Source organism: Apteryx mantelli, chromosome 1 (assembly GCF_036417845.1).
Source record: "Apteryx mantelli isolate bAptMan1 chromosome 1, bAptMan1.hap1, whole genome shotgun sequence".
Taxonomy (NCBI): domain Eukaryota; kingdom Metazoa; phylum Chordata; class Aves; order Apterygiformes; family Apterygidae; genus Apteryx; species Apteryx mantelli.
The window spans coordinates 212,488,941-212,633,119 of record NC_089978.1 but is presented as its reverse complement, the minus strand read 5'-3'; the positions used below and the strand labels follow the sequence as shown (position 1 = coordinate 212,633,119).

The 144,179-nt window shown below is 37.0% G+C and overlaps 1 protein-coding gene across 1 annotated transcript; it reads left to right on the top strand.

Moving 5' to 3' along the window:
- Positions 1-62,587: 62,587 nt before the first annotated feature.
- SEMA3E (semaphorin 3E) lies at positions 62,588-134,253 on the top strand. Its single transcript, XM_013943991.2, has 16 exons — positions 62,588-62,718; positions 70,128-70,187; positions 75,286-75,405; positions 93,940-94,033; positions 102,511-102,630; positions 104,652-104,794; positions 107,307-107,421; positions 107,764-107,833; positions 109,137-109,281; positions 113,682-113,904; positions 116,330-116,421; positions 117,606-117,647; positions 120,760-120,926; positions 127,370-127,437; positions 128,971-129,110; positions 131,085-134,253. Exons 1-16 carry the CDS (start codon positions 62,623-62,625, stop codon positions 131,535-131,537), a joined length of 2,148 nt encoding a protein of 715 aa, XP_013799445.1. The 5' UTR covers positions 62,588-62,622; the 3' UTR covers positions 131,538-134,253.
- The last annotated feature ends 9,926 nt before the right edge of the window (positions 134,254-144,179 follow it).

Sequence of the window (144,179 nt, the reverse complement as noted above, 5' to 3'; positions counted from 1 at the left end):
CTCCATAAGAATGCTTATTTTTGCTAGCAGTTAAGTATTTAATACTAAAATTCCACATGAACTTTTTCAATGCTGCTGAGACTTCCATTATGCATTAATAAATTATTGAGCTATAGTATTTTTCTTTGAAGTCCTAGGTCCTGAAATCTAAAGATTTTCAAGAATACAAGCACCAGTTTTTAAACAGTGCAGCCTTCAGTGTCACAAAGAGATCTTGAAAATAGAAACCTCCAAGACTGAAATAAATGGAGGATAAATAGAAAGAACCTTACATTTTTTTCTGGAATAATAACATGTTTGGGGGGGGAGGGGGAAGTTTGATCCCCCCCCCCATTTAGCAGTGCCTCAGTTTTTGACTGACCTAAGCTTAGATTACTTTTTGATGAGTGTCAATAAGTACTAATACCTCCTTACTTACATTATCAGTGAGTTTAAGTGCTACTTTGTCTCTAGGACAGGCATATCTTTATTTTCTGAAATGAGTGTGGCTTGAATAGGTATTTGCTTAAATTATTGTGGCGAAGAACAAATGCAAGGAAATGATGCTCAATTGCTCATTTATTACAAGGAAGACCAAGTGATACCCACCTTCTTCCGCAGACTCCTGTAACTGTGTATCTGCTTTCGAGTGTGACTACTCATTTTTCAGATTTCATCACAGCTTTGCAAACCACAAACACGAGACTGAGGAACACAATCAGTTTACAATGGCTTAGCAAGTCATGTGGCAACTGGAGACCTGGGTGCACATTCATGGCCTGCACCAAATGTAAATCAATGCAACTTAATGGAATCATTTTAATTTGGGGCTAAGGTTACATTATTTTGATTCTGAGGCAGAGTGGAGACATGCACCCAGTTATCACAGCTCAGCTGATGCATATTAATTTGTTATCTCATCATAATTTGTTCTTCATCAAATCCCTATCAATTTATGTGTCAAAGTTGGTTGTCTTCTGTTGGCCTCAGTGGGCTGTTTCTTTTTTTTAATTAGTTTCTGCTTGGGTCAAAAAATATCTAAGACATTTGCTACTTTGCTTTGTGGTTTGTTTTTATTCATTTTCCTGCTTCTTCAAAGTCCATGGATATGTATGATCAGTATCATATGCTTATGTAGCTATTAGATAGTAATAGAGAATTTAAATTAACTTTTTAAATTATTTTTATTTTATTTAATAAGCAATTCCAAGAGGGAATCATTTAACATGCAAAATATAACTTCCTTAAACATTTTCTCTATTATGGCATGTAATCAGTTTACAGAAGAGATTGCCAAGTAATTTTCTAATGTAATTTTACTCTTTTGTGTTGCCTCATTGATCTCAGCCAAGACTGTGTCATTAACATTCTCTCAAGTGGAAGTAGTACCGTATCTATTTTGCTACTAACATCAGCTTAAGAAAAAATAAATTTCTCGTATTCTAAAATGTACTTAATTTATTTCCAGTGTTGCATTTTTTTATGTGAAGGATTTTCTTCATACACAATAGCAGTGTTTCTACCTATTCTGTTGTTACATATGTCTCTTGCTCGTTTTTTTTTTGTTTTTTTTTTTTGGTGGTCTGGATGAAGATAACTTATAACTTAATACAAACAAAGCAGTTTCTCTCCTACCTGATTTTTTTGAGTGGACCTTTCTTTCAGTATATTTGAATCTGAATTTGAGAATACAGAAACCAACTGTTCAATTTTCTGGCTAGAAATTCACTTTGACTTACTAAACCAGTTTTGTGCTAAAGTGTTTATTTCACTGAGTTATCACACTTTAATTTCATATCCTCAGAACTTCTGGAAACTATCGCTTTTGTTTAGGGTCATTTTTATTTAGAGTCTAGATAAGGAACAGGTATACAAAATTGAGTTGTGTTTTGTTTATGGAAGACACTGGATTTTGACAATGTGATGACTGAAATTCTTTTTTCATGTACAAACACAGACACAGCAGAGTAGCAGCATCCCTGGTAGTCTGATCAACAAAAGATCTTCAGTATTAGAAGAGTTTATCATTCTCTACACCATTAAATCTTTTGTTACCCTGTAGAGATTTTTAAGCAAGATTACTAAAGATTATTAAAATGTCTTTAAATAGAGCTTGACTAGTTTATTAAGTTGACTTTAAATAGAGCTTGATTGATTTAGAATTATATGTAACTAAATAATAGAAATGGTGGAAAAAGTTAATTATATTTTTGATTATCGGTCTTTGCATATCTAATGTTTTGATATATTTCATGGGGTTTGAAAGGACATAAGGCCACCCTTTGTTTCAGCCTTGTCTATACTGCATTGATCCCATGTTTCAGGCCTTTGAAGACTTTCTGAGAGCTAGAAAAGATTTCCTCTCTTAATTCATAACTTGGTTGCAATTTTTTGTTTTGTTTTGGAGGGGAGTGATATTTCTTTCTTTCTTCCATGAAACCTTGGAGAATGGCAATAACTAGAGACAGACTTTGCGCTCCTTCTGGCATGAAATTCTCAGGTACCTGCTTTGCGTGGCCTTCTCACATACTCAGGATTAAACTGATGACCAGATTTGAGATCAAAATAAATATTCCCCTCTTTCCCCAATGTTTTCCTCCTCCTTTATGATGCTGGACGCTTCTTCAGTTCAGCCATAACTTTTATTTAACAAAGATCTGCTAACAGAATTAGGTGATACTTTTGTACTTTCTTCCTTTTCACTTGTTTTTTGCATCTTTCTTTGCAGTTTTTGTGTTGCTATTGGATGTTGGAAACTGTCTTGTGTCCTGTAGTCCATTCTGATGCATGGAAGGTCAATAACTCCTGTAGGTCCTTCTAAACTAGGCACTTGTAGGGTTTCTTTTGGTTGGATGTAACCAAACTTAATACCCCATATTGTTCTTTACAAGTTTTCACAACCTTAATTGTTAGGATTTGTCTATGGGAATGGAAACAGAAGCATCAAATTGCCAGCCAGCTGCAGAAGCTATCAATAAGTGTAACTGGTGCATATTACAGGCTAGCAGTAGTCATCAAGCTATTAACCTAGCTAGATAAAGGGGCAAAAAACACAGTTTTGCTGACCTATTATCAGTTATTTAAAATATTTAATCTGAGAAAAGAACATGTTTGGTAATGGTTGAACTGTCTGTCTTTTGGCTTTCAAAGCTGTTGACCTTTATCAGAAATCAGCTTTATTTTATGTTTACTCCCTTAAACTTCCCCTAAAACCTGAAAAAAGTCCAAAGATTTCCAGTAGCAGTAAGTTTTGTGGTAACTCTGTGCCAAAGACAAATGCCTACTGAATTTTAGGTTAAAATGATTAAAGTTGTGATCTAAGACAATTCTAAACTCTCAATCTGCAATAAATTCCTAGGTAAAATTTATGTAGCTAAATTAGTGACACTTTATAGATTTCTGGTTTATTGTTCAGGTTATCCTGAATTTTATAGTAAATGAATTTTTTTCTTCTGTCCTTGGGAAATCTAGAATGACATAATCAAATAAAACAATAGATTATTCATGACCGCTAAATGAAAAGTGGCATGTGAACTGTTTTTGTTTTAGCAAGCAGCGCATTTCTTTAACTTAATAGCTTCTTGTACTTGCCTCTATGTTAAAAACATACAATCTTTTGGATAAGGAATTTATATTAATCATTGATGATATATGAATATGTGAGATTTGTTCTGAGTTGTCAAAATCAATGTACAAAGAATTCAGTAAATATCTGCTGAATAATGCATTGTATTGTATGTAACAAGAAGTTAACCTTCAAATATCCACTCCCAGGGCTGGAAGCAGCTTTCTCATTATTTGTAGGTCCAGGTTATCACAGCAGAAAGTTGGAGAGCAGATACTTAAGGTCTTTGGAAAATAGTAGATTTGGCAGTGGTCTGTGAGGAGATGGGAAGGATGAGGGGAATTCAGTTCCTACATTTTTCTCTTTTATGACTTAGGGAAAAGGGGGGAAGGAGCTTGGAGAGGGGACCTACCACTGCTCAGTCAAACAGTGCAGAGATAAGTTAAAAAAGCTGAAAATGTTGTCCTAGTGCAACCTGACATCCCAGGAAACCTTCTACTGTAGATGATTCATTGTATTATTATAAGTATTTCACTAACAGGACAGTCAATACCTAAAGAAGAGCCCTTCCTCAACCTTCTCTACTTCTCATGACATTTTGGTAATTTTTCCTCATTTTTTCATCTGTACTCTCCCATACAAATTTCTCTCTGCCTCCTCATTCTTCTCCTCCTAACCATATTTAATTTAAAATTATTAATGGAAAGCCATTTCTCTTCCTCAGGGCTGGAGCTCCATATCTCTTTCCTATTCTCCATTACCTTTCTCAGCTTCACTGAGAATTTTGTTTGTTTTGCTTACAGGCAAAGGTTTAATTTTTCTTCTCTTCCTCTCTGTCAAACAGAAGTCCTATACAAAATTAAAATTTTAGTTTCAGTGCTACAGGTCTTTTGACTACATTCTTGCTGAGATGTCATTAGAGCTTTCAGTAAAGAGACTGAAGTTTATGGAAGCATTTGTTTCCAGACATGAACCACTAAGAGTTTTCAGAATATCCGTGCAGTTGAATTAAGACCGATAGATCAATATCAGTCACACAATTATGAGTTTTGGTCTATGTCAGCTGTATTTCTAAATGGTGTTTCATGTTGCAGCACTAGAGACGCCAGTGAAATCAAAGGTCATTCTAATCTTTCAGGCCTTTAATAAGTGGAGCAGCTAGCATATCCTCTTTAGAAGTATACTCTTAATCTGAGTAGAATGCTAATGGTCATTCCACATACTCACAATCCTATATTTGAGGTGGAGTGTAAAATCTGGGAAACCTACAAAAAAAGATCTGGTGTCTGAAAGCTTGTCTGATTTTTCCAGCTGCTTCAGCTGTTAAAAACTATAGCTTTTTTGTTTGCCTTACCTACATACTAAGGACATAGTAACTACAACTAAACTTAGTTATCTACATACCTCTTTTATTCCCTTTATGCCTTGTTTTTACTCTGGGAGTTATAACTAGGATCAGAAATGGAAGTGTGACAATAGTCTAGAGGAAAATACAGACTTACAGAAAATCCCTCAGGTATGATTTCCTTTGTATAGTCGTCTAGTCTTAAATGAAGGCAATAACTCTGACTCTCATCCATTTGTAGTTCTGCATTTGGGGATACTACTTGAGGTAAGCACTTCCAGGACAAATTGGCTATTTGGAACTGCTGGAATGGAAGCCAGTGTCATCTTTTCCTATCTACAGTTGGGTCATCTGAAGTTGGCGTGCATATACACATTGAAAACAGATTTGAACTAAAGATCTGTGTTACATTATATTGTATTATGCTTTGATAGGATGTATGACACGACCTTAAATGCCAAGTTCTTTCTTGGTGTGATGAATATGATTATTCAAAATAGCTTTTTTTTTTAATGCTTCACATTTAAAAAGAAACTGTGAGTTTCTCTTTACTTGAAATATTGCAATATTATCACTTTATTTATTATTATCATTTCAAGTAGTAGTATCTGCAGAAAATGTTGACTCTAGTCCCAGAAGGATGCAACGTAGATGAAACAGATTGTGTGTATGTGCTTGTGTCAGTACTTCTGTTTTTGTTTTTTTTTTTAAACCAGTGAACAGCTTGGCCTATGGACAATAAGTACAATTAACAGTAGGGTAGAACTCACTCTTTTTCTATCAATAATCTTTCAAAAGCACTTGTTCAAATAAAACCATCCATTTTGCTATAAGCTGATACTGCTTCTTTTTGGAAGAAGTAACAATAATATATATAAACATAATATATCTTTTCATTAAAACTATTCTTACTTTTCAAATTACGTGAATAAACTTTAGAGCCAAAGTCTTACTTGAATAGCTTATCATTTATTATTCAGTTCCTGTAGTGTTTTTGATTTCATAATTAATTAAATATAATATGGAAAATGGAAAGCAAACATTATATTTTATAAGTGTGTTATTTTGTTAATTATAAAGGATGATAGCAGTTTTCCTCTTCTTCCCAGTAAATAGCTTTGTATACTGCTTATTGGAACTGCTTAAGAAGGCTTGCTAGTTATTTTAATACCACTTGAATTCCTAAAGCCAGCTCCTCTAACCCTACAGGACTGTCCGGAAAATAGATGAACTGTTATAATATTAAAGTTAACAAATCTTTATCTGAATAAACTTTGTAGTTCACCCTGGCAGGAAGAGCCATTAACCACTTTGTGCTTCTCCCATCAGTAAATCCAGACTGTCAAAAGATACTGCAGACTTCTCTGCCACTTAAGCAGCAGATCTCATGTTTTCAATTTTCTCATCAAGACTTCAGTTCTGAGTAGCCTGCGGGACACTGAAATCTTGCACATAGTGTAACAATTGCTCTTCACTATATGTAACTGAGAACCAGAGATCCCTGGTGTTTCAGCTTACCAGGGAGTAGATCCATGGAGTACAGCCAGTTTCCTGGACTATTAATTAAGTCAAGGAGAGAGTTTCCCACTTCACTATGGATCAGTTAGACAGTTTATCACTTTTACAGATCCAGAAAACACATCTGTCCACATCTCTTGGAGCAATATTTTTTCACCCTCTATATTGAAATAACACGTGTCTTTCACCAGCAGGAAGTCCTCTTGTTCACCTACAGTGATAAGTAGCTGCACTTATTCCAAGAGAACATGACATAGACAGTTAAAAAAGGCTGTCCAGTTCACTTCTCGCCTACTCAGCGTGTTTGGTTAACTAACTGAATTCTGTTTTAACAAAAGGTATTGTAATGCCTGCATTCTCCAAAGCAGTCATCCAAAACTGGGGCCTCCGCAGCAGGAAGTCGATATCGGTACTGGAAGAGTTTGCTTTCACATTTCACAACCTGGTTTGCAGCAGCAATTGTTTCAGTAAAATATGCCTCGTCTCAACCTGTACATCTTGAAGTGATTGATAGTAAGAAGATGTTTGGGCAAGCGTGCAGTAATTAGTCCTGAGCAAATTTCGTCCATACCTGGTTGTTTCTATATCCTTCCTACAAGAGAAATCTGAAGTGTCTGAGTCAAACTGTGTGATCTGGCTTAGCTATTTGTTTTTATTGCTGGTACAAACACAGTTTCAAAACTTCTGTGAGATAATTCAGTGATAAGTTCATAGCAGTATAGAGGGAATCAGGGCTGCTGCTGCTGATGATTTTATTCTTTAGTTCATGCTATTATGTAAAATGAGCCTAGGCTACACCTGGCATTTTAATCACTGTACTTCAAACATCTTTATTCCTGGACTGTCTACACACCTGTTTATAAAACAAATATTTCAATAGCATCACACTTTTATTCTCTCTAAAAGAACAAAGTTTTCCAATTTGAGATGCTGAGTAACCAGGGCGTAAACTTTTTCTTGTTATGCTACTTGTGTCTAAGTTTCTACCTATGCTTTCTCTGCTTATGCTAGATATAGGGGTTTCCCAGAATTCAATATTAATATAATGAGACTATCTTCCAGGGATCAATTTCAATTAAATGTAAATTGAGGTAGCTTCCCTGACTTCAGTGAATCTGCATTGATTTCACTGATTTACATTGATGCAGGTTCAGTATGCCTATTGTATCCTTAGATTTGCAGAAAAGTGCTAGGCCAGCCCAGTAGTAATGGATGACAGATAAGCTGAAGACCTTCCTCCAAATATAAGCAAGACCATTACACTGTTTTGTTTGAAAAAGAAGAGATTCAAATCACCATTAACTGAATTTGAGTGCAGTAGATATTTTTCTGTACTAAAGCAAATCTAGTTCTTATGAAAAATGCCAATCATCCTGGCAAAGAGAAATTTTTTACAAGACCAGTTGATATAGTTGGGGAGAAAAACCTCAGACATGCTCTCAGCCACATAAATTCTTCTTCAGCTTCAGTTCCTTGAGAAACTTTTAGTTATTCTTACTACAAAACAGATGTAAAAAGGCAGGTCTGCAAGAAAGCACATCACCTTACCTTGTTGAGTCAGTATGGATTAACAAATTTCTTCTTGACCCCAGCAAAGCGTGCATCCAGCCAGAAAGTATCAAGGGAATTGGGTGGTGGGTATACAACACCTGCAACCCTGGTTATGTCAAATAGGCTGGAGCAAGGTTTCGCAAAAAACAACAGAGGCCTTTCCTCAGGGACCTTATGGTATCACAAGGAATGACCTCTTTCAAAGGCTGGCATCGGCCTGATGTTTTCAGACTCTCTTGTACTGAGACAATCATCGCACCTGGCTACCAAGTGCAGCATTGTGCTATTATCTCCGCTCAATCTTTGGCCTATCCCATGAGCCCAACAACGAATTAGAATGATATATTCACCAAGTTTGGTAATAACTCAAGTAAGTCAATTAAGGATAAGTTCTCCTTTGTGGTAGGTATTGCACAGACATGCATTAAAGGAAACAGGGAAAAGAGAGAAGAAAGAGGGTTCTAAACTCACGTGTCTCCCAGTTTGGATAGAAGTGCCTAGCCATCAGTTAGGAAAGCACCAGCCTACATTACCTACCTGGAGGACTGCTTTCACAGTTACTAGAGCCAAATTAGAGGCACCAAATTTAAAAACTTCATAACCTAGGATTTCCAGTTGTCCCAATGAATATTGGCTTATGATTTTACACAGTTTTCTATGTCTAGTTAGATGCTGAAAACTGATCTCATTAATTGATATATGTGGAAATATACATGTATCTCCTGGACTTCAGGAGAGCAAACTTTGTCCTCTTCAGGGACCTACTTGGAGGAATCCCATGGGTGAGGGCCCTGGAAGGAAGGAGTGTTCAAGAGAGTTGGTTAATATTCAAACATCACTTCCTCCAGGCTCAAGAGCGGTGCATCCCTATGAGTAAGAAGTCAAGCAAAGGAGGCAGGAGACCTGCATGGATGAGCAAGGAGCTCCTGGCAAAACTCAACCAGAAGAAGGAAGTCTACAGAAAGTGGAAAGGGGGACAGGCCACTTGGGATGAATACAGGAATGTTGTCAGAGTATGCAGGGATGCGACGAGGAAGGCTAAGGCCCGTTTGGAATTAAATCTGGCTAGAGATGTCAAGGACAACAAGAAGGGCTTCTTCAAATACATCAGCAGCAAGAGGAAGACTAGGGAAAACGTGGGCCCTTTGCTGAATGGGGTGGGTGCCCTGGTGACGAAGGATGCAGAGAAGGCAGAGTTACTGAATGCCTTCTTTGCTTCAGTCTTTACTGCTCAGGCCAGCCCTCAGGAGCCCCAGACCCTGGAGGCAAGAGAGAAAGTCTGGAGAGAGGAAGACTTTCCCTTGGTGGAGGAGGAGTGGGTTAGAGATCATTTAAGCAAACTTGACACCCACAAATCCATGGGCCCTGATGGGATGCACCCACGAGTGCTGAGGGAGCTGGCGGATGTTATTGCTAAGCCACTCTCCATCATCTTTGAAAGGTCATGGAGAACAGGAGAGGTGCCTGAGGACTGGAAGAAAGCCAATGTCACCCCAGTCTTCAAAAAGGGCAAGAAGGAGGACCCAGGGAACTACAGGCCAGTCAGCCTCACCTCCATCCCTGGAAAGGTGATGGAGCAGCTCATCCTGGAAGCCATCTCCACGCATGTGGAGGAAAAGAAGGTGATCAGGAGTAGTCAGCATGGCTTCACCAAGGGGAAATCATGCCTAACCAATCTGATAGCCTTCTATGATGGAATGACTGGCTGGGTAGATGAGGGGAGAGCAGTGGATGTTGTCTACCTAGACTTCAGCAAGGCTTTTGACACTGTCTCCCATAGCATCCTCATAGACAAGCTCAGGAAGTGTGGGTTAGATGAGTGGACAGTGAGGTGGATTGAGACCTGGCTGAATGGCAGAGCTCAGAGAGTTGTGATCAGTGGTACAGAGTCTAGTTGGAGGCCTGTAGCTAGCGGTGTCCCCCAGGGGTCAGTACTGGGTCCAGTCTTGTTCAACTTCTTCATCAATGACCTGGATGAAGGCACAGAGTGCACCCTCAGCAAGTTTGCTGATGATACAAAACTGGGAGGAGTGGCCGATACGCCAGAGGGCTGTGCTGCCATTCAAAGAGACTTGGACAGGCTGGAGAGGTGGGCAGAGAGGAACCTCATGAAATTCAACAAAGGGAAGTGCAGGGTCCTGCACCTGGGGAGGAATAACCCCATGCAGCAGTACAGGTTGGGGGTTGACCTGCTGGAAAGCAGCTCTGCTGAGAAGGACCTGGGAGTGCTGGTGGACACCAAGTTAAGTATGAGGCAGCAATGTGCCCTTGTGGCCAAGAAGGCCAATGGTATCCTGGGCTGCATCAGAAAGAGTGTTGCCAGCAGGTCGAGGGAGGTGATTCTCCCCCTCTACTCAGCCCTGGTGAGGCCACATCTGGAGTACTGCGTCCAGTTCTGGGCTCCCCAGTACAAGAGGGATGTGGCACTACTGGAGCAAGTCCAGCGAAGGGCCACAAAGATGATTAGGGGACTGGAGCATCTCTCTTATGAGGAAAGGCTGAGAGAGCTTGGCCTGTTTAGCTTGGAGAAGAGAAGGCTGAGAGGAGATCTTATCAACGTGTATAAGTATCTGAAGGGAGGGTGTCGAGAGGATGGGGCCAGACTCTTTTCAGTGGTGCCGAGCGACAGGACGCGAGGCAATGGGCACAAACTGAAACACAGACACTTCCATCTTAACATGAGGAAAAACTTTTTCCCTGTGAGGGTGACAGAGCACTGGAACAGGTTGCCCCGAGAGGTGGTGGAGTCTCCTTCTCTGGAGATATTCAAAATGCGCCTGGATGCAATCCTGTGCAATGTGCTCTAGGTGACCCTGGTGGAGCAGGGGGGTTGGACTAGATGATCTCCAGAGGTCCCTTCCAACCTCAGTGATTCTGTGATTCTGTGATTTAGTTGCTATGAGGATATCGTTCTGCCTTTGGGTTCTCATTAGTATTGCTCATCACGTATTGATTAATTAATATTAAAGTTTTCCAAATAAACATGTGTGCCTAAATACATATATGTGTCTAGAGTACCTATAATATGGTATTTCCTATAACTGTTATAAGAAAGAGTCTTTTCACATCTCTGACTACTGAAATAGTACAGCCTGTACTACTGTGCACAGGGTCACAGAAGATTGTTATAATGTTCTCTTATATCCTTAAAATTTCTGACATTTTTTATTTGGCATAATTTAGTGCAGCTCCATTGAATACATATGCATGTATAGGCTTAGTACAATTTCACTGTCAATAGATTTCTAATTTATAAAGGCAGTTCTGAAACCCTTTCGTCATTAATGTTCAGTTTTCATCTAATGCACAGATTTTTTTTATTGGACTTTGAGAAAACATATGAAATATATCATTTTAGCTGCTACTGCATGTCTGAATTTAAAAAGAAAGAGAAAATCGTAGGAAGTTTTATCCTGTTTAACCACAGCATATTTTTTCCATCCTCAGGGAAAAAATAATTCTGGTTGAAAAGGATACTCTGTTATGTATAGCATAATGTTTTCTCTGACATTAATGGATTTCACTGTTTTAGAAAGCACTGGAAATGGAAAACTTTAGACACTAACAACTAAAATCACAGCATATTGCTTTTATTAAAAGCAAAAAAAACTTTGAAAAGAGAGAGAACAGAGAAATCTGGCTTCAGCAGTGTTTCTTTTAAAAGAAAGAGACTTAAAAAGATATATTTTCTTTAGAAACATACAATTATGTTTGAATAACTTACCTAAAGGACGTAGATTTTTAATAATGAGCAATTAGTTTTAAATTGAAAGAGGAGCTATCAGTTTAATAGTTTGGTAATACAGTTTATTTATGTTATTATTTTGTATTTACAATACAAAACAGTTTTCATACATTAAATATTCAAAAAAGCATTAGTGCAATTTGTTATTTAGTATAACAACTAAAGAACTTTCTGGGATCCATCCAACTATGCTACAACATTTTTAGCACCCTTCCCAATTATGTTCTAAATTAGTCTTGCATATATAGATACATAACTGCAATATAAGGTTTAAGATACAGACTAATACTAGTTTGAAGTGCAAGAAAATGCTTTTCTAAGATTGGTTGAATGACAACAGTCTGGCACATCTAGATGTCTTCAGTTATTAACCTTATTTATATTACTATTATGTGTATATTAGGGATGTAAGTGAGCTAAGGGTGCCATTTGTACAAATACATAGCAAAGTTCCCCTGCTCCCAAGGAGCGCTATTTGGCACTTGTCAGAAAATACCTGGAGTATTACGCTCAGCTTTTGCTACCCAGCGGAGGACCAACTAGAAGTTCAGAGGGTTGGGGCACATAACATAAGAGGAGAGGCTGAGAGCGCTGAGTTCATCTTTTTGCTGGCTTCAGCTATGTGATGGGAAGGTATAGAGAAAATAGAACCAGACTCCTCTCAGGGGTTCATAGTGACAACACAAGAGGCAATGGACACAAATTGCTACGAGGAAATTCTGAAAAAAAATTCACTCTAGGGAAAAAATAAGTCATTGTAAAAGTGCTCAAACACTAGCACAGATTGCCCAGAGAGCATGTGAAATCTCCAGACTTGGAGATATTCAAAATCCAACTGGACAAAGCTTTGAGCAACCTGATCTAGGTGGCACCAGTTGGCTCTAACCCGGAAGCTAGATGTTCTTTCTGATCTAAATTATTCTGTGATTCTATGATACAAACATATTTTGGGCCAGCTTTTGGCTCTAGCAAGGTTTTAATCATAATCTTCCAAGTAAAATAGCTGATACTTTCATACAGATCATGATAGGAAGATATAGTACTCCAAACAGCGTTTTATGAATTTTAATTCTTTTTGCATCTTCTCAAGTAGACTTGCCTTGCAAACTCCACAAGTATGAAGTTTGAAAATGGATCACTGAGGTTGTTTATATACAGTCCTGATTTTCTTGCTGGAAGAATAATTATTGAACAATTTACTTCTATTCTGGCAATAAACATAGGACATCAATAAGAACATGGCTCCCATTCTTGTAATTTAGTAATACAGTGCAACCTAATTGCAAAATTGCTTTTCTTCCAAGCATTTTAATTCAATCTTTTTTATGTGCAGGCCAAATTTTTTCCTTATTTATATTGGTGTGATAGTACTGAAATTAATTGAACTACCTGCACTGTACTCTACTACAGAGACTCGAATGACACTGTGTGTGATTTCCACAGGCACAACAGTGATCAAAATCTAGCCTATTGATGTGTAATTGCACAGCACAGAAGATTAGATACGATCACATGCATGGTTCCCCATAGGAAGCATGGAGACCCAAATTCAACTAGCAACAAATTTGCTTTTAATAATTTTTTTTTTTTTAAGAAACAAAACATAATTTTAGAAGCAGTTCATGATCTGAACCCCTAATCATGGCCTTATTGCTGGGTCATCAAAGCCATAAAGATTTTGTTAGTATTTAACTGAACTGAGTTTAATTTATATGGAAGCTAGGATGGTATGGAAGCAAAATTAGTTAAGTTATTCATTCAGTTTCAAAATAGCTGATTGTTGGAATGATTCCAAAAGAAATGGCCATTTTCTCACTTGGTGTTCACATATTTGTGTAAATAAGAATCTCACATTTTAATTTATTTCACTATTTGTAACAGAATCATAAATGGGCAGGGGCAGCAGAAACACTAGAAAGAAAAAAGACCTTACATTTTTAGTAACAGCCTGTATATTTACATCATAAGTCTGTATTCCTACATTTTGCTCCTCAGCACCCTTCATATTTGTGTGATGCCTTCGGAAGAAAAGAATACCTGCAAATTCCAAAAAAGAAAGAAAAATATTTTGCAGAGGTGAAAAAAGGGTCTACCTACTTTTGTCTTTTATTTTTTTCTTGATCTTTTAACATAATCAGAAGATCATGATTTATGAAAATGGGAATATGTATATCATTTTGCTAGAGAATTCAGTCTTCATCTTACCTCAGGCCTAAACTTCACCTGAGGGTTTGGTTTTACATTGGCAGTCTCACTCTTTGCAACCCCATAATGAATGAGGTGGGTTGTTCATGCTAGTGAAAGAATTCTTGTGAACATTTGTTATTATTTTATATATTAACTTTATGCCTGAGGTAGTCACTTTTTCCAGTAATATCCTTGAATTTAAGCTTAGCCCTGGAGCCAAATGGTTCCATGCAAGGTCTTGGACTTAGAAGTTCTCCTTGTTATCAACACTTTTTAATACCTGTTTGGAGAACTGCTCATCTAATTGAGTGCATTTTTTTTTTGTCTACAAACCTTGGAAAGCTCACTGAAACCCCAAATTCTCTGCTATTGATTATACTTGTCTAAGTCTTCTCTTTACTTGTTGTATTCTTTCAGCTACCATCCGCGTTTGTTTTGGGGGAGTTTTTTGGGTGCCTTACTTAGATTGAGAAAGTTCCAATTGGAGATCAGCCACAATAAAAGTTTTCAACTTTTCACTTATTGATAAAGGTGCCTGCTCTTAAAAAATATTATCTTAAATGAATAACTGGGAATGCAATTCTTCTTACATATTCATTACTATTTGGTGTTTTGCTAGGGAAAATATACTTCGCTGAAGTTTTTTAACTTTCTCATACATAGACAGCTCACTTTCAGTATTTTTCCTAACTTATTTTAATACTGCCTGAGCTCTGACTTGGGTGTTTTCCGGCTGTTAAGTCTTTCTTTAGCTTTGCTTTCAGCCTTAAGGTTCTCTAGCTGGTCGTTAACCATGCAGAAGTACTTCACCAGGAGACCATCATTGCTAAAGTCTCATGCTGCTTTAGTGGGAAAAGTGTGAAAAAGAATCATTGAGATGAATATAAGAAGCCACATTAAAGTTAGACAATAATGCGAGAAAGTGAAAAGACGAAAAAGACAGGAAATGAGAAGACTCCAGAAATTTAGCCATTATAAAGTTACTGGAACACCCACTATGTAAACCACTGCACACCCATTATGTGGGTTACTGTCCTCAGTGAAATAGGTATGCTAATTAACCTGATTCAGGTAAATCTTGAACACTGAATCATTTCAACTGAAAAAAAAAAAAACCACAACCTTTTTTAAATTCTACAACAGGCTCTGAGTTTTGCTTTTTTTGTTTTGTTTTGTTTTAGTGTTGGTTTCACAATACATAGTAACACTATTTAGATAGGAACATAAAAATATAGACAGGAATAAGGCTTGTCTTCTACTTGGAAAACATCTCAAGTTGTATCGCCTATCTGAAAGAAATACAGCCTATTAAAAAGCCACATGAGAGTAAAAGATTTCAAAACTGAAGGGATTTTGTGAGTTTATTACCTGCTGTGGTTAGAAGCTAGTTGGAATGGAAATGCAGTGAGTATGAAAAGTGAAGATATAAAAGGAAAGTGTAAGATTATACATAAGAAGCCTTATTCAAGCAAGAGAAAAATTTGAAAAGTATTTTAATGTTGTCAGAATGACAGCGATGCTTATGGTTGGAACTAAAGCCTAACATTTCACAGCCATGCTGTGAACCATATGTGGTAACGGAGATCAAATTATTTAAATTAGACTTCCTGATTTTAGCTATTAATTTCTATATCACAACTATCTGTATTTTTGCTTTACTTTTCACTTGGAGATCTCAGAGCACATTATAAAATGTACAACGCTCATTAAATATATGGTGCTCATCTAATCAGCAATATGCCTGTTTTATTCATTTGGAAAACCCGGCTATGTCTTCTGCATTTCTACACTCTCATTTTTTGGTGCTCTATTCAAAACAGAGGCAATACCTAAACAACAGGCTTGTGCACAGCAACTGTGAAAATTCAGTCTTAGTTCTTTCAGGTTAAGCTACCCATGTTAGTATCATGGCTGAAAACTGAATATTACCCACTTGTCTAATTTAAATAGAGACAGGTGACAAGAACTTAAGGATCTTGTATCCTGATCCTCTTCCCTTCCTAACTAAAGCACTTTTGCAGGCCAGCAAATTCTGCCCTCATTCTACCCCCATCCCATGAAGTTCTCTAAGCTCCAGTAACTCTAAAGCATACTTAGTTAATCTGGTATGTTTCTTATTATAGTACTATTTTCTGGAGGAGGATATAAATTCATTGAACCAGAGCCATTTCCAGTTTGCAAAGCATACAGGCTTTAACAATTGTATTAAAAATATCAGAGAGAGACATTCTGCAGTGTCTCTGCTGAATTCCAAGAGCTAAAATTTTAAAGCTATTCAGTTTATGGTCTTCAGATTTAATTTGATTTTTAAGGCTCAAAGTGTTATTCAAAAACAAAACAAATAATGTTTTCTGTAGAAGTTTATTTCATCAGCAATTTTACATAAAAAACAGATGTGGAAAATGTTTGGAGTTGTTTTATATTCCAGTTGTTGAATTTTTTGTTTATTTGTTTAGCTTCCTACCTCATCAATCTTGTACAATAATCATAAACAATTTACAGTAGGGGAGAGATGATGTGTAGAAAATTAGAAAATTTTATCTTAATGGAACTAATTTTGGAAAGCAACTGGCCAGAATGTAATAAAATAGAATGGAACTATTTTACGGTAAGCAACACTATCACTAAATATGTATCAGATTAATTTTACTTTTTATTCTATCCTCCCTTTCTTGAACAAATCCTTTATTAGGGCTAGTGACTACGAGAAGCTGGATTTTAGATGCAGTTTAGACAAATATGAGTCAGTATGAGAACAGGAGAGAAAGAAGTTGAATCCTGCTTCTCTGTTATAATCTAAATAGAAAAAAACTGGAATAACTGGTAGCTAGCCAGCGCAAGATGTGAGAAAGTGAACCAAACAAAGGAGACCTCTCAAAATACTGGCTGACTCAATAGGAATTTAGGTGTTTCGCTGCTTAATTTTTAGTCTCTTGCCCTCTGCAGTGAGGTCTCAGGCCCTATATTAGTGCACAATCTCCCTTTACGTGGGGTAAGCTACGTATCTCAGCAGAGCCAAAACAAGCAGCGTGCTATAACCAGCTCGTGAATATGCTGTTTAAAGTCAGAAACAAACAAAGGAGTTGTCTGAATATTGACTGTGAGCATTTCAAACTAAATGTCTAACTTTGTTTTAACTGCTATTGTCATTGCTGCTAGTAAAACTGCATTGACCATTTGTGTCGTAGCACTTAAATTAACCTTCTCTGAGACTTCTGTATTCCTGCCTTGCTTTTCACATCAAATCCTATTTTAAATTCTGAGCAGGAGCCCTTTCACAGAAAAGTGAACAAGAAATGTGTGATATAAACAAGGACATTAATGTATTATTAAGTTGTTCTGCTAAGTTAGTCACATAGGCCTTAAAAATCAGCATTTGCAAAGAAAATGAGAGTCTAGGAGAGGCAGATGCTACACATTTGCTAACTGATTCAGTTTGGGGACTTGGGGCTTTAATAAGTTCAATTTTAATTGCTTCGAAAACTTTTCAGCTTTTACAAGCCTTTTCTGGAAAAGAAAATTTGCTTTTGCTGGCAAATGAGAAAAAACAACAATGGCCTGGGTCTCCATTAGCTAATGTCAGTCCCTGGGAGACTTGCTGCCAGTAGCTAGTTCTATTTGTTTATTTATATATCAGTAATATTTTTACTTCTTGAATTGCTGAAACACATGTGCAGTTTAGAGTTTCTTCTGAGCTCTCTGCTAGGGCCTTATTGCGAATGGAAGAACAGAGCTAAACGCCCCGCAGAAGAGTCAAGAATCAAAGCAGGAGTCCCCACCACATCTTTATCTTCCTTCACGAGCTTCCCAGAGCTGCAGGGCTGCCCACGGGGCCGAGCGGGACGCGTTGCCTGCCCGGCCCAGCTAACGAGGCACGGACGCAGAATTAGCACTGCCTTGGCTCGGGTCCTCTGCTTGCTGGCCAGTGTAGCTGAGCTGGTGCAGAGGTGGGATAGTAATGTATTTCTGGTAAAGACCGTAAGTAAATGAAAGCCCTGTGGGAGCAAGGAGGAAGCAAGGGAGGAATCATGACTCACAGCAATGTCTCTGAGTCACGGTGTTTCCCTGGGCTACCCAAGAGATACACACAGCCTCCTACTTGGAGCAAACCTAACGGCATTATCTACTCCAATGCAAAGTGAGCACTGAAAACTTTAATTTGGAAGTACGGGTTTGCAAACGGTGGCTTCATAGCGATACTCGTGGTTTAGATTTTTTGTGTGTGAGAGCACACAATTTAAGTTACCCAGAGTAACTCTGATGAAGTCACTCACCAATCTGAGATCATTATTCTCCTTCATTTCTTCCACTGTATTTATTACAAATCTCACGTTAAGAAATACACCATATACATCACAGAAGAAATACAAATACATGGTTGCCTAGGCTAGAATGTTTGCAGCCTAATTGGTGGACATCTATCAAATTAAAATGGAATTTAAACATTCATTTCGTGAAAGTGCAGGTTGGTGTTTCAGCAATACCTTTCTCTACAGCTTCACCCTAGTCTGGTGGAGGCTTTCAAGTGTCCCCATATTTCAAGGTATGCTGAAATACATTCATGTCCAAATGTCCTAACACAGCTAAAATATTGGGTTAACATTTCCTTCTCTGAATGTGTTTCCATAGGAAGTACCATTTGCTCACAGTTATCCCTGATAAATCAGTTCAGGTCAATATTAAATCCATTCCTCTTTAAGAGGGTAATTACAACTAACTAGTGTCCTGAACAAGGATACTCATATGAATTAGAGCATACACCTACAAAAGACCAGGGCAACCCTTATTTTTGCTTACGGAACAGCTGCGTAGCCAAAAGAAACAAACCAAGGAACAGTTTGTGCCTCCCAGCTCCATGCCTTTTTGTCATAATGCAAAAAAACGAACAAACAAAAAACCATAACAGTTTACTCTTTTTGTGCACCTGGTTTGCTGCTCTTACGCTGAGGTAGGGGAAAGGCAGTTTAGCAACCTCTGCTCTCTCTCACTGTAGTCAGAATCTGAGTAGAGGAACTAAGGGCAGTGACTAGCAGACTTTCAAGCATTAAAGCTTGAGTGAACAACTGGAAGAATCTGTATAAAAGCCTCAAAAACTTCAGTTCAAGTCTTTCTAGTAAAGCAGGAGGGAAGCGTATCCTTGAGCTGATACGATCCAGTGTTCGGTAATAACCCGGCGCTCTTGAAGTTCAACGAGAGCGCTGCCAGCACCAAGGGAGGCATTGGGCTCCAGGTGCACTTTTTTTTTTTTTAACTTGGCATTAGATAAAGGAGAAATATTTGGCATCTTAACTTCCCTGTGGTCTTATATTCTTATAATACCTTAAGATGAAATTAACAGTGTGCTCATGTGTGTTTAGGTGTTCATATGTATATAGATGTAGTGTGTATGTGTGTATGTGTGTGTATATATATGCTCACTTTTTTGTGTATGTCTTTATATATATACACATATATACACACACACACATGTATCTCCACACTCTTGGTTTTTAAAGTTTCATTCTTGTTTAAATATACAACTTTCATAAGAACCCTTACAGTAGTTGCTCCTGTGCTGTGGGTTAGCGGTGTACTGTATTTGCACACAGTCATAATTCTATGCATAAGTCTTAAGGATTTTTTCATTCACTAATTAGTGCGTAATAGGTAATAGCTTTCAGTTACCTTTCCTATTTAGTTTTGCATAAATGTATTTTTTTTATCATCCACATGTTCGTACTCAACTGAAAAGAAGCAATTAATGCAGCAAAGTTCTCACTTAGAAAAGAAACAAAATCAAGAAATATACAATTTTGCAAATTATTCTTTTATGTGCTTTATTTAAAGTATATATGTTTCCCATAACTTTTACTATCACAGCTCCATAGCAAGAGATGTGCGTTCCCTCTGGGAAGTTTCCCATTAAAACATATCATTGTTCCCCACCACTTTCTGCCGCTCCAGGGAACCAGCATTTCCCCACTGCTTCAACCAGTTTCTCTATTTCAGAGGCCCTATGCTTTTAGGGGAGAAAATTCCTTTCTTAGAGAAACAGTAAAGATCAGATGCACTTTCCTAGCCTAAGCTCTGTGCATTAAGTTTAGCACTGAACCTCCTGAAGAAAGTAGAAAGACATTTTTGCTTGTGATATACGTGCACATGAAAATGTTTGCAAATGAAAAGGACTTTCCATCCTAACCTGAACTAACAACAGAGGTGTTCCCTTATGCTTAGGAGCACTTCCTGAAGTTGTATCATATGATTTACTAAGGCAAAACTACCAAGCTTACGTTTTTGATTTACGTCACTGCAAAGATCAATTTATATCAACCTTCAAGGTGTAAAAGGAAAACAAATTGTAGTCACACATTTTTTTTCTTCTTTTGATATAACAAAGAAGCTGTTCCACCCTGGCTTTAACAGCAGAAAAGGCATCAGGAGCTATCCCTTAGCAAACCTTGGCATAATTTTTTTCATCTCATCCTCACATTTTGCTGTAGGAAAGTCTTCAGGATTCAAATATCACAGTGCCCTAGCAGCATGGGCTAGGCTGCAAACTATTAGAGTTTTTAAAACCCTTGTTTCAAGGAATTTTAATTGCGGCACCCAAGGTCACCCATGCCGAGAGTTTATATCATGGGCCAAACTTCAGATCTTAGTGAATGAGGCAAGAGGTTAGTGTGTGTAACTTTATCCCCATCGCAGAGTTCATATGCTGCTGATTATAAACTTGTAAACAAATCCTTCATATCTTTCTCTCCAAAACAGCTTTATAAGGGGTTTATTTTTTACAAAAGTAAGTACGGGTGTCAAGGACAAATTATTCTGAAGTATGTGCAAGCATGATATCTTAAACTCCAATTTATGACTAAAACCAGATTATTTTTTAGAACTATAAGCTCTCTTTAGACTACACTGAGTGTCCTTAGGTCACTTAACAGTTTTGCTGTCTAAGAACACTATTGCTTGGCCTGAGTGAGACATCAGGTGAATCCCCTTTCCATTTTTCTTATCATCTGGGCCTTCTCTTTTCTCCTCCTTCTCCACACAGACATATTTTTTATAGGCTAAACTTGAGTTAAAAACATTGGATCAAACTCTGTGCTCATTAATTTATAAACCCCTCAGCATATTTGGCAATTTGAATAAGCAACGTTTGTCACTCTTTATGTAGGAAAAGATGACTGTAGTCTCTGATGGGACTTAGGCATTTGGCTCATTGCCTGAAATGTTGATTTTGAAGGCATATAAATTGCTCTGTTTGGATATTTTTACTTTGCATGCAGTATTAGTGCTATTTCTGCTATTTGTTTTATCCTTTATATTTTAAAGGCATCCACCAATTAGGCTGTAAAGTATAAAATCTCTTTGGTCAGTGAGGCAAAGTTGCATTTATGTTGTGTGGTTCTTCTTTCTTGAAAAGAAGCATCCTGGCTCATCTGCCTCTCCCACTTAATTTGACATACACCACTTGTCTTACGACTTAAGAATTAATTTGGCTCACTTGCGTAATTTGCTCTTTTAGCCTGCTTTTATCATCTTTGCTTCAGAGAGCATTTATGTCTTCCACTGAGACTAAATTGTGTTAATTAGGAAAATATCTAATGGCATCTTGCCTGTCACCATGCGTGAGTGGTCATGTAAAGTTAAATAAAAAGCAGTGTTTCACTTGTATTCGTATAATGTCCTTCCAAAAATGCCAGCATTCAGTAATTTATCTTTTTAGACACCAGCAATATAGCAGACAAAGGAATAGTAACACAAATTTGGATGGGAAATGATGTAGACTTTTTTCTTTTTTAATAATGAGATTAATTAATTATTGGAAGAATTTTCCAGCCAAAATAAAGCAGCAGCTATAGCTGAATGTCTTTATAAATCATATACTTGAGTTCATCAAGACATTATTAGGTTTGATGCAGAGACTACTTAATTAAATTTTATGCCCTGTATAATGAAAGAGGTCAAACTACATAATCCTAATAATCGGTTTTGGCCTTCATTTACAGGTGAAACTGTGGCCAAGTGAAACCAGGGCCTAACTCCTATTGATTTCAATAGGGAAATGGTTTCATCCAATCAACTTATGAACAAAACTTTCACTTGGTCTAGGTGAAAACACAAAAAGAAAGTGGTTTATGGCATTACTTTTAACCTATTAGTGTTACAAAGTCATACAAGTGTTAGAAAGGAGTGTTACAAAGTGTTATGAGGATATGGATACAATGGTATATATTTTATATATTTATTATGGCAATATGAAGTTATATTCTTAGCTCCAATTTGTCCCAAAAGTTTCTAAAGTGTTTCACAAACTGATAAACCAAGCTGATAATTTCACTCAGTAATGAAATGAAGCTGTCTCTTGGGTAAAACTATATTGTTTCTGTTAGCTTTGTGCATTGCTGTTTATGTTATACTGAGGGTCATGTAATACTAATAATTGGAAAATAAATTGCCTAACTGGTTTAAAAAAGGGGAAAAATGGTTATAAGAGACTCATAGACTTGACTTTTTTTTTTTAATAATCATATCAATTTGATATCATATGAACTACCCTCATTATAAAATGTAGCGCTCAACGACAGTGGTTGTGAAAAGCTCAGAAAAACAGAAAACTTTTGTGTACATATTCTGCTGCTCTGTTACCTTCAGCAACATTTCTGGATTGGGGGCAATTCTAGGCCTACACAGAAGGAACTCTAAGATAAAACAAGGAGGTCTCCCAGGGGGACTGTAATAGTTTTAATTTTGAGGCAACAACTTGGCCAGTTTTTATTCAATTGTAACTAGATGTCTCCAGAAGCTTCATATAACTTGCATTCTCCGGCCATCAGCAGCTGTCTATTGCAGAATATTTCAGTTTACCTCTAATTTTCCCACCTGAAGTAACTATTTTTCTTGGTATCAATATTCCATTTTCAAACAGAAATGGTTAAAGATTGGGGATGGTTTTGTTTTGACCCAGAGCATCTGTGAACAACCAATAGGATGTCTGTTTCTCTGGCTGTATGTTAAGAGTTTCATGGAGTAAAAAAAATCACTAGTCTTAAAAAAAAAAAAAAAAAAGCCTGTTTGGACTAGATGTTACTTTTTTTGTAACCAAATATTTTGCAATTTGTTTGGCAATTAGTTTCATTCTTGTTGGATGTACTACAGGAGTCCTTAGGTATAGTGTTAAAGTTGTAACTTTGACACTATCCACTGAGTGTGGATAGAGCCACTGAATTTGTGCACAATCATCCTCTGAGGAGGTGCAAAAGGTTTCATTATCAGTGTCTTGTGTGCCTTCATGAGAGAGTCAAAAGAGATATAAGTATCTCCTTTATAACATTGACAAAACAGCTGAATGTCCCTATAGGAAGTTTAGCTTCTTCACATCAGTCTTTCCTTATTCCACTGATATGTGACACAACTTCTAATGAACCTGTGAAGATTAGTTTTTATTTTATTATTGAACATTATGATAGCATCTCTATATATACATATCAGACTATATATTATATGCTGAGGAGCAAGGTTTAATCCTCTTCTTGCCAATGGCAAAACTTTTTGACTTCCCTGAGACATAGGCTTAGGTCCCTGCTGCTTTTTCTCGTTGCAAGTTAATGCCTATATTTTTAGCTCCTTCAGATACTGTGGTGCAGAATCTCATGTAATTGGGAAACGGAAGGGGTCAGTCTGCTGTTGTGACCCCTAATTGCTTCTGTCTTAAAACATTTCAGTATTTCTAAGATGTGTAATTCTTTTTCTTTTCAGTGCACATGAAAAGGGGTAATGTTAGCGTTTTGCAGTTAATTCAATTACTTTCCACTTGTGAAAATGCTGACAGGATTTCCGACCACTGGAAGAAGTGCCCTGGCTGTTAGATATGATTGGCAGCCCAGACATAACTTATAAATTGCAGCTGAAATTAAAGCATTTTATCTTCACTCATATATATCCTTCATGACAAACCATTCAACAATACTTTTAAGCCATTTTTCCAGTGAATTGATTTTCAACAGCAATTAATGACCAATTTGTTAGATAATGTTCTCAGTCATATCACAGACGCGTCAAGATCTGCTTCAGTAATGGACAGCAAGACTTTAAAGCATTTGTCATCCAAGTCATAGCTGTTGTTTTTAAATGCTATAGCCCAAACTTTTTTTCAGATTTACACCGTCTGCAGTACCACTATTGTCAGAAGACTTGGGCCTATGCATTTCATATAGTTTTAAAATATGCAAAAAAAAAACAAAAAACCCCACCTTATTTGAAAAGAAAAGTGCCTTTGGATGTTGGAGAAAATAATTTCCCACATTAAAAATATTATTTTATTTTATTTTTTTAATAATAGCAATAAGAATTTGCCAATAGCGTAAAAGGAAAGTAGTTTGAAAAGTAGAGTATGTCAAAAGCAATTATGAAACACACAGAGGGAAAAACAACTCCATTAAAATAGGGCTAACCAAGATTCATATTCACAGCACCTAACTCTAATCATTTAAAGAGCCTAGTTAGCTTACATTTTCTGTATAGTCCATGGAAAGAAAGAAAGGCCTTTCCAAGGGCGGTTCAGGTTTGGGTGGTATAAATTTCCATCTCCAAGCCAATACCTTTCTTGGTTAACCATACAGAGGCATAGGATCACTCTGTACCTGGCTTAGATTGAACACCTCATTTTTAGACAGCTAACATTAAGGAACATGAGTTTCCATTAAGCCCCCAACTGATGGCGTTAGCAAGACATTAAAACCAATAAATGTACAAAAGCGGAGAAGAAACCAGGAAGGCTGAAAATGGCCATACGGCCAGTCACTGGTTTAACCCCAGTACAGATTTTGTAGACATGTGCATAAACCCCACCTCAAAACCAAGAAGCGGTAGCAGCCACATGCTAGAGAGTATCTAAAATTCTTAAAAAGCCATAAAAAGGAGGAAAATAAAAGGAGAGGGGAATCATTTTAAAAATATGAAGACAAATTATGTCTTAAGGAGCAAAAGGAACATTTGTGGTATTAATGGGCCAGGATATTTTAATTCCTTTATTTCATTTTTTTGATTTGATATGTCTACCCTTAGCAGCTAGTCTAGCACTGTTTAGTCTTCCAATACTTCCAATCAACCAACAGCATGGGCTTTCTCAGTTAAAGCTATGTTTGTACTGCTCGCTGGTTTTCGAGAACAGCACTTCTGGCTGGGGCCATACTGAGTCATCAGGACCAGCAGCATTTCATGTTTTGCAGAAGTGGATTTATCCATCTATTCACTCTTGGTGGGAGAGAAATTAGAAGTCTCTTAAGGAAATGGAGGTCTCTTGCTGACTTCTTGTCACTTCTGAAGGAATACTGGGAGACTGAGGAATCTCCTAAAATTAGGAAAGAAAGGATGAGGTTGGGAGTTGCTGTCCCCCTGTCTTCACATAGGAAAGGAATATTGGAGGGAAGAACTTAGACACTCAGAAGTTGGGTATATGTTTCCAGCAGTGAACATGCAAAATATTGTTACAGATGAATTTGAACTCAAAAACAGTAGCCTAAGGATGTGAAAGAAATGATTAAATCACATTATATCTGCATACAGTTAAACTTAGTCAATGCAGATACTGTTCAAATTCAATCCTTTTTTTTTTGGGGGGGGAGGTAATAGAACCTCAATTATATTCAAATATGAGCTCATAATAAATATGAGAATTAAAAGTTATTATGGAAAATTAAAGGAAAGAACTATGCTCATATGCAATTTAAGCCTCCCTTAGTACAATGAAAAGTGATGACATTTTTGTACTATTTTAATGAAATTCACTTTTACACTCTGCATCGTTTTAATTATTGCTCTTTCTTTTAATTCCTTGATTTCTAGAATAATTAAACATACACAGTGTTTCCTCACTTATGAAAGGAGGCAGAATGTTTCATTCCTCTGAGGAAAATATCAGTTACTTAGAATCCATTTGCAGTCTGATAGGTAGTTTGTTCTTACGACATAAAGTCTAGCCTTTGTCAAATACCGTACAGTTCTTTCTTTTTTCTTTTCTTTTCTCTTTTCTTTTCTTTTCTTTTCTTTTCTTTTCTTTTCTTTTCTTTTCTTTTAATTCAGTTTTAAATAGCAAACAGTTGCAAGGTATGTAGTGTAATTGCTTTTGTCATTTTATTGCCTACAAGCCAAAAAAGTAAATATTTTTATAAACGTTTCTTTGTTATGTCTGTATTTAATTAAATTTAGGGATATGATTTTCCTCCTTTCATCATGTGCTTTTGATTACAGTGGTACCTGCATTAGCCTGTATTTTGGAGGATTTAAGTGTTGAATATTCACCATCTGTTAATAAAAGAGATTATCTCACTGCATTTCAGAGCAGGTATAGACTAATTAGAACCAATTGGTTCTTTTCTCTCTCTGTCTCTCTCCCTCTCTCTCAGAAAGGAACTCCTCAACTTAGGAGTTATAAAGCCACAGATATCTCTTCTGGCTGAACACCTTTCTATTGGATCGTTACTTAATCCATCAAATATGTTGATTGTATCTTTTAATAGCCGGAATAGTCAAGACAAAAAAAAAAAAAAAAGGATTGATTTAATGACATGGTAGTTCTAGCACAAAGCAGGTATTTTAATTTTAAGACATTGCCTAAAAGGGGAGAAATTGCCTGGAGGGTAAGGAGAAAGCATTACGGTACTTTAGTGACATATTTCCTTACCACTGCCTCAGCACAGCTTACAGCTGATTGCTTCTGTTTGTGCTTGCAGAGTCTTCTAAGCATTGTGATACTATTTATGTTGACTAAAATAAAATCAGGTGAGGCTTGAGATTTATGTACAAACTTTGTATGGCTAAAATTATATAAATCTATCTCTATGAATATCTCTATACTGGTAATTTGTGGACTCAGCTGCCTCAGTGATACTAGCTTTGAGACGTATATAGTGATATAAATTGCTGCATGAAGCAGCCCTAAAACAACCCTTCCATCTGTAGCAAATGCATTCTGGCAGGAAGAACAATAATGTATCAATTTAAATTGTGAGGAGGAATATATGGAGACCATTTATAATTACTAATGTCCTGGTTAGGCCTATAAAATTGATAAAGAGAAACCTTCACTCAAAAATTCCTTTCACAAATAGATAGGTGGCCAGATATAATTTCTGAAGTTATTAGAAACATATCTTCAGTAAATTTAAATTGATGAAGTGTTTGGTGCAAAATGGCTGGTACATTAGAAATCTAATCATAGAAATTAGGCTAAAATGTCATTGGCCATTAACCCACTAAAGTTGTCATGATACCAAAAATGCAGACTTAATTTGCTTTAAAAAGAAATAAAATCAGTTTATTTCAGAGAGAACCAGTTCAATAAAAGCAATGGTCAGAACCGATTTTTCATCTTTTCCCATGTAATAATTATAAGTATTCTACATCAAGAAGCCATACATTTTAGATGAGAATGAACGTATTATTGGGTTTTGCTTGTTTGTTTCTTAAGATTCTACATACATGAATTGTTTTTTTCCCAATCAAATTTCATTATTTTGCACAGAAACATATGCTGCATCAGTACAGAATATGCAATTTCATCTGGATCTTTCTTATTCCCCACTTTAGAAGGTCCAGTCATACTAAGTGCAAGAAAAGTTTTCTGAAATCCTTTAGTTTGTTCGAAAGGGATAGTTCTTATTCTGAATTCTCAGCTAACGTTTTTTTTTTGCATACTGCTTGATCTCTGAAGCCTTCTAAATATATTGTCTAATCCAAGACCATAAGGGTTGCATGAATCTATGCGCTCCTATCCTTACTGTTATTTGTTAGGTTTTCCACAGGTGTCGGCAGTGACTGGTGTTTTAACCTGAATATTTTCCATGATTAGATAAACTTCTAACAATTTTAATAACATCTCCTTTGCTGTCTGTGGGACCCGACCAGAACGCAAGACATTAGCTGTTTGATTTCAATAGGCACTGTGGCTATAAAATGATTTTCACTGTTCAGTTGAACAGGCTTAACTTTGGCCTCAGTGATCTAAGTCATCAGAAAGCACACAAAATGTTTTCTGCCCTTTTTTTTTTTTTTTTTTGGCAGCACCTGAGTAATACGATTTCCTCTTAAATCTCCTGGTATTGATGGAAAGCTACTTAACTTCAGCCTAGTATTCTATCAGTATTCTGATGAGTGTTTCTACCCAGGTTGCCTTTTGGATAACAAAAATCCCATCTGAAAATTATTCATTTGCTATTGAAATAGGGGCTAAAATATTTGAAGTAGTAAGAGATAAAGAAGTTAATAATTTAAAGATACCTGGATAAGGAAGAAAGGTGTTCAAATAGAAAAAAAAAAAAAAGACAATTAAAGAAACATGTTTGCAGTGCTACCATCTATTGAAAGGAAGAGAGTCCTTCAAGTTCTGTTTGCTAATGTTAAATTTCCAAATCATTCGCTTCTAATTTAATGTACTATGTGCAGACCTCGTGGCCAGTGAGTAACAGTCAATTCGAGAAAATCACAGCAATCATAATTCAGAAACTATTTCCAAAATACAAATTTAGAAAACTATGGCAAAAATTTTGGTATAGGAAAGACAATTGCAGGAGCCAAAGATCTGTCTTCCTACGTAGCTGATTCAGGAAATAAGGCAGCATAAAACCTATTTTATTCCCTTCTGGAAGGCTTATTTAGACTTCAGAGTGGAGCGTCCACCATGGAGACACAGGTGGAGCATTCAGCATCTCCCTTTTGGCCTGTGTCCCAGGCTTCCTTCCAGGCAGGAAGGATGTGCTTCCTGGTCTTGTCCTCCCATGAGGCTGGAGCATGACTATGGCATGCACCCAAGACCAGGAGTGAAGAAGTACTCCCGCATCCTGCATTTTAGATACAGTCATTGTAACTGGCTGCGGGCAACTGAGCTGAGGAAGGACAGAAAAGGGTAGAAAGCAGGAACAGTATTTTGCTGAATGATTTGGGTTGCATTTATTATATTAAACATTATTTTGTCGTTGGAGATACAAATTAAATCACAATCTCCTACGAAGAAGAAGGAAAAGGAGGATGGAGCATCACTTTAAGCTCCCCCCCCCCCCCTTCTGGACTATTCCTGAGCAAAACAGTTACAAGGTGTCCTTTATGCTATATATATGTAAATATATAGGCTATATTTAGCTGATGTGTTAGTTATGTTCACTAATATATTCTTAATCCAGATATGATAGCATGGGAATTTGGAAATATGTTCTAAAGAAGACCATCTGTAATAGCCTTTCAAATACGCCCTTGAAAGACTATCCTACAGTTGGACTGAGAGCTAAGAATTACTGAGCAAAAAGCTTTCAGACAAGCTTTAACCAGGAGGCTGTCTGTATATAATCTGCTTGGAACAAAAAAAAAAGAAATCAAACAAAACTGAAGATTAAAAGTGTGAATGTTAAATTTTGCCTCCTAAAGCTATTGTTCTAGTTCTAACACACTGATATTTATTATTTTATTTCAATCTCCATGTTTTCAGACCTTTTGATCTACTGATAACCTGTCAAACCTAAGCTAACTTTCAGGAAAACATGAAAGTAAAACATTATTCTTAGACACAGAGATTGTGCCAAATAATTTAACAAAGTAACGGAAAGGGATCCGGAAGCTTTGCTCTAAATGTTCCTCAGGAAGTAGTACTGCAGCTCAGCTATGCATGAGGAGTGGGTAATGGAGATTTAGGTAAGACTTGAAGTTTATCTATACCTAACAGCATAATTCTGTTAATCTGAAATGCTTCAGATGCTTTACAGCTTTTTTATATATGGTTTGATAATGTAAGTAATCTGAGAAGACTAAAGAAAAAAAACTACGTGTTATGTTAACAGACAGACCCCTAGAAAAAAAACATAGTCTGCGTACCAAGATAACAATGGTTCTATAAATGGGTTGTGAGCAGATTCTGAAATCGAAAGATATTAAAGACAGATGGATCAACACTCTTAGACAAAGAGCTTTTAAAAGACAATTTTTAAGAAGTATGGAACTGTAAATGAATAGGATGGCTGGGAGTAGCGAAATTATCACATCAGTAATATATTTGTAAATAGGATTGCCAGATTCTCATGCTGGCTGTGATGCCAACATCTACAGCTTGTCATATGGGCTTCCTTTATAACCAGTGAAGAGAAATAAGCATTTCTAGAGTGCAATTCATTTAGCAATGTTGGACATATGTATTAGGATGAGGTGAACAGCTGGCTCCCTAGAACAACTAAGTTCTCTGTGCTAGAGGCTTTATAGAACTAGATCATATGTAGACATCTACATATCAGACTTCTGAAGTTGGATGAAATGAGCCTCACCTTTATTGTCAGATTTTGTAAGGTTTTAGGCATATGTCTGCATCTTTAGGCACCAAAAAATCTTTCTAAGATTAATTTTTTCCAGTTTGTGATGTGAGGACAATGTCATTAACCTATCCTTTAACTGGGGCCTTGAGATCTTATTAGAGAAGTGCTATGGACAAAGGTATTCTATTAATGCAAAAGCGTAGTAAGGTCGAGCATCCTGACTTCTTTGGCTATGCTAGTATTTCTGAACGCCTGCCACCTTGGAAGTTTTAACAGCAAGTGTAGCAGTTTTTAACACACTTGACTGAAAACAACTGAAATTGGAAGTAAACAAAAACTTGAGTTAACAGTGCAATTTCTGACTGTAATTTCCATGGCACTTAGTGAGGTTTTGAAAAGTACTTTAGTGACAATTAATAGAAATAACGGGGTATGTGTAATTTTCTTTGACCCAGAAACAAATTAGTTTTGACTGCTTTGATTGTTATAGCTATTAGAAAGATAAGTACAACAGTGTATTTTTTTTAAATGAAGAAAATAGGGTTGAGTGGCTTTATTAGTACAACACATGAAGCATGCAATTATTTGGCTAGCAGGTAAATAGTAATTGGCAAACTGCTTAGATAATCTGGAGCTCAGATATTTGGAGCTCCCTGGTAGACCCAGAGTCTGCAGTGAAGACTGAATGGCAGAGGGACTGAATTATTCTTGCAGCTGTGTGGGTGGTTCTCTTCAGTTCAGAGCTAAGACAAATAACTAGCAAAGGCAGGAAAATATTTACTGCCACTACCCACTAAACATACTGCCACTAAACATAATGTACTAGTATTGTGACTGAAAATAACTTTCCTGCATCAAAGACTGTCAAAGTAGCACATTCTTCACCAATAATGCAAGACGTTTGTAGATCACAAAACATAAAAGCAACATCTCATGTGACATCATAACCACATCTGGACCACTGCATTTGGTAGCAGGCATCAGACCCCATGTTCATCTCACCTATATTCAGGCACCTGCCATGTCTGTCATTAAGATCTTGGGTCTTACTAAGCTACCCATGCAGTCAGTGGAGAAGGACGGGCCACTCCAGAGAGCAGGTCTGATCTTAAGTAGACTGAATCACACTTTGGAGGTGTCTCTTTCTCTCCATTAACTGTTTGGGTAATTTAGTCAATGGGTATGTGATGGGTGCCGCAGATAAGTTCTTGGGTGGAATGAGTCTGAGTCTACAGGATTCAGAAAGTTATTGAGAAGGGCGAAAAGGAAATGTTAAAAACAGCTAGAATCTGGATGGTTTTATAGGTCTTCCCTGTTCAAGTTTTCAAAGAGAAATGGTCAGAAAAAAATGTGGTTCCCTCCCCGCCACTTGAGGAGGAAATTCTGAAATTCAATCCAATATTAGTGCTGAGGATGATGACCTTCAGGCAGTAAATTACTTAATTCCATGTTTAACTTTAAGCATTTGAGTTATCCTATTAACTTTCTCAGTTGTTAAGTTTTATCATTAAAAAGCTAGTCTTCTGTTTTAGGAGATTATGTGTAAAATATATTTAGCTTCTAACCCATAAGAACCAGACAGTTCAATCAAATATTCTCTCTGTCTTCATTGTCTTCTCTCCTGATCACAAAAGAAATCAAAATGAACATAGCAAGTCAGACAGTGACGGTAGGTGACTATTTAGCCATTCATGTTGTTTCTTCTTATTTTTAGAATGAGATCCAGTCTGTCTAAATCATACCTAATTTGGGGTTTAGGAGCCTAAAATTCATCTAAGTTGCAAATAATAAACCAGTGATTGATTTACGCAATCATCAGGGAAAGTCTCTGGATCCTAGATGTCGAAACCTGAGAAGTGTGTGCATTCTTTGGATTTAAAAAAGCAAAACCTGTCCAAGGAAGCAGGAGCCAGAACCTTAGGGAGTTCCCTCAAAGACAGTGAACAAACCACTAGGCTAGGATCAGCTGCTTCTTGCTTCTTTATATGACTGGCTACACAAGTCCTCTTTCTCTTCACTGACACCGAAAGCTTTCTAAACCCCTTGAATTTCATCCTGCCTCCTAAACGAAGCTCACATTAATGCCACTGAAGTCTCCTAAACAAAGATTAATGTCAGATAAGTACATCTGAATCAAGATAAGTAAAACTGGGAGACGATTTTTAGGATTTGCTTTAAGGTATGTGACCTGATTTTATATAGATATATATGCATTCTTTGAATTAAAGAACATTTCTGATGAAGACCACTGCTAAAGCTCCCAAATCTTATGTGCTGGAATGTCAGACTAGCTGTTACTTTTGCTGACATTTAAGGACTTTGTGGTCTTCATTTTAAAGCATGAGTATATATTTATATATTTACACCCTTGAGCTACACCATCAAAGTCATCTTTGTAAGCTACAATTTTTAGTAAAAATAAATTAAAATTGTTCTGAATGCTACTGAAATAACAAACTGGGGCAATCCATCTGGAATTCATTTTACTTCATATTACGGGCTTTGTGTCACTGCTGTCCAATTTGACATCGAAAAGCACAAAAAATAACATTGACATAAGGATATAGTTATGTTTGTACTTACAGAAGCGGATTTTTTTCTGTTCTTTTCAAAGCAGTATCCTTAGAATTGGCACCCTCAACTGCCTTTCAGGAAAAAAAAAAAATCTGTAGCAGGCATGCTAAAATGCAGCAGCAAAAGCCTATGAAATGAAAAAGCTGTCAGTTCAGCTAGTGTTCTTAGTCAAGTGCTTCCGTTGAACCCGATAGGAGGCTGGAAGACTGGAACTGGGAGATTAAGGCTTTATGTTATTTGCCCAGATTTACTTAGATGAAATGAAAGGTTGCAAATATAAAATATGTCTGTTGGCTGCATCAGTGCTTTTTCTCTTAGGGTCCATTAAGCCATGCCCATTAAAGTCAGTAGGGCCTTTTTTATTTTTATTTTTAGTTTCCCCCCAAATGCCTACTATGTCTCCTTCAAAGAAAAAAATATATATTTTTTTAAATTTCCTGAAGCCACATTTGACACACTTATATAATACGTTTTTTGTTTTGTTTTGTTTTTTAATATCTAAGAAGCTTAACCTTCACAGTGGCTCCAGCATCAAGATCTCTAGGTGACTGAAAGAACAAGCAAAAAGGAGAAAGCATTTAGATCACTGTTTGGTGAGGATTTGGCCAAAATTAGAGATAGTCTAAGTATAACCCAAATCCAAATGAATATTTGCTTTCAGTAACAATAGTAATGCAGAATATGTGTATGACAGATGATTAATAACACTGGATATATAGAGGGGGAAATTCACCATCTGAGTTAGAAAAAAAGCTTAGAGTCTGATGTTCTCAAGTCAAGAGGACAAAATATTTTTCAACCCAAATGCTGAGACAGTTGTAAAATTAATTTTCAAGTTCAATGGTAAGATTTAAAAAAAGTCAAATAGAGACAGCAATGTATGGATAGAATTTAGCAAATATAATTTGCCAATGTTAAGTAAAGATTTTGATATCTTCAGAAATGTAACGTGAGGTTCTTTTCACCTAACTCTAGGCTTGTCCAGCATGGCTCCCATTTTATTCAAGAGAGAAATATAGATATCTCATCTGAGTCTAAATATGCCTGTGTACATATACAGGTATGTATAGCTGTGTATATAGAAGTGAATTGCTCTTCACATGCACTGTCTTCCTGTTGATGACGGGGAACCCAAAAGGCTACCTTAGACCAGATGTCTACACTGTCTTCTGCTAAATTTAGACCAAGTGGTCTTCAGAACTTAAAGGAAAAAATAATCCTTAAAACGTGGAATTAAATTGACACTGAGATGACACTGAAGACAACTTCATCAAAGATAAATGCACTCACTGGTACTAACTTATTGTTCTTTGATATAGGATTCATTTCTTTAGAAAGATGAAATGTAGTAGAGCAAATGTGTCTAGACTTCAGTAAAATATTTAATATGGTGTTATGAGATGCTATTACTCTCTTAAAGGGTTAGGGTTAGAGAGATATTAGCACACACCTTATAAAATAAATAAAGGAAGGAGAGTTACTGGGCTGGAAGAAAGGCTTTTTTTCTGGAATTTCAGAATGGTTATTCATGGAATGCATGTTACTTAATAGGCTCATTTATGGACTTGGCATGAAAACAAAAAGTGTGCTAATGAAATCTGCAGATAATACAAAAAATATATGACCTGAGGAAAAAAGTGTTAGACTGAGATAAGTTGAAAGAAATTTTAATAGTACAGAATGCTGGGTTGTGAACAGAAAGATCAGTAACAACAAATTCTGTTAAAAGCTGCAGCCAAGATTTTTGGGACCCACAGGGAAGGAGAAAACAGAGGTTTAAAGCTTGATCCCAGAGTGATTATTAACTATCCAGTGGGACTGGCCATGAAAAGACAAATGCGATCCTAAGTCTATTGAGCAAAATGTTTCCGATGGAACTGAGGAATACTTACACGAGCACGGGTAAGGCTGCCAAACAGGGCAGCCCCATGTCAGTGAGGGGGCTGAACCCTCCTCCCCACATCGGACACCATCCCACTTCAGATGAGCCTCGTTATCACCTAGTGGGGCTGAGCCCGTGGCCTAAGTCTTCAAGGGAGATGATAAAAATTGCGTGTAGCCCTGCAAGACCTCTCCAGCTTCCTATGCCTGGTGCCAGAACCCACGGCAGAGGTCTGCGAATGCACAACCTCCCTGCCATGACTCAGGAGCCAGAGTTACCAAGGGAAATCTCCGCTTCCTTTTTATCAGGAAAAAAGCTAAAGCAGCATGATCTGAAAGAAGGATCAGGCTGCTGGTGCCAATGGCTCGGGGAATGCTGCGCAAGTGCGTGGCAGTGTATCCTCTCCCTTTCCATCCTCACAAATGATCTCCTGCTCATCAAAGTTCATGCCGCAGAAAAATCCCGTTTGAGTTGTGTCATAGTAAAGGGAGTAGAGAAGAGCTGCAAAACTGCAAATAGAGAAATATGACATCAGCTAAAAGCCATAAGCCATAAAAGAAAATGAATTTCAAGGAATAAAAGAGGTTTTTTTGTACAAAAATTATCCAAGAATAAGTCAAGGAGAAAAGTGAAACAGGAAATACGTTCTATTACAACAGTGATTTTTCCTAAATAGACTACTGTCTCTCAGAGTTTTCCACATGACATTTATTCTGATATGATATATATTCATGGAAACAATGGTCCATTTATATGTTTATCTAGGCTGTGAGTGTCTTTTACTGTGCGCTAATGAGCAGCAGATGAGATAATTTTTTTTTGGTTCTCTCTAGCTTTGTGTTTAGAGTCCTTGGTCTCTAGAGAGAATTTCCCTCTACACTTTAGCTGGACTTAAGTGTAAGAAATGTCATAACATACACTTTCCTAAACATCTACAATTTTCTCTTCTAATTTATAGAATTATATGAATGTAGAGAAATATGTATATCACTCTTAGATCAGCACTTCTTTTTTTCTTTCTTTCATTCACACTTGGAGCAAGGTTACAAAGTGTAATACAGTGAAAGGTACATGAAGATGACAAAAAGTAATAGACCTCTATAGAATCATGTATTATTAGCGTTCTTAATATTGTATTTTTGTAATGAATTCAACTTAAAATTTTTCCCTCAAAAATGGTTTTCAAAAATATTAAAATGAGAAAAATATCAATTTAAGGTCTCTAGAATATTTGCACATTTCCCTGAGGAGTAAAGTCATCTTTCAACATTCTAAAAAACTTCAGTTACAAGAAGATGGGATTCTTGAAACATATGCAGACATTTTCATTTGTAAAACTATGCTCATTATTTTTATAAAGTTCTAATCCAAGAAGGAGTCCAAGTGCAATGTGGAAAAGTAGGAATTTTTAAATTCTGCATTTATAAATAAAGTAAATGTTACATTAACATTTCTGATCCATAAGAAAATCTGTATTTATCTCCTGCAGAGAAAAGATTGAAAAAGATTTTTAGAAAAGAAACTTGGATATATGCTAATGCCCTTAGAACTGAGCTTCTTGTTAACACAAAAAAACAGGCCCAGAGGTCAGTGCAGGATAGTTTCTACATCACAAGTAGTCATATTTCTCAAAGGAATTTAGATGCCTTAGAATGGATTAAAGTGATTTTTCAAAAGCATCTAGCCAGACTGGAAGTGATGAGACTTAGTTTCCTAATGGGTATGGGTACTTTTGAAAACTCCAGCAGACTCTGAATTTCTGAACAACTGTGAAAAATCTCACCTTGCTCTGGGTTTTTCACCCAAAACTCTTACCCAGTATTGAGTATAAACATAATGCTCTAGTAATTTAAATGGCTTCATAGGCTCACTGTTTAAGGTTTTATATTGTTAGCATTCAAATGATTTTGTTTTATATTTTGATACTGCTGATGAACATTTTGAGGTAGTGGCACATAATTATCCTTGGGCAAATATATGAAATTTTTCCATAGCACTAGTAGAATGAGAGAAAGGCAAAGATCTTTTCTATGAAGAGGAGTATTCAAACTGTAACTGCTGAAAGCATGCAGTGGGAATATTTGTGCCTTGTTAATAGTTACAAATAATGAAGACATTAATATGTCAGAGCTCACATTTAGCCTAGATTAATAATGTTGTCTTTTTCTTCCTTAACATTAATTACTGGGGCTTTTTATTTGCCTTAGTATTATTTGAATGTATTTAAATGTGATCTGGTTATCAAGGACCTAATGAAAGATAACACTTAGCAGGGAGCTGGGAAAGATTTTATGTTCTCAAATACTCTGGGTAAGTGAATATGAAGACATGCACATAATATTGCTTAAAATAATTATATCTACATCATACAGCAAAAGCACATAAAGGATTATGTACTTTCTACAACCCACAGACAGAACTGATATTTTACTTCTACAACTAAATTTACTAATAAAATTGTCTATGAGTTATTAATGTTATTGACATTAGTGCTTATTCATGAAGGTAAGAGCCATCCATTTTCATGTTTCTAGACGTGTATTATTCACAAGGAGACTCTGGAGGCAACAAATGTGCTATGTCACCCAGTCAAGATCAGAATTATTCACATTTCCTGAAGCATCAGATATATGCCAGGGTCAGAAGAAAGATGCCAGTCAAGATAAGCAGATGACTTAACTTAAAACTAATCTTACATTCTCTTTTTGGTATGAATAACGTATTTCAGAACAATTAGCTAAATGGACTTAAGGCAGTGGAAAACATACCTCTAATTCTCTTGTGAGGCTAATTAATTCCTTTGTGTTTCTTTGATGTGGTTTTGTGCTTTAGATTGTTTAATTTGGATTATGGTATTCAATGTATCTATATTATAGAGCGGAAAATGTAGCAGTATGCCTACAGCAAAAAGTGAGTGAGGATATATTGGCATGTCAAGCTTGATCCTGTAGCACACTCAGGCTTATTAGTCATTTTTGAATGAAAAATGTTGGCTTTTGCAAGCAAGGTGGTGATTTATCACATCGTTGAAGTGAGACGGCAAAGGTTAGCAAAGGTATATGAAAATTAATTTTTTTCATTCTTTAGTTGAATAAGAGGTTGGCAGAGTTATAATTATTATGGTTTATAATATAGACATGTATGTCAATACATGAAAAAAAGAAAAATTCTAAATAACATATTAATAATCATAGCAATCATTTGTAGGTTACTCTCAAATCAGACATAGGAAACAGCCAAAAATAAGAAAAAAATCATCCTTTCAGTGTGCTAACTAATGTCTGTGAAACTCTACCCTAAGTAGGAATCTCTGTATTCAGGAGTACATAATCCTAAGATTCCTGAATGTGATGATAAGGGGAAAAAAAAAAAAAAGCACAAAAAAATTCTAAGACCTCTGGATTCTGCTCTTGGCTCTAGAACAAGTCATAGTTGCCAGATTATTTATAACATTAACATGTTCTTTATGCAACTCCACTACTGTCTTTAAGGATCATGGTCTGTGGGTATGCACAAAATCATATACTTAATTAATATGTAGCTACTGTCGATCATGGTTTTTGATGAGAACGTGTCGGCTAAAAGAGACCATTGTTACTTCACTATCCTCAGAGCAAATACAGATTATAATTTCCATAATTTAAAACAATAATTTCATCTATATTTACTGTGAATTTGTCTGTATAAGTCCTAGAACCTTTTCCATGGACAAATTCCTAACTGATATAAATTTCCCGAGAATCAGACATGCCATTAGAATGAGATTTGGATTAATTAAAATAGAAATAAATTCTTAATTTTCTATTTTGTATTCAGTGCAAGTGCTTCTTGGATTAAACAATAGTAATATGTAGCTGTGTGGTCAGTCCAAGCATGTCAAAGCAGCTTCTAACTAAATTTTAATTAACAGATTACAGGTATGCTTTTTTCAAAACTGTTGTGCTGGTTGATGAAGTTACCACTGCTTATTAACTTTTCTGTGATAGCATTATTTGTGTTCATTATTGCTCCTTGGCTATCCAGCAAGTGAATACTTCCCTACTATTTCTTCAAACTCAAAGGCAAAGAAGTCATCTTCAGAAATGAGCCCTTAATTGCCCAGATATGAGATGTTTAGGACAACCGAGACTCATCTCACTCGTCTCTCTTGCTGCTGCTGTAATTTATCAGCTAAGTAATAATTATTCAGTTCTAGAACTGAATCTTAAGTCATCTTTACCTGTAGACTTACAATAAAATAGTATAATATCTGAATTAAAATAAAGCCATCAGGGACAGATATAATAAAGAAGAAAGATTACATCTATTGTGTTAAAAAAGCTGAGCCAGAGCACAGGCACCCACTGAAGCACTGACCTGTGATTACCCATAACATTTACATTTTTAATGTTCTTCCTGGCAAGTGTGTAATGGTGCAGGAGATAGTATGGCAGTGACCATTGGTGGGTTGGGTTAAGTTATGCTCTTTGGGGATGAGGGGAGGCACTGAGAGAGTTTAACTTTATATTGATAGGATATATGCCACGTGGTCTCTGAGCAACAAAATGCTTTGATTTAGTAACACTAGATCAACTAATAGTCTATGGTCTCTCACACTAGCAGTGCCTATTGCAGCATTAATACTTCCCAAACAGAGGTATTAGTAGTTTCACAACTGTATAGACTGTAAATGCATCAGCTACAGCTCTTTGTTATTGATATATAATCTTGTTTGGGAATAAAAGTGGCCAAGCATGATTTAGATAATGTTGATAATTACCAAATCTAATTAATTAGTTTCCTTCTTTAAGACTGTAAACACAAGGATGCTCACTATGTTAACTTTTTAGTATAAATTAATTTTAATTCAGGCTCTGAAAACTGTTTCTTTGTTCATTGACGTTTCACAATAGAATAGAATGCAAAATACAGAAGCATGGTTCAGAGTGACTTTCCTCCAGCAAATTTTGTTAAATGTCACAAAATCTTTGCCGAGATGATCAATGTGATCCTTGAGTCCAGACATTATAATTTATTATAGTCTTGTTTCCTACATTCATCAGCATGCAACAGAAATAACAGCATTTGAGCTTTTTGATCACGTGAATACATTTGTCAAGCTGACATTTTGGCTACTTCACAAAAATGTATGAAGTCCATCAATAATGCGTAAAAATGGTATAAATTAAAGCTATTTTTATGCCATTCTGAGATTTATGATTAATGGGATATAGCCTATTTAGATTAATCTATGCATTCTTAATATCTCATACTTGACATTTGTAGCTAGTTGCTTCTTTTAAGAAAATTCTTCTTATTTCATTTATATACAAAAGGGAATTAACCATCCTTCCAATTAGTCATCATTTTTGTCATTTAACCAACAAAAAGCCTTGGCTTTCCAACCATTAAACACTCTTGCTGCTGTGATATTTGGTTACCCCGCCACACAGTCCCACAGTTTTTCTCTTTCCTTGTAAAATTAGTTTTCATTCTATGTGATGAAAATATATGATGTGATTTGTACTGTTAACACAGTATTTGAATATAAAAAGCCCTTTCTAATCCATTTTCCATTTCACACATAATAAAAACAATTTGCATCTGAGTTGACACATATGCACAAATGGTGTTCCTGCAAGGGGGAAAAAAATAAAAACAAGCTTGAGCAATGCTGAAATCCCATACTTCCATTTGAGAAACATTTTCAGTGCTCAGTAACAGAATATATGTCCAGATTATATGCCTGGAACCAGTAAAGAATGAAAAGATGTCAGTTAAACTACTGTAAGTGAGAGTATTTATTTATGGGGAAGCTGCAATGGTCATCTTTAAACTGTTATTTTACTCCTTCATTTTACCTGTGGATAATCTTGTAGAAATCTCACTCATCTCACTTCTACACAGAGAAGCGCAGAAGAGTCAGAAGGACCCGTAAAGGACTGCAGTCACCTTTGAAGCTGTCACTGATAGGTTTCTTCAACCGTCAAATTGCATTTGAGGGAGATGGTTTAGGTCCACACTCTGCTCCGTCTCCTCATCTGGGGTATCAGCACTTACATTGTAAGTGATGGTCTTTACACCCTCACAGCTCTCTCCTTGCCATTAACACAATGGGAAGGACGAAGGGAAATTGCTGCTTGGTGAACAGAGGACCTCATCCCTGTAATAAATGAATGGACAAGGGCTAAGGTATTTCAAATCTATTGTAAAACTGAACTGTGAAAATTAATATGTGGCTCACTAACTAGTTCGGAGGGAAAGAAGAGATCTTTCACAAAAACTGTAAGCAAATTAACTGAGGCGAGTTTTAAGTTTCAAGAGGGAGAACATGAAACACTTCTGTGCAGTGAGGGAGCAACAGGGTATTTGCAACTGAAATCAGCTCATTAAAAATCTGCCACTGAAGCTGTCTCTTAAAACATGTGCCATTGTATCTATGAGTGTGAACGCTTGTTAGTAACAATAATTATTGCTCACAGTAATAACGATTAATGATTTTCCAGTAGTCAGTAGATGTTCTTTTCAAGATATGAAAATTTTCGGTCTAAGCCATCTTCTGCTTGCTTTATTTCCCTTGCGTTTTCAGAGGCAACATCCTCTCTCCCTGCCTTGAAGCTCAGAAGTTCATATCTTTTGAACTTTTTCTAGGTGAATAAAACACCCTGCAAGCAAACTGTCAACAACAGGTCAGCTTCCAATTTCAAGGCAGACTTTTAAATAAGCTGAAATGCCTTTTAGACAGAGGTTATGAGCTCACCAAGTCTAAATGGTAGATTCCTATGTGGAAGTGCAGAATTCTGCCTAGCTCTGTGTAATTATCCAGCACAGCAACCCTGTTGTTGCCGTATAATTCACTGATTTTCTGTGCAGTGCTGCTTGTGCCCATTTAGCATATTTCCGCTACTTACTCTTTCTAAAATAAACATTTCCAAACATCTTCTTTTTTTTTTCCATGCTTTTTCTTCAAGTAAGTCAGCAGAAGATTGTAGATTATCAGCAGCTCTGAAAGTAAAACCTGCTAATAAAAGCCACAGTATAGAATGAGGGGCCTAGATGTGAATATCAGTTTATAAATGCTACTTTTTCCTACCTTGAAATGTAGCTCACCTGCCACTGTCCACACCATTAGCAACTGCATCCATCTCTGTGCACACATAATTGAGTAAACTATGACAAACTCCTATTGACAAGAACATATAAGAGACCTTGCTGAAGCTATGACAATGCATTTTTATGACATTATTCCATTTTTAATCGAAATTGGTCTCCCTTTAACATGCCACACTTAACCTCATTGGTACAATACAGCGTACAGGAATTTTGAGCTAGTCACACATTAAAGGTGTGTAGTTAGGCATAGCGCCAAAGCTAAGTGCTCCCGGCTCCTGTGGAGAAGAATATCCTCCAAGGAATGCAAATATTTATATTCAGAAGGTATCCTTAACAAATGATTCAGCCCTCAACAATCTCCAGTTCTTCAGAAGAAGGAAGTAGATTATTTTATAATGTTAATGAATGATTATTATTCTATTTCAACTGTTTTATATGCATGAGTAAATAAATAACCATTCTAGTACCACCATTTTTCCTTGTTTATGATGTATTAAACAACATTAAATAGATACTTACAAATCTTTGGGTTTGGCATTAATTTCATATAAGCTAGTTCATTCTATAAAGTATGCAGTGGGTACAGACCAGCTGTTCACTACTCACAATATTAAAAATGTGGCAAATAAAATGAAAAAAAAAATCTCAGTTCTCAAAACTGTTACCAGTGGTGGAAAAAAACAAATTATATACTTTTTTGGACTGTTCAAAAATTTTGTTAGATTGGACTTTGCTAGTCATTAGCAAGCTTCCAAATTTCTCTGGGCTCTTCTGTGTGTCTTCTGCTTGTGTCTGAAACAAAAGTTACATATAACTAGTTATGGTTTTTTAGGAGATTGGTTGCTTACATTGAAATTAATTTAAGAGAGGAAGAAAAAACTAATATCCTGGGTAAGTAAGCACTACCCAGGCCAAAATTCAGATGTAGGTGTTGAATCATGGAGTCAGCCTAAAAATTGCAAGCAACTATTAAAAAATATTTTGAAAATGAAAAGAAATAAAATTGAGATGAGATGAGATGAGATGAGATGAGGTGCAATAAAATTAAATAATGAAATAAAACAGAAGTGGAATTATTTTCAGTCTCTCCTCTGGGTTCAAGGTCTTCATGGTTCTGTCACATGTTCAGTTTTTCTCCACAATCACAAGCAAAATTTGCAGTTCTAAAGTAGTATTCTCATGTAATCTCAGCATTCCAGTTGTAAGGAATTTCAGAAAAGTCAGTGCTGCAACATTCACATTAAAATGATAGAAGCTGACAATTTTGTAAAACAGGGTATAAATGAAGTATAAGCAATATATTGCACCTCTGTTGGCAATTTTATTCTATGTGACCAAAACAATGTATAAGAAGACTCCAGCATAGAGTTTATAAAATTAGGAAGGTCTAGATTTATGGGAAAAATAAAAGAGCCTTCAGGTCCCTTAACAGATGGTCACTAGGCTCTAGCTACAGAGAAATGGGAGATATGACATGTTAAACATATTTTTGGTTTAACTGAGAAATTATTTCATTATAAATATTCTGGTAGCCCCTTCAAAAAATTAAATATAGCTATCATATATCTACATGGTTTTCTGGGGAATACTTTATTATGCAAAAGAACAGAAAACATTCTGATTTGAAAAGAAACAAGTATTGGCATTTCAAAATATAATACTATTCTGTTTTATACATCTATTGAAAAAATATTGAGTAAAACACTAAAATTTTATCATACCATGACCCATATGTGTAGTGCTATGTATTAATATAAATGTTTAAGTTAATTTTCTGACTAGAAATACATCAGAGTGAAAAGTAATTTTAAATATGAATGCACTCCTTTGTATCTTTCTTGTACTGAATGCTAAGTGCCTTGTTCCTCAAGAAATTAGAGATATTTAACGTGAGCAAGGATGAGGCAATGTAGAAAGCATTTCTAAAACTGCAAAAAAATAATAATAATAATAATTTCACAGTACTGTTCAGTATTCTGTTCAACCATTATTTAAATTTTCAAGATATTGTTCACAATTAATAATGTCGAGAAAAATTCTATACATCTACAACAAGAAAGCCTTCCAATCTGCAGTTAACAAGAAAAGACATAAAGCAGGCATTGCCCTTCTCCTAGTTCTGTATGTCTTTTCTAATAAAGACTGAATAATAGAACTTCATGCTAAAAATTAATCTTTTCTTTACAATAAGAAGACTCTGTAGTTCAGGAAAAATTATTAACTTTTTGGTCTGGCCGTTTCTCAATCAAAGGGCATATCAGTTACTGTATATTATTGCAACATTCCAAGCATTAAATTAAATTACAGACAATGGAAGCAAGTACAGTTTACATCTGTGGAAGATTAAAAAATGAGGCACGTTTAGCCGTGTATTTATTCCCAGCAGAAATATCCCTGCTGAAATAATGCTCTTAAAACATTCCTTCCTACAAGACCTTGCTGTTTCAAAGGCACTCCTAAGGCAATGGGCATATTTAGTTTTTAAATGTGACATGCAGAAATCAACCTTGATTTTCATGGAGGGCTCAAGTTTCGCTAACTGTGCTATGGTTTAGGTAATCTTACCACTCCTGAGTTATTACTCTGCTACTGGATCTATGCAAACAGCCTGAAGCATGCTTTAGTCAACAGGGCTACAAATAAGCACCAAAGGTCCACCTGTGTTAATATGGTTTGTAGGCTTCTGCCACTTATTACAGGTGATTAATGTTATACCCAGGAGAGGTCAAACACCGTGGAGACTGAACCTGCAATCTTTGTTCTAAACACATGAATCTGCACTATCTGAGCAGAAAATTGCACTGTTAGTTCAATAGCTTTTAAGCTCACTGCAGTCATAAAAGAAAGGGGTACAAGCTTTGCTGGTGGCTTTAAATACACACTTTTTAATTTGTCTTAAAATGGTTCAATAAGTCTGAAGCATTTTGGATTTTCGTATTAGAGACCACATCTTCTTGTTCCTAATGTGGGAAAATTCTTTCTGTATTTTAGTTCAGAAGACTATATAAATAAATTGGAAACCTAAAATTAGTGTATCAAGGGCCAGATTCTATCCAGGTATAAATAAGTATAACTTCATTTATGTCAGTGGAAATAGACCAGCTCAAATGCACTTGACCCCTACATGACTGGCCCTCAGTTTTTGTTTCAGCAGTGCAGTGTTACCTGCAATTTATACTGTCATCCTTTATACCATGCTTATGCCATCTTCTTTGAATGTTACAGTGTTTTGACTCGAGATACTAAGACTAAATAGAATATTCAAAATTGAATCTCTAACTATGCTGAATACATCCATTTCTGGATTTGTTACTGACTTTACACTCTAATCATATAAATTTTTGTTATTCTTTTCCCCAAAAGACTCATTAGAGCTCAAGGGAAAAAAAAAGAAAAAAATGCCAGTACCTGCACAGACTTTGTAGCTTGATGTGAAATTTAGTGTTTCTAACTCTGTGTTGAGTTCTGGGATTGAAAGCCAAAATTGGATAGTACTGGAAGACAGATGAAGGTGATTAAACATAAATGAATCAAAATTCCCTAGAACTCTTGTGCAATGAAACTTCTGAAAGTTTACAATAATATTCTGGAGACTTGCTCCTCTTGTTTTTTTCATTTAAAACTCTCTGACATAAGAATGTAAAAAGGACATAGGGTAAATATTTAACATGAAGAGATTCCTTAGATGTCTTTACTACAACTTACTCAAAGCGGAGGATGGTATTTCAAGACTCATAATCAGTGCTAAAGGGTTGAGGCTTATATGTATATTGGTATGAACGTGTAAATGTTGCTATAAATTGTATGTTGGTCACTAGAATGCATCTAGGAGAGTTAGTGGGCTGAGCAAGTGTAGGGGCAGCTCAGCTCAGTGGAAGTCACACCTGCTGTGACAATTTCAAGCATATATGCAAAAAATATGCATTCCAGATTCCAGTACGGACGTCCCCTGTCCCCTGCTGCCTTACTGTGAAGCCACATGTAAACCTTCACCATAGTAAACCACAAACAGATAAACAGTGAAAATAAATCCTTCTAAAGGGGTTGCCTTCTGTTCTACTCTGATCTTTAGAACCCTCCTAAAAGCAAGAGACAGTAGGTTAATTTTGTAATGAATTCAGTAGATCAAGGGATTCTGAGAATTTCAGAATAAAAGCAATAGGAATTCCAAACTGTTAGGCTCTCTGGAATAATTTAATTATTGATGCAGAGATACTGAAAAAGTGAGTTATGAATTTCCTGATGCTAAATTCTATTATGGAAGAAAAACTTATTGATCTCAGTAGCTTTTTAGCACTTTCTAAAGCTACTGAGATAATGATGATGGCCATTGGCAAAAGAACTGATAGAGAAAACACAGAGAAAACACAGTTGTTGCCAAATGGTGTTAGTGTTAGCACCAGGGCTAGACACACATAGAAAATGTATAAATATAAGTTAGCACTTTGACAAGTTTTAGAGAGGATCTTTCTGTAGTTTAAAAAAAAAAAAAAAAAAAAGCACATAAGGAAATAAGCAGTAAAAGGAAAAAAAAACAGATGGACTGCTACTTCCATATATCAAATTTACATTTGTCCCATAATCTTTTGAAAATACAGATCCTCATTATAATGATTATATTTGTATTTTTATTATTAATTTGTTGATACAGCTTTCATTAGCTTAGTTCGAGATGGCAAACAACCCTGCTCGTAACAAGAGGCATTTGTGCGAAATAACTTTATATGTACATATACACGTACTTATTTACATGTACACAAACAAACATTCTGTGGGCCACGGAATATTTTTCTCAGATATCTCTACTCCCATAGAGATAGATGTGGATATTCTTTTTCGTCTTACCATTGTGCAGAATTATTTTACTTGGAAAGGTGGAACGTCCAGCAAATGACCTTGCATCAATATACTGTGCACGTAGAGAAAACTCTATCCTGTAGAGTAAATTGTATAATGGAAAATGAAGATGGGGAAAAATCTTGAAATACAGCTAATTCTTTTCCAACTAATGCATGGCTATTAACAAGAGTAGATTGTCAAATGCTTCCTCCCATCCTTGCTTAATTGGCTCATCTAATAGGAGTTCTGGTGCTTGCCTTTGCAGATTACTCTGTAGCTAATAGATCTGACTTTCAGATTATTTGTATCCTCGTTGTCAGATGACCTTACACAATTACTTGGTTTGTCCTTGCAGTATTTGCCTTTTTTTTCTTGCTTTTTTTTTTTATTTCAAAAACATGCATATTGTGCTCAGTTTTAATGACTTTATTTTCCAGTGCTTCTAACAGTGGAAAATGGGGACAGAATGATTTATACCTATCTTGCAGTCAACTTGCACAAGCGCTAGTGATTACAGAAGATGCAATGAAGATTATTTTCCTGTAGTTTTCATATGGCTTATGCATAACACATATCATGGCCCATGTTCTCTCTTAATGCCAGCCATCCACTGGTACATAAGAGTTATTTATGGAACTCTTAGGTTGAAAAATATGTACCTCTGCAAGACAGCCTGTTGAAAACACAAACTGTTTAGATAGACGGTACTTCTGTGAGTAAAGCTGGCATAAATAAATTATGTTGCATAGCCATCTAAACAAATGACTATTTTCTGACTTTTTCCTCCTTTTTTTTTTCTATAGAGAAAGCTGTCTCACTCCCTTCAGACCAGACACTATTTTGTAATATCCTAAAAGGATCACAACAGAATAAAATGTTCCCGATTCTTTATTTCTCAAAGAGGGAAAATTCCCATGAACTTCAAGCTTGTATAGTAACTGGCAGAACTACTTAACTGTAACATTTTCCACTAAAGTATTAATTAAATATAATATAAACAATTAAATAGCTTTCACTTAAATAATATATGTGTAGGACCTATTCATTCCTAAGTGTGCTTACTTGTGACAGTTTTGATAAATACATTATTCCATGACAAGCTACTGCATACAGTTCATGATGCTCTTTTTACATCTTTCCCATAGTATCAGGAATGGAGAATTGCATCCCGAAGTATAAATACTGAAGCAATGTGCATCATGTATTATAAAATTAACTTATCCTCAGATACTCCATGCTCATTAATAATGTTAAGAATATAAATTTCTGCTTATATTGCCTTTTAAACCAACACAAAAAAAGCCTGCTGTCAGGCTGTCATGTGATGTGGTACTTGGCAAATATAGTTTGAAAAGCTACAATTTTTTTCATTTTCACATTCAAGCCAATATAGAAAGTAATCATAATACCTCAAAAGAGGTCTTGTATACCCTATAAAAGGTTTCTAAATGTTGTCTTCTAGGTGTCTTTTCCTCTCTACATCTTTCCACCTCTACATAGTACTATGAAAAAATTCTTATTAGTTGAACTAATGAAACACTTTATTTTCAAAAGTATTTTGGCTTTACAAGTAGCTAAGGTTGTAAAGAGAGTTTAATTTTTACAAGACGAATAGCCCTAGGTACTTTAAAATATATGGATGTTCTTTACTTTTCTGACTGTATTGATCTTGTTATTATTATTTTTTTTATATGAAACATCATTATGAAATCATGCGAATTGAATCTTATCACCACAAAGATTATGTTTTCTTTAACTAATATTTTGGCAGAAAAAGGGATATTTACACATTTTAAATTAAAAGTACTATTTTGATCAAATAACATCTCATTTTGAAATTGTAGTTGACATAATAAAAAGATGAAACAGCTTTTATCAAAATAAAATACATCAAAATTATTAAAATAATTACATTAACTCAATCTGAAAAAAACAGGCTTTCTCAATACTTCAAAATGTTCAATATTTGAACATTTTATTTCAGTTTAGGTTGAATACATTTTTCAAAGTTTCGAAAATTATTTCAACACCAGAAAAGAGGTCCCTCCCAGTTCTAGTACCTTGTGTGTACTCTGATACCTTTTGCTAAAGGCAAATTCTCATCTAGACATATTAGTTATGTGAACCATCCATGGTACTTGCATTCAAAACATGATGTTTCCCAAAGGTTTTCTGAATGATTTATGCTAATCATGTAGCGCTAAATCCAAACCTTGCGGAATGTGGTGGAAACAAGTTAGCCTTCTCATTTTCCCAGAATGGAAATTCTCATATCCATAATGGAAATTCTTCTTTCTTTTTATTTTTGTGTCTGTGTCTTTCAGTTAGATTGAAAATTCTTAGAGAAAAGGATTATCCTGCCCTGTGTATTTCTGGAGCGCTGAGCGTTACAGACTCTAATCCGTAGATCACTATGATTTTCTGCACACTGTTCTAATACACAAAAATGAAGTTGCTGTGTCAACCCCTCATTTCTATAGTATCTCTAAATTCTAAACCAGAATGACTCTTGTTAGAAATTAGTATTTTAAAGACTATTAATGTAGATATCTCATGTTCTAGCTACCATAAAATATCGAAAGATAGGTTGACCCAAAAAAATCTGAAGTTAAGATTAAGTATCAATGCTTAATCAAGCACCATGATGAACATGAATTTCTAAAGGTACAATAAAGAAGGAAATAACAAAGGAATACCACACATGTATGGTGCTTATACATACTGTGTGAAATGAATCAGGACAGGGTAATACTGAAACAATGTTCAGTCTTTTTTTTTTTTTTTTATGGTTACCATCAGGTTGAATGCGGGTATACAATTTTGCTTGTAATTCAAGGAGACTTTCTCTCCACACTACATGTAGATTTCTTTATAGTCTGACATGGCTTTTATTACCTTTAGCTATTATTTGAAAAGCATCAGAAGGGTTTTGGAACACAAATTACACCTAAAATCCTGTAGGATCTGTTCTCTAACACTATTAGATGCTCTGGCAAGATCCTACCAAATTTACTATGATAATTTACTGAAGCTCACTGAGGAAAAATAATTTTTATATCAAATGTATGATAAACTTTTAAACAAGCACTGAACAATAGCGTGGTTATTTAACAAGCTAAAAAATAGATTTAATTGGATTTAACTCTTAGGCAACTAAATCGCAGCTTGGTAGGCTTTGAGCATATTGTAGGATTTTCCCCATGCCTGGAAAAGTCTGCCAGAAAGAGAAATGAAAAATGTGGGGATAAAAAGGGGAGAGGTACACGTATCTGTGAAGGTTTAAGGGTAATATGCAATGGTTCTAATATAACTCATAATAGTTATGTGACCATTAATAGCTGCCTAATGTTGACATTTCTTCTCCAGTTACACTACTTTACATCTACTCTGTTGAGCTCTGACGGCTCAAAGTCAAACGGCAGAAGCCTGTCTCAGTTTTCTGATTGCTAATATTTGCAAAGCGTTATTGATTCCGAAAGGTTTCAAATGTGTGTCCCAAGTTACTCAAATAAAAGCATTCCTCTACCTCTTTCTTCCAAAGCATTTAACCTACTCTGCATTTCATAGATAATTTTGTATACTGGGGGAGAAGGAATGGAGACAACAAAGATTCTTAAGAACAGTTGTTTCTACATATTACTCTTCACTGCATTGCTTACAATTACCAATCATTAAGACAGTACATCTTTAGCTTGTGTATAGAATACATTTTGGGGTGGAATTCACCTACGTTTAACTGTCTAAAACTTAGTAGACATCCTTAAAATTCAGTGTATAGAGATGATGACTTTTAGATTATATATTTTGGATGTTTATGTGAAAGAATCATAAACTGCTGTTTGGGAATGCCAGTTTCTCCTGTTCTGACAGCTGGATAAGTATCTTAAACTAGACACCTAACTTCTAAACAAAGCAAAAGCTGAATGAGACAAATCCCACCTACAGCATAAAAGAACTTGCATTCCTTCCTAAAAACTTGTCTCGTAATAAAAAAGGCACATAGCTAAAATGAGGTCAACAAACAGACCTTTGATACAGGCAGTTTTCACTAATAGTCGAAGGTAATTGGGACACATCAGGAAAAGCAGGATCAGATCACTGATACTGTACTTTAGGGGTAGATGCTCAAATTGTGTAGGTCTTCCGAAGACACTGATGTTTAGCAGCTGACTACCTGGCTCCTGTCTGTGAATTAAATCTTTCTGGAGAAGCTATGCTGTTTGGTTAAAAAGAACAAACCTCAGGGTGACAAAATACTCATTTCTACATAGATCCATTTGCTTACATAAGTGAATGTTTACAGCTGCTTTGCTCTGTAAAACAGGAGTTTATTTTGGTGTGTGAGGTGTAGCAAATCTTTTTAAACTCACCTATGGACTATCTCAATATTCTCAACATCTCAAACTCTCCTGCAAGTAATTGATTTGGCAGAAAAATTAACTTGAAAGTTTTCTTTCATCTTTTCAGTTCTTTCCCTCTCAGCTTTCACTCTGCTTTTGCCTGCCTTACAATGCCTCCTTTCTCCTTCACTCTGGTTTTTATCAGGTTGACGGTTCCAGATAGCTTTACGCATACTGTCAATCATATGCCATCCTGCCCAAGAGCATATGCCCCTGAAAATCACATGGGATAGTTCGTTTTTATCCATCTTTTCAAAGGAAATTCAATTTAACAGTCATTTTGAATAGAATAAAACCCTGACTTTTGGCATCTTCATTTTAAATGAAAGCACCAGATTCTCTTTCTGTCAAAACACCGGGACTCTCCGTAGGAAGAATTCTACCCTTTCTAGATTGGTGTGGTAATAAGCATGTAGTAAGTGGTACACCTTAATAAATCAAGTCCTCAAGAGACCGGGCTGTCTGTGTTTCATCAGAACAGGGCTGTGATTATTTGAACCATATGCATCTTCTAAAACTCAAGAGTTTTATAAATTGATTCTTTCACTTGTTAACACTATTAAGATATTAAACATAATGTAAAACATTTTCTGTGAGTATAACTTAAAGAAGACTTTTTGGTATGTTTGTTTCCTTTCTTTTTTAAGAAATGCCTTGGGTGAGGTAGATAATGTGCTCAAAGACTGTTTAATGGATGCTCGGGTTACCTTTAGACTGGGATAATTTCATATTTTATATTTCCTATTTGTGTTGCTGCTGAAAGGGAATTCCTTTCTAGTATGATTTCTACTATGCATTATTTATTAAGAAGAAAGTCCTAATGATAATAAATAATAATAATAGTCTACAACATTATTATTTACTACCACGAGTTTTCAAAATGCTCTGTTAAAGAGATAATTAGGGTTTAAAAAGATCATTAGTGTCTGAAGTTAATAGAGAATTTCAGTTAGTTACACTAGTTTAATATTACTCATATGAGTTAAACATCTGCTGTACTTTGGACTGAAATCTGGAGGCTTGTAACATCAATGGGTTTATGTTATTTCCTGTGAGCAAGGAATAGTTTAATATTTTCTATCACAACCACCTTTCTCAAGTGCACTAGTAGAGAGCACTCTGGGGATATGTGTGTACATTTTCTGAGAAAAATCACACTGTAAAACCAAACATTTTTTTTTCCCTGAGAAGAGTGTCCCAGGTAATAAGGGTATGGCATCATGAGTGTAGCAATTTTGTTTGAATGCTTGCCAGAATTTCATTGAAGTGAATCCAAAACCAGAATGATCCATCACTCTGCAAGGAATATCCAGCTAACCGGAAATAAGTATGGTATCAGTATAGAAAACTTAATTTCAAATCTCTGAAAACAAATGTGGAGCCTGAATGCCAGTTCATTAGAAGCATGTTATGAATGTGTGGAAGGAATTATTCTTTAAATACAATTTTAATTTTGGAATTATGAAATTTTCCTCTCTATGTAGTTTCTCAGGTTCAGATAAAATACCAGAAAAACTGGTGTGGGGGGAAGGGGGGGAAGCTATTATTTATATGCTGCTTCACATCTATTTCATCTCTATTGGTATGGTTACCTAGCTCAAAGTTAATGAATTTAATTGGGAGTATGACATCTGAGCTCTGAATCATTATATCAGATGCTACAATGGCTTTGTACTGATGTAATGAAAACCAAAAATACGATCCAGAATCTGCTAGGATCACATATCTTATTGTCGGGGGAAGAAAAAAGCCCCTCAACCTACACAGAAATCACAGAATCACAGAATGGTTGAGGTTGGAAGGGACCTCTGGAGATCATCTAGTCCAATCCCCCCTGCTCAAGCAGGGTCACCTAGAACATGTTGCACAGGATCATGTCCAGATGGGGTTTGAATATCTCCAGAGAAGGAGACTCCACAACCTCTCTGGGCAACCTGTTCCAGGGCTCTGTCACCCTCACAGTGAAGAAGTTTTTCCTCATGTTCAGATGGAAGTGTCTGTGTTTCAGTTTGTGCCCGTTGCCTCGCGTCCTGTCACTCGGCACCACTGAAAAGAGTCTGGTCCCATCCTCTCGACACCCTCCCTTCAGATACTTGTACACGTTGATAAGATCTCCTCTCAGCCTTCTCTTCTCCAGGCTAAACAGGCCCAGCTCTCTCAGCCTTTCCTCATAAGAGAGATGCTCCAGTCCCCTCATCATCTTTGTGGCCCTTCGCTGGACTTGCTCCAGTAGTGCCACATCCCTCTTGTCCTGGGGAGCCCAGAACTGGACGCAGTACTCCAGATGTGGCCTCACCAGGGCTGAGTAGAGGGGGAGAATCACCTCCCTCGACCTGCTGGCAACACTCTTCCTGATGCACCCCAGGATACCATTGGCCTTCTTGGCCACAAGGGCACGTTGCTGCCTCATGCTTAACTTGGTGTCCACCAGCACTCCCAGGTCCTTCTCCGCAGAGCTGCTTTCCAGCAGGTCAACCCCCAACCTGTACTGGTGCATGGGGTTATTCCTCCCCAGGTGCAGGACCCTGCACTTGCCTTTGTTGAAGTTCATGAGGTTCCTCTCTGCCCACCTCTCCAGCCTGTCCAAGTCTCTCTGAATGGCAGCACAGCCCTCTGGTGTATCGGCCACTCCTCCCAGTTTTGTATCGTCAGCAAACTTGGTGAGGGTGCACTCTGTCCCTTCATCCAGGTCACTGACGAAGAAGTTGAACAAGACTGGACCCAGTACTGACCCCTGGGGGACACCGCTAGCTACAGGCCTCCAACTAGACTCTGTACCACTGATCACAACTCTCTGAGCTCTGCCATTCAGCCACTTCTCAATCCACCTCACTGTCCACTCATCTAGCCCACACTTCCTGAGCTTGTCTATGAGGATGTTATGGGAGACAGTGTCAAAAGCCTTGCTGAAGTCAAGGTAGACAACATCCACTGCTCTCCCCTCATCTACCCAGGCAGTCATTTCATCATAGAAGGCTGTCAGATTGGTTAAGCATGATTTCCCCTTGGTGAAGCCATGCTGACTACTGCTGATCACCTTCTTGTCCTCCACATGCTTGGAGATGGCCTCCAGGATGAGCTGCTCCATCACCTTTCCAGGGATGGAGGTGAGGCTGACTGGCCTGTAGTTCCCTGGGTCCTCCTTCTTGCCCTTTTTGAAGACTGGGGTGACACTGGCTTTCTTCCAGTCCTCAGGCACCTCTCCTGTTCTCCATGACCTTTCAAAGATGATGGAGAGTGGCTTAGCAATAACGTCCGCCAGCTCCCTCAGCACTCGTGGGTGCATCCCATCAGGGCCCATGGATTTGTGGGTGTCAAGTTTGCTTAAATGATCTCTAACCCGATCCTCCTCGACCAGGGGAAAGTCTTCCTTCCTCCAGAATTTCTCTCTTGCCTCCGAGGTCTGGGGTTCCTGAGGGCTGGCCTGAGCAGTAAAGACTGAAGCAAAGAAGGCATTCAGTAACTCTGCCTTCTCTGCATCCTTTGTCACCAGAGCACCCACCCCATTCAGCAAAGGGCCCACATTTTCCCTAGTCTTCCTCTTGCTACTGATATATTTGAAGAAGCCCTTCTTGTTGTCCTTGACATCTCTTGCCAGATTTAATTCCAAACAGGCCTTAGCCTTCCTCGTCGCATCTCTGCAGACTCTGACAATGTTCCTATATTCCTCCCAAGTGGCCTGTCCCCCTTTCCACTCTCTGTATACTTCCTTCTTCTGGTTGAGTTTTGCCAGGAGCTCCTTGCTCATCCATGCAGGTCTCCTGCCCACTTTTCTTGACTTCCTACTCATAGGGATGTACTGCTCCTGAGCCTGGAGGAAGTGATGTTTGAATATTAAACAGCTCTCTTGGACCTCCCTTCCTTCTAGGGCCCTAACCCATGGGATTGCTCCAAGGAGGTCCCTGAAGAGGCCAAAGTTTGCTCTCCTAAACTCCAGGGTTGCGATCCTACTTGGTGCCCTGCCTCCTCCTCGCAGAATCCCGCACTCCACCATCTCATGGTCACTGCAGCCAAGGCTGCCCCCGACCTTCACATCTTCCACCAGTCCTTCTTTGTTTGTTAGTACGAGGTCCAGCAGCACACCTCTCCTTGTTGGCTCCTCCACCACCTGTGTCAAGAAGTTGTCACCAATGCTCTGCAGGAACCTCCAGGACTGTTTGTGCCTAGCTGTGTTGTCTACACTACCATTAACCAGGCACTGTAAATGTTTTCAGATGGTTTACAATGAAACTTTCTTTTAAGACATTCTGCAAATTGGCCATCATTACTAGATAGCTTTGATTGAATAACAACAATACCAAGACTCTTACACTGCATTGAATTTCTTTTTTTAAGAATTAGTAAAATTAGATCAAATAGTAAATATTTTTTATTGCACTAGAATGTGCTTCTGGAAGTATATCTTAAAAATGCAATAAACCCATGTTGTACAAAGATCAAATGTGATTATTTTTAGTTTGGTGTACAGTTTCATTTTGGAAGTTTCCAACAGGAACCAGAATCGTCATGAAATACTGTATAAACATACATTTTGTTTTCCAGCAGTATGTGGCATATCAATACTATGTGCCTCGGTAGATTTGTAATGGTTATATTTCTGTTGTTTAAGAACTAAAAACAGATCAATTATAGTGGCACTTACTGAATATGATATTTTGCCACAAGGGAAAAGAAACTAAATAATTCCAGGATGTGACAGAGAAAAATAGAGCATCAGACATGAGCTAACAAGATTAGATGTGCTAAAGGCTTTCAAATTCTACTGAAGTTTTTCTGTCATAACCTAAGTAGAAGTAGTAGAAACAAAAATATATCCAGTGATTTATTATATGTTCAAGTTATAAGATTTTCCAATTTCCAGAAAAAAGACAAGAAAGTTCTGTATTGTGCATGGTATGAAAATATTCTCATCACCCCAAACCAGACCTTTCAGTTTCAGAAACTTTTGACTCTGTAACTTAAACAAATGACAGGGAAAGATCTTTGTTTGAAGGAGGGAGTTTACTTGTCACTGTAATTTGAACTTCATCGCTGGACCCACAAATTCTAAGAAAGTGTCTACAAGAACATCAAATGGGCAAAATTATTCACGGACTTTGCTCCACCAGCTTGCTTCATGAAGCCAATTACATTCTCCAAACATAGCAAGACAGCCCAACTCACCTGCTGTCAAGAGCAGAGGTTGAATCGTGTGAGAGTGGTTGTGGAGTAATGGGGTTTTGCTTGTCTTCACTAGACTTTGCTTTCTGCCTCCTATCCCGCCAAGCTCCTGAGGCGTCTGCCTGGCCGCCATGCCATAGAGCCGCACAGATGAACCTCAAGCAGTGAAAATTCATGCTTCAACCTCACTCACAGCCTCTGCTGATTCATGTTCCGTAGATAAGATAACGAAGTATCTTAAGATCTGTGTATTAAAAAGCATAGTGGCAACTGTCACCATTACTACCACCCCAATTTTTGAGTTAGTTTGCTGTTCGTGATTAAACCTTTTTTTTAAAGTTCTTGGCTCCAATTCTGCTAGCAAACTTCCTGCTGTAGCATTGACTTCAGCCAGCACAGGCCAATTTCCATGCACCTCTTTTCTGTTGCTCAGCTGCTTCAGGCACCTGAGTTAGTGTATATCTTCACTGCATGGCAACCCCTGTCATTCTTCTGTAATTATTGTGGCAGCGATATAGAAGAGTGTGAGCATCGGAAAGGACATTGCTGATGCATTAGTTCATATTAAGCAAGATAGTTTTTTTGGGGGGGAGGGGGGGTTGTTTGTTTCTTTTCTTTTTTTCCCAGGGAAGAAAACTTCTGCCTGCTGTTACCAATTTTATATGGAATATTGCCAGTTAGGGGTCCTAACCTTGTCAGAATGATCCAGCCACTTGTAAGATTATATTTTTGTCCTGGTGATGGTGATACTTGTTAGAGTACCCTTGAATAGTAATCTGCCTTAAAGTACTGGTGGTTAAAAACTGAAGGATACTTGAATTTGCTGATATTACTGTTAACCTGTAATTCATAAGCTGCATTACTGATCTTTCAGACTCTCTTCCTATGCCTCTTTTTTCCTTTTCCTCTTTCTGTTTCTGTCCCTTTCTTGTCACACATAAGCAGGTCTTGGTTATCACTTAGCTATATAGAAAAAAAAAAAGAATTAACAAAAATTACATAAGGTTTGCCAAATTCTCACAAAATCTGATCCACTATAATATTTATATTCCAAGACTATGCTGACAGTTGATAACATTAAATGTCATTGAGGTGTTCACATTGCCTAAACTTTATATCCTGTAATCTGTGGTCTTTCACATTATTGATGGGGCCAGAAGGGATAAAGGAGCTCTGACATGTCCACCTTACATACTCAGCATGTTCAAAGTGCCAGACTCATTTGTCAGTGACCTGCATCTGGAAAACATCTTTGCCGGAAGAATGTTCTGCAGAATTAAGTAGTGTGGGAGGTGAGACTATATTTCTATAGGATTTAAAAGGGGAACCAAAGATTTTTATGAGAGGGCAAAAAAAGGCAAAAACAATAGACCTGTGCAGTTGTGATGATGTAATGCTTTTAAAAAACAGAGCAGAGCAACATCAGCTTTCACTCCCTAGGGGAGAAAATATATATATATATATATATATATATACACATATTTGTAGTGATATTTGTTTATATTCAAGGTTTAAAGCTTATCTTCCTCACTAAGCATTTGATTTCTGAGAACCTGCTATACTGGAGAGGTAGATTCACTGTACTCTGGCTAAGTCCGAGTATAATTCTGCTATAGACTGCTATATTCTGCACCAGAAAGGTTTTTGCATTTAATCTTCTAAGTGTGTTTTAATTATCAAGCGTTCTAATTTTAAAAATCTTGAAATAACATAATAAAAGAATGATCTATTTCATTTTTTTGTAATAGAAGAAATGTTTGTTTTAACACAGTCTTAGGTGTCTGAAAGAATTAGATGCTGATCATTAAAACATTTGAGAAATCAGCTATTATGAATGTAATTAAAATGGCTTAATGAATAGCTAACAGTATCCTGCTTGTCAAAGAGGATACAATATGAACATCTTCACTGGAGTAGATTTGTAAGAAAAAATATGGTAAGCGAGATCAGTCTGAATATTTGACAGCAAGCCCTGACAGACAGATAACAAACCTGCAGATTTAAAGCATTTAAAGAAGGAAGGGGGGAAAAAAAAAAAAACAAGATTTGTTCCATTCAGATGATGTAGATCTCTTATGAAATATAATCTAATAGCCCAGACTTTACTTTAAGGTTTTCTTTTGTAAGTGAAGTGATTCAATTAGGAATATGTAAATATTTAAACAGTCATTTATTTTTTCAAGTTAAATATTGTTCATACTGCAAGGGTGCATTTTTACTTACGGTGTAGAGCTTTTAAATTAGAATGCAAAGCACTCAGTACAGTATAATAGAACAGCTAAGTATCACTGTCAAATCTGATGATCAGTACACTGAGGCATTCTGAAGCTCCATTTTTACTAAAAGACAGGAGTAAGGATGAGCTTTTCTTTTCTGTCTTATGTGTTAAGCATGAACAATATATTCTCCGTGAACAATCCTTCCTCTTTTTTTCTCTTCCTTTTTATTTCTTCATACAAGATTCTTATAGAATGCATGTTATGAGACAAAACAAAGCTTTTTGTCACAGAAATCTATAGAAACTCAATAAAAGGGAGGGTTTTACTAGCTGAAATCTTTAGCCATTCTCATGGGAGAGAGGATCCCAGAGTTTCTAGTCCATGTTCTGGAACAGTTTATATACTTTAGTCACTGACTGTTTAATATAAAATGCATAGACTATTTTGAGAACAAGGGCCAGAACTTAGAGTTCTTCTTTCCCAGAAAAGCAATTTAACTACTAAAGTAGAGTCATGCTCCTGCTCATTCATTCTTCCTGAAGCCTAAATATTTGCTACTTTGTTGTATAGCTTCAACGGGAAATGGAGAAAGCATCCATCCTTCCCTTCCAATCTAATAGCTAATAGCTTGTGATTAGACCTCTTCATGGCAAGAGAAAGATCTGGGTTTCAATCCATTTAGAAAAGGAAATTGAACCCATGCCTGCCATTTCTCAGGTGACTGATTAAGCCACTAGAATATTCTAAAAATGTTATGCAGCACTATATTTTCTCTGGACAGATTCTCAAGGAAAATTGCAGTTGCACCTGGTCTTGTAAGTGTGCTAGATGTTCTCAGCATAATTGAAGCCTAGGATTAGTCAGAAGGACTTCTTGGTTTTGGATTATGCTCAAGTTTGGTATGATCTAGGAAACAAGTTTTTCAAACTAAGGATATGGGCATGGCCAGGAGCAAAACGTTTGACACCTTGAGGACTCCACAGTTACAAGGTGACCCTTGTGAGTATAAGCATCTTCAAGGTCAGACACAAATTGAGGGCAGATTTGGGGGAAAGTTGCTTAGGTGTAATTTTGAATTTAAGTGCCTCATTTCCAATTGTATCTTGGTTTTAATGTCCCAGGGTACCTCAACACTGCAAAGTGCAAAAGTCCATGAGCTAACACTCCACAAAATAAATTTGAAGTCTGTGTGACCTGTGGCCGCAGCAGCTCAAGTCTGGAAGCAGTATAGCTCTAATTCCCACAGTGCTACCTCTAAGCTAACCAGCTTTGCTGAAGGGGCATAGCACATGAATGAAGTTGTACTGCTTCAAAAGCTGAGGTCGCTTACATTAAACCAAATCATGGTGAAATTCAGTTGCCTAGACATAATAGGCACTTAGTACCATTTTAGACTCTCTGGGATAGTCCACGTATTCTCCAGATGAGTCCTGGCATTCAGAAACTTCCACGTCCTATTTAGCTACACCATGCTAACATCTCAGCTATCACAAAGGCCAGAAATCCACTAGCACATTTGTGTTTAGGTATCAAAAAAAACTCCCCACGTTCGTCAGCTTGATGTTTTTCAGCCCTTCCAGATGTCAGGTTCACGTCTGTGCTGGTCTCTACACTCATTGCAAAAACATGCCTGTATACCTTTTCCTGGGGGTAGTCCTAGAAATACTTTTTCACAAGTCTGATCTTGAAAGGTGTTTAATATTCTCAACTTTCATTTAAGACAATCAGACATGCAGGTGTACTTAGCAATACTGAATCTTATGTGACCAGTTACCAGTTTACCGGTTTAGGTATAGGATTGTTCATCATGCTTAATTTTCTCATTGAAAGCAGGTGACTGATATCTCTGATCTGTGTAAAGAAATATTGTCTCACTTATGTAAAGTTCATCTCTAGGACAACATGAAAATAAATCAGCAGAAGCTATCAGGGTGTCTCTTCTGTGACTTCTATATGACTAAAACTTTAAAATTCAATTCTCCTCAAACCAAGACTGACTCATAAATAAAATATATCGGATGTTTTATATTCTTGCAAATAAAAACAGGTTTTATTTAGGACCAAAAGCATATTTCCAGTTCTGCTTTTATCCCATTTCTAATCTGATCACAAAAAAGTAATGTTCTTCTGAAACAACTATCTGCTGGATTTGCTTGGTGAGAGAAGCTTCCTTTGAGAGCAACATCTCCACATTGCTATGCAGTCTTAAGCTCAGTGTATCTCTGCCAAATATATGCATACATATTCACTGGTCAGTACATTACACGCAGACAAAAAAAGAGTTTTGTTATACTCTATCATGATCTTGCTGTGTAACTTAGTTTATCCATCTCTAAAAACAGGCTAATCATACCTGGTTATAAAGTGCTTTGACCAATATTGTAAAAAAATGCTACGGATAGCCTAGATTTTATTAAAATTACATAACTATTTAATCCATAGATTCTCTGAAACTATTAAATCTCAGAAATTAAATCAGTTGTAAGGCTGAATTTCTGTTACGACTCCTTTCACGAAAATTTTATCATCTAGGTAAACAGCTTTCAGAAACTAACTGTTTTCAGGCTCTGACCTGAATTAACCTAGCCAAGAAATTGGCTGATTTATTTTATTACTAAATCCCCATATCATCAACATAATAACTTAAAATGAAATGAAATTGTAGAAATAGCTCAAAAATGCTTGTCTGTTCTCTGTTCTCTTTTCTATACTTTCAAATATTAGTAAGATATCATAAGGAAAATTGGTCGTGCTAAATCTTTCTGTGGTAAGGTTCACATAAAATTCAAATAAAAAGTTCAGATATCATTGGTTTGAAAAACTTTCCTCAGAGAGTGCAGGACACATTTTTAATAGTGGTTATGACTTTTGGTGGTTTAATCTTTGGGTGGTTTATGAGGCTGTGATTCTCAGGTTAAAGACACACGTCCATTTCTGAAAATCAAGCCATAGAGATTGCGGTCTCAAATGGATGCCATGATCGTGTATCCAAGTGAGGACTTCCTCTGACCTGCAGAACCAGCCCCCCGCAGGGCATCTATGGCTTCTGCATGGCTGAAAAGGTGTCGCATGAACACAGGAGCATAGCTGCTGGTGTGGCACCACCAGAACGATGTCCTCTTTGGTGTCTTCACTAGTTCATGGATAGCCCACATCTTCCAGCATCAGGTGCTAGGCCACATCCAAACAACAGGGAAAGTTAACCTCAGGGATAACAGCTCTGAGGATGAGCCAAAGGGAATTTAGTCCTTTTACCAAGACCGATTTTTGTTTCGTCAGAAGAAAATAATTCCCCACAATATAGACATAGGAACAGAGTTCCTTTCCCCCAAACCCAGCTCCGCTGCTCCCCTGAAGCAGTCCTAAGGCTGCTCTCTGGAAGAACGTCTTTTGAGGCTTCCTGTCAGCAAAATGCTTTCCAGCCTTTCAGACCTGCTGCCTGCCGGGCTGCACCATCTGCCCGAGAGTGAGGAAAGACTTCTTCGCTGTGCTTGCTCCTGTCTTTCTTCCTGAGGTCTGTTTCCAAGTTTCTGCAGCATTACCCAGGATGAATTTCCCTTTCTCTGTGGAAGCAGCTTGAGCCTGGATTATGTACAGCTAAGCCCCAGCTCCCCTTAACTGGTCAGCATATTTCTTGGAAAAATCAGCAATCACTTTGAAAAATATAAATATGTGTTTTACAGTCTTTATACTGATTTTACTTGCTGATTTTAGTGCTAATGTTTTCAGAGAATTTAGCGGAGACAGTGCTGGGCTTAAGGCAAGCAATCCCATCCTCCCAAAAACAAAACCAGAACAGCATTGTGCCTACAATAAAAAACTGTAGTTTGACAAGCCTGAGGTAAAGACAAGGAGATAGTTTCCAGTATTTTTTCAATTTCCATCCATTCATTCTTTGTTTCCCATTTGCAGTTAATACCCTAAAAAACATTTTTTTTTCCTTTTCAGAAAATGTTAAAAGAGGAAACTTATCTCCCCCCATCCCCATTTTATGATATATTGAGCACAAAGATTATGATGTAAAGATCCACATACAATTCTTGTGGAGAGATGGCTGGTTTTGAAAATTGTTCCCAGGTGTTTTGTGTCTCTTTCTTACTCAAAGATTATATGATTAGCATTTTAATATCCCACAAGTTTTAGCTGACCTCCCTAGGAGGACAGGAAAATGAAGCCATGAAGCTAAGCTGTTTGGTATTTATCATGCACACTCTGATTGTATTTCAGAGCTCTGGGATTTAAACAGGACGTCAGTCTTTCACAGCCCATTTGGATATCTTGGTCTTCACATAATGCTGCTGGATGAGTATCAAGAGCGACTGTTTGTGGGAGGAAGAGACCTCTTGTATTCCCTCAGCTTGGATCGAGTCAGTGACAACTACCGAGAGGTGGAGTAAAAAAAATATATATATTATTTACTTTGTGACATAATGTGTAGCACAGAATACATGATTGGAAAGGAGATGACGGACCTTTTTGTAGACATTAAAGTTTTGTAGATTAACATAAAAGTCATGTTTATCTTTAAGAAAAAAACAGTGCTTACTGTTTTTTTCCCCCCAATTATAACCCATAAGAGTCACTCCAGGTGAAGAGGTCTGGAGGATATATATCTTTTCCTCACTATTTTTCAGCATGTTTACTGAAATTTAGAGCATCTCACAGCACTTTGTGCATAGCTGATCTCCCATGTATAATCAAGGAATAATTTCTCCCAGGTGTTTGTGTGGGATTTTTTTTTTTTCCCACAGCATCAGAGAAGGGGAGGGTTTTTTTTCTTTTATTTTTTTTTCTGAAAAAACCTTATGAGCACATAAATGACAAGAGGAATTCAATGGCAGTGCAAACCTGTCAGCTAATTTTTATTACTCTTTAGAAACTTCATTTTGCCTCACTGGCTCAAAGGTGATACTGTTAAGTAGTGACCGAAAGTGTCATTTGAAGTGTACTCAGTGGTCTGTGGGAGAAGGATGGTTTAAGTCATAATCCTACTGGAGAGCCTGGCGCATCATAGAAACCACAGCTGATGACACTCTGGCAATTGAAGTGGAGAGACCTGAGTATGAGAAGGGGTGGACCCTGGCTTCTTTATTGACTTGTGTCCTTGGTAGCTAATACTGGAAGCATATGGCAGCAAAGGAAGCTGGTGGAGCTACTGCTCCGGCCTCAATCATCCTGACTACAGATAAAGGATTCAGTGTTTTTCTTTTTTTTCTTTTTTTTTAATTTCCTAAATATGTTTTGAAATATTTTCACTCATTCATTCTTATATCAATGAAAAAATAAACAAATAAATAAATAAAGCCCCTCTAGAGAAATATGATTTTTGAGTTCCACAGTGCACTGACCACTAGACTAATGTTTCAAAGTATTTTGTTTCTGCACCCTTCTTGTGAGTGAATATCACTGTTCCCATGCCAACAGTGTCATAAACTTTACCATAAGCAACCTTTCCTATCTCCAAGTGTAATTAGCATGTGCCACTGTTGTGAATGGATATAACATGTTTTTTCCTACTTATGAACAGTTTGGGAAAGGCTGTTCTAGAAAGGAGGAAATGGATATAAATACTCACAGAGGCCATTTAGGAATTTATCTACATAAAATTAATAATAATAATATATATATTTTTAACTCTTCAGATAGCAATGTTACATACTGAGTTTTGTTCCTTCACAGTGAGATATGAGTTAACTCCTTTTCCATTTGATAGGAATTATCCTCTGATGAGATATTAGGGATACAAAAACATTTAAGCATTTCTATAAAATGACTTTTTTCCCTCTTCTTCCTCATTTGGTAGTAAATCAGTATGAGGAAAGATGACAGTGTAGAACACTTTATGCTTCTGTCCAACCATCATTGTCCCATCTGGACACACTCTTGAAGTTCGTTGCCCTCCTCCTTGTTGTTTTTAGATGGAAGATCAGCCATTTACTCTGAAACTATACTCTCTGTCTTGAGACCTGCATGCAGAATATGACAAATTAATGGAAGGTCTTCTTGCTGGCTTGCCTGCTTGCCTGCTTTTATGATGTGCAAAAGATGAGAAACTAGAGTAAATGGAGCTTGACCTAACATGTTTGGAAACATGACCTCACTGGGGATTAACTCCTCTTAATACAAATGTCACAATCCTTTTCTTGTTTCCTCAGCATTCGCTCAGCACTGATTTCACTCAGCAGTACCTAGGGTAAGCTTGATTGTCCCACAACATTATCAGCAGAAGTGTGGAATGACATATTTCTGTTATATCAAAGCTCAATTACTGAGATACATAGAGTGAAGTTTCTGAAATTGAGAGACTGGTTGATTCATTATTATCCAGGTTCTTCATTAAGTTGCCTTTAACTGTGTGTTGATTAGCCTTTAGCCTTTCCTTTCAAACTGAAGACTTTATCTTAATTAATCTAAGACACCAGTTATAATCTAGTGAAAGTACAAGAGTGAAGGCAAGTTTCTGATTTTTATTCTTTCTCCAGTAACAGGATGAGTCACTATCTGCAAAAGAGATGTTTCATAAAGTTGGTAGCTTTGTGGCAGATTTCGTAGAACTTTTTTCATTTTCTAGGTTCTAGAACACAGTTGGAGTTTTAATTCATTGTCATCCCCTTTTCCACAATTTGGAATATGAATATGCTCTCTAAAAAACAAAATTAAACCCAATCAGACATATATCCCTTCTTCTATGAAACAACCCAGTCGTTCCTCAGATATTCAGTTCTAATGAGCATATTAAGAGTCCCTCAAAGAAAAACAGCAAGTTGGGTGGACATAAAACATCTTTTGCATTGAGGCCTATTGACAGCCTCAGTAATCCATCAAATCCCCAAAATTCACCTTGTGATGCATATGAAGTGTGCATTCTAAAAAAACCTTTATCTAATAGACCATATTGTTCCCTAAGGTTCCATTCTCTTCAACTTTCAAAAATCAAGCAACAGTCTGAAGGATAGATTATAAGTTTTCTATGTGATTAGTTGTTTATGCATTTTTATGTTTAACAATATTAACAGCATATATTATCCTAAGCACCTTTCACATCATACAGAGAAGGGATATACATGAAACTGCAAAAATCTGTCAAGGAATAAAATTCCTCCTGTCATTCCTGCGTTGATTGGGGACTCCAGAGATCTGGGTTTAGCCCACAGCTATGACACAGACTTTCTATGACAACTTAAGCAAACACACAGCATCTCATTTCTCCATTGATCAAGTGGAGAGTAATTATAATTCCTTTGCCTCCTTTTTATCTCTTTTTTTGTGCCCTTTGTATCTCTCCTTGCCTACCAAAGGCACAGAAATTTTGTTGCACCATAAGTATCTGAAACACAGTTGCTCCTGTGCTTCAGCTTCTGTATGAAGAACACCCTAACACTGCCAGGGGCAAGAATGATGGAGAATATGAAATGTGGATATCAATATTTACAGAAAATTAAAGCCATACAAATACCTGCAGTCCTCTATAAGCCAGGGCTTTGGAGGTACCCTCCATGTGACCTTTGCTATCCCTAGAGATCTTGCTCCCTTTGATACCACCTTTGAAATCAAACTTTGCACATATTTGGGACTTGATCCAAAGTCTCTAAGGCTTGTAATGATCTAACACACTGATAGAAAACCTTCTTTGATGTCTGGTGCCAAATTTATTTTAAAAAGCATTGCAGTTCATTGTAATTGGTGCCAGACCAGATCTCTGTTGACAGCAAACTTGAACCACTGCCGGTAGTTCACCATCACTGATATAATAGCTCATAGAGAAGGACAACCTTTGGTTCTATTTTTCCTTGCTTGTAGAAGTGAAAATAATCTGCACTTCCTGCTTCTCCAGGAACTCCTTACAGATATTCATTCTTCCTAGCTTATGCTTCAAAGTGCTAGCAAAGGGCTAGCTATGAAGAGGCTTCTTACATAAGTAAATAGTCTTGTGCAGGAAGATTTCAGTGTGTTTTATCTGTTTCTGGTCCAGTATGAGATAGCTCCAGATTAGGAACTTTCTGTTGTAATACAGCATAGAGCACCGATAATGTACCCTTCCTCTCGTACCTCTGGTGAAGCTAGCTACATTTTCACTCCAGAGCTGGTTTAACAAAAGTCAGCAAAAGCAGGACTGGCTTGCATCTACTTTGAATATTATGTAGGAATGCACCCATATTCAAATTTAAATGAGAAGCTCATAATTTAGCATAATTTTAGTTTGATTATCCATTGGAATTACTTCTCATAAGACAAGCTTGGTCTCTATCTCTTGATAAATACATATAATATCTTCCAGTCATAACCAGGTGCTTTTGCAGAAGTTGTCCTTCAGCCAAACACGAGTTGCGCTGTTTGTTAAGTATTATTTATCAACTCAAAACAAGGACAGGATAGTTGAATAAAATTTAATTGCTCTGTCATATACTCGCATTCAAACAGGTTCACATAGTGGTCCATTCTGGACTGAAGCCCTATAAAGCTCATACTGTTTCCTGAAATTAGTTTTCAGTAGACATGTCATCCTGTTTTTTGAGGTTAGTGACTTAATAGTGAAGCTCTTTGGAGACACTAATTAGGATTCCAATGCCAATTAGACAGTTTCCTTTATCTGATTAGCTGTCAGCCATACAGCCTTATATTTCCATGTATTCTTATTAAGAGTATATTTAAAAATAGCTTTTTCCTATCTTTTTAATGCAGTGCTAGAATTATATCACCAAGGTCTTAAAGATGAAAAATGTTGTGATGCAAGATGAAAAACCATCACTAAACATGCAACTTACACATTTGTTTCACAGTAACTCACAGTAGTGACAGGTTTTGAATAATTATGTCCAAACAAGAGGTCAAGCATGCAGCCAAGCAAAATGTATGCTACCGGGAAGCTACACCAGTCTAGGTGCATGGGAGAAATTTCCCAAGAATGGTTACTGACAGCTTGCCAAAAAGACTGTAGTCCTGGCAAAGAACCAATCTGAAGTTAAAGCTGACAGTTGTCATAACTGTAAAAGCACAAACATCAGGAAAAATAACATGTTGCAGGTTAAAGGCTACTGTTACAGCTGATTAGTATCTGGAATTCTATGCAGTACAAACACATCCTATGTTTTCCCAGTTAAAGAAAACTGCAATAATTACACAAATATAATTAAGCATGGTGAGCACATATTGATAAAGTTCTACCTATGTCCACTTACTATCCATTTCTTTGAAATCATGACTGACAGACCAAGCGGCTCTTCTCCATTGCATAAACCAAGGTAAGAAATCTTTACAAAGACTTAAGCATTAAAAACAATAAAATAAATGTTTTTCATGCTTTGCAGGTCTTTTTTTTTTCTTTTTTTCATATACATATGCTTTGTACTGTGTTTAGAACCAGAATACATGTAAAATTGAATTTTGAAATTTGATATGAAAGCAAAATCTGATGTGCAGGCTCTATTTTGGTCTCCAGTCTAAAAGAATCTTAAAGAGACTTTCAGTTTCTCTTAGTGTCTATTTGTGTTAAGACTCATGAGCTTCATAAGAGTTATGAGTCTTAAAAAATAATCATTTCTGGATAGAGCTTCTTGAGGAAGCTCATATTACTAAAATCATAATTCAGACCCATCTCTTCAGGCAACAAGCATGGGCTTCCCTTAGAGGTAGGTAGTTGGCTACAGGCATCTAAGATAGATGTCTATACCTCTGCATGGCCAGTGGAAAAGGAACAGAGATGTCTGTCTTTCTCTCTTCTTTTAGTAGGAACCTTTCCGTAACATAAGTCATGAGAAGCATCCTAATAGGAAACACACATGTATTTGAGCTGCCGTAGGGCTGGGGCTTTGCTTGAAGAAGGATTTGTGCAGGATTCGGTTTGGAAAGCAGATACCTAGCAGCAGTCATAGACACAGTGACGGAGGGTATCTCATGTTGCACATTAGCCTCTTGATTAGGGTAACTCGCCCAGGAAGTAAAGCCTTTGCCTCCTCCGTAAGAAGTTTGTGCACATAACCCCCACTTCTCATTAGTGTGTACTAAGGACCAAATTATTGTTGCTTACAATGAAGCTGTTTTTCAAACTCCAGAAAAAGGGGCAGGGGGTTCACTCTTTGGGTTTTATCTCTCCAATTCTGCTCATGCATTTAATTCAGTACCTCTTAAGTGGAGAATGTGCATATAAAATCTTTTGAATAGCACTAAGTCTAAATATCCAAATATAAAAATAACCACTTACAGTGTATTCAATATTAGGTTACGGAGTCAAGAGTTTGTGTTTGTTCTCCCTCTGGTTTCCCAGTTCCTAACAGCACCTTGAACCACTGATATGGTGCCACTGATACGGGTGAAAGCTCCATTTTAGCCTGGTAGTTAAGGTACTCCTTTGGGAACTGGAAGCAATGGGTCCAAACTGTTAGAGGCTCAGAAGATCCTAGAACTCACATCTCCTAACTTCTAAGTTAGAAGCTTTTCAGTTAAAAACAAGCTGTTGCCTATTCCAGCCCCTGCCAGGGAGTAAAGTACATGATTTTGACCATCAAGCTTTGCACTGAATGAATCAGGAATGCTTTGAGCAGGAAGCTGGAGAAGTGTCCTCACAGGTCTTCAGCAGAGTTCAGGTACCTCCCCAGCATACTCAGAAGCAATAGACAGCCTAGACAAGAGTTAGATATTTTCTCTCCATGGCTATGTATGGTCATACATAGGTGACTATGAAACTTTCACACCCAAAGCAAGTGTTCTGATTGATTTCAGATTCCTTACAAGATTTAGATGCTGTCTAAAAGTAGGTGGGTTTGATTTGGCCACTGAGACTTAAGCACTTAGAGGTGCTGAAGTTGACAATGATAACATACAGCAGACCTCTTGCTTTTAAGCATTATGTAATAGGCCTCCAGGATTTATGATTTATCCCCATGACTTAGATTTTCTCAGATTAGGATAATTTTAAATTTAGGAAAATTAAGATAATTAAATTACCTCCCCCCACCAAATGTTTTCCAGATAGAAATAATTTCTGACTGGACTATTGACAAAATTTCTTAATGATGACATCCATTTTTTGATTCTATCTCTTAATTTCCAAGTTCTTTTGTTTTAGCTGAGCCTGATATCACCAAAGTGGGCATGGTTTTGTTTTCAGTTTTAAAAGTTCTAAGAACTGAAGTAATCATTCCAGTCCATTTAGTCATGGTTTAACATTGTTTTCATTGAAACAAATCATGCATCTGGAATGAAACATAAATTTTATACAGTAGGTAACTGAAAAGTAACTGAAAAAAATCCTGCTTGTGCAATTTGGCTTCACTTATAGTAATTGACTGTGAAGAGTTGATCCTACTCCCGGGAGGTTAATCGCTGACCCTCATTAACTTCGCTGTAAACTATCTTCTTCCTTAAGTGTCACTTAAAGCAGGAAATCAGTGCTTCAAAATTAATATTTTATGGGAAATTGTTGAAAGTCACTGACAATTTATCAGGGCTATTCATGCTGAGTTTCTATAAAATGTTCAATGTATTAACTCCTTCAGAATTCCATTGGCTAGTATTAAGTTTGCTGAGTTACCCCAAAAGAAAGTAGTTACATTCCAGGAACAATGTTTGTTAACATTATTGTATGCTTTTATAAATATTTAAGAATAAAACTAGAATATTTTACCTGAAAGCTGTTCCAACATATACAAGAAATTATTAAACTCTATAACATACACTGTAACAATAAAAACTGTATATATACTAAATGAGTATTTCACATGAACAGTAGTGGAAAAGCTGGATTAACCTTGAACGATGCATGGTCCCAGTGGTATGATTTTTTATGTATTTTTTTCAGATCCACTGGCCTAGTACTCCTCTGCAGGCAGAAGAATGCATAATTAAAGGAAGAGATGCTGTAAGTATCATTAATTACGAATCAAATATACTTTAATTATATCAGTGGCTGATCCAAAATAAGGATTCAGGCATCCCTAAACTTCAGAGAGATCAAAGCACAGTTACAATTCTAAGTGTTGCAGCTTAAACATGTGTAACTACTGTGAATACACTAAATGATTAGTTTAATTGCTTTTCAAAACAGCTTATAATTGGGAAATGAACATTTTTGAACATCTGAATTTTCTCCTAATTCTCTTTCTGGTAATAAAAGAAAAGGTATCTTATTAATTTCCTTTTTCCATTTCTGACTCCCTTTCTTTCCATGCACATAGGATACCCTCTCTGCTCAATCTTTTTGTACATTGTACTTTCTCTTTAAAATTCGCATTCTCTAGAATACCTCCTTTCTGAGGTTATCTTAAAGGTTCATTGCATTTTTCTGGACCATTTTTGGACCTTGAGGTTTCTAGGTGGGTTTGGTAGGAAAAGAGGGTTTTCTGCATTATTCAGACTTGGTGTTCATATTAAATAAATCCCAAACCTAAAATGCTTGAGCTTTATCTTATACTATCCCTCAGCACAGGTTGTCATTACAGTTAAAGTCCTATTACCTTTCCATTGCAACAACATGATGGGATGTATTTTCTGATACTTTGTCTATGATAACATTTGGGGGGGCGGTGTCATTGGGAAAATAAATCCTTAACCCCTTACAGAAATAGGTACTGAGACTCATAAGTTTGCCAAAAAATCACCATATTTTAAAACCCAGTGTGTTATTATAACTTTTCAAATTTGTATTGTGATGAATGTGAATATTTAAAGAACTTCTTGTGGTTTTCACATTCATTCTGCCCTGTGAAAGCCGCATGTCTCCATTTTCAGAAAGAAAAGCAAAGGATCCTTACGTAATCACAAGACTTCAGAAAATGAGCCTGTAAGAAAAAGATGTTAAAATTGTGAAAGCTAGAAATATTTTAACACCAGACAATAGGAATTATTCTGATTCTCACATGAGATCTAATTATGTGTGGGGCCATGCGAATGGATAATGCTAATTAATTCTGGGAAACCTTAATAATTTTCATTAGTGTACTCAGTGAACTAAATTGCTCAACCTGAAAGGAATCTAAATTAGAATCAAAACCATCCCCATTACTTTTCTTTTTATCTCCTTCATTTTTTGTCTCCATAAACACATATTGCTTAATGGTATTATGTCTTAAAATTAACCCTTTGCCATTTCTAAATTTTGGATGCTATTTTTCATGCTATAAATTCTCAGAGAAAACAAAGAAAAAAATTACTTATCATTGTTCTTTAAAGCTTTGTGCTTATTTCCATGCTGTTTCCCTTTTCATTTTGCTTTACAAAACATCTATTACTCACCTCATAACTGACATTAAGTAGAACTTTAAATGGTGTAATAAGCATCTCAGTGTTCAGGTATTTCACTCGTTCTCTGCTTCTCGCTATATATAACACAACAGCTCCTTTACAAGCTCTTCAAAGGTTATCAGCTCATCATGTAGCAGTAAAACATTAAGCATTAAGCGTTGTAGTCATAAAAACAGTTTCAGAAAGCTTGTAGCAAACTAAATGGGACAATTAGAAAAGCCTAATCTTAACAAGATGTGCATCACCTTAAACCTGGGCCCTGCTTTTCTGATCAGGATCAAGCCAATGATGAAACCCTTCTGCTCTCATCCAATATGCCAAGAACAACACCTGTTAGCTTGTGCTGTGAGAGCTTTTCATTCATGCAATTATCAGAATTGGAAATCATTCAGAAATAGAAATCAGATTCTATAGTGATGACTAGTTCCTTCACACTGAGAAGTTTCAGATGAATAAAATCCCACAGATCTGTTCATGTTTCTACTGAGCCTGCTAAAGACAAGCACAACAGTTAATTATTCAATATAGTAGGAGGACAGTTTATTTTAACAGTCCCCCCGATGCATTTTAATGACTTCCCTCCTTGTTATGTGTATCGGATATTATTACTGGGGTGAGCAGCAATGCCTGGTTACCTGATGCTTTCCAGAATAGCACTCTCTTCCATTTGTTTATGATTTTGATAAAGCCTAGCCATTTGGAAAGACATTTTCCATACTTGGGATCTGCCTCATTCAGGAGGGGTTTTTTTATGCAGAAAACTTCAGGCATTTTTATGAACAAGTACAAGCACAGGAAAAATATGTGTAACTTTTTCCAGTGAAAAACAACAACAACAACAAAATCCTAAGATTTCTCTTTCTCCAAGGTGTCTTTGAGATAAAGATTAGGAGCTGCAGAGATATACGGGGAGAAAAAAAACATGGTAGAAACCATGTGGAGGAAAGATCATACCAGAAGAGAGGCAAAACAGAATGGATAAGGCAGGAAATTCATAACTGGAAGGGAGGAAGAATGAGGAAAAACATCAGTTCCCAATAAAGTATCTACTTCAAAAACTACAAGACATCATAAAATTCCTACATATTACCATTCCATTAATATGAGTCAACAAAGATCTGTGAAACCCACAGGCAAGAGTAGTCTTGTCCTGATGATAGACAATGTGGATATATAGCTCATCTTTTAGTTTCCAAAAATTAACAAACAAACAAACAAAACCTTAAGAGTTAAGAATCTCATAATTAAGATTATGCAAGGTTAATTTCTCCTTTGCATACACATGATTTAATTACAGAATGAATTACCTGTCTGTGTAGGTTACCTGCTTCTTTTAGTTAGTATGATATATCTTCTCATTGAGTGTTTAAGTATGTAGTAAAGCATGTGAAAAAGGAGACTTCTTCCATAGGATTCTTATTCATTTGTTGGAGAATCTGGAAGACTTGCAAGGGACTGCAAGGGTCTGAAGAAAGTAAAAAGATGATTCCTCAGTTTTGAACTTAATACTGTTTTGTAAGAGCTGAATTCTGCCCATGCCTCTACCACAGACTCCCCCTCTATGACGTTAAGTTTTCACAGACGGTCATTAAGACCCAGGATTCTTCTCATCTAAATTTGACAATCTCAAAAATAGCTATCATCTAAAGTAGTCATCTAGGCTTCCTATGCTGTCATCAGTGAAGGACAGCAATTTTTCCCAAAGGAAGTTCCTCTACTGTGTTTTACACATTTATTTTAAGATAGAATTAATTGCCCTTTGGAGGTGTAGCTGCCTAAACTTTAGGCGAGATTAACCCCATTGCAATTATGTCTTCTTAAATTCTATGTGACTGTCTTTAAAACCCAAGGTCTGAGTTGAAGAAATGCTGAGCAATGGAAATGAAAGAAATTTTTGCTCCAAACAGAAATTACTGTATAAAGTTAATACTGTGGAAAACTAAGTCCCAGGAGTCCCAAAATCAATGGATACTTCTATCTCACTCTCTGTTTCTAGTTTAGCACAGGAAGGATAATGACCCCACATCTCACAGGAATGTTTGAAAAAATTTTAATTGTAATATTTATGAAGCTGCAAATACACTAATGAGTCCCAGAGTACAGCCCAGGGGAAATGAATATTTCTTCAAAGGAGAATTTGAATAGTGAAAGTAGATAAAGCATGAAGCTATACAGTTAAAAAAAAAAAAAAAAGGAGTAGCTGTTCATTACACATGAAATTAATGGTGCAGAGGTCTTGTGGAAAAATATAAAAGTGTTATTTTTCTTGAAAGAAAGTTTATTTAACTTGAGAGAGAAGACAGAATCACAGAATCACGGAATGGTTGAGGTTGGAAGGGACCTCTGGAGATCATCTAGTCCAACACCCCTGCTCAAGCAGGGTCACCTAGAGCACATTGCACAGGATCGCGTCCAGGCGGGTTTTGAATATCTCCAGAGAAGGAGACTCCACAACCTCTCTGGGCAACCTGTTCCAGGGCTCTGTCACCCTCACAGTGAAGAAGTTTTTCCTCGTGTTCAGATGGAAGTGTCTGTGTTTCAGTTTGTGCCTGTTGCCTCACGTCCTGTCACTGGGCACCACTGAAAAGAGTCTGGCCCCATCCTCTTGACACCCTCCCTTCAGATACTTGTACGCGTTGATAAGATCTCCTCTCAGCCTTCTCTTCTCCAGGCTAAACAGGCCCAGCTCTCTCAGCCTTTCCTCATAAGAGAGATGCTCCAGTCCCCTAATCATCTTTGTGGCCCTTCGCTGGACTTGCTCCAGTAGTGCCACATCCCTCTTGTCCTGGGGAGCCCAGAACTGGACGCAGTACTCCAGATGTGGCCTCACCAGGGCTGAGTAGAGGGGGAGGATCACCTCCCTCGACCTGCTGGCAACACTCTTCCTGATGCACCCCAGGATCCCATTGGCCTTCTTGGCCACAAGGGCACATTGCTGCCTCATGCTTAACTTGGTGTCCACCAGCACTCCCAGGTCCTTCTCTTCAGAGCTGCCTTCCAGCAGGTCAACCCCCAGCCTGTACTGGTGCATGGGGTTATTCCTCCCCAGGTGCAGGACCCTGCACTTGCCTTCGTTGAACTTCATGAGGTTCCTCTCTGCCCACCTCTCCAGCCTGCCCAGGTCTCTCTGAATGGCAGCACAGCCCTCTGGTGTATCAGCCACTCCTCCCAGTTTGGTATCGTCAGCAAACTTGGTGAGGGTGCACTCTGTGCCTTCATCCAGGTCATTGACGAAGAAGTTGTACAAGACTGGACCCAGTACTGACCCCTGGGGGACACCGCTAGCTACAGGCCTCCAACTAGACTGCGCTGCTGATCACAAGACATTTGCTGAATGTTGATATCTCAAGCTTTGAGTCTAATGTCTAGTGCATATAGTAAAACTTAGTAGAGCAAATATTTAAATTTATGGAATAACTCCAAGATTGAAGAAGCACAAAAAAATGTGTTTTATAACTTAATAACTCCTAACAAGTTAAGTGTCTAAAATAATTTGTGATAAATCAGGATTCTAAAAATTGTTTTTCTTCATGTCATAAGTGTCCATCCATGAATTCAGTTCTAGAGTAAAGCAGGAGAAACAAGATTTTATAGGTAACAGAATAGAAATTCTCAATATGCATACTGTCATCTGAATACAGTTAAGATAATTTCTTTTTAAAAATCTATTTTCAAATTTTAAGATTTACTTCTGTTTTTTTTTTTATGCAAACAAGGATGAATGTGCAAATTACATCCGTGTCCTTCACCGATACAACAGAACACATCTTCTGGCTTGTGGAACAGGAGCTTTCGATCCACTCTGTGCTTTTATTAGAGCTGGACATCCATCAGAGGTAAGAAATCTGTTTTACAGAAATGACTTCTTTGCTCTGTATTTCAGAAAATTCTCCATGGTTAAAAATAAATGTTTAAATTAAAGTGCTCAGAGCTCTTATACAAATCTTACAAAGGATATTTTCACTGATGAAATCTAACGATGATCCAAAATTCAGTCTGTGTATAGGGGAACTCACTAGTAACTGAAGACATATTCTGCAGAATTATACAGAGTAGGAAGTCCTTTTCATCCTAGAGTTTTGTTACTATTTGAGCTGATATAACACTTCTTAAAGCAAAATTATTCTTAAATATTCTTTTTTTTCCCTGAATCTCTTTTTTAGGTAATAACACACAGAGTCAAAAATAAATCTTTAGTATGTTGGGAGATGGAACACCTTAATCATTTTTGGTTAAATTCAGTTTCTTAGTTTTGTTCACATTCAGCAAGTCTATGCCCTTAACAACCCTTACAGGTGAGTGAAGTAGTACTATAGAGAAGGTCAGTAAATGCAGCATATAATCTATATTGTCAGTGTATTTCTCATGCAAAAATATAAGTTTTCTGGATTTTTCAGAAATCTGGATCCTTGCAGTCTCAGGTATATTAGGTCAGGGTTAAAGAACTAGACTTACAAATGCACCAGTCTCTCTCTTTAAATTGGTATATAAGCTTCCTTAGGCATTGGACCTGCTCCTGATTATGTAAAACCTGTGTGCTGCTACATGGAGTCCAAAATGTTGAACACTTCTTCCTGCTTACATCAGTCTTCATCCTGCTCTCATTGCCACTCTAAAATACTCATGGAATTTATGAGCATATTTTGAAGTTCCCTACATATATCCTGAGGGCCCGAATTTCTTCAGCTCTTATTAGATTGAATTTGTGGTTAAAGATATAAATTACATTACAAGATCTGGGCCTTGGAAGTCCAGCTGAAAATATCCAATCAGAAGTTCAAGGTGAAAACTGGCCACTCAGTGTAGGCCTTTATCACATACTTAGCAATGCCAGGGAGATCATTTGTTTTATTACAAGACAGAAACAACAGAGCTTCTTTGGGCCCTCAGCCTCTTAAAATTTTGGTCAGACTCTGGAGAGTGATCAAATCTGAGAAGAGCTGAAAGTGGAGCTAGTGTTTTATATACCTCAGAGACAGTGCTGTGAAGTCCATGGACTTTGCCCTGGCATACTGAATGAGAAGAGGAAAATGAGCCAGGAGAAGAAGTTAGACTCCAGTAGGTGAAAGAAGTGGTAGGTGGTCCCACTGTTTTATCTGGGCTGCCCTGAGGCTGAAGGAGAGTTTGAGTAGGCTGCCAGAACGGCACATTGATGACCGCTGTCTAGGAATCTGGAGAAGCCTGGTCACGCGATTTGCCCAATGGGACACGACACATGAAGACCATCTGTAGCCCAGGGTAAGAAGGGCTTTTACGGGCAAATGTCAGGAACAGATGCTGGATGATAGGCTTGCTTAATTGGTAATGTTTGGTGATTTCTGCTGGTAAAGCTGAGGGCTTGTCATGGAGGTGCTATTGGAGCACCATTCAAGCGAATTCTTGCTTTCCCCAAGGCAAGGAGTGGGATTTCAAACTGATTGCAATTATATGAGTCCACATTAGAGATGGGTTTAATATTATATATATTATTTATACAATACATACAGAGCGAAACATAGAGACCAGCCTTGCTGATGTATGGATGAACATGAGAAAAAGCAGAGCTTCAAAATAAATGAAGTTACAAGTGCTTTTCTTTCCATTTCCAAATATTTCAAAACATTTGCCAAAAGCTTAAAGCTACATAATAAATAGTCAATTGATTTGTGTAGATGTAATGAAAACAGGAAAAAGAGAAAAGCATTGTATTTAATGTTTTCTGCAGCTGAACTTGGATAAACTGGGAAAACTCGCCTATTTCCTAAAAAATTGAAGCTTACTTTCTACTTATGTTGTACAAGGTTAAGGTCTGGGGTATTTCCATATGTGAAAGAAACAGCGCAAATATATGTTGTCGTATTTTTGCCAAAGTTTTGTCCTTATTGTTAAGTGTGATTTTAATTAAGCATGTGACTACAAAGAAGACATCCATATATTCTTTTTTTCCTTGGTTATTCCATAACAGAGTTACTCAGTTCATCCCTTTAAAAATGTGCCTCCCCTAATTCCTTTTCTCACTGATTTTCATTTTAAGCTCTCCTAGCCAGACTAATTTGATTCTGTCTCTTAATCTTTAATTCTTATGCTCAATATTTAACTGACAGTTTTGTACCTAGTGAGTTAAAGCAACAATTCAGACCCATCCCATACCTACAGTATTACTTATTGGGGTGGGTTGGTTGGAAAAAATAGGAAAACTGAGGAAAAGAGACTGGAGCTATTTTAAAATAATCACTTAGCTCAGATAACTATGAATGGAAGATATAAAGTTTTGTAAAGTGTACTCATATAAGTCAATGCAGGCATTTACTTTAGTAATTTTTTTTTTTTTTTTGAGCAAGCCTTTCTGAGGAAAGAGGCATTCCTTTGTTTCTGGTCGTGTGGTTCTAGTTTGGTTTGTCACGCTCCAAGATCCAATCCATGCTGTGCACCTTCCTCAGCCATCAAAGTCAGAAGTACCTCAGAAGTTAAGACCCCAGCACAACACTTATACTTGAAATTATTTGAATCGCACAAAGACACTGTCTGCTAAAATTGAGAAAAGAACTACGTAATAAGCAATAATTTTAAAAGAAGGCAACTTTGCATGTCTTCATTGCTCTTGTCATGAACCTCCTGTCAGGCTTCCTGGTACAGGTTAAAGAAAGCAAGGTCTGTATATTTAGGAATACTACTTAAGAAAGTATAAGCAACTGGCTGATAAAAATAGAAACCAAGCAAACAAAAATTGAGAAGCAAGATTTATGTATAAGATTGTGTGGCCCGTGATCTTCCTCTTATGTATCACTGTCCTTCCTTCCCTTCTTTTTGTTTATTACTCACCCTTGTCAAACTGAAGTTCTAAAATTTTACCCACACTGAAGTCATGGGAAAATTACCACTTTGCTGTTGTGTAGACCAACAGGAAATATATTTCTTACAGTAAGAAGTAGCTAAACTAGTTTCCAGTATGTCAAAAGCTGACCATCAGTATTAAAAAAAGACAGGTGCCATATGTATGGAAGGTTAAAAATAACATATGGTATGTGATAGAGTGGGCAAATTGCAATCTTGTTTTCTTTGACTGATAAGGACACCACGTAACTGCAGGAAGTGAAAGGACCAGATCCCAAAATTGCAGTTCAGACTCTGATTGTTGCTTTCTCCTTAGAAGAACATCCTGAACCAATGATTGCTGATTATTTTCTACTAGTTTCCTCCAGCTCAACTCTCTTGCCACTTGCTCACTTTCTGACTTTCATGGAAGGGAGAATAACAAACAATTGAAAGCTGCTCCCCAAACTCATAAGATCTAGCCATGGAAATAGCCTAATCAGGGAATACAGAGATCCTTACACAGTACAGCTGGTTCACAGCCAGACTCAGCTGGAGCGCAATGATAGCATCGTATTCCTTGCATTTTTCTAAATTCATTTTTATTACTAAGGACAGTTGTACGAAAACAGGTTTGTTTTTTCTTAAAAAGCTTCTCTTTTCTTCCCAGCTCAGATCACAGTTCCTCACATCTATCTTGATAACATGCTCCACAGCTTCTAAAGGTGTTGCCAATAAACAGAAAAATGTGATTAAGAGAATTATAATTTGAGGTGGAGACAGTACAAGCAGAGGAGGTGTCTCTACATAAATATCTGAAGTGGAATAAAATAGCAGCCCAAATGGATAAATAGGAGATAAATACAAAAAATGCCAATAACAAACTTAAAAAATATATGATGAGGTCATTCTATTTATAAATAGGAACCAAAACATGTTTCTTAAAAAAAAACTAGTAAAACCCAGACTTTTTATCTGAAGGGTGAATGCTGGTTTATAATGTGGAGTTACTGGGTGAAAGGAACATTTTTTGACATTGTTGATATTTTTATTAAATATATTGAACTTCAGTATAAGTAAAATCTAATTTTGATTTGAAAACCCAGCAGCTTCTGAACAGAATCTCTTTAAATAGCACAAGATGCGTTTGAAGCTTATATACCTATTTGGAAAATGACAGTTTCCAGACATGTTGAGGAATGGAAGGTGGGAGGAAAGAAGGGAGTCATTATAGCAGACTTCTGTGTATCCAGATACATAGCAAATGAAGAATATAAAGCTAGATTCACTCTTCCATATGGAACTACATATCAACAGTATCAATACAAGGGAAATACTTGCTTTGTGCTCAGGAACCTTAAGCATATGTTTCAACAGTGCTTCCTAAGCCAAAAGAAGATGTAACCCTCTAAGTGAAAACTGTATGGCTTTTAGACTATAATATGTATTTTCATAAAAATTAAGAATATAGGAATTTGAGAACTTGATAGAATAGCAGGACTATATTTTCTACAACCTTAGCCATTGCAATTTACTGAACAGGTGAAAGAACCAATTTGGTGGAAGAAAACATCCGATTGAGACTCTTGTTCTTGGGGGTCTCTGGTCCTGTGTTGCAGGAAGATGTGCTTCATTGTTGGCTTATAACAAAAGTTTAAAAGCCATTAGGTAAGAAAATGGAATATTACAGTCCTTCATTTGAACTGTGATGATATCCCAAAGCCGTGTTCACAATCATATCCATACTGTATGGGATGCTGCATCCTGATTGAGTATTTCAGTAAAAAGGCAATGTTTTTTATAAAAAGAAGCATTCTGCCTCCTGAATAGAATCTGCCTTATATTCTTACACAGCTATAAATTCATCCTTTCCCATAAAAAATAGGCGTGAGCTGTGTCTTGCAGAACGTCGAGTTCTGTCAACAACCACTGAAGCCAAAAGGAGATTTCAAAAGGCAGAATTTGGTTGCCTAATTGGCAGAGCATTACTCCTTGGAACTTATGGAAAATTAGAAACTTTAAGCTGCTCAAAACACACAGTAAAAATGTACATTCCCCAAATCATCAGTCTCTCTAAAAAATAATAATCTAACTTATTATGTAACAATTGAAAGGTGCTTTGAAATCTTTCACAATGAAATTGTACCATGATACATTACCTATGTTTAAATGTTTCTTTCATTAAAGCTTTTCATGGTTTATAAAAAATAGTATCATGATACTATTTCTTTGGACTTAATAATTATATTTGAACATATTGATCATATTAAACAATAAGCAATATATATTGGATTTATTGGATTCTGCCTCAAGCTTGGGTCGAACTGCCAGAGTAAAACCAAATACTTTTTTCTAAATCAAATTATTTATAAATTCTTTGACAAACTGTATACCCATTTCAAAAATTAAATATAAGCAGATGAATGTAGACATTTTATTATAATATTGATTTAATTGATATAACTTTGAAATTCCAGGCTGTTCTCTTTAGTATAGCTGTTGCTACCTTTCTAAAAGCATAGAATTATAGTCACTGATAGCAACATGCATCTTTTCTCTTTTTCTCTCTTTCTAATTACTTTGGCTCTGATGAATGTTGCTTTCTCAGATATAAACATTTCAACTAATTACCCAGTGTTTTACTGCCATTTAGAAATAAATTGCAAATTGGTAAAAATAGGAGTGCTGACTTTGCAGATATAACAACTAAGTCGCTGTTTGCAAAAGAGGATACTACAAAATCTTGTCCAGCAAAATACAAGCAAATTAATTGCCCACCAGTAAGTGGGTTAATTATCACTGACTTCATGAAATGCTTCCAAATGTCAAAAAGGCCATGCAGGTCAGAAAAGGTTGGGTGCCTCCAGTGTGTATTTGTCTATCATCCAGAAATGAAAGAGAGCTCACTTCATTAAAATCAACATTCTTTTTATGAAGAAAGCAAGTCAGAGATCCTCCAACCCAAATCTTCCATGAATTCCAAGAATTGAATCCTTCCTAAGTGCTCTCTGAGAACAAATCTGAGATAAGTTTTCAAAACAAATAAAAAAGATGAAGGAAAGTGGAGAAAAAGTTACCTTGCATCCATTCTTATCAAATGCAGTTGCAACTGCCAACAGCAGTTGTCACTCCTGTTGCTAATGAAGTCACCAGAAGAAAAAAGAAAAAAAAAAAGAGAAAAGAAAATAAAGAGTCTGCATTGTCTCTTCCTTTTGCATTTGCACAAATTTATCAGTTTTGTTAGTAGAAGAGTACTGAAATAAGTAATTTCTGTATCAGTCTATATTTTTTCACCACTAGCTGCTAGCAATCAGCATTTCTATACTGTCCTATATAGCTCAAAATACCTTAGGTGAATTATGATGAACCTTAGAGAAATCAGAGGAGCTACCCGCAGTCAAACACTGTTTTTTTATCTTAATGAGTTATCTACTCACCAGACCAATATGTTTAAGGGGGAATTAGGAGGCCTTCCAATGGTCCAAAGTGCCAACCCCAAGAAGCAGCTTTAATAAATCCAGATAGGAGTTCCACCAAACACAGATAAAGTAAATTCAGAAAGAAAACAGTTTTCAGAAATTATATCCTATTTTTTAACAGACTGTGTAGTGACAACAAGACACAGCTGATTTCTGGAGAAGAGAGCATCTCTGCATGATAAAACCTGTAAGGGAATGGAAGTTGTGGAGAAGAACAGTGCATTAAGAATATTTCTTCCAGATTATGTTCAGAATAAATCTTTAAAGCCTGTTACAAAGGAACAGCCTTTAGTGAGGCAGCAGGTGTATTTGTGTGGAGTACAGTTCAGTCATGCTGGAATTTCTGCTATTATTTGTAATCTATGTTTCCCTTAATTTTTCATTGGGTGTGGAGGGAAGGGGTGGACTTCTTTTTCAAGATATTCTGAGATGTGGAACAAGAATAAAATAATGTTCAGCTTTGTGATGAGCCTGTGCTATTGTCCTCTCTTCCCAAACAAAAGCAGACAAGTTCTTGCTGAAATGAATTGAAATAGAAGTTAAGAAAGAATGTTCCAGTCATACCTCAGTTTAATTTTCATATGATGTAATTTTTGTGTTCTTGGCTAGCATTTGGTCATTCTTTCAGCTGCACCTCATTCTTTTTAAGAAACAGAATGGTATACATATTTATTTCTATTATTCTAGGATATTATTTCTGATGTATCTTTTTATAATCAAAACAAACAATGATCTGCCCAGTTATTCCCTCTCCATTCTTTTTTCTATTACCTCATCTCCGTTCTCGGTTTGCAGAGGATTAAGGAGAAGGAACATCTGGTTTCACTGATCAAACAGAAGTGGGTGTTGGTCAATCCTTCATTAGATAAAATGTGTGACAAATTCTTACCCTGAAAATATTTGCTCAGAGACGCAGTGTCTCTCTTTACCGCCGCTATTTAGAATGTCATCAACTAAATCTTAGCATGTTTATCAAGTCAATCCATTTATGGAATTGAATATGCAATGCTAAATACTATGAAATTGCTTATTTATTGCAGACTTCCCTATCTATAGTGCATGTGAAACTAGTCATTAACCTAGGTGATCTTTAAAGTAGTGTCAAGAGTTCATGTATGTAAAATGATGCTAGATAAGTGTCATAATTTCACAGAATTTAAGACTAGAAGGGATCATTACATCATCTGGTCTGAGTGCCAACTTCACAGACTGTTAAGTTGCACCAAAGCATCCTAAAGCCCCAAATTTCTGCTAGACTAAAGCATTTCAGATTTTGGAGGCTGAAATATGTGTGCATTTCAAGAGAGATTAAAATGCCACCTAAGGCCATAACAGGCAGGAAATTAATTAGGTGAGCATTACTGCTATGTTCACAGCAAATGACAAATGTGTTATGATGGGGTGCGGGGGGAGTGAGCAGGAAGGCCCAAGACCCCAACAATCTAACCTGAGGAAGTATTTCTATTTCAGCCCAGAAAACTGAGCAAATACTAGCCAAGTAACACATGGAAAAGATTTTCTGCACCAACTCAAAGAACAACCCTATCTCCAAAAGTGGCTAATCTCTGATCCTTCAGAAAAAAAGATAAACATATCCACTTGTGACACAGGGAAAACACTTCCTTCCTAACCAAAGCTCCTGGTTATGTGAGAACCTGAAGCATGAGATTTGGTTACAATAATTATCTTAATGAACAGTTGGATATGTGACACTCAGTAAGGGATAAGAGGTAAGGGCAGTTCTGTTCCTCCCATGCTTCGTAAAGAAAGGGATGAATGGCTATTGCATATATAGGAACAAAGGCCAGAAGGGATCACCAGAACATTGTATGCTGTCAGTCATACTGCTGCATTGATAATTTCTCCCAGATATTGAATTAAAACATATTCAGGAGAATATATATTGTCATTTCAAAGACTCCAGATAATGGCAACTCCACTATTTCTGTGGTAAGCTGTCCCAATATTTAATGACTTTCAGTGTTAGGAAATTGCCACTTACTCAAGGTTAAATTTATCTAACTTCAACTTCCTGCCATTTAACCTTTATATACCTTTGATAGCAAAGTTGAAAAGTCTCCCACTATCTTTTCCACATCTTTTTCATATGTAAGTACCTATATACAAAGATCAAGTCACCCCTTTGCTTTTTTTTTTTTTTTTTTTTTTGATAAGCTGAATAAATATAGCTCCTTAAATCTCCTACCACAAGGATTCCTCAGTAATATTTGTGGCCTTCCTGTGAACTCTCTGCAGTATTTTCACATGTTCTGGAAGTGTAGACACTAGAATCAGACAAACTATTCTATGTTGTGTATATAGGCAAAGTCACTTTACTACTCCTCTTTGATATTCTTCTTTTCATGGGTTCAAGAGCACATTAGCCATTCTTGGCACAGCATCACACTGTTATTGTAGTATTTGGTCACTTGACCCGAAGTTCTTCTCTTAAGCCCAAAGTTATCCCATTTAACTTTGAACACTTAGTTGAGGCACTAACTGAGGTACCTCAGTCAAGTATTTGGAAGCTCAAGTGAACATCAATCTGAATCTCCACCTTCTAGGGCATTTTCATGCACTTTACGTATAAACTGTGCTCCTCATTTCAAGATATCCAACTTTGGGTATGGTTGTATTAAAATCTGTGATGTTAGCTTCTGATATTAACTTGTTATTCAGAGCATTCCACAACCTGAATGCATTCAGAACATTTATTAACCTATTCTCTTCATTATTTATGCATCAACAGTCCTTTTGTGTCTTTTGTAAACTTTACTCAGAAAGAAGTCAGATGATCATTTAAATCACTGATAAATTAAAAATCTATCTATTCTATCAAGAAAAAAACTTAGGAAATCTTTCAGTAAAGGAGGATTCACTGATGCATACCTAATAACAACTATACCATGATATATGTCAGCAGTTTATTTTTACCCTAATAACTCACAATGTACAATGTTTCATCAGATGGCTATGTACTAATTCAAATGTCTTGGAGAAAGCCTAATATTCAGTATCAGCACAGTTGTTCCTATCAGTCAGTTTTATACATTGTAACAGACAACAGGTGTATCTGACAGGACCCTCCATCCATAAAATGGGGTGAATGACATTAATTACTTTTGTATACTGTCTAAGTATGGCCATACTTGAAGTTTAAGGTCAATTTGGCTGATTGGTAGAAATTATGAATTGATCAACCATATGAAATAAATTTTCCACTGTATTAGACCTGCCCTTTGCAAGATAAAATACAGATGGTCAAGAGAAAATGAATCAATAGGGAGGAATAATGCTATTATCCCAAAGAGAAAGAAATATTCCACCTGTGTGGTCATTTGAGGGAGTAGGTAAAATATTCCAGTTCTCATCATACGAGTGGTTAAATTCTGCCACTTGCATTTATGATGGAAAGTTCTTTTCTAAGTGAGGACACCTGGTGAAGTCTATGGGACTGTTTGAGGAGTAAAGGTACTACGCAATAAGGTGTTACTCATCATAATTAAAAATACCAAAATACTGAAGAATGACAACTTTTGTTTAATATTTTTGCAGATTTACAAAATGCCCCTCTAATACTCTATTATTCTGTTATAATTTATGACTAAAAATTTTATATTTGACTGAGATCTATCTAACAAAATTATTTCAGATGAAAAAGTGAACTAAAAAGAAGTATATTTCTTACATTTCTAATATATCATCAAGAGGAAACAGCTGGAGGCTCCACGGGCAGTGGGTCCACTTCCCTGCCCTTTTTTCCAGAACATCCCACATTGGCATGCCCTCTTGAAGCATCGCAGAAGGCTGTTGGCTACCTAGGCATCACTCCGTAGAGACAGAGAACACTCTCCCAGGCTATCTCCTTTTCTTCTGAAACCCATTCTCAATTTTGTCTTCTTTGGCCAAATCCATCTGTTGCTCCTTTCACCAACAAAGCCTAGACCGTAAACTCAGACTACAGAGAATTATCCTTCCTTTTTTCTTTCTTCCCTAAATATTATGATAGCAGTCATCGAGTGAGAGGAGTTTTGTCTGGGATTCACTCTGATGGGAGCCTCACAACCTCAAGACAAGCTTAGCCTGTCAAAATCAAGGATGCAGGTTGCCCTTGGCTATCAAGACTCAGTTCTGTATAAAGATAGTGCAGTTCCCCAGAAAACATCTTCCACTTTCGTGTAGTACTTTTGTACTATCTGTAGCTACTCTTTCGCCTAGGTATTAGACTATATCTCCATGCACAACAATTTAAACCCTTCGATTGTAGAGATCCCTTATTCAGTCCCTTGAACTTTCATACATATTAACCATCATACTTGTACAATATAATCATAATTTATATCGCTAATAGTTTTCTACGCCGTAGGACCTTAACGAGTTTGTGTCCAGCTAAGGTCATGCAAAGGTGTGTATCCTAAAATCCTGGTCAATTCAATCACCTCTGCTTAATTACTCTGAACTCCTAAGGATGAATGCCTGTGATTTCTATATGCAGTTGTTACTATTGCCAGCATATTTCGCATGCATTAAATCAGGGAAATATATTATTTCTGTCACTTTAGGCTAGATATTTTGACAGAAGTCACAAATTGCTAATCCTTTAGCAAACCCAGACAGCAGTCTGACACAGCTCCAGATTTTAAACATGTTTTTACATTGGAGCCCAATATGTCTTAGTCGTTTAACTGTGGAATAAAATGCATAGACCTGAAAAATACATCTGAATTTGCAGGGAGGATTTAATGTCCATAATATTTTATGCACTCTCATCCCAAAAGACGATTGATCTTTTCAGTATGTCACTGAATAGTAAAGAGGATTGAAAACAGATCCTCAAAAGAAATACTACCCCCCAAATAATCTTAATTATGTCAGATAGTGGAGAACTGACTATTTCAGCTAGTTCTTTGAGGATTCTGCTCCTAATGTTGAAACCCCATTTGGGCTGGGAAAATAAAATTGAGTGGACATGGAGAGTGTAATTTTCAAAACTGGTGATCCTCTGACTATAGACAGAGCAATGTTTTGCCAGTGCTTAGATCTGTTTTGAAAATGAGTACTTTGATTTTTTATAAGCTATTACATTTTGAAAAGTTTTTTTTTTTTTTTACTGCTGGAGCATTCCAGTGTTACTCACCAGCATATCTGCATGCCTGTGTTGTTATGCTCATGTAAATAGGCTAGTAGGTTTCAAGAGTAGCATATTAAAGTATTTGAAGAACGGGGTCCTTTATGTGAACTCCATGGGGCTTAGGATTTTTGCGGAGAGTATTGATTCATTTTCTATTCGTTTTAGATTTTGAGTTTCTAAAAGGAGGTGGTTGTCTTTGGTTTTCTAATTAAAAGTATTAAAAGTGTCTTTAAACATGTTCTAGTATTCTATTCTGTCTGAACAATTGTTCATTTTTTATACTGATTTATACCAAACAGGCACCTATCTAATACCCAGGATTATAATTATCAGAGTATTTATGCTGCTTATACAGATTTTTTTATAGGGTTAATTTTGGCTGCTTAAATACCAAAGGCTTTATGATATGAAAGGTCATTTCAGGCCTGACGCATTATGTTATCTTCTGTTGTTATGTAAAGAATTAATGTTTTACAGTATATCGTTTTTACCATGTGCCTTGTTGATGAGGCAAATGTACAGATTAAGAAAGGTCATGGAGTTGAGAGTTCATTTTGGAGCCTTATATTTGAATTATATTTTATGCTGATTTACAGACATGTTCTGTGATTTTTCAGTTTTTTTTTTTTTTTAATGGTGAAGTCAAGGTTCATCCTTCCTAAAAGAAGCCTCTGCATAGTATATTCAGCATGTTTCTCTATGTCAAAATAAGAATGTAAGGATAAGTGAGTATACAAGAAAAAAAGTGAAAAAAATGTTTTGATAATATACAGAAAGAAAGAATATTTGCAAAAAGTGTCATGTGAATTTATACTAAAAACTTTTAAGTGCAAAAGATATAATGAAAACAAAGAAGAGGTGTATTCTGTGAATTACACTTCATTGTCTATTGGGGTCACAAAATCTCTCTGGATTCACTCAATATTTAATTTCTCACATCAGAAAACAAATCCAGTGACAAAATGCTCTACAAAGCCTATATTTGATTCATTTTAACCAAATCACATTGAAAGAAGTTCTTTGGTTCCTTGAGTTGTGTGAATGTGCATGAATGCATATGGGTGTGCAAATTGCTAAGTTTTTGGAGGTACAATGTTAAGATTAAACCTGCCTTAAAAATTATATGAAGAAATCAGAACATACATATGCTTTCTTCGAGTAGGAATTGCACATCTGCTATATTAAATGTTTTTAAATAGTTTTTTCTATAGAACAAAGTCTGTTACTGTCCTGGAGATTTCATAAATTACATTAATTCCTATGGAACTAAAGACTGTCAATGAAGCTGTAAGGTTACATTCCCGTTGGGTGCCTAACTTGATGAAGTTTTTAAATCACAGTCTTTCCCACGACTTGCTTCTTTGTCTTGTTTCTTTGTTTTTACAGTGATATTAAGAAGAAAATAAATTGTGTATGTGGAACTAGTAGATCCAAGAATAATATCCCCTATTGGGGACAAGGGTCTTTGTGCAATTCTCATTAAAAACAAATGAAAAATTGCAATGGACTTTAATGTAAGTGTTCTGTGAGAGGATATAGCCCTGCAACTGAAAGTTAACCCTTTGTAACTGAAAGCAGCCCTGATGCTCTTGTGCATCAGTGTACAGACACGCGAGGAAAACACACGGTCTTCTGAGTAGGAATGTGAAAATCCCCTTGGCAGCCCTTGCAAACCTCCTTCGTTTGCAGCTCTCCCTCTCACCCTGGGCTTCAGTCCCCAAGTCGGATGAGCCTAGGGGAAAGCCCACTCTACCAAGTGTCTCGGCTGGCCTGCTGGTTCATTATGACATTCTTCTCTCTCAGGGTCAATGCAATCCATCTCTTCCCAGAAGTCTTTCTTCCTCCTCAAACAAGGCACCATGATTAAACAAAGTCTTTGCTGTTGACACTTTCTTCTTTGATGCTTTAGGAATTATTTGAACAGAAAAAAATAGAGTGAATTATATCACACTAGCATCACATGGCTTTTTTCATACTTTCAGAAAACATTCATAACTCCTCACAAGTGATGCATCTCTGTTTTACATTTCCCCCTTTCAACGGACTTTTTGCAAGTGAACATTCTTAAGGTTCGTCATAGTGCTCTTTAAAAATGCTTGAAAATACATGACCACTAATATGCAAAACAGAAATAGCTCTTGCATATAATGTTATTCTTACTTTATGTCCATATAACTATGAAATCATAACTCTATGACTAAATTTTACCCAGTGAGTTAGAGTAATAGTGAATACACCCAGTGTCAAGAACTAAATTCACAAAAATCTGCCCAGTCACAACACTCTAAATATGAGTTACTAGCCCCCAATATAAATTATCTGGACTTCTTAAAAAAAAAAAGAAAGAAAGAAAAAAGGCACAGTAGTGCTGAAGAGTAGACTTTGGCTATACTGTTCAAGAGTATATGTATATAGTTAACTATGTAATTAAAGATTCTGAAGTGGTTTAAATTTCCTTTAAAAATGCCAATATGATATGTTTTACTTTTTTATTTACCTGGAAGATATTAAAAAATGAAATTGAAAAAATATCCCTTTACAGAAAATCAAATTATTTTTATCTTAAAAATAATTTCATAGGAAAAAACAACCAAAACCCCTATAATTTTAAGTCCCTGATTTAGTGAGAAGACATAGACATAGTTGAGAATAGGCATAGGTGCTTTGCTGAATAGGAAGAGAAGTAAGCATATGTTTTAAATTAATCACATGCACAAATGCTTTCTTGAACCATAGCAAAGCAGCACTTGGTATGGGAAAAAGCAATTTTCTGCAACAAAAGTTAAATGCAGTCTTTAAATTTTAATGGCTCTGATTGACCTTTTTCTTCATTATTATTTATAACCTACATTCTTCTTCATTGTCTAAAATTATCAATTCACATTGAGTTAATGGTAAAATGGTTGCTGCCCTTGGAAATATCTTCTTTTTCTTTTTAAACTACATGATTATTTTAATAATAGTTGAAAGTGTATTAGGTTTCCTGAGCCATAGGCATCATAAATCAAACCCAGAGCACCATTTTTTTTCCAAACTACATGTATAAATTAGTAATTCCACTCCCAGTCCCCCATATGTCTCTTTGCGTGACTTTCACCCTAACCACTGAAAAGTGCCTGTAAAATAAATGGCAATGTTGAACTGCTGTGTTGTATAATCTGTGAGGAAACTGTCAGTTTACTTCTGACATTTCTCAAAGGATTCCAATGTCACAAACAGCAAGAAGGGTTAGAATTATAGTATTAGCCTTCAAAGCCGATTATTAATGTGCAACGCTTATTTCATTTAAATTGGTATCCTGTGGAAGCTGACGCATCTAACACCTGATCTTCAGTTACTTGCCCCAGTGCTAGGAATAACTTATTGCAACCATGGAATATTTGGTATGCTGTCCTAAAAGGTGAAGGTGAAAAACCTCTCTTGGAAGGAGTCATTGATTACATTTTACAGTGACTTTTCAGACAGTTTCATGCATCTGCAAGCATTTATGAGATACACATCCTGCTTTGTGTCAAAAATGGTGAGATCCACTTAGAAACTTCTCCAAGTTGCACTGAAATCCAATTTTTGTCTACCTTCACTGTTAGTAATGGTTTATATACTTAAGCCTCTATCCTTATTCAGAAATTCCAGCTGTTAAACTATAGATAATGAAAGGACATTATGTATAGTACCTAATGTTTTCATTATACAGTTATATAGTTAACTATAAACATATATGAACCATGAATCATAAAAGAGATGGGTTTATCTTTACTATTGGTTTCATTTTGATTCTCAGAGAAAAGGTTCTCTGTAACAGTAGAGGAGTTAATTGGTTAGGGGTGATAATAATAAAAATCCAGTTTTAGTTAAGTTGTTCCGTGTGCAGATTTCATGCGTATAATAAGGTTTGCTATTTCTGTTCAGGTTTTCTCATGTGGAATATGTGTTCATGTGCTTCTGTAAGGATCAGGTCTATTGCATATAATCAGCATTTGCAGTGTTGTCAGTGCTTTAAGGATACAAGAAATTTGTCTGGGTATTTGCAAATAAAAAGACAGTGCACATATACTTTGAAATGTCTGATCAACTTCTCTGAGTAGTATAGTTTCCATAAAGCATCAGGCATTGCTGAGCAGCATAGAAAATATGCACAGTAGCTCCACAATGACTCCCATCTGTAGCACAGACATGTCCCGTACTTCCCTGTGTGGAACAGCACGGGGAACTATGTGGTCTCGGGTAGCACTTTAGAGCAAACCTCTTCTGTTATTTTGTGAGTTTTACTTTGAGCTTTGGACTTGCAAACTCATCTCAACATCTTGGTGAAATCTATCATTAGCTTTTTCCCTTTTCTTTGTGGTACTATGCTTTGATTTAAAGTGATAAAAAATCCTTCCATGTCTTCTGGAAGGTTGCCATACTGGGCCAAGTTTTACTGATGTGAGTACTCTTAGTGGAGTTTTATCTAGGGAAGATCTGAATAGGAAATGTGGCTTATGATGCATAGGTGGGACCTATTGCCCTCCAATACAAAATATTCAGCTCCCTATATAGGATGAAACATGAACCACAAAATATGAGTAATAAAACTTCAAGTATTGATTCAAAATATTTTTGTTTCCACACTTCATCTTGTAGACCTTACTTGAGTATGCTTTTCTTTAACCAGTTTTAAATTTGTTGTTTTTTCCTTTCATTGGCAAGTCCATTTTTCTTTTATTGCGAGAAAAAGTGAACAGAGAGCATTAGGACTAGAAAAAACTATTAAATCTGTAACTCTCAATTTATCTTTCCACTTACTTCTAAATCTTCCCTTCCAAAAAAATGGGTTTTTTTTCTTTATTGAACTGATATATTGACAAATAGTTTAGTCAATATCCTAGAAGAGAAGCTTTTTCATAAATAACTTATATTTTAGTACCTGATTAGTGAAGAAAGAGCATCAGGCAGTCAGGTTCTTTTTAGAAATACTTCCTTAAATCATATTTTATGACAATAATGACTCCCTAGTCCATTTGTGTGCTTTCAGGAGGTTTTTTTCTTTCACTTTCTGAGTTCTCCTTACTGTTCTTTTTCTACCGTTGACCCAAAATATCACGGTATTTAGTTTCGAAACAGAACTGGTATGTGATGTTTAAAAAGTATGGAATGGGGCTGAGATTTCCACACAAAGGGAGATATTTCCTCTTTGTTTGACATTTAACCAACAGCATAATGGGAATAGTTACTACTGATGTGTAATTGAAGCTGATTCAGCAGAAAACAATATGCCTGCAACGCTGGTCTCTAGCTAGGATGGCTATTTTCTGCTGCATCATCTTCACCTTTAACATCAGTCACTCTACAGGATAACGTGCCTGGGTTTGGCCAACACAGGAGCTTCTGGAAAGGTGAGATTCTGAGTGCCTTCTTACCTCACGGAATTTAAGACCGCTACTAATGTTTCCTGGTTTTCAATGGCTTTTTTATTTCACGTACATACGAAACAGATGTTTTATTTTTCCGGAACTGTATTCTGTGTTACATCCCAATTTTATGGAAACTCTCCAACTAATGGCATTCTTACTTTTTGACCAGAAGTTGCAGCAAAATGGCATGTATTATTTAGACAGATGGGAATAGACAACAGGCACATCAGTTTGGCTCATCTGGGGACTAAGGACTGAACAATGCTAATGTTTTGGAGTGGAGGGGCTTGTGAGAAATTCAAAATAAATTGGTTTAAATGAAACACACAGAGAAATTCCATTATTCACCACAGAGTGGGAAGTAAAATACAATTTTCCCACTTTCCTTATATCCTTTTCTTTCAGTACTTTACTTTGCTTTTTTATTATTGTTTCTCTTGCCAGTTTTCCATCTCATGCAATGGGCAATATCTCTTCTGTTTGTTTGTTCCTAGTATGTATTTTATGTTTGCCTTAGGAGATATAACTAGCATAGGCGAAACTACCAGGAGAGCAGGGAGTATTACTATTGGTCTGGGAGCAACTGCACTTACTTGGGAAGGGGCAGGTTTTGTAGGTTGTTGGGTGGGATGTGTAGACATTAGGTGAGTGATCTGGAAGGAGAGGGACAATATAACATTACAGAGAGCAGACACAAAGCCAGGTTTCTGTGTCTATGAAAAGTAAAACTACCTCAAAATTCTAGGTGACTTGGGGTCTTGTCACATGCAATTTTATGCCTGACGACATTTGCCGTTAGCATATTAACAGCCTGAGTCTGAGATTAGTTTGCTTGAGTAGGTAGGTTGAATTTCTCTGATATGTTGACATAATCTGTATTTCATTAGCCTCTGGAGTAAAACTGTGACGTAGAACTTGAACTGCCAAAATATCATAATATGTATTAGTCACAGGATTGATGAGTGGCATATTTTTATGAAGGTGAGCTTTCTGTCTGTTTGACCTTTTATTCCTCTTTTCTTCCCTCCATGTTTTGTGGTATTTTTTTTGTTAACATATAAATACAAAAAATAATCAGACAACAATTTTCTGGTAAATCCACTGCAGAAATCACATCTGCTCTGAAAACTCTAATCAGGGATTCATTCCTAAAACATACTTGCATGGAGAAGATATATAAAAGCCTCAAAGCTACCAACAGAAGATAACACAGCATGATATATTAAACAACTACTCAAAAAAATGTTTAAAAGGGAAAATACATTCCATAGTTAGATATCTATCTAATTTTTAGATAATTTGGAGAAAGACAGAGGAACCTTTACTCCCTATTGCTATAGCAACGAAACATTAAATTTAGTGCATATTTTAATGACTCTTTTGGGGCAGTGCACACACAAAGGTGCTTTGTAGAAATTTTCATGACAAATATATCAGTAAGCAATCATAATTGTGTTTTGTCCCTAATGAAGTCTATCCAGAACAAAGGTATAACTAAATTAAGCTGGTCTCTAAGGACTTTTTTCTTTGCCTGTAGTGTTTATGCTGTTTTCTGTGATTTTTTTTTTTTTTAAGGATCATCTGTTTCAACTGGAATCGCACAAATTTGAGAGAGGACGAGGCAGGTGCCCTTTTGACCCCAGTTCTTCCTTCACCTCCATCTTAATTGGTAATGATCTTTATGTCTCAAACTTCACGGGTCCTGTCAATCTGTCACCCTAAGTCTCTTTCTTCAGCACTCCGAGGTGTTGTCAGCCTTCCACTGCAACCTTCCACATGTCAGACTTAATCCTAATGGTGCTGCTCACATTAATTTTACATTCCAGGCAGTGATAACTTCAGCAAGAGTGTCTCATAAAAGTGAGTAGATGGTATTTTATGTGCGCTGTTCTGCAGGGGTAATTGGTTGTCGTGTAATTTTAGGAATAATAATTTCCTGCTTTCCTTCAAAGCACAACAGTATGTTTAGCTTAGTCTTTTACACCTGCAAGAAATACACAAAAATTAATATTTTTCATCTTCAGAGACTTAATCTGAATAACAGGCATCCTATAAAAATGTTTGCAAGTTTAACTTTTCATATCTGAGGCATTTGTTGTATATGTAAAATTTAGCTTTTTTAAGTTCAAAATAGAAGACTTTTTTCAACACCTTCTTCTAATAAAGCTACCCAAAACTGATGATTCTCTGTTAGGAGGGTTGATCTTATACCTGATACTTATAAAAACAGAATTCAGTCTAAGTCTTACAGTGTTAGAAGACTGCTGAGATGATAGCACTCCACTTTGTGTTTTGCTGGTAAGCATATCACAGAAGGGCTGGGACCTTAGAAGTTCTAGCAGAGCAAACCGTATGTTTTCCCTCTTTAATGTGTTCCTGAAAATATTTTGTGAGATAAAGCAAATTCAGTCTAGGCAATATTATAGTACATTGGCTAAAAATAGACCGGAACAGCAGGTAAAGGGTGAAAGCTAGATGCACTTAGGGAGTAACACATTGGCTTTGTGTTTTTAGGAAACATAAACAAGGTGAAAACTGAGCATTCAAAAGGAACAGTCACTGAAAGAGAGAGCTAGAAAAAAAGAATCCAAGGATCAAGTATAAATTTTCAACTTTTCAGGAATAAAAATAGTTTAGGATTTAAAGACCCTTTGACACTTACTTTTGACTTCAAATCTTAAAATTGGATCTTAAAATCAGACTGCTAAAGTCTCTAATTGTGAACTAAAATGATACAGGTCACCCATAGTGATAGGGAACTGTTGGCCATGAGTGATAGACATATTTTTACAGGCTAGGTTTTTTCATTCCTTTACATCACCAAACTGCTTAGAAGAAGAATCACCACTAGTAATGTTAAATCTTTCATATTGTAGCAATTCATCAAAATATTGTTCATTATTAGACATTGTTCCTCAAATTCTTAATAGTTCATGACTTAAGTAGTCCTGACAGAATCAGAAAAAAAAAAAAAGTATTTTGACTGACCTTCCAAAATCCATGAAGTAAAGATTGCTATGCTTTCCTCCACTCTTGTTTCTAAATTGTTTCTGCAATTTTTAACAGGTTCCAGTCTTAGCTTGACATGGGAACAAAGATTCATCCCGTGGAATTTGCTGTAGGCCTGAAACCTCATGGTCTAATCTTGAAGTCCTTTGCAACCTTTACTCAGACATAACTAAGTAAATAAATTAACCTGATCATGTTCCTACTGTGAGATCAATGTGAATTTTATTTGCTTAAATGGAAGCCAGATTGTCCCACTGAACACTTCAAGACTGATGATTAGTGATCGAGTTTCTGGCCTATTCATTAGTTTGCCTGAATTGTGGGAGGTCCTATGGATCCTTATAGTTTTACCTGAAAGAGATATTCATTATATAAGGCCTTCCTCTGATATATGGTGGTTCTCGGGCATCCACTGACAAAGGGTTATAAGACCTAGGTCATAAAACTAACAGTTCTGTAAAGCTGCAAGAGTAGCAGGGGGAGGTGAAGTGTTTTTATCAGATCACTGATGCAACTGCAAAAAAGAGACAAACTTTCATCTCTTCATCAAGGGTAGTGAGACCTGAGAAAGTTATTTAGAGGCTGCTTTCTAGGCCTCCACTGGGAAACCCTGTCTACTGAAGTTTACAAAACTAATTAGACAAAAAGGATAGTCTTGCAGAAGTAGTCAAACCTACCCACGTTTCTTTACTGACTATACAAGAATCGTAAGAATTTTTTTTACGAGGCTGTTTATCATTTAGACACAAACAGGGTTTCAGAATTAGGCAGAGTGCCAATAGATTTCTGTGAAACAGAGATTTCTTAAAATGCCAACTTCATTGAAAATGTATTTTCTGTTAGGGATAAAATTAAATCTTCTCCAGTAAAATTAGCTTTCAAATACAAAGAATAAATAGTTTGGTTACAACTATTTCTGAGAAAATTCAAGTGATCATAGAATGTTATTTAAAAATTATACCAACATTCTTAACGGTGTTTATTTTTTCCATTTCAATTGGAAGTAAACACTATTGAAGAATATGCTAAAGAAATTTGTATTTTGGTGTATTCTACTAACTGGAGACACAGTTTGTCAGAGAAACAGAGTTAATTCCTCAGACTGTTCTTCAGACTACAGAATGTAGATCCTTTAGTTTTGCACGTACCAGTTTGAAGAGGGTGGAAGACTTAGATGCAAATATGGCACGTATTAAAGTTTTTTGGGTTTTTTTTTGAAAGTGAAGTTGAGCCCTTTAAGGCTGAGTGTGCTTTAAAGGAAGATGATGCTCCTTCATTCAGCCAGAGTCCTGGTTCCAGCCCATGGTGGGCATGTCCCCGTTGTCGGAGCTGTCAACAGCACCAGGCACCCGAGAGCGCTGATCCTCCAGTCATCCCTCCCAAAGCTTGGAGGCTCCCTTCCTCTTTGTGAACTCCATTTTTTTTTTAGAAATTGAATCTGTAGTCACAGGAGACCGGAGCACAGCCTGGCCTCCTCCTGGGATGGAGTCAGACCATCCCTGGAGCCTGCTCCCAGGGCTGCCAGTGGCCTTGGCCCTCCTGCGGAGATGCAGCCGACGTGTGTGTCCTTGCTCAGGTTTTACACAAACCTGTTAACACAGGCTTTCACATCACAGTTTTGTCTTTTTCCTCTCTAACAGAATGATTCAAAATCTGCTTCCACCTCTGTATGAAGCAGAACTAATTCAGGTTCTACACCAGGGTGGCAAATGATGAAGAATGAGGATTAGACTAACAATGAAACTTTACATACCTTTGACAAAGTTTAAAAGCTATTCAGCTTGAAAGATCATCTGCAGCATACCTAATTAGAACCAGATATAGCTAGATTAATTTAGGAAGAAAGAGAAGCTCTTGTGCTGTATCTTTTCATATATTTCAACACTTCAGTTAAAATCCTTGCTTCAACAAAATAATAGTTCGTGACTTGGCTTTAAAACTAAATATCCATGCTGTAGTAAGTTTTATTACAGGTTATCTGACCCCGTGGTAAAGCAGCTTGTGATGAATTCTTCAATTTATGAACAATTAACTTTTAGTAATTTATTGTCAGCATCAGGAAACAGAATGGATATTGGATGGCAGACAGGTTGAATAAAATGTATGTGTTTAGATAAATTGGATTTAAAACGTTTGGCTTTCATTTCTAATGAACTCTCCCATCTGCTTTCAATAGCCCAAACTGCTTTTGATATCAGATCATGCACACTGATTAACTTAGACCACAGTAGTTCTTGAAAGCTGATAAATTAGTTTATGCCTGTGTGTTTTGATAGCTGTAATATTTCATCAGCAAGTAGTGATAAACATATTACATTTGAATATTTTTTCCATCAAGAGAATCCATTCTGATAATAGTCTCTGTTATAACAGTTTTAGAACAGTTTCATATATTTATATCTTTTTTTTTATTCTAGAAAACAAACTAAAAAATGACATTTTTCTCTCAGAACAGAAGACAGAATAATTGAGTTACAGACAGAAAAAAAACCCCAAAACACTAATATACTAGGATACTTAGTTATTCACCATTTCAGAAATAACTAACCTCTTTTGAATTAGTGGTTTTCTACTGTGAAAAGTATCAATTGCTACAAATGTGAATTTGTATTTTAATTTTAGTTGTGATTAATAAAAAAATAGAAAGGTAGATATGGCTGACAGTGAGGGAAACACATGAAACACACTGCTTAGCTTCTACTCTTTTATTCATAATAGAGTTAGTCCATTCCACAAAAAGTAATACAATAGGGATTTCATACAAAAAGAAGCACTGCTGAGGAATAACAGCTTGTTTCCATTACTTCTTTCAGTCTGAAGCAGATACACAAAAAATGCCCAAAACAAATGAAGGAAACCCACTTCTGAAGTAGAAGCAGCCTGTCTATAATAATGCAGTGTACATACTAAATGCTTTAAATGAATGCCTATGCATTTGAATATAAATTATATCTAATAAAATCTAAAATAATCAAGAATGTTTTCACTCAGAGTTGAAAAGCAACATCTGTTTGTAACAGGGTTCAGTCAAAATAATTGTCGTTACTCTGTGATAGAGATTGCTATTGAGGAGTAGGGTTGGTCTGTTAATTAGTGAGTCCATGTATGAGATAGAGAAGGTCTGTCACATGTCTCTTCAGGGAGAATGTTGAAAATCCCTGAATGGATACCAAAAATGAAAAATATCTTGTCTAATTGTGTGCTTTATTCTGCCACAATTAATAGCAATAGACAGGGCACATAAAATGCAAAAAGGACCTGAGAATTTGGAGGTTCCCAAAAACAGAGACTCCAGTAGGGACCACAAGAGGTACTCTGTAGTTCAGCTGTATCAAAAACAGTAAATATGGGTTCTTAATTAGTAATAGGAACCTCCCAATGCGAAGCATGCATGGGTATTAACACGAGAATAAAACAAAAGATATTTCATCCATCATATTTGCTGCTGAAAGCATGTTTCTTCCTCACAAAATTAACTTGTATGTAGTGAAAATCAGACTCATTTTTTTAATATGTTCTATTTAACTTTGCATATGAAAGGCATTTTCAGTATATTAAAAAAGGTAGGTATGAATAGACCTAAATCTAGTGAAACTTCTCCCTGCATGTTTTATATGCAGTCATATATATCCTATGTACTAATTAAATTGACATATCTTAACGTTTTCATAATAATCATTTATGTTATGACTGCAGAAATACTGTGAACTCACCCACCCTGAGTAGCATGTATGCTTATGGTCTATAATTACAATATCCAGACACTTAATTAAACAATTAAAATAAGGAAAGCAAAGAGTGCTATGTAAACTTTGAAATTTTATCAGTATTTTCTAAGATTTTGTGCTTCAGTCTGTTTCACCTTAAGGTTCATCATCTAGGAATTCTTGCTGATTTTAGAGGAAAAATGTAGTATTTGATTTCTTTCATTTTTTCCTCTAAAAATAGAGCAAAAAATAAAAACATATTTTAAGTGGTCCCAATTAAAGTTTGGTGTACTTGCTTTCGAAAATGAATAGTAGCTAAATGAATACCTAAAAAGTGTCCTGTTATCACTTGAGCTAAAAGTGTTATATGAGGACCATGGGATGTTTTGTTTTAGCTGGAGAAACCAAGCTGAGTTATTAGTTAGATTTTAGCAAGTACTTTTCAAATATATGTTTATACCAACCTCCTGAAGCTGAGTTTTGACTGTAAGAGGGAAGGAGTGGTGAAAGCTCTATGAAATTGCTCAATTTGCAGTTGATTTTCACTGGAAGATATTAGTTTATTAGTGTGATCAAGCAGCAGTATAAAACCCTATGACCAAGATAGGGGTGAGTTGTTTGTATAGTAGCTAGAACTTTTCAACAGAGAGAAACAAATAGAAATTTAGCCAGGATTTTTCAAAACACAACCTGAAGTAACTTCTAAACTGGAAGCACGTGTAAAAATCTACCAGTGTTTAGAATTTTTAATATGGATTTAAAGGACATGATCAAAAGCCTGTTGAAGAGGAAAAGTGAAGATCCTCTTAATGTCAAAAGTGTAAAAGTTTTCAGAATTAAGTTGAATGTTTTTGTGTTGAGATCTTTGCCAGCCCCGCTCATTGGTATTCACTTATTGTTTTCTTGAGTCCTTCACCTGTCTGTTCACACTTGTTACTTGTCTCGTGTTTAGTAGCACTCTAAGGTAAAAAATCAGATTTAATTTCCGTATCTGTACAATATATTTCATGGAACAATATCGAGCCAAGACTGAGATGTCTAGTGCTCCTCTCAGGACGGCTCAGATAAAATCAGTGATCAGCTACTCTAGCTTATGGGGGAATGCCACACCAGCAATTCAACTACATATACTGGTGCTTTTTACATGTGTCAGACAGAATAAATAAGCTTCATATCAGAACTTCTGATTGTCTGAACTTCTAAATGTCCGTTTTAATCACTAGCAATATGTGAAGAGTCCTTTGCCCTGGATTGATGCCTTTTCCATGTTTCACTGTCCTTTTGAAAGGATAGAAGCAGCATGTTTTGTATTAGTGCACCATAATCTGCAATAAAAAAACAGTCTGATATATTTATCCAATGGAAATTTTTAAAGGAGGATTTATGACTGGTGTAATTCATTAATTGTAGTCATAAACATTGTCTGGAACATTATTCAGACATTGGCAAGTTTTGCTGTTTAAGTACCTCCGAGTTGTTTAAAAAAAAAAATTAAGCCCTCTGTTAGTTTTGGTTAACTTCTACTGATGCAATAATTTATATTTACTTTTAATTTCACTTGCCAATATTTTACAGTAAACCACCACCATGTATTTTACAAGGTAATATCCATTCTTCATGAGGTGAAGCCTAAGGGAAAACTATGCTCAGCTCTGAATCAGCAGAGGTCTGTGAACCAGCCCCAGCTGCCAAACTCCTCTAAACTTTTCAGAATCATTATTTAGGCTTATGGTACCATTAAATTAATATATATCTCTTAGTAAAAACAAAATTCACACTTTTAGGGAGACCAATGAGCAAAACTTTTGCTTTTGCTATAATCCTTAATAAATGCCAGCAAATGTTATTATTTGAATTGATCAGTTGTGTTTATTTTGATTAGGAGGTAGGAAGCTGTGTCACTGAAACCTTCACTCAGATTATCCAAGAGCTGGAAATAATTTATTTCCTTCTTTTAGTGCAGTTTATGCCTGCTGTACTATTTTATAACATAAGGCTGCCACCTAGTGACCATAACTGTCTACTTTTAAAATTAGGCCTAACAAATTTCTGATTTAATCCCACATGTATATAAAATATATTATTCTTAATGCTTGGTCAGTTAAGAGAGAAATGCACCCATGTATTACTACAATGTAGAATTACTGCTTGTATTTCACTGAAAATAAAATACATCCAGCATTGCAATTCTAGATGGGTCAAACGGGCCAGATTTTTGAATATATGTGTCCCCATATCCATCCCCTTATGCTTATATAGTTGTCCCCAACTATAGATAGATTTTCCAAAGTTATTGGCACCCACTATTTTATGTATGATATTTTACAATGGTTACTTAATTTGTGAATGCCACCTAAACCCTTTTGAAAATCGAACATGACTTCTGCTCCCATAAATTTTTCAGCAAATATTCACCACTGTTTGTGCAGGATGGAAGAGATCTCAGGTCCTGGCCCTACTCTGATGAATATTTTAAGGATCTGAAAACACGTTATTGCTGTAGCAGAGAAAAAGAGGATCTTTTCCTCTGTCTGCTGAGCTAGCAAGTTATGCCCATGCAGTAGTTATGCCAGGTGAAGTGGAACAACTCCAGCAGGCTGCCTGGGAAGACCCCTCAATCTCACAAACTTTTTTGCTTGTTTATGGAATTCGCTTTAAGGTGGTAGGTACTGCTTTTTATCTCTCTGGCTGAGGAGCTAACTGAATTCAGCCCCTCAGGATACTGAGCATGTGCTTTACGTTCAGGGCAGTTACCACTAGTCTTCCTTTGCACTGCACTCTGAAACCTGCTGCTGAATTTTAATCTCATTTTCTGGCCCCTGTTTGTCCACTCATCCAACATTTCTTCTCTCCCAAAAGTTGCTATGGTCTTTTTGCTAGCTATTCAACATCTCTAAAATAATAATAAAACCAACATGTCCCCTCCAGTGCTGCGACCAAGCAATTAACTGCTTCTCATTAGTAGGACTGGGGCACTTCAGGACATGCTCAGAAGCAAAGCCAGAAGCAAAGTGAGAGATCTTTGCATTGGTAAACATTTAGGTGCTGACAAATGATAGGTATCTGTAGGGCTAGTCACCGAGGCAATTTAGGTGCCTGATGTTGCAGTTAGATGGTATTTTAGCACCTACCTTTTGTGTGTGTGAATCTATCCCTAAGTCATTGGGTCAGTTTTGAAAATAGGGCTGAGCCCATTAACGAAGTTTCAAAATCTTGTCCTCATGCTGTTCCAACTGCAAATGTGTTATAGCGCAGCTTGGAACAATGTCTACGCACTCTTTAAAGTACATATAATTTACTGACTCACCTTCCCACCTGAATTTGAGTAAAGACTAATAAGCCATGTCTTCCCCATCATAAGTAATGAAGTTAATAAGCAGAGTATGATCTTTTGTTTGTTTGTTTGTTTTGTTTAATGTACGGTCTATAGGTGGTGAACTTTTTACTGGACTCTACAGTGACTACTGGGGAAGAGATGCTGCTCTGTTTCATGCTATGAATCGTATGACACATATCCGAACTGAACCCGATAATGAGCGTCTGTTGAAAGGTACAGGAAGTAGAAGAAGGAAGAACATGGAATCAGAGGTCTTTTATATAACTAGAGAATCTCTGTTAACCAGAAATTAAAATTATATTATCCATGAACACATTATCGAATTGAAGATGAATTTGATTAAACCATCTTTTTAATGAAATTCTTTTGATTTCAACAAAACTCCCTGCCAGGATGAACAAATTGAAAATTTTACTCTGATTACATATTGGATTTAGCAAGTACGACTTTGGAATCCTTCATTTTTCACTTTTAAAAATACTTTTAGTTTACACTCTGGATATTTTATATTATTTCATGACATTTCAGATATAATGAAAGTAATATTTTTAAATTCTCTATTTAATTAATAGGAGCTTCTACTTAGAATTGCTAGATGAGATCATGTTGTCTTTAATGTTGTAATAAAACAACTGAACCTTTTGCCAAGTTGTGTGCTATAGAGATGTCATGCAATAACATAAAATAATAAAAATATGAAGATTATACAGTTAAATGAAATAAAAAGTTAAAGCATGTTATTTTTAAATAAAAACATTGAAATATTCAAGAATAAAAATATTAAGAAAATTCATGTGATGGGAAATCTAGAAAATGCTTCCTATTCTTCAATTTGGAATGAAATTGAATTTCATAATACTCAAATTTCCTGTGAAATGTAGAATCAGAACCTTGATTTATCTTGCTCCAATAGTACTGACATTTTTCATCTTAATAGTGACAGAGTTGCAGCTAATGTTTGGCAAGGAGAGTCAGTAATCGCCTTTTTATAGTGATTCATATGGAGAACATCATCTTTTCAGTAAACCTAGCTAGAAAGGACATGCAAGCTTTTTGTCTAAAATTCCAGGACAGTTTTGTCTTGAATCTAAAAAAAAGAGAGAAAACAGTTCTGCTGCATGCTTTTTCCTGAATGAATCCGACCTCAGACTTCAATTACATTAATTTTATAAATATGTGTTCAAAATGTTCTGATATCTACTTAAGTCCAATACTTAGACCTTTGTTGACTTGCATGTTTTAACTAGTCATATATAGACACCAACAAGCAAGTAAATTTTCTCTTCTTCTCAACCTTCTCTGGAAGTTTTCATTATTTTAAATTTAGGATTCTTGAAATTAAGACCTCAGACTTCTATACTTGAAATTTTAAATTTGTAGCCAAGCAATACTTTTAAATGCACCGTGAAAAACATTTCAGAAAATTATCAAGCAAATGTTCTCTAGCAATGTCTTAAAAATAAGACTGTTTTCATATAAAACAAGAATTTAGAAAATACTTACGTTACCCGCTGCCTCTTATGAACTCAGACCAATGGAATGAATGCCATTCTTACTGAAAGAGCTAGTAAAAGCTTTGCTACAGTTCTGCGAGATGAAATCGTTCACTGCTCTGCTTGGTTTGCGGTTAAAAGACATACAGCAGAGACCAAAGTTCAAACTTTGCAGTTTCAATTTTGCAGTGAAAAGTCAAAACAGAAAAATTTCAGAAGGTTTTTATTTCATGACAAAGATGCACAAAGCATCTTCTATCTATAAGTCTGTACACCATCTATTGGCTGAACTATCAGACCTTTCTCTTTATTTAAAAGGCTGTTTGTCTGAAGCTGAGGTTGTCATTCCTATGTCTGATTTGTATGGGACCAGAGATTGTTATGTGAGTACACTGCCAAGTTTTATTCTAACCCAAACTAAAATATATAAACCCTAGAGAACAGGACTGGAAAGAGATCTTTTTTATACACATATACAAAGGAATATTGATTTGTGAATTAGAGCTACAAGAATAGTTTAATACTAATATTTTCCACATGTTCTGTAGATACCCACCCACATGAAATAATTTTTTTTTTCCTATTTCCATCACCCTGTTCCCCATTGGTAGCTCTCTGACTGACAGATCTTTAATTCTTTCATTTTATTTTTCTCTTTGCTACTAGTTGTTTTTAAAGATTGAAAAAAAAAGAATGTTTTAATTAACTTGATCCTCAACTCATTTTTGTTTTCTTTTAAAGAACCAAAGTTTGTTGGCTCATACATGATTCCTGACAATGAAGACCACGATGATAATAAAGTATATTTCTTCTTTACTGAAAAAGCATTGGAGGCAGAGACAAGCACTCATGCCATTTATACCAGAGTGGGACGCGTGTGTGCGGTAAGATTCTTTTCCTTATTCCCTAGTTGAATGAAAAAAAAGCAAGCTCCTTTTTTCAGTCCTTCTCCCACCAGCAAATATGGCATCAGTTAATGCATGTGCGAGTAAGGTATAGCTTTGAATGAAAACCCTATATCTAAACTTTCTCAAACATTAGAAAACTCTAAATCTAACCCTAAATCTAGGCTTGAAGCTGAATTCTGCTTCAGGGAGGGCAAAGTTCAGAAATCATGTTATTTAACTCCATCTCTCTTTGTGTTTATTTGTGGTAACAGTAATAGTAATTACCCACAGGACTCATTTACCAACCAGATTTTCTATTCACATCATGGCTCCATCATCCTCAGTATCGGCTGCAGGTCCAAAGCCTTTTGCAGCTCTTCCAGCTGATATAACTTGAGGGCCCCTTGTATTCCCAGGTGATGGGACAAGCCCAGCCACCAGCCCTCTCTGACGTTCACTCTTGCCTTCCCTATTCTGTCTGCAAGGACCTGACATGACTCATCTCCATTTGTGCAGGCTCAACAGCTGTCCTATCAATCTGATGGCTTTTGCAGCCAGTTGTAAATTTTGAAAACCTCTTTTTTAGTGCATGAACGATAAGAGGGACCCAATGTCAACTGTCTACAGAGTGTTTTATAAATAGTGGCTTATTAATGTTTTCGTTTCATCTGTCACTCCTCTTCCTCTCGTCAGCCACTAAGGAAAATCATTCCCTTTTTGCAGATAAGGAAACTAGGAAAAAAGATTGAATTATCCAGCAAATTATTATTACAGCCAGGCATAAGTTTACCAAGAGGAGCAGAAAAGACATGAGGAGAGGTCTTGCTCCCCTCACTGCCCTGCTTGATGATTGGTTTCCCACTCTGACCATGCACCTAGTGGACTGATGTCTTTTTGACTCCTTGCTCCCACTCACAACAAAGAGAAGTCAGGTAGCTGCTGGAGAGGAGCAGTGTTAAGATGTGAGCTCCCCAGTTTAAGCTACCCACAACTGATCCTCTCCTAACACCTGATGATGTTTGGGTCCATTTCTCTTCTATTAATTGATCAAAGGTAAGGCTGATGAGAGGAGATCTCCCATTACCATTGGGACTATATCTGCTTGATTAAAGGCAAGAATAAATTAATTTCTTAGCATCCAGTTTGGTTTTTGAAGCAAATTGCATCCTTCCTTCTTTAACTGTAGGAGACACTTTCCTAAAACTGATGCACATAAAGCATGATACAGGTCAAAAATGTTCTGTCAGTTGAGTGGTATGCTAAATGTCACATATGCTCACCATCATATTGCTTATTAAAATTTCTTACAGAGTACTCACATATGACTTAAAATATCTGAGGTATGCAGGGTACCAAATTGCAACCTAAGATTTGAATGTTCACAGCACTAGTTAGCATTCTGAATTCAAGCCTGAATCAAGATCTGAAGTATAATTCTTTGGCCTATGTTCTGTTAGATGTCAGAATATATTATTTTAATAGTTCCCTCTTGTCTGAAATATATCCACCTGAATTTCTTATCTCTAACCATGAGTTAATCCAAAATCCCACAGACCTTTCTCCTCCACACGTCCAAAACTCTGAATGCTTTATCATCTAGACATTAACTTTGCAGCCTTCCCTCCATATGTTATAAATCAAATTTGACTTAACTAATACCAAAAATACAGAGAGCTAGCTGTCTATTAAAGGCTATTAAGAACTGACTTATCCAGCTTTTACCTTCTCATCTGAGCTGTACCAGGTTTTGGAATTCAGGAGCAGCTACTCTGTCTATTTCTACTTTTCTGAGGAAAGCAGATGTCTATTCGTTTTTGTAAGATTTCAGTGCAAAGCTGAGTTAATCAATTAATTTCAGTAGTTTAAAGTTGTGAGAAGAGTCTTGAAAGCCTAAAAGAGTCTTCAGCATTCAATTATACAGTCTACCTGAGTATAAGGCTTTGCATGCTTTTGAGGATGCTATATGAAGGTTACAGAGTCCCATCACTAAGTTGCACTAATCCCCTCTCCCCTTCCTGACAGTCCCAACAGCAGAAAAAGATCAGTCAACCGCAACAAAGGGCAAATAATTTTAAGTTGCTGAGACTTTGTTAGAGCACCATGTAGACGCTTGCATTGTCCCAGCTGTACCAGCTCTATAAATAGATTTAGGGCATCAGTGAAGCGTTGAGCTCCTAAAGCAAAGCTAAACTTTGCTGATGTACTTGGTACATTCAGTTAACAAAAATGAGAAATATAAAAGGGTTACAACAGTTCAAACTAGCCATAGATACGATATGGAATTAAAAAATTTCTTACAAACCCACAGCTCTTTCTGACAATTGGACTTGATCATTGCAATCTTACTGAAAACTGACTCCAGAGAAATAGTATCAGTAATGCACATGTGGTTTGAAAATGTATGCTTTTAACATTACAAGATACAATGAGTGGGTAATTCAGCAGAGATGTTTGTGCTGCTAGACGTATTCATCCAAATTACCATCAGCATTTGTTTCTTTCTACACAGAATGATATGGGAGGACAACGAATGCTGGTGAATAAATGGAGCACTTTCCTCAAAACCAGGCTAGTCTGCTCTGTGCCAGGGAGAAATGGAATTGATACACATTTTGATGAATTAGGTAAATATCCTAGATTGCAACAAACTTAAAACCATTGTATAAAATAGGAACTTCCATGATAATTCATCTTACCCTTAAATATTGTACTTGTATTCATTATCAGGAAGTGGTTGGCAGTGTTTTGATTCCAAGGTTTATGAAGTCTTATACATATGGAGTTGACTATCATCAATTATGCCTTTACTTATTATACTGTTTTTAAAGACAACTTTTAATACCTACATGAAATTGAGTACCATATACGAGTAAAATAAGATCACACCTTTAACAAACAACAAAGTGTCTCTTTTGAGACTGAGAAGAGTAGTTCGCTATAAATAACATTGCATTTACATTTTACAGAAGATGTGTTTTTGCTACAAACTCGGGATAACAAAAACCCAGTGATATTTGGACTCTTCAACACTACAAGGTAAACAACTAGAAGAAAAAGTAATAGCAGTAGAGGAGTGTTTGAACAGCCTGTTGAGGAGATGGAAGCTGCATGATAAACACCGCATAGCAAACATATAGTAAACAATTTACTCCCTGTTCTATTCACAATGTACTTCCTCTTTAATGTAAAAACTGCACTATGACATTCAGAAGCCTGAAATATCACACAGTGATCCAGTCTACCTGTTTCCCAGAAAGACATAAATTAATCAAATGTTCCTCTGCTTGAAAATTTTCTTGTGCCCAAGTTTATGCTCTCCTCCATGATTATGAGAGCAGCCTGGCATCCTTTCAGAGGGCCTCTGTGATTCAAGGTTAAGTAGGCAGCAGCTTAAATCCTTCTGCCTTCCTGGTGAAGTCTAAAATGTTAGTTGTGCTGTTGCTGGTGGCCTCCTTTTCTGCAACAGCCTAGTTCAAGTGTTAGCTTGCAGTACTGTTTCGTGGTGATCTAACGGCTAATTTAGGATGCAACTGGTAGAGGGGAGCAGCTGTGCTATTGACACCGCTTTGCTCTCCTGATTCACGTTTTTGGAAGAGAGGCAGATCTGGTCTACTAGGAATGTAGTAGACAGTTTCTTACTGGTTCTCTATGCAAATAATATGTAAAGTGATCTGGATCATCTTCTGGATTCCTCAGAGATAATTGTTTTGTCCAGAGCATTGATGCCAACTTAAAAAAACAAACAAACAAACAAACAAAAAGAAAACTGAATTGCTTCTTTGGAACTATGCCCCGAAAATTTAAAAGTAGCAAAGATGCCTTCATAAAAGTTGATCTATATACAGCAATCTTTGTGGTCTTACTAACAATCCTGTCCAATATTCTTGTCCAATGTCATAGAAAGATTCTGGTTCATTTCAGTCAATATTGGATTATTCCCACCTCTCCAAGGTACACAGAATAGAAAAAAGCTATGAGAGGGAAAATAGTCAACTGCTTAGATAACTAATCAAAGACATAAAGACCTGAGTTCTGTTGTCTGTCTTTTCTCTGTGTCTACAAACAACTAATTTAGAGCTAGTGTGTCTGTTTACCAACTTCAAATTTTGGGATAACAGCACCACACTGTTTCAGAGAAATGTTATAAATATGTTAAAGACTGCGTAAAGGACATCATATACAGTGGTTATAAGAAAAACATACAGGAAACACAAAGGAATGTTTCTCCCTGAACACTGTTGAAGTGTGATGTAGTCTTAATTACATAGTAACACCAGTGTTATATGCAATGAATGTGTCACATACTGTTTTAATAATGTCTTTGAATTTTACTTCATAGCAATATATTTAGAGGATACGCTATATGTGTCTACCATATGGCAAGTGTTCGAGCGGCTTTCAATGGACCATATGCTCATAAAGAAGGACCTGAATACCACTGGGCTCTATATGAAGGAAAAGTACCTTATCCTAGACCTGGTTCAGTAAGTGCAATCTATTCTCTGCTGTTTTGTTAATGTAAGTGAAGAATCACTTTCTTAGGCAAGGGGTAAATCCTCCATCATTGGAGATCCTTATATCAAGTCTGGTTCTTTCTAGAAGTAATGATCTAGCATACTCAAAATATGTTGGTTTGCTTAGAGAGATCAGTTAGTTAGATTTTATGACCCCCCAGCTCAGATGCCTGAGCTTATTCTGTGTCCTTGCAAAGAATATACAGATATGGAAACTATATTGCAAAGAACAGAACTGAGCAAAAATACTCATGCTTTCCACAATTTTCACATGAGTTTCTTTACAAACATTTTTTTTTTTTTGCCCCAGGTGGACAGTAAGTGAAGAAAAGAAACAAGACATATTTTGAATATACAATTCAGGTGGCATCTACTGTAGCATACTCTGAAATTATACAGGAGCTGTCATCGGGAGGGTTGCTCTTGCCTGGCATTTAGGTGTTTCAGTTGTCAGAGAGAATTTCTGGAGGAAATCACAGACATTATTTAGAGAAGTACTGAATTTCTACAAGTGATTTCTAATGTCTATGTTGATTTTTCATAGGCATCACACCTAATCCTCATCTCAAGCTCTGTTTCTATTTCCCCCTCTTTTTAGGTGTTTCTGAAGTTTCTATCACTGTAATATCTTAGCCAGGGATTCTCACTTACCAGGTCAGGCTGTGAGGAGGGCAGTCTCACATGCCACTGCCTGTCAGCGGCACTTGAGGGTGCACTTTGCATCGCAGGGAGCCGTCTCAGAGGTCAGGCACAGCCAGGGTCTCCCTCGCCTTCCGCTTCCTGCTGCAAGGCAGGAGGAATCCCGCCGCAGGCAAAGGCATTGCAGCAGGCAACGCCAGGATAACCCAGGGAAGGATCAGACCAGGGATTTCGTCTTCTCCCCACACCTTTTTGAAATGCAACTACTTAGCCATTCACAGCAACTGTTATCTCTTGCATAGCTGCTTTTATTTACACTCCCTGAAGGTCTACCCCTTACCATGGCTGTATTGTGCAGATTTTTGACTCTGTGAGATGCAAAGACATTTCTAGCAGCTGTTTGGCTAAAACTCACACACAGCTTTCACACTTCACCTCTTTATCTTCTAGTAGGCTAGGAGTTTGTTCTCTTGAGCTTAACAGTGGAATAAACAGTTACTGGAGCTTTACTTTTGATGTTGTTTTTCCTTTGCTAACTGAATCAATATTCTCTTTTATACTAAAAGCAATCATATGCATAAGTAAACATTGTATGCATTTCATTTATCACTGAATCACAGGAATGAGAGGTGAAAGGCCTATTAGCTTATCTAGTCCATGCCAATACAGCTTTTCTCCCTGTATGATTTCAAATGCACATCCTCTCTCATTTTAAATTACTTCTTTCCTCTGGTTCTCTTGGGGTTAGAGGCACAAGTCAAAATGCAGAAGAGGATGCTCCATAAAAAGAGATTATCTGGGATTTAAACACTGTAAATATGATTTAACTATCTTGACCTGTAAGCTACCACTATAATAATGCTGATGTCAATACCAATTTTTTTTTTCTTTTACTTGATGTGAATCAAAGTCAGTCATGGGTATTGAGTCAGGGTAGAAGAACAGATAAGTAAATTATCAATGTTTGAGCAAAACAGGAGAATTCAAAGGAATTATTGGTTTCCTGTTTGATCATTGCTATAGAAAAATTACAACATTTATAAGTGACCAAATAAAAATGAGACAGTACTATGCATGGATTGCAGAATTTCTGTATATTTCACAGAGATTATATGGTCCAAATTCTCAAAGTGGGATTCTTTTTTTTTTTTTTTTCCCCAGGCAGTAGAACATATCAAAGATCTTACCTGGACAAGAGCTAAACCCAAGCAAGAATTCAGTATTAATCACTATAGTCATTATGTATTTGATATCTACTAGCATTGAAGGTTAAATGATGTTCTTTAGGAAGAAGTGTCCTTCTAGACAAGCTAGAACTCCAGCAAAGTTGACAAGGACAAGACTCAGGAGCTGAAAGAGATATAAAAGAACAGAGCAATTAATTTTCCCAGTATCACAGAAAAAGTTAGCTGTGGAACCAGGTCTCCCAAGTGTTAATCAATTTAATCATATTTGTCTCTGCAGGTTGGAGAGCCCATCAGAGTCTGGACTAGCTGGCTATGCCAGCCTTAGCGAACAGAGGTTTTATTCATTTTTCGCTGCTCATTTAGGGCACAGTTTAGAGGTCTTTTAAATGCTTTTCTAGTAGCATGAAGAGACAGTTTGCTTTGGGCTCTAGTCCACGGTGTTGGGCTTCACACTCCAAAGAACAGGTCAGCATAGTGGTAAACTGAATCCCACTACCTTTCCCATCGTCAGTTAAATAGAAGAGTGACAGTGACAAAGAATCAAAAATAAGCTACTGTTAGGCATCTCTGAGAGTCAGCGTTCTTTGATCTTAGCTATTGAATGGGGAAAGATGGAGTCTGTAAGGAATGAGAAAAGAGCTTAAAGCTAAATAAATTGAAAACCTCTGTTAGAATCACAATGGTTCTGACAGACTCTGCAATCTGCCACTCTCTAAAGTCTGCTTGAAGCATTGCTTCTGTCATAATCTAGGTTCCTACTCTGCTGATTCACTTAGTGTATTTAGACAGTGATGCTTTTGAGAATGACATTAGTTACCTCAAAAATGGTGTTGATAGACTTCAGAGGCAGCTGCATTTACTGTTTCCTTTCTAAACAACCTGATTTATTTAATTAAAAATGAAAAGCCTGTGAAGGATCATTTTTATTAAATCTCTCCAGGGCTAGAACTTTGCAAAGGAACTTGGCAATGCCTACTCACTTGATATGCTGTGTGGTGCATGGAAAGCAGAGGTTTAGCCTGTCTTAATGTTCAAACTCTGTCTCTTTATTGCAAACAGCCAGTGAAATTCCATCACTAGGTTGATTAGACAATTACTTCAAAGTCAACATTGAACAAATACTTTCCTGTAGCTAAGCCCAAAAAGTGGAAACAAACATTGCCCCACTTGACAAGTGCGGGAGTTTGTTATTGTCAATTACAGTTGACCACAAGTTTAAAATTACTGTTTCCAGTAAACATAAAGAGTATTTTATTTCATTTTATTGATTGAAAATCCAATTTAAATAGGGAGAGCCTGCTACTGTGGCTTTGCTTGAAATACTTCTTAAAACCACACTCTCTTATGAATATTCAGAGAACGTAGATGGTTACTGAGATATTTCCAGCTTGATCATAAATGGTTTCAGTTAGACATTGTGAAATGTAGAATCAGTGTTCAGCTGGGAACACTATATCCTGTCCTTTACAAAGCATCCTAAATTAACTTCCATGTCTAACGCATTAAATTATCCCTAATTGCACATTTGACCAAAGGAGTAAACCTCTTTTAATCAATCAATCATTAACATAAAGTGTATTTGCTTTGCAAAATGGTAGGTTGATCGATGCAAACATTGGGATTTCAAGTTAACTATAATATATAATACTGCCATCATGAGTTAGGAATTAGAATTAAATGTTTAGAAGAATTTAGTAGAATTACTGTTAGAAGTCTTGAGATCAAGAATTACTGTTTCTGTTGGCATAATTTTTAAGTGTGCTTAATTTCTTATGGTAATACATTTCACAGTCAAAACTAAGTAAACTAGAGATTGATATCAAGCATTACTATTCTGCTGACTTTACATGGAGGTCTCTACTGGGATAGGAAACCCCTTTCTCCTACCTGATTTATGGTAAACAGATGTCAATGGCCAGATTCAATATGAATTTGGGGAAGAAATAATCAGTATGTTTTTTGTGAAAACCTAACTGTATCAATATTTCAAAATTTCACCCTTAAAACTGCTTTACAAAATAAAACTTTATTTTAAACAAAAACATCTTTTTGAAAATGTGACTGGTGTTGTATAGACCTCGCTGTCTTCCCAAGATATCAGTAGACCTTGCGTGTATAATTAAGAGCTTCTCCATAAAATGTTGAGTGCATTTGATTGTATTTCTTTATGACCACATACATATCAAGAGCGTGATAATAGTTATCTGTGTGTAGACTCTGTGTGCGTGCATTCAGAGAGAGATATAACCAAAAAAGCGGTCAAATGTAAGCTCTTAGTACGTCAGGCAGGAAGCAGCTGGCTCTCCCTAGACATGAGAATGCCAAGGCTCTGCTCAGCATTCCCTTTCTCTGCTTCTCATCATTAAAAACCACACATGCATAAAGCACTGGGACAATATGCTGTCCCAATTCCTACTATGGTTTTCTGTGACTGTTTTTATGCTGGGCTTTGTGTAGAATTGTCTTCACCCTGGAAAACAAGACCTGTCTCTGACAACTTATTTGCCAAATCAGAGGGATAATCTGTGTTTTATGTTTTTGCAGTGTGCCAGCAAAGTGAATGGTGGTCTGTACACTACCACCAAAGACTATCCTGATGAAGCTGTCCATTTTGCAAGGAGTCATCCACTGATGTATCAGCCCATCAGGCCTGTTCATAAGAGACCAATACTAGTTAAAACAGATGGAAAGTACAATCTTAAGCAAATAGCAGTGGACAGAGTGGAAGCTGAAGATGGGCAATATGATGTCTTGTTCATTGGTACAGGTAAATAAAGAAAGTTAAGAGGAAGTTGATGAAATAACTTTTTGACCTCCAGAATGAATGAAATTATGTTGTGTACAGTCCAGAAATGATAAAGACAGCACTCCTTTTAAACAACCACTCTTTGCATGACTATGCTAGTCTTCATTGATAGACTACTAATTGCCTTACAAAAGAGGTTAGTCATTCCAGACATATATTTCACTGTGGTGATAGCATGCAAAAAATGTTAGGGTATATATCTAAAGCTTTCAGACCTGCATTATGACACAGCTCAAGGAAAGAAGGAGGAAATCCCCAAGTTTATGGTTCAAAAGGAAATTGTTAGAAGTTTTCTGCCAAGTTTTCTTGTCTTTCCCTTGCACTGTTTTCATAAAATACATAGTCCCTGTTTAAAGCGGATTTTTTTAAACACTTACCAAACAAATATGAATAAGATCAAATATATCATAGAACTGCCCTTATACTAATCGGTCAGAGAAAAATACACATACTAAAGGTATATGAAAAAATAAGAAAACATAAGAAAATAAGAGGAATGCCTGGAACTAGATATGAATTTGGTCACATCTACTCTGTCTGGAAAGTATCCAAGGATGCATACATTCACATTTATCAGTTTAACAACAAGAATGATGTCACAAATCACTTTGACCATTTTGTCAAGGAACACTTTTACAGTGAATTATTTTTTACTAACAAAATTTCTCTGATAAGCACATTTCAGTGTGGAGAACATTCAAAAGAAGCATGTTTACAGAATACCAAATGCTTATTTATGTTAGCACTGTTTTCTAAGCTTTTTAAATGTTGGAATCAATATGTGGTCTAAAAGATTAGGCCATCCCTTGCGTCACTTATTTCTCTACATAATCCCTACAGCAGATTTTAAATGGTGACCAGATTTTTCTTATTTTACACTTGCATTTATGGCTGAGATATTATATCAAATACTTGTGTGCAAGACCTCTGTTGAGCAAAGTTGAAACCAATGGGACTGCTCATTACAGTTAAGTATGTGCTTTAGAGCTTTGTTGGACTGGCACCTAACAGCTGCTTAGACTTCTTGAAATGTCTAATCTCAGGTGACAAGAAATTCCAACATAGGAATTTTGGCTTTAGAAAATCTAAGACAAATCCTGCAATCTCCACTCTGGCAAAACTCTCATCAAAAACCTCAGGGGTTTCCTTGGCATTAGAATATTAGAAAGGGTTAATCTTCTTTCATCTGAGTCCAGCACTTACAGTGTAACATTAGCGTGCAGGCTCTTACAGCATAGCAGAAGTTTCCTTAGGGCAGCTGCGTAGATTAGAAAGGTTTATCAAAGGAGAAGTCTGAATGTCAGGCCAACAGTCCACATGTCCGTCAGCAGATATTTGAAAATCTGAGCCCAGACTGCAATTTCTTTTAACTGTCCCCTCACAAAATGGATGCATTTGATTACATTTTCTCTTTGAGAAGTAGTGTATGACCCCACTTTAATGGTTCTTCTTTATGTTTACTCCTTTGATCTTTTGCTGAACTTTTTTTTTCCCCAGTGCTTGTCTGCTGAATATTTCCCCTGTAAATCAAAGATGACTGAAAATAACAGAAGAAAGCAAGTGATATTTCCCACTGTTGATGACAGATTTTCAGATTAAGGAAAGCAAGACTTTTCTAATAACAGTCAGCAAGACAAAGCTGAAATGGTGGAAGACCAGATGCTGTTCTTGTGCTTTAATTTCCTGTAACAGAGTTGTACTGACAGAGAGAGAGATAGCTCTAAACTCCAGTGTTTCTTAAGCTTTTTGAAAGTGCAGCTCTTCTTTAGTTCATCTTTCTTTGATTAACATCCTCAGCTCAATAACCTCTCAGTGCTTCCTTAGTGGGGAAGTGAAAACCCCATGCAACGAGCCCCTGAAGGTGTTTGTACTCTTGCCTGGAGGAACGGAGCTGCTGCCAGCAATTAAGGATAGTTAGCAGTTTCCTAACTAGCGTTAGATCAGATCTCAGATCCTATAATTAAAGCCATTTTACACTCACCTGCCTTCATGGAACTGAGCTCCTGCCTACTCTCATTTCTTCTAATAAGATACTGTTGGCCTCTTTGTTCTTTTTGCAGATCACCAAGGGGTTATGACCCAGAGTTTGAAAAATATTAGTCAATTAATCATGGAGCTCAGGGACATCTTAGCCGTATTCTTGACTCTCTTATTTGTCAGATAGTCTTGAGCATGTCACAGTGTTGCTGGGTCTTGTTTTACAAATTGTCACATGTCTGCATTTTCTAAGAGTAAGAACTGTCATCAGTAAAAGTAATAGCAATATGCAATGGATTCTATGTACTTGTAAGTTTATCAATTTGAAGAAGTTATTTTAATATTTATTGAAGGCCATTTAAAAGTTTCCACAAGTTATAACCACTAGAATTTTTTAATCTATTCCCAGATAACGGAGTTGTGCTGAAAGTCATTACAATTTATAATCAAGAGACAGAATCAATGGAAGAAGTGATTCTTGAAGAGCTGCAAGTATTCAAGGTGCATTGTGCTGTATATGAAGCATGAATACAACTGTCTTGAATTTCCTTCAGAATTAAAATGCCTAAAATTCTGAGGATGGTTGAATATTTAGTAGCTGTGTACAAGAAACTAATAATCTAGTCATTTTATGGTAGGAAACCTTCATTTTATACTGAAGTTTTTCTGAAATGGAGTTGCAGCCCAAGTACTGAAGCACATTGCAGCAAAGATAGGACTCTGTTTAAATACTTAGAGGTTGTAGTGCAACTTCTTATTAGAAACTTATTGCATTTTATTTCCTTTTCCCTCATATCCTATTAAGTTCTTAAAAGGATAAAATTGCAAGCACAAAAATTTACCTAGAATTTTGGAACCTTAATGAAAGTCCAACAAGAAAAAGCCCAAAGCCCCAAAAGAATGAGTCAGTTAATCTGTGTTTACTGTGGGAAAACCTGAGTCCTATTGAGGCAAAACACCATTCTGTTAAGGAATTATCCATGACTAGACCTCAGTATTTGGTGTGTGGCCCAAGTGATACAATGAAATCCACAAAGTGAGTATTCACTGCACCTCATGTTAGCCATAGAAAGTAGAAGGCTGAGCTACTTTACATTACAGGCAAGGCCTAACATCCAAACTTAGATATTTACATTTGGTATCTGAATTTAGACAGTGTGACTATGGACTTGTCGTCTGGGGGTAAATCACTGAAATTGCTCCTCTTGATAAACCTTGTGTTCAATAGGCCTATTAAGGGCTGTGTCTTGCCTTTGCCCTGGGAAACCTGAGCAGAGGACAAAGAGGAAAATGCTAAGAGAAGGAATTCCTACTATATTTATCTTATCTTCAGTGAATGTTTTGTTATAAAGAACACTCCACTTATCACTCTCAAGTAGCACAAAAAGTATTTAGTGGTGGCAAAAGCTGATGTTATGTTTGACAGGGAAATTGTAGTGTTCTTGTGGATTTGATAATCTTGATTTACAAGTGTTGGTTGGTTGATTTTAAATAAACTTTTTCAAAGCAAAAGTTCTCAAAAACACAATTTCCTCATATCTTCCTGTAGCATCAGAACTTAGAGAAAATTAAAGCATTTAGCAGAGCTGTGCATAATAAGTAATAAGCAACACCATTTTACCTAATTTATTGTCATGGTAAAAAGTATTTGTTTTCTAAGCAAGGACATGTTTCTTATTTCCTAGGAGCCAGTTCCTATCATTTCTATGGAAATCTCTTCAAAAAGGGTACGTATTTGACGAGTTTGAAATATGAAGATTGTATAACTCAAATGTAGCAAAGTTATAAACTGTATAGAAATAAACATATAGCAGCCTAATGAGATCCAGACTGGTAATGTGTAATCTTTTTGTTACATAAACTTATAGTTAACGTGCTCTGTTTCTTTGTGAAACACTTATGTTTTTCAGGTCTAATGTTAAAACTTAAATCTCCTTAGTTTACACTATTTTTCATTTCAAAACAAGAAAAAAACATATCTGATTCATGAGTTAGTGGCATGGTAATCACAGCAGGGATTAGCTTGGTGGATATGGCAGCTCTAGGAAGAGCTCCTTGCTGATAAATGCAGACAGACTAACTGCAGGCCGATGGGGATATCAGTGCAAAGCAAGCCTTGCTGGCACTCCCACATGTTCAGTGTTCGCTCCCCATGGAAGGCAGCGTTGTTTGGAAACGATTCACTGTTGCTGAGTTTCTGCTACTCTAATAGAAACACCGAATTTATTACTCTTGTAGGTAGATTCTCATCATTACCTTTCCCAGACGTCCACTGTAACACAGAATGATTATATCTTAATACGAACATCTGCTGTAATATAGGTGCACATAACATAGCTAAATGCAAGTAACAATGAATGAAGATTGCATTCATAGGAGGTGGGGCGTGCCCAAACAAATCAGTTCTGTCTTGGTGGTTTGTTGACTCATATTCTTTCCATAGTTAAAGTAGAAAGACAAACTCTTATAGCGATTCAGAGGAGGATTCTAATTTTACATTTTCTGAATTATTTTCTGAAATAATCTATTTTTTTTTCATGGACTGTGGAAGAGCTCTGGAGACAAGATTGTCTAATACTGCACCTAAGTGATTATTTGGAGAAGGACTTGGGTGTCATTTTAGATACTTCTCTCACCTCTCTTTCTCAGTAAAATGTTGTAGTAAAAGGGTTGTAGTGGAAGTGTAAAAAGGAGATGCTGCATAAAAAGTGAGATAATCTTCCTCTGTTGCATCTAGCTCACAAATGGGCTGCTGCTACCAACTACACTAATTCAAGAAGGATCTGGAAACTCTGGAGAGAACTGTAAAAGGGCCACCAAAGCAATCCATTGGCTGAATAATAAACTTTCTTGTGAGAAGCAAAGGCAGCTTAACTTTTTCAAGATATCAAAGAGGAGATTGAAAGAGAACTGAATAGCCAGATATAAAATTTCACCCATCAGAATGGCTTCCTACTGTGTGTGTGGAGGCACTCTTCAACACTGATAGTAAAGCAATATCAAAACTAAATAAGCGAGTTCAACTTGTTGATCACAGGTGAATTTAATCTTGAAATAGGATGCATTTAATTAAATGTTGGATTTCTTCTTAGGGGCAGGATCAGCACCAAGTCATAGTGTCTTTAAAGTGAGACCTGTCAGTGGAAGTATGATTTAGTTGAGTTTATGTGAAAAAAAAGTTATGTAACTTCTCTGCCCTAGCATTTGTCCTGGCCGTTTGACCTTGGAGTTTGTGAATCTGTGGAGAGCTCCTTGCTAGCTTTGTCTCAATATCCTTATAACACTCACCAGAGATCACTAAATCTGGAGGTATAGTCAAATATCTTGTTTCAGGGCTGAGTTAGTAATCTGCAGGGGCTAGGAAAGAATGCTTTTGGATGTTCCATTGGCTAGATTTTGAATGAGTTTCGCCCTCCTCTGATGAATGAATAATTAATGTAGACTTTACCCCTGCTAAGAGATGAAAGAGAAAGTCTCAACTTGTATGTCTCACTGAAAGTGCTGTTCATGTCTTCTAGGACAATCATATTGCAGGCTTTGCAGACAAGAAAGAATTCCTCTCAGACAGGGATCCTAGGTTTTTTTCATCTTCCTTTCCAGTTGGCATATTGAATTCTTAGTTACTATCTTCCAGTGTATCTCAGCTGGAAAAGTCTTCAAGCATTGCTGTTATCAGTCTCTCCTATTCTTTTCCTCTGGCACTTTTGGGAGTTTAAATTTGTGGCCTAAACAAACATAGTAGGTGTAATTAGGAACAAGAAGCGGGTACCTGGATTAAATTTCATGTCGTGCGATGGACAGATCAGATTAAATGGGCTACCTGTATTTTCCAGCCTTAAACAGTTTTAAATCATGAAATTATGAAAGCTTGGTCTAAGGGCTGGAATTAGAGATGAAGTTTGGTGTTTAGGATAAACACAATTTAATGTCCATTAGGAATCCTTTTTCTGACTGCAAACCATGGAAGTAAGCAGTGCACGTGCAGTTTGCATTGCAGTGAACGCTGCATATTTCTGTGTTTAGTCCATTTACATTTATCAGCAAGATTTTTCTCAAATCCCTGTAAATTCAAGCTATTGTGTCCTGAATTTATTATGTCAGCATCTCATGAATCAGACTGATCATCTTTCATTTGCTTTGAATAGCACAATTATGTGAAATTAGAAAACTGAAACAGACTTAAAATTAGTGCTGAAAAAAAATGAAATGATTTGATGAAAAAATGAAATGATCAGTCAATTTGTACAGAAATATTTTACAGTACCAGAAAAAAAGGTCTATCTATAATTTGTGTACTTAAGGATAATACAAATCATAATACTACTGTGCATGTGAATATGTGCCTGTATTGTAAGCAACCACATCAAGAGTTGAATTTACCTGATAACTCCCATTTTAAGACTGAGGTTGCTTATAATTTCGGCAAATTTGAACAACTTTGATTAAAATCTTTCATATCATGTTATTTTCTAGGATTGTTTAGGTGACAGACAAATGAAAAGAGGGAGATACAGGAAACTACACTGAGGGAGAAATACAAACATAAAACCCTCACTATTCAGACACTGAGCTTACAAGTTTGAAATTTAGAAGCTAGGAAATGCTGGAATAAACTTGTTCTTTTTATGTTCTTTCTGCTCCTTTGTCCTCATGCACTAGAGTTTAGTCTGTATTTAAAGGCTTTCTTACAGAATAACCCTGCCTCCTTCAGGGCATAGGGTGGATGCACAAGTGGCAAGCAACTATACTTCTATCATTTTTTTAGGAAAAAATTGAGCCGTAACAGAAGTTTTAGTGGAAGCTTTAGGAGATTAACTGCATGTGTTAAATTTTCTACAGCAACAGCTCTACGTTGGATCCGAGTCGGTCATAGCACAAGTCAAATTCCATCAGTGTGACATGTATGGCACAGCCTGTGCCGACTGCTGTCTCGCTCGAGATCCTTACTGTGCTTGGGATGGAATATCTTGTTCCCGATACTATCCTACAGGAATTCAGGCAAAGAGGTGAGAATTGCTTCTTCCTGTGAAATCATTTTTGCCTAAAACATACATAAAGAGTTCCCATTGAAACACAAATTATTTCATATCTCCCCCTCACACAAATAACTGAACAGCCCAGCCTTAGAGAACTGCAAGGGATCTGAATTAACAGGATAACATACACTGAAGCACTGGGAATACTTTTATGAATGAAGCAAATTTGCTTCTTAGTTATTATCTATAGTAAGTATTAAACAAATCTCCACTTCCTTATATCTCTTCTGGTGGGAAGAGGAAAGATGGATGTTTCATTCTTTATGATGTCAGAAATATATTTTGGTAGTATTACACAGGAGATATATCCCACAGAAATATTATAAAAAACAGACTTTCAAAAAAGAAGAGAAGAATCTGGGTTAATAGCAAAATATCTCCCCTGCACAGAATGAAACTAGGATATTCACAAAAGCTAATGTTAGCCTAAGGAGGCTCATTTCTTTAGGCTTGCTCTAGAGTCAGTTTATAAAGACAGTGCTCTAGAGGCCAGTTCAAAGCATGAACCTAGCTTGAGTTCTTTAAGTATTCCCCTGGGGAGACTTCTCCTCCCTATCTTGTCACTTGTTCATAGCTGCTGCCCTTCATTCTTCTGTCTAGTATTTTCCCGTGTATTTGCCCTCTTCCCTTCTCTCTCAAACCCAGGCCGGGTTCTCCAATTCAGCTACATACATAGCTGATAAAGCACATAAAACATGTATAGTTTAACGCACACCTTTTCCCACGACTTTAAGACCGATTTGCCACTAGACCAAGTCATTTGTAGCCTTTAGCCAGCAAAACTTTGGTTTTGAAAAATTCAGGTCTTCTCTGTAGCTTTCTTTAATTTGCTCTTTCTGTAAAGACATGTTTATATATTACATGGAGTCACCTATAGTGATTCCAAGGATTAAATTTAATTGGGTAACTCTTCTTGTCTGGAGACAGCTTTAAAAACCAGGGGAAACAGTTCATTCAAAAGGAAATCACACTATCCCTGAACTGATCTTTTTTTCTCAAGGAAAAATGGGAAATATTTATTTTTTTTATCCTGCAGGCTTTTTCTTTCCATGAACCTGGATGCTTGGTGAAGGCAAACAAATACACTGCTGATTATAGGCAGGCATAACAGACATTTCTGTGGATTTTCTAAAAGATAATGAACAGAGGAAGTATTGGGTAACACAACTTTTTGTATAGGGCACATCATTAAAAAAAGTCAAAATGAGAAAGATAGCCAGTGACTCAGCAAAATTAAGAACCTATCTGAGCTATTACAATTGTACCAGTTATAAATTAAACCAATAGGAAATCCACACCACTTTTGCAGGCACTTTTGCACTTTTTACATATCCTCTTGCAAGCAGACCTAGTGGCAGAAGTGGAATCTGTGGGCACATATAACATGACAAGCCTGGCTAAAATTCTCAGGATCCAGAATTTAAGCAGGAAAAAGAGAGATGATTTGCTATATAGTGGGCCAGGGAGATTTGTTTCCTCCAGTATAAGCAGAAATTGGGTTATCATAATTATAACGCACATGAGTTACTCATCTAACCATGTAAAAGCCTTTTTTTGGGGAAAAAAGTTTCCTACCAGCCTGCTAGGAGACCAAATCCCATTTATGTTGTTCTCCAGACTATTTATTGTCTAAGAAAAGATAAGAGAAACTCACTAGCTCCTTAACTCAGTTGCACATTTTTAGCATATTTCTCACTTAAGACAGATTCCAGAGTTGCAGCCCTTAAGTTTCCTGACACATGCATTTATCCAGGGTTGAGTGATACAAGCAGCACCCCAGGCATCTTCCTCTGCCTTACCTCAACAGCATTCAGCAGGTCAGTCTCTAAAAGAAGAAACTACTGCTGTTATCACCTTCCTTCTCTTAAGATAAGAGCTGCAGCAGTGGAGAGGGGATTTGCACTCTATTAATTGTTCTTGAAGTCTGCAAAACTTGTTTTATATTTAGGAATTCAGGGAAACAGCAGCAGAACTAATAATGTTGGGAGGGATGTGTAGTATTTGCTTTGTTCGCTTTAGGCAGCTATGAGTAGTTCAGAGCATTTTAAATTTAGGACCATACATTCCCTGTGCAGTAAAGGCAGAGAGGCAGGGAGAGCTACTCAGGACCCATGTATGGAAGAATCCCGCTGGGTTCAAGGAGTGCCCTGCTAGAAAAGGCAGGTCTTGGTAGACAACATGGAGTTTTCTGATACCAAACCACCTTGAGCAGGAGATAACCTTGGCATGGCTGCCCTGTGCTCCAGACACAATTAACTCCACATCCTGGAGCGTACGAGGCTTGGTTTGGCTTGGCCTTGTCTCTGGGTCCAGCTTTCTAGGCAAGCTAGTAATGTGAGTACAAGGGCCATTAGGGAGGGCTTGTTCCCTCCCATTCCTCACAGCCCACCCTTCCTCGGTACTCATGTAGCAGCAGGTCCTAACATTGCAGGACACTTCATTTAGCTTTAATAACTAGGTCTATCAGTTCTAATGTGGCCCTCATACAGTATATTTAGGTGGGCTTTTGCATTTTAAAAGCAGCCCCGGTAGTGCAGTAAGAGCACTGTTAAGAGCTCTCTTTGTACTCTTAAGAGCAGTCCCATTAGTGAAGGGTTCCACATGGATACACAAGGTATTTCAACATGGATACACAATGTATCCCTCCCTCCCTTTGATTCAAATGCTATCTTCTTTAGATCCTAATGCCTGCAGGTATGACAAGTGTTTTGAGAAACATGAAATAGAAAAAAACTATAGACTAAGGAACATGCGGGATTTAGAGAGATGAACTGCAGCATAAATTCAGAAAAACCTCTGCTTGACAGCTGGGTACTGATTTATTTAATTTTGAAAGTTTATATTTTAATTCCTTGCAAATATATGGCCTGGATAATTAATCATCTTAATTAAGGACAAACAAAAAAAAAAGTCAAGAATCCCATACCCTGATGTGGGCAGTGTAGTATGCTATATCGTCATGCTAGTTACAGGCGGGCTCCTTCCGCATACTGCAAATAGTTAAAATGCCAAAAGAGAATTATATTGCATCAACTTCCATGAAATATGCCTGAGAAAGCAGGGAGTCCAAAGATCTGATTAAATGCTTTAATTCACTATTACATCAGTAATCTGAGTTAGTCAGGTTTCTTTTTTTTTTTTTTTTTAATCTAAAGCGGCATTGAATTCTACAAATGAGATTCTTCACTGTGCTAACTCATAGTCCATGGTAAAAAAAGAGCTAAGGTATTTTAAAATGCCTTTCAAATTGGGTAGACCCGGTAAGCTGTTATTACTTAGCTAACTTTAAGAATCTGACAGTCCCTCTCCTGCCTTTTCTCCCACGCTGGCCTCTCTCGCCAGCACGCACTCTGCTGCAAATGCAACTGCGCGCTTCCTCCGTCACGGTTTGTGACGGGATCTACAAAAAGAACTCTGAACGGATTCCCCCCCCCCCCCCCAAGGCTCTTCCAAGGCTCTTCCAAGGCTCTTTTTATTTTTTTTCACACCCCCTCGCCCCCCCCCCCCCCCCAAAGCTTTCCTGTCCCTCCCTGCCGCCCGCCGCCGGGTGCTCAGGCCGGGCTCGGCGGGGCGGGGCGGGGCGGGGCGGGCGCTGCTGTGACGGGCGCTGCCCGCCAGGTGGCGCCGTGGCGAGCGGCGCCCGGGAGCGGGGCGCACGCCGCGGCCGCGCCGGCCCTCGGGGGCGGTGGCGCGGGCTGCGCTTGCTTCCAGAATTAAATGTTGGCAGCCCCGCCTGCGTTTGCGCCGTCCTCGCTGAGCAGCTGCGCGTCTCGTGCGGCCACGGCAAAATCTTCGGTATTTTTCCTGCTGGTTAGAGGCATGGTCCTGGTCGCAGTCCCCATATTACTGCTGAACGTCATTTCATAGTATTAAGTACTTAATTAAGGTGGTATGCAAAAGACTATTTTAAGCACTTACTTAACTTTAAGCTTCTACTTAAATTTTCTTAAAGTCTTGAATTAGATGCTTGTATTCAAATTAAATGCTTTGCAGAATAACGACCCATGCACCAACCCACATGTCAGTCTTTTGTAATATTTGGTTCAGCAATCCAAAACTCAAGTGTACTGATTTACTTGTTTTACTTGTGCACTGCACAAATAAACTGCACTGATGTGTGTGGGTTTTTTTGTTTTTTTTTTTTCCTTCCTGAACCAATTCGATTTTGTGTTATCTATCCCTGATTCCATGGCTGCTACTGTGGAAGAAATAATAAACATGAGGATGGTGATAATGATGACTACTTTGCTGTTTTGCAGATCATTTTTAATAAGTTCTTGAAAACACAGGGTTACAGACTGAAATGTCAACTCATGAAGTTAAAGATCGCAAAACATACTTCCATACATCCAGCACATTTGTTAGTCACTGAAAATTGTTCCTTACAGTAGTATATCTCATACATTATCTGGTAGTTTATTATTCATGGAATTCTGAATGAAATGATTTATTAAGAAAAAATAGCAAATACCAGGCTTATGTCAGTATTTGTGAAATATATGTATCTCCTAGCATCTCCCTCTCTTCCAGCTCCTACCACTCATTTTTCCTCTTGTTTAAAAAAGTAGCAAGTGATGGCACATGTAATTGTTTTTTTCCCCAGTCGTAACACCTAAAACAGCAAAATTTCACCAAACAAATGGTTATTCCTCTTGAATGTTGCTAACAAATGGAGAGATGTCCTGTCTCACAGGAGTAGGAATTTTTTTTTTTTCTTAGCTCTATAGTGATCTTCAGGAATTGAAGAGTAAATAGTACATGTCTGCTAACTATCCTTTTCCTGACAGACAGGGCTGCTGGGACTGACAGTAGTGAGGTTTTCTTGTTTGTTTTTTCAAGGCTAATGTCTATACTATTTATGTATATTTGTGCACAAGAATGTCTCTCCTGCATAATCTGTATACACAGTTCCGAAGAGCTGGTGGCAGGGTTATCCAACACCAAGACTTTACGGGGTTATTGGTAAGCACAGCTGCCACATCCATACATTAAAGTGAGCACTTCCAGGGCATGATAAAATCCTGTTACTATCCCAGAATCTCAGCTTTCACTTAGCAACATGCATGTATATTTAGCCCTTCTGCTTAAAAGAGCCAACGTAGTCCCAACTGAATTTGCAGATTCCCCCGAAACAGCAATGGCAAAATGTTGGCTCTGACACTCTGAATATCAGTAAAGGTTAAAGCCGTTCTGTTGGTCCACCTCTACCACTAGATCAAAAATCTATGTATATGACAGAACTCAGAAAATAATCACTATCTATAATCTAATATAATAACCTAATAATCTGCCTCTTGTGTCCTCATAGAGCCAGGAGAAGCTAAATATTAAATAAGTAGTAAATACAAGGAAGAGAAACAAAACTGCCTGGCTTTGCCTATCTCTATCATATATGGTTTATACAGGGCACATTAATACCTGTGCTCTATAAGATTTGCTGCCCTGCGTATTGCTGTTAATCAGTTATGTTTCTTGGCATTGGTAATACTTTGTGGAATTGCTCTTTATGCAAACACAGGAAAGGTATCCTTAGTATAACTCTACATTTCAGACTGTTGGAGATATTACATCTGGCAAGGTACAGAGTTGAGGATCCTAATAGGTTCTTTCTTTTCCCTTGTAATCAATCTTAATTTTATTTATCAGGATGGACAAAGCTGCCGTAGAAAAGCATAATTCTTCTGGGAATTCACTGTACAATTATGGTTTTCCCAAAACTCACAATAAATTTTCCCCCCAAAGCAATTACATTATCTTCAGGTTGCAGAGAAGACCTGGATTCTGACCACAGTTCTACCACTAGCTCACGTTGAAAGGATGGGCCAGCCATTCATGTGTCTGTTTCCCTATGGATAAAAATAAGCTTAACAACTGTCTGCTACACAGATGTAATAAAATAAAGTATTTGCTCTGTGCCTTGTGATTCCCAAGTTAAAAAAATAAAATAAAATAAAATAACCGTGATAAAAGAACCATGATTCACATAGAATGCAAACTATTCAAAAACAAACAAACAAAAAATTCCCTTGGACTCCAGAGTGAGAGAACCCAAAGACAAGCTAAAGATCCCTTTGTCTTTTCCTGGTATTGAATGCTAACCAGTTGGCTCAGAGGATCTGATTTAGTACTTATAGCTTCAATATAAATACTCATACACTGGCCACATAGTTGTGCTTCTTTCTCAGACAACTCTGTTTCTTTTTTTCAGGAATGTGGTTGCTAACACTTTAAGCAGAGGGAACATACCAATACATAAATGTTTATTTCTCACAATAATGCTAAAGTTTTAGGAATCAGGATTTAGCTCCTTATGTTTTTAATGAATGCAAGCAAATTCAGCATAAACCCAACAATCTGTAAGCTAAGCATGTTTTCTCAAACAATTTCTTTTTTTCTTTTTTTTTTCCCCTCAGACGTTTCCGCAGACAAGATGTTCGACATGGAAATGCAGCGCAGCAGTGCTTTGGCCAGCAGTTCATTGGTAATCTACTCACAATTTTACAAATTGCTAGCAAATGCCTGGAGCAGAGAGCACAGATTTTGCCAACAGTTTGGGCTAGACCATGATATTACCTGTGGTTTTTTTTTTTACTGCCATGTTCCTACCCACCACTAAACTATAAGCCCCCATGACGTCCAGGTCTAAGCCATGACTGTTTAGATGGCAGGGCAGCTCTGTCCTGCCGCCTGCGGTAGTCCTGCTCCCCTGTCACTCAGACCAGGCATGTGGCTAACTCCTTTCACAGCTCCCTTCTGACCCCTGTGCAAGGGCTTCCAGTGGAAACGCAAACACGACGAGGGGGCAGGGATAGGAAGCAACAGGGCCGCGTCCTGAAATGAATCTGGAATGCTGCCAAGGCCAGCGATGGGTATGGAAGGAGCTCCCCAGTGCAGACGGGGCCGGTGGGAAAAAAAAAAAAAGATAGATTATTGTGTTGCATGATGTTGTACCAATTTTGAAAAGTGCCTGTTTCAAACACTGGTATAGAGAATGGAAAAACAGGCAGAAGATGGATGCCAGGACATCCTCAGTATTTTGCAGGATAATATCCAATACATTTAAAGAGAAAAAAAGTAAATATAAAAGGTTCTTTGTGATAGATATTTTACCAGAGAAAGCTCTGTTGAAATTGTAGTCTCTTAGGGAATAAGGTAGCTTTTGGAATAGTATATTCCTATGTGAAATATTTATTATATAATAAATTTCAAATATAAGAAAGGAATCACAATGATCTCAAACCCTCTGTTTTTGAGGTGTAAAATTGTTTGATCTCAAGAACATTTCTCTCTTACTACTGTGGAATAAGATGATTTAATTAATGGGGCAATTGGTCTCCTCCAGTGTAACATATTCTAACTTATCTTCCTCTGGATGCTTTTTGGATGGAAAAGCAGAAAGGAATCTTGATTAATTGGGTTCACCTTGTTTTTATTAACATCCTTGGGCCAAAATTGTACATTCTTTTAGATATTTAATGACGTTCTGTCTGCATGTGTGTACATGATGGACATGCATAATATAAAATAGATTATTTATAGCTTTTAAGAGTTTAATTCTGCAATGGGACAAATATTCTCATTTTTATCCAGAAAAATGTTTATTTTGTGATTATTTTTAAGCATATATTGAATCGTCCTCTTGAACTGACTGAAAATCAAGACAAATGATTCATAAGAACCAGACACAAGCAATTAACATTGTGAAGGGTTGATATGTATTTCTCTGTGTAATCTTAGCTGAATCATGGTACAATTTGGCCAGTTTATCTTATGGCCAAACTGTGGGAGATGCTAAAATGATGTTTGCTCTCCTTCTGTCCAGAGGGAATATTCATTCAACAGGGAAGATCTTTACCAAGCACTGACTTTCAGTCACAGTCTGACTGGGTGTGGGTTAAATTTTATTTTTAAGAATAAAAGCCCACAGTAAATATAGCCTAAATACAGAAGGTAACAACTACTGTCAGTAGCAAATTTGGCAGGCATATCCTTAAAACCTTTGTTTTCCTTCCAGGTGAAGTCCTGGAGAAGACTGAAGAACGCCTGGTTTATGGGATTGAATACAACAGCACCCTTCTGGAATGTACCCCAAGAACTTTGCAAGCAAAAGTAATCTGGTTTGTCCAGCGAGCACATGAAACTAAAAAGGAAGAGGTAACTATTGTTACACCCTAACCCTTTAAAAAAAAGAGCCTGTGATTAGGAATATTACATCTTCACTGACAGACCTGTCATCGGTTGCTGAAATGTGCACAAGTATAAGGTAGAATCATTGTGTCCATCTGCTGTATTGAATTAATAGACCTGAGAATTTCATCTGGTGTTTGAGCTCAGTTTCTTGAAATTGAATAAATACACAAATTTTAGAAATGCATCTAAACTTGACTTAAGACCTCAAAAAAAAAAAAAAAAAACAGGCAGAATCAATGCTGGTGTGTTATTCTATGTCATTCCAGCTTAACAGCCTCACCTGTTAATGCTGCAGAGCCCTCTGAAAACAGGTGTCTGTGTGTATGTATATATATGTTTCTACACTGATTTCTCTGCCTCTTTTACATATATTGCCCTATAATGAAATGCTTCATAAGGTTAACCATATTTATTTCCCAATATCTATCTGATGCACATCAGTTTAGCTATCCCTTGATATATCAGAGCAGAAAGGGAGAAAAACCTCAGACCGCCAAAGGGCACGGCTGTCTTATTGCCTAGCAGTTAGCCTCTACTGACAGCACCAAGCCTCAGCTTAGCTGTGGATATCTGCAGACATCCAGGGTGGTACTCATCTGACAGTAAATATGGACATTTACAGTGAATAGGTCTATGTGGAAGTTAGTCGCTGTAGGCTGTCTTCAAGTGAGAGCGGTTGGTGCTGCAGTTATAACCAGTGGTACCAACTCATTCTAAGCTAGACAGCTTCATTTAGTCAGGTAAAAAATGAATAGGTAAACCACTGACTACAAAGGGAACCAAGGATGTCACACTCAGCTATAGATATCTAAAATTAAGCAAGCTGAACGACATCCTCAATGTCCATAAAGCACATTTTTGCCAGAAGGTTTGTCCAAGTCCTAACATGAAACACTGAACTTTCCCAAGTCCTAGATTCCTTCCAATCCCCAGGAGGATTTTCATGTTTGGTATTTCCTCATTTATTTACCTGGAAGATCCTAATCTATTATTCATAATAAATTTTAAAGTATTAATCGTGCCTTTCACAAAAAGCACTGAACTGTGAGAATTTTTCTGGAGGAGGAAAAACTGTCCTATTATATGCATGTCCCACTAGACCTAGTAGCTCAGATTTGTGGCACTAGGACTGGGAATTCACACCACAGACTCTCACCTTCCAGTACCTCTTTATATTGCTGGGCTTAATTACTTTTAATGTTTTCTCCTGGATGTTATTCCATTTTACATGGATAACTATATGGTCATTAGAATGAAGTCTATCCCAAGCAGAGAGAAGTTCTTCTCTTCTGCCTAATATTCAGCATCTTACTGTTAAAAGAAATACTGGAATTCAATTCTTCTTAGTATTTCTTCTGGCTAATTTATATAGCTTCATGTTCCCTGCTTGTTAGCTCCTGTGAAGTCCCAGTTTTAATAACCTAGCTCTCAGGAACTGAAGGAGGAGCATGGCCACCAAGCTCAGAACTGTGAATTAAAGACTGTAATCACCTTAAAGTTAGATATTAAAATATCTGTGAGTGTTGACTCAACACTTGACAATGTGTAAGAGCATTCACAGGAACAGTTACAGCAGTTCAGCTGGCAAATGTTTTTCATCCAATACTTTATTTGCATGTTTCAGTCTTAATGTCCTCCGTGGTTTAGTCATGAGTGACTAACCCATGCTGGGAAAACAGGAAGCTACCTCCTTCAAGATTTGCTATACTTTCCTGGTCCGTTAGACTGCTTTCCTTTCACAGCTTAACATCTTTTTTGCTTCAAATAAGTGTTTTAGTTACTTAAAAGACTTTGAATTAAAGAATCTTAGATTTCCTTAATCTTCCCCTCCAAAGTTAACATTATGTTACTGAAGGTACATTTAGGAAATAATTGTACTGATTTAATCTAACAATAAAGTCTCCTATATGCACTATACCCATATCGATTATTTTTCAGGTGAAGACAGATGATAGAATAATCAAAATGGACCTTGGCCTCTTATTCCTGAAGCTGCATAGGCTGGATGCAGGCACCTATTTTTGTCAGACAGTGGAACACAGCATTGTTCACACTGTCAGGAAAATCACCCTGGAAATAGTCGAGGAAGAACGTGTAGATGAAATGTTCAATAAAGACTATGAGGAGGAGATACCTCACAAAATGCCATGCCCAATCCAGAGCAGTATACCTCAGGCATCAAAGCCATGGTACAAGGAATTTCTTCAACTAATTGGTTACAGCAACTTCCAGAGGGTTGAAGAATATTGTGAGAAAGTGTGGTGTACAGATAAGAAGAGAAAAAAGCTGAAAATGTCTCCATCCAAGTGGAAATATGCCAACCCGCAGGAGAAGAAGGCAAGGCTCAGGCCAGAGCATTATCGGTTGCCCAGGAACATAGCTGACTCTTGATGGACAAAATCCATCTGTTGCTACTGGGAGAATTTTTATTTGGACTTAAGAAAGAGGGAGAAATCAGTCTTGGTTTTGGTAAATGAAACAGGTTTATATATATAAAATATTGGGACTAAAAACAGAAATGTTACGATAAGTTATACTGTACACTCTTGATGACTGTTTAGAAGCATTTTAAACAAAATCTGCTTAACTGTCTGATTCTAAATAGATCAACGCAGAGTTTTACATTAATGATGTGACAATCTTCAGACTTTGAGTGCTTTAATCAGTCTGTTATGTGGACCATGCTTATGCTGTATATTGTTGCATCTGATGGCATATTTAAGCACATTCAAATAGCTAAACATTCACGAGCAGATGAAAAATATAATGTATATCTTTTCTTGGTTTCACAAATTTCTCATGCTTCTGAAAGCAGCACGTCCTAATATCTTTCCTTTTGATTGTGACCTGTCTGAATTTATCACTGAGAATAATGAGATGTGTTAATATGGTGTACTGCTATTTCTAAAGATAATGAGGGGAAATCCTATTTACTTCCCACCATTATTTGTCTTATCAGTCATTTATGAAGCGCAGTGTACTGTCATGGCTAAATAATATTGCCTAATAACTTGATGTAAGTCAAATGCATGCTGACAACACAAACAGAATGAAATTCGTCAACATAACTGTATAAAAAGTTGGAATAATGTTTTAGATAGAAAACAAGTCATGGCTATTGTAATGAACATTGCCTTAGTAATGACATGATTTAAGCGAGTGCCCTCTTGTGGCAAAACAAAACATTTCTAACATTGTCATAAATTTTCTCAAGAAATGTGCAGTTAAGTATTACCCAGAGCCACAGCTGGTTTGTTTTCAGCACACACTTCTAGTCCCCATGTGCTAAATCCACAGTTTTAGAAGGCGGTGTCTGAAGTCACTTATGTTGGAAAGACAGCATTTAAAGTAACGCTTTATGTCGTTAATGTGCTTTTGGGGTAAAATGCAGTCATAAAAGGTTAGGATGTAGATTAAAAAGAGGAATGGCATTATGCCTAAAATGCAGCTGTGTTTCTACAGTTTCACAGTCTGATCCAGGTAAATCTTTTCCTGATATGCGATCTCTGGTCAAAAGAGTTGCTTTGCTGCTCTTGTGAGTGATACCAGGAGAGGAGATCAAAGAACTACGAGTCACTTCATATCTAAGATTTTCAATAGTTAAAAACAAAACAAACAAACAAAAAACCCCTTTGTTTAAGTACAAGAAACCAGATGCAGAAAATGCAGACAACCCAGCATTTTACTACCAAAGCTACTTGAGAAATATGATATTATAATATGAACTGGAAATTAAAAAAAAATACAGAAGTTATAAACATGAGTTACCTACTCAAATAAGAATGTGCTGCCAGTAGGGTAAATAGTCTAGTTTATACAGATTTTGATTTACCAAGTATATATTCAGAGGATTCACCAACCATGAAGAGAAGTTCATGTCCAGCTTCAATGACTTATCGGGAACAGAATTTGGAATTAGCGGGAGTGGAGAATATCCTGGAGACTATAGAGGCTGCTGATCCAGTGACTTCAATACATGCACGCTGTGTGTGAGAGGATCTGGCCGTGTTCCTGAGTTGCTTTCAGGATCGGTGAGCTTTGCTGCCATCCCCGAGAACAGAAAATACCTCGGTGTTCAAAAGGAGCCCTTGTGCGCACTGTCAGCAAACAGCGCAGAGGGGAAAACAGGGTTTCGCCTTGTGCCATTATAACTGTAGATAAACCTTTCAGGCATCCAGTTATGTTAAGGAAACTCCGTTTAGCTGAGGGTTTGAACTTCTTTTAACTAGAACGCCTGTCTGGGAGATGGGAACGGACGTTGTGAGTAGCCTTGCATGAATTCATCCAGCTGGTAACCTCTGCTTGGTACAGGGGGCTGGATAAATTCAGTTTTCAATGACAGCTTAAAGGAACTTAGTTGCAGTTAGGATCCTACCTTTGTTTGCTGTTAGAAGGAAAGTGCTAACACTGAAGGCTGTGGCAGAGAGAAGAACCTGCACAGAACAAACATCCCCAATTTTACTTACTCCCCTATGCAATATTTCACTGGCATCCCTGACGGAAAACTGCTAATACATTACTGACATTCTCTTCTGATAAGGCCTGCTTCTTTTCAACAGGAATGGGAGTTACATTTTAATTTTTCTGATTCATTCGCTAGTATGCAGTGCCAAATGTGTCACTGCCGGAATATTAGAAAGGAACAAGAGATCCTCACCCTGAAGAAACAAATATAACTTTGTCTCATTCTCTGAGATTGCAGGTGGAAATCATGTGATATGCAAATCAGGATTCCTGATTTGAGACCTCATATTTTTAGCTCCCCATTCCTTCAGTGGTTACATGTGGAGAATCGCATTAAGTTTTTATTTACATTTAAAAATTTAAATTTTTAGTTTACACCTTACAATCTTCATCATCACAATGACTATAAGAATTCACAGCTACAAGCTCTTGTTTAAAAAATGCTGTGATAATTACAGAAGAAGGTAAAGTGACAATAACATGTTTTGGAAGGATACACACAAATGTGCTGTACACAGACAATGTTATTTAAAATGCTTCTTTGTATATATGGGGGGGCACTGTCTGCTTCTTTTCATAATGATTTTGATGTATTTTGTATGTGCATGAAGTGGTCAAATTATAAATATAATTAAGAACCATAGTTGGCTGACATAATCTGTATTATTTTTCATTATTTATTTTGACCAGAGCAATATGATGATGTGCAGATCACTAGTTACACATAGTTATCTACAGATGCCCTTCACAGGGCATTTTAAGAGCAGATTCAGATCAGGACAGGGGGATATTAGTGCACTGTTGCCAACTGGAAAACCATTACACAGGGTAATTAGTAGATTTAGCCTGGTAACATTAAACATCTTTTGTAAAAGCTGTGATTACAACAACATCTCTTGCAAGAATGTATTTCAGAGTGGAACACGGTCACTTAAAACTAGGAGATTCATTGAGAAACAATAGTTTGGATGAAGTTTTGAAATCTGTCCTGCAGCCTGACAAGGGACAAGAGATTTCAAATCATTTGGACTAAAGGCTTTCTCATTTTCTCCCGGTGTATCCCTGTTTGTTTGTTTTTTTTTTTCCTTTGTTCTTGCCATTTGTTGTAAATGAGATTATTGTCACCTCTTACAAACTCAGACTCTGTTGGGACACCTAGCCAAGAGAGTGGTAGCCTGATGTGAAATTCCTGGCTTGCACCTCTCAAAACAGGCCTTCAGAGTCTACATGGTTTTTCTGTGGCATAATACAGGTCTCTATCACAGAATCACAGAATCGCTGAGGTTGGAAGGGACCTCTGGAGATCATCTAGTCCAACCCCCCTGCTCAAGCAGGGTCACCTAGAGCACATTGCACAGGATCGCATCCAGGTGGGTTTTGAATATCTCCAGAGAAGGAGACTCCACCACCTCTCGGGGCAACCTGTTCCAGTGCTCTGTCACCCTCACAGTGTAGAAGTTTTTCCTCATGTTCAGATGGAACTGTCTGTGTTTCAGTTTGTGCCCGTTGCCTCGTGTCCTGTCACTGGGCACCACTGAAAAGAGTCTGGTCCCATCCTCTTGACACCCTCTTTATGTAGAACAGATTTATGAAAGAGAGAAGAATAACTGTCTACATTAATTTGCCTGAACAGCAGAGTTAACAGTCACAATTTGAAGAACTACTTCAATTAACTTCTAACAACTGATATAGTTATGGAGGTTCTCTTGTTATTTAAAAAGAAAAAAAAAAAAGGAGATATTTTTCAATTTTCTTTCCCTCAAAAGCAGTCAGGCAGTTTCCATTTTAAAAAGTCCATTAATCTCCTTAGTCTACCTTGGAGCAGTGAAGCTAGAGTTATTTATGCTGCTTCGTGTCTCTGGGTCCAGAAGGTACAAATCCCTTTGAAAGCTGCACTGTCCAGATAAGAAGCACTGAAAGTGAGCTTTTTTTACACTTGTAACCTAGCAGGATGCTTGCAACTCCTATCAGCCCTGGAATCCTGTTCAGTTCACAAAATTAGTGTTTTTAAAGCACTAGAAGGAGTATTCATGTTCAGTTAGCATGAGTATTTACTGTAAATGAAGCTGTGATTGACAAGTCTTGTCTTTGGGTGATATTTACCTTCTCCACTAGTAATTTTTTTTTTTTTTTAGGAAATAATTTACCTGACTAGTACTGTAAACTGAAAAATGACACAGCTAGCAATGTCAAGTAAAAGCTACTAGTAATACTGATTTAATCATCATTCTACAATGATACTAATCTTTGACTGATTTGTCTGATTTGACTAATCAGACATTTCTGAACAACCCTCCACATCAACCTAATCCATCACTGTAATCTCATTTGTCAAAATAGCTTTACCCTTTTCAGATGATGCACCTTATAAACCTTGGAATGAGATACAACTCCTACGTAAGGTTGAACAGGGAAATATATTGTTAAGCCTTTGCTCACAGGTGCTCATAATTTGCTGTGGGGCTATGTAAAAGTGCAGGACTTGGCTGACTTGAATGCAGTTGGAGCACTGAAGCCAAACTGATTCCTAGATTTACTGAGATTCCTACTCACAGCTAGACAGAGCAGATTTAATTGCAGGAGGAGAAACCTGGATCCTTTAAGGTTTTGGTGAGTCAAAGATCCTGTTTCAGAACATCTGTTGGCTAAAGAGCCATTCTGAATAACCTGTTTCAGTAAGCTTTTCCATTTGCAACATCTGGCAAACTCCAGGACTAAAGTCATCTACCAACTGATATGCGCAAGGACTGATATGAGCAAGGCTGCGGAATGATTAACAAGACTGGAGAAGTGAAGTCTGCCACCTGGAATCTGCACGGACCCCCGGGGAGGGGAGAAGCAATACGGAGGTGTTGTGGTCTTGCCTCGCTAGCAGGGTCCTCCCAAGCAGACAAACAGACAGTCCTGTGATTGTGAAACTTGCTAAAAGTCAGCAAAAGCAGTGTTTGCCCAGAGCCCCAGCCGTATAAAAAGAGACTTGGGAGCTAGGAGAGTTTGAGCAGGGACGGGAACGTGACCTGACCATCCTCTCCGGCTGGACCGTGAGTATCCCCCCCCTCCCCTTTTCCTGGGACGCTGGGTTAAGGTAACTCCTCGAGGTTGAGAGCCCTCTCACTAGGAGAGTGAACAAGCTGGCTTTCAAGCAGGGATAAGCAGTGCTTCCAATTAATAACGCAGTAATCGACGGTTTCAGGTTAGCCTTTCTAAATTAGTAACTGATGGTTTTGTGTTATCCTTTCTAAATTAGTAATCACATTATTTTAATGGATGTTACTAATCCAAGAACTTGTGTGAGGAAATAAACATTCTTTTTTATTATTCTTATTACATTACTGTCTCAGTCATTGCTATCGAACCTTCATAGCATGACAGTGCGACATGCACACTGTGGACCTTGTCAAAATCAGGTAACAGATAGCTTCCAACTGCAGTTTTAACATGGGCATACTTATCATTAGTATTTAATTTACTGGATTTTCCTCTGCTTATACGGGTTGCCTACTACATTACAATTTTGCAGTCATTGAAATTAATGAATATTTGACAGTGCTTTGTGTGTTCAGAGAATTGTTTAGGTATTGGCTAATCAAGTTTTGCAACAGCCAGGAGGGATGAAAATATATTTTTGCATCTCTCACTGTTTTTTTACAGGAGCAGAACAGGCCTATGGCCATGCAAGGTTCCCCCATATGCGATGCTGTGCGCTGCGGAGATGTTCACAGCAGTTCCTGCTCGGTGGGCAAGTTTAAATGACACGGTGCGATGCCATGCAGTGACCCGAGCTTGTGCTCCAAAAGCACTGCGCCCCGGTAGCATAAGGGCTAATCGACCTTTTTTTCAGGCAGTTTCAATTTACGATAATATGTGGTATTCACGTCCTGTTCAGTCATGCCTGTTACAGGGAGGAAGCTTCTGGAAAAGGGACAAAGTAGAAAATTAGGGAGAAGTAAATCCACCAAGGGATATAAAGCCTGTTTATGGTGATGTATATTCATGATACTGGTAGACTGAGCAGTATCAGGGTACAGTCTACATTAATATTCCTGACTTTAAAGCATAAGAGCCAGTGGACTGCTCAGACTTGGCGCCCTCCCTCCCTAACTTTTGAAGAACCAAGATTTTTAGGTTGAAATCCGTTTGATCCTTTTTAGATGCCGTCATTAGAATGAGATGAATTGTCAGATTAATCCCACCGTAAGAACCATAATGCTTGAAGGTCATGAGAAAGACCATTTCAAGATATTTTTTCTGTGCATCTAAATGATTTCCAAGGTCTAAATATCTGCTGCTTGACTGTTCCCCTTTACATTGCTGGCTGTGAAGTCAATACCTGATCTCAAATTTCAGGTCTCAAAGTAAATAGTCCAATACATCAGAAGTATCAATATAGACAAAAATATGGTAACATCTTCTGAGCAGTTTTGTCGTAGAAAGCTAGCAAATGAAGCCAATGGGGAGGATGAAGTTGACAACATTTAACAAGAAATTGATATATCTAGGAGAATGTTTTTGGAAGGAGATTTTTTAAAACAGCAGAAACCATTAAATAATGTACTCACATTCATTCTGAGGCTATGGTTTCATCAGAGACTGATTTTAATAAGAAACCTTATTTATATTTGCATGGAAACTAGGGGAATCAGATGTTCACTCACTCAGATATCACATTTATGTGAAAACAGATATTCATAAAACCAAAGAGTAACTTCCAAAGAATACCTTCCTTTATATCTTCCTTCTTTTTAATCTTCCCCCAAAAGAGCAAGGGTTTTTTTTAATCTAAAAAAATAGTATTTTTTTGTAATGTGCACTGACCTTTTAAGAGTGTGAACACAGTAAAAGTTCATTCAACCTCCAGAATATTAAGCGTTCTCCTGAAATTACGACTGTTCCAGCTAGAACACTGCCTTTTCAGTTTTCCATTCCGGATTTTTTATTATTTTTCATGTTTTCGTGGCATTGCTTTGTGAATTTCATTAAATGTCACACAAGGCACACAAAACCATACACTGGCAGATAAATGGCTGTGAGCTATTTTTATTGGTGTGGGACTAGTGTCTACAACAGTCTAAGAACTGCTTACCCCCAAGTTTATAGAAAAGACCTTGAATTGTAAATTGTTATGATAGCTCCCATGTCTAGATGGATTATTGATTGTGAGGAGATTCTTCATTTCACAGAGAAATAGTCTTTTAGTTCAGAAAGGCAAAAAAAATTTTTCACCTTAAAAAAAGAAAAAGATTTCAAAAAAAAAAGATCCATCCCATCTACCCTATCCCTTTCAAAGCTCTTGCAGGGGTGGCCTTTCTAGGGCTTCCTTGGTCCTTCCTGGCAGGTCAGCATGGTGGCCTGCCGTGTCACGTCGGTGAGAGCTAAAGCACCCCCTTTCCTCCTCCATAACTGTCAATGGGGCTGAAGCTACCAAGATGCTTGCCCCGGTAGAGATGGCTCTCACCACTAACTGTTCCCAGGGCGTTTGAAAGCAGCCCTACACTGATGCAGAGGGTTAGATAACACATGGATTGTGAATAGTTTTCTGGGGATGTTGCAAAAGGTCCATGACAAGGGTAGAGGGCGCTGGATTAGATGAGGTGCTGGTGGGAGGAGGCTGGGTATGGAATGACTAGTGGGGAAAGGGATGGGAGATGTGGGAAACGAGCAAGTTCAGCCCCTCTTGGGACAAGCAGGGCAGCTGCCTGGTGCAAAGAATAGGAGTGATGGCTGCCATTTTAGTCTGGGGAGTGGGGGGAAGGAAAATTCATCTCCTCTTCAGCTTCATTTAGCTTTTGAAGCATGTTATTTGTGCACCATTTTTTGTCATTTACAGTAACTTCTTCACTGCATTTGGTACTGTACAATGAGAGAGAAGGAGGGAGGAAAAAAAAAGAGATTTATTAGTAACTTCTGTAGTTTGAATTTCCCCTCTTGGAAGGCTGGCCTAGTAGAAATAAAACTGAGCAAATGGCACCGTTTGGCCAGCAGATGCCTTATGCACCAGAAAGCTTTCAACTGAAAAGCAGCCTGCACAGAGGGCCATCATTATTCCAACTACACAGTGCCTCAAAATCTTTTCTATGAGCCTGGTGGGAGCTGAATATGCATGCAGGCTATACTTTCAAAGGCTGCGGAGGAACTGTGTCTAGCCCTATTCTATTCAGGGTACGAGGGAAGTCAGCCTTCTCCCTTCTCACTGTAACACTCAATGTAACAATATAAAAAACTTTCAAAGATGAGAAAACTGAAAAACAGACTATGCTCTCTTTCAAATCCCATATTCAGTCTGTCTCCCAGATAACAGTTGCTTCTTTTAAGCCAGATGAAAACAAGGGTATCAAATGAAGCAATTATTCTCTTTTGTGGACAAAAACATAAGCCAAAAACATAAGTCCATTGTTGTGGGAAATCTCTTCTTACTGGAAGCTGAACCCTTTTGTCGTCAGTACAGCAAAGGCTCTTCTCCCTACGCAGGCAAACAGACTGAGGTCCGATTAACCATGGACACACTTGAGGCAGGAATACATGAAGCACAGAAGGTGTTCCTTTAATGCATACAAGACTTTTACCTTAAATAAGTAAAACTAACCTGCTGATTTGCAATCAATAGATATTTTGTAACATACTTTTGGAAAGAAGTTGCTTCTAACTTTATTTTCTTTGGAGACAAACTATGGGATGCTAATTCTGACTCTTTCAACAAGAGTTGATTATCTGCTTACATGACTAGTCTCTAGGCACACAATAAGAGGTATTTGTACTGATCCTGGCCCTAAGAAGGGGAGGTTCACAAGTTCACACTTCATACTGTTTTTCTGGTGTATCATCTGAGTGCTGCAGGAAGGGAAACAAATACATCTTATTTCCATGTGCTTAGAATGACAGATATGAGACTTTAATGTAAGCTGCAGAAGGTAGAGATTATCAAATAGCAGGGCAGAAGGAGAAACATTTCCAAGAACACAGCTGTGTTCCAAGAATAGAAGGCTTAAAAGCTGTACCATAATACTGTGCAAAGTGGTAGTTAATTTCCAGTCTCCTCGTTAAAGGTGTGTGCATATAGCTATCACACAGAAGATCTTCATGCTGAGCAACTCCTCTATTTTGGCTTAGGTTACTCTAAGTATCAGATTTCTATTTGAAAGAATACTGATTTTAAATCAGGGTAGGATTTGATCCAGACTGAATATTTTCATGGAAAGATTTTACAAGAAAAGCTTTTTTTTCCATTCTACCAGGAACATCACAGTTCAATTGATTGCACCATGTTTATTATGCATTGAACAAAAAACAAAAGGCAATATATAGAGCTACTTATGGCTTTCTCTGCCTTGAGATTTGTGTGCCAGTCAATTGCTAAACCTTTCCATTATTTGGTCCTCAAAGAGAGATGTGTTGTCTCAAACATGGATACTTATCTTTAAGAAAAAGCACTAACTGAAGAAAACAAGTTGTTTGGAGCCATTTAACATCCAGATTAAGAACTGAAGTAAGATTCTCAGCTGTATGTTTTCTGTATATTCAGTATCTTGTTTCTCTGGGGTTTTTTGCTTCATTACAGAATTGGGAAGTGGGAAAGGAATAGAATACACAGTTTTACTTGTTGGCTGAATGAAGTTCCAGCCTTCAAAAAATATGGAGTTAGAAACAAATTATTTCACAAAGGTTAGTAACAGCAATGACAGCTGCTGAGAGATCCAGCACATTATCTAGTTAAGCCTTAGCCATTAACTACACATCCCCCTCTATGGGCTTTAATTGAAGAGCTGCTGCTGACTTATTAGCTCCACCAGTAATTCTTTGAGTTCAGAAGATGTCCAGAATAGAAAAAACTCACCTCCTGGTCAGCCTGGGTCGTACTGTTTGAAAAGCTGTTACTGCTGGTAGCCCTGGCATACATGCTACAAGTCTTATAGCAAGCCCTATAGCCACCCCAATTATCAGAGCTTCCCAGGCATCAAACACTCAGTGGCTTTGTCCAAGAATTCCATGAACAAGGGAGAACTGCATCACAAAAGAACTTTACTCTGGGTTGGGAATGCATGCTGTTTGGCATGCGATGCAATTAACTGAAGTTCACCAAACAGATGAATGGAAAACATGATGATCAGACTAGCTGATGCCTGTGTAGTACACATGAAGCCTCCTCAGACTCCATGAAAGGGGTCAAAATGAAAGTATTTCCTATACAACTCTGATGCAGACTTAGCCCTGTCCTGCTTCCCTTCATTTTGCTTTCCTCCCAAAATGGGATTATTTCTACTTTGTATCATTATATTATCTGACATGAAATTTAAAAGGTTTTACACTTTATGTGTAAGCCACATATGCATGTTGTGCTTGTCACAAAGATGTTATGAATCTGCTTCAGATAGTATTAGCTGTTGCTTTTAGAATACGAGGTTCCCTATCCAGTCCTAACAGAGTTGCAGTCAAAAGGTGTAGTTATATATAAGAACTCACAGGGAATTGCTGCAATTGTTGATAATTACTACAAATGGCACAATAAGCTTCCCATGGCTATCTTCCACTATTTCTATTAGTACCTTGACATTTTCATACTTCAGCATTTCTGTTTATAAATATATAAACATTTTTAATATATAAACAGTTTTAAATATTTTAAAGCTAGCTGTGAAACTATCTATAATGTAGGTTTTCAGATTGAAAGCCTGCATCCTGTTTCCAGCAAATGAGAGTTTTACACTAGGAATTTTCCACATAGAATCTTCTGCCTTTAAAATGACTGTATCCTCAGATCTCTTACTCTCTTCATGAGGCTTTTCTTGCATCAGCAGTGTCCTGAGTTCCCCTTATTTCTCCAGTAAAGACAATTTTTTCAAATGGTCTTGTTTAAAAATGGCATTTAGATGCAAACACCATTCTAGGCACTTCATGGAAATCGGCTACAGACTTCCTTCTTAGCACAGTCTGACTCTTTTTCAGATCACGGATTTAGCACAAACAACCTGAAACCAATCTTTTAACATAAGGCATGCTTAATATTCTTAAAAGAAAAATATTAGCAGTTGATTAGATTTATAAAGCAGTGTGTCTGGACATGTACAAACATAAACTGTGAACTAGTTCTGAAAAAACATTGGGGAATCTGAAAGCTAATCTTATGTCTTGTTTATTAAAATATACTGAATGCTAATAGGCTGAATGCATACATCATTTGGATTTAAATAAATTTCAGGATAAAAAGTCTTTTAAATATCTTTTGAAACTATGCAGAAAAGGAATATGAAAAAACACATTCCGAGATAATTTGTTCACTTCATCATTTCTCCTGAATTTCATTTCTGCAGCACAGTTTAATTCCTTTGGATGTTCCTGAGCTAACCAATGAAGATGCAATTATGTTGCCTAACAGATAAGCACCATATGTCCTACTTCCTCATAAGAAATAGGAACGTCACTTCTGCTACCTGACACTTCACAACACGCTACAGACCATAGCAGTTCTAACACTGTCTTACACCATGTACGCACATCAGGAAGAGGGGGCAATGGAGCAGTGTTGGTGATCAAGCATGCTATTTGAATCAAGAACTGAATTTCTGCCCCATTCCATTCCATAAACTAAAGGTGGGATTCCACAACCATGTTCTTCACTTGAGTAATTTTTGCCTTCTAACTACACTAGCCCTAGCCAGTCATTACTTCCACTATGTGCCCTGCCCAGCTGTGGCTGAGCAGTGGTTTGTGCAGTTCGTAAGGAGATCCAGAACAGGGAATTGAACATCTGATACAACTGAGAGGGAGGCACAGCAGTGACCAAGGATGGTAGCATCTGGAGAAGAACAGGGTGCATAGCTGACTGTGAAAGCTGGCTTTGCTGTTGCAAAAAGCATCCATGACTGTTTTACACATTCCTTTGCATCAGATACAAAGATTTTTCTTCCTTAAAGACTCCTGGGGAATGGGAAGTCCAGAAATCTGTTGACATATTGAGAATTCAAAAAGCCTTCTGATTCATTTTCTATAGTTAAAATGTAACAAATGTGAGTAAGAACCAGGTTGTGCATCTTTCAAGTAACTTCTTGTCTTAAAAATACTTAAAGACTCTAGAGGAGTTACATGAAAAAATGGTGTTTGTATCTATTAGAAAGAGCTGTAATTTATAACACTTAAACACAAAGGAATGTTAGCTTGGACTGTAGTAGCAGATAACTAATGCAGGACTGAAATTTTTAGAACTTAAACTTAGAACTTAAACGGATATATTTTAAATGCAGTATATCACAAATCTAGGGTTAGTAAAACAAGGTACAGGGCTACCCACCAGCTGAAAATGCACAAAATGGCCTAGTCTGCCTGTCCACCTCCTCTTACCAAGGTTCAAGGTCCACTCGTTTGGTTCTTACCCAGTCTGCTCCAGAATCTCTTACTTCTGGTAACTGGCCCAGGACTTCCCGAATGAAATAATTTATTGGCTTGCAGTTATTTACAATCTGTTGGTATAGCAATAAAAGTGGTACTTGCAGCTGACAGACTACATGACCAGCTGTAATCCATAGGTGACTTCACACAAGTATCATTTAGTGTCACCTCTCATAACTGACTGGAATC

Coding starts and splice junctions, on each gene's coding strand:
- SEMA3E (XM_013943991.2), top strand. CDS start 62,623: ATGCTGCTGGATGAGTATCAAGAGCGACTGTTTGTGGGAGGAAGAGAC. Junction 107,834..109,136: donor GGACTCTTCAACACTACAAG/GTAAACAACTAG, acceptor TTTACTTCATAG/CAATATATTTAGAGGATACG. Junction 113,905..116,329: donor TGTCTTGTTCATTGGTACAG/GTAAATAAAGAA, acceptor ATCTATTCCCAG/ATAACGGAGTTGTGCTGAAA.